General features: G+C 33.8%; 17 protein-coding genes, 2 long non-coding RNA genes, 1 other non-coding gene and 2 pseudogenes across 23 annotated transcripts in view; 15 read left to right on the top strand and 7 right to left on the bottom strand.

Moving 5' to 3' along the window:
* The window catches only part of RDR2 (RNA-dependent RNA polymerase 2), a 5,621-nt gene extending 5,405 nt beyond the window's left edge, over positions 1-216 (top strand). Inside the window, exon 4 of the mRNA XM_085736039.1 lies at positions 1-216. This exon is cut by the window's left edge and continues 749 nt beyond it. Coding sequence (XP_085592165.1) covers positions 1-16 — 16 coding nt within the window. The 3' untranslated portion in view covers positions 17-216.
* Positions 217-4,477: 4,261 nt separating this feature from the next.
* On the top strand, positions 4,478-8,088 carry LOC146901763 (uncharacterized). The gene is made up of 12 exons (XM_085736040.1): positions 4,478-4,927; positions 5,182-5,346; positions 5,423-5,690; positions 5,779-5,872; positions 5,956-6,080; positions 6,241-6,331; positions 6,416-6,557; positions 6,638-6,795; positions 6,885-7,005; positions 7,136-7,306; positions 7,452-7,538; positions 7,640-8,088. Exons 2-12 carry the CDS (start codon positions 5,188-5,190, stop codon positions 7,865-7,867), a joined length of 1,644 nt encoding a protein of 547 aa, XP_085592166.1. The 5' UTR covers positions 4,478-4,927; positions 5,182-5,187; the 3' UTR covers positions 7,868-8,088.
* A 1,605-nt stretch (positions 8,089-9,693) lies between these two features.
* On the bottom strand, positions 9,694-15,906 carry LOC146901761 (uncharacterized). The gene is made up of 6 exons (XR_015023003.1): positions 15,586-15,906; positions 12,873-12,945; positions 12,442-12,528; positions 11,121-11,193; positions 10,899-11,018; positions 9,694-10,424 (listed from the first exon to the last, which is right to left on the bottom strand). It is a non-coding gene; the product is annotated as an uncharacterized LOC146901761 (long non-coding RNA).
* On the top strand, positions 10,985-15,505 carry LOC146901762 (uncharacterized). The gene is made up of 6 exons (XM_085736038.1): positions 10,985-11,199; positions 11,298-12,214; positions 12,319-13,539; positions 13,667-13,900; positions 13,979-14,839; positions 14,928-15,505. Exons 1-6 carry the CDS (start codon positions 11,000-11,002, stop codon positions 15,503-15,505), a joined length of 4,011 nt encoding a protein of 1,336 aa, XP_085592164.1. The 5' UTR covers positions 10,985-10,999.
* Positions 15,907-16,238: 332 nt separating the features above from the next.
* On the bottom strand, positions 16,239-18,011 carry LOC146901760 (uncharacterized). The gene is made up of 2 exons (XM_085736035.1): positions 16,776-18,011; positions 16,239-16,701 (listed from the first exon to the last, which is right to left on the bottom strand). Exons 1-2 carry the CDS (start codon positions 16,989-16,991, stop codon positions 16,405-16,407), a joined length of 513 nt encoding a protein of 170 aa, XP_085592161.1. The 5' UTR covers positions 16,992-18,011; the 3' UTR covers positions 16,239-16,404.
* Positions 18,012-18,057: 46 nt separating this feature from the next.
* On the bottom strand, positions 18,058-18,790 carry LOC146901759 (uncharacterized). Its single transcript, XM_085736036.1, has one exon. It carries the CDS (start codon positions 18,653-18,655, stop codon positions 18,197-18,199), a length of 459 nt encoding a protein of 152 aa, XP_085592162.1. The 5' UTR covers positions 18,656-18,790; the 3' UTR covers positions 18,058-18,196.
* A 3,580-nt stretch (positions 18,791-22,370) lies between these two features.
* Positions 22,371-23,536, bottom strand: NFD2 (Ribonuclease III family protein). The gene is made up of 3 exons (XM_085736034.1): positions 23,288-23,536; positions 23,144-23,199; positions 22,371-23,018 (listed from the first exon to the last, which is right to left on the bottom strand). The coding sequence occupies exons 1-3, from the start codon at positions 23,360-23,362 to the stop codon at positions 22,613-22,615; spliced, it is 537 nt and encodes a 178-aa protein (XP_085592160.1). The 5' UTR covers positions 23,363-23,536; the 3' UTR covers positions 22,371-22,612.
* Positions 23,537-25,575: 2,039 nt separating this feature from the next.
* LOC146901757 (uncharacterized) lies at positions 25,576-30,573 on the top strand. The gene is made up of 4 exons (XM_085736033.1): positions 25,576-26,031; positions 26,112-26,192; positions 29,590-29,729; positions 29,990-30,573. Exons 1-4 carry the CDS (start codon positions 25,717-25,719, stop codon positions 30,237-30,239), a joined length of 786 nt encoding a protein of 261 aa, XP_085592159.1. The 5' UTR covers positions 25,576-25,716; the 3' UTR covers positions 30,240-30,573.
* Positions 30,574-32,162: 1,589 nt separating this feature from the next.
* Positions 32,163-38,927, top strand: ALDH2B4 (aldehyde dehydrogenase 2B4). Its single transcript, XM_085736032.1, has 11 exons — positions 32,163-32,284; positions 32,384-32,518; positions 32,852-32,994; positions 33,088-33,241; positions 33,345-33,574; positions 34,349-34,438; positions 34,795-34,968; positions 35,055-35,192; positions 35,401-35,538; positions 35,637-35,698; positions 38,465-38,927. The coding sequence occupies exons 1-11, from the start codon at positions 32,194-32,196 to the stop codon at positions 38,736-38,738; spliced, it is 1,629 nt and encodes a 542-aa protein (XP_085592158.1). The 5' UTR covers positions 32,163-32,193; the 3' UTR covers positions 38,739-38,927.
* A 120-nt stretch (positions 38,928-39,047) lies between these two features.
* On the bottom strand, positions 39,048-40,673 carry LOC146901755 (uncharacterized; annotated as a pseudogene). The gene has a single exon (XR_015023002.1). The product of XR_015023002.1 is annotated as an uncharacterized LOC146901755 (transcript).
* A 12,865-nt stretch (positions 40,674-53,538) lies between these two features.
* Positions 53,539-56,549, top strand: LOC146901754 (U-box domain-containing protein 19 pseudogene; annotated as a pseudogene). The gene has a single exon (XR_015023001.1). The product of XR_015023001.1 is annotated as a U-box domain-containing protein 19 pseudogene (transcript).
* Positions 56,550-58,121: 1,572 nt separating this feature from the next.
* LOC146901753 (protein DELETION OF SUV3 SUPPRESSOR 1(I)-like) lies at positions 58,122-58,825 on the top strand. The gene is made up of 2 exons (XM_085736031.1): positions 58,122-58,322; positions 58,469-58,825. Exons 1-2 carry the CDS (start codon positions 58,235-58,237, stop codon positions 58,597-58,599), a joined length of 219 nt encoding a protein of 72 aa, XP_085592157.1. The 5' UTR covers positions 58,122-58,234; the 3' UTR covers positions 58,600-58,825.
* A 2,604-nt stretch (positions 58,826-61,429) lies between these two features.
* Positions 61,430-64,042, top strand: ATVEX1 (Nodulin MtN3 family protein). The gene is made up of 6 exons (XM_085736029.1): positions 61,430-61,812; positions 62,346-62,382; positions 62,480-62,696; positions 63,005-63,166; positions 63,314-63,433; positions 63,682-64,042. Exons 1-6 carry the CDS (start codon positions 61,770-61,772, stop codon positions 63,796-63,798), a joined length of 696 nt encoding a protein of 231 aa, XP_085592155.1. The 5' UTR covers positions 61,430-61,769; the 3' UTR covers positions 63,799-64,042.
* Positions 64,043-64,445: 403 nt separating this feature from the next.
* Positions 64,446-70,200, bottom strand: LOC146901751 (serine/threonine-protein kinase 52-like). The gene is made up of 6 exons (XM_085736027.1): positions 69,767-70,200; positions 68,985-69,106; positions 66,121-66,317; positions 65,859-66,033; positions 65,108-65,242; positions 64,446-64,986 (listed from the first exon to the last, which is right to left on the bottom strand). Exons 1-6 carry the CDS (start codon positions 70,107-70,109, stop codon positions 64,780-64,782), a joined length of 1,179 nt encoding a protein of 392 aa, XP_085592153.1. The 5' UTR covers positions 70,110-70,200; the 3' UTR covers positions 64,446-64,779.
* Positions 70,201-70,268: 68 nt separating this feature from the next.
* LOC146901750 (serine/threonine-protein kinase 52-like) lies at positions 70,269-71,885 on the bottom strand. The gene is made up of 2 exons (XM_085736030.1): positions 71,299-71,885; positions 70,269-70,638 (listed from the first exon to the last, which is right to left on the bottom strand). The coding sequence occupies exons 1-2, from the start codon at positions 71,639-71,641 to the stop codon at positions 70,466-70,468; spliced, it is 516 nt and encodes a 171-aa protein (XP_085592156.1). The 5' UTR covers positions 71,642-71,885; the 3' UTR covers positions 70,269-70,465.
* Positions 71,886-78,036: 6,151 nt separating this feature from the next.
* On the top strand, positions 78,037-79,944 carry LOC146901749 (Phosphoglycerate mutase family protein). Its single transcript, XM_085736028.1, has 4 exons — positions 78,037-78,575; positions 78,668-78,749; positions 79,306-79,520; positions 79,652-79,944. The coding sequence occupies exons 1-4, from the start codon at positions 78,091-78,093 to the stop codon at positions 79,770-79,772; spliced, it is 903 nt and encodes a 300-aa protein (XP_085592154.1). The 5' UTR covers positions 78,037-78,090; the 3' UTR covers positions 79,773-79,944.
* Positions 79,945-81,640: 1,696 nt separating this feature from the next.
* On the top strand, positions 81,641-86,281 carry SIS3 (SUGAR-INSENSITIVE 3). The gene is made up of 10 exons (XM_085732261.1): positions 81,641-81,869; positions 81,941-81,979; positions 82,095-82,161; positions 82,251-82,324; positions 83,146-83,284; positions 83,389-83,481; positions 83,680-83,745; positions 84,674-84,793; positions 85,276-85,389; positions 85,562-86,281. The coding sequence occupies exons 1-10, from the start codon at positions 81,841-81,843 to the stop codon at positions 85,961-85,963; spliced, it is 1,143 nt and encodes a 380-aa protein (XP_085588387.1). The 5' UTR covers positions 81,641-81,840; the 3' UTR covers positions 85,964-86,281.
* A 6,439-nt stretch (positions 86,282-92,720) lies between these two features.
* Positions 92,721-94,562, top strand: LOC146901747 (CASP-like protein 4A3). The gene is made up of 3 exons (XM_085733445.1): positions 92,721-93,403; positions 93,637-93,772; positions 94,184-94,562. The coding sequence occupies exons 1-3, from the start codon at positions 92,865-92,867 to the stop codon at positions 94,373-94,375; spliced, it is 867 nt and encodes a 288-aa protein (XP_085589571.1). The 5' UTR covers positions 92,721-92,864; the 3' UTR covers positions 94,376-94,562.
* A 4,306-nt stretch (positions 94,563-98,868) lies between these two features.
* On the top strand, positions 98,869-100,969 carry LOC146901746 (uncharacterized). Of its 2 annotated transcripts, none has more exons than XR_015021770.1 (3): positions 98,869-99,244; positions 99,339-100,067; positions 100,325-100,969. It is a non-coding gene; the product is annotated as an uncharacterized LOC146901746 (long non-coding RNA). The 2 variants fall into 2 exon arrangements; XR_015021769.1 differs by having other exon boundaries at positions 98,869-99,249; positions 100,325-100,610.
* A 641-nt stretch (positions 100,970-101,610) lies between these two features.
* On the top strand, positions 101,611-102,129 carry LOC146901745 (uncharacterized). The gene is made up of 2 exons (XM_085737081.1): positions 101,611-101,781; positions 101,935-102,129. The coding sequence occupies exons 1-2, from the start codon at positions 101,611-101,613 to the stop codon at positions 102,127-102,129; spliced, it is 366 nt and encodes a 121-aa protein (XP_085593207.1).
* Positions 102,130-112,986: 10,857 nt separating this feature from the next.
* On the top strand, positions 112,987-116,010 carry LOC146901744 (serine/threonine/tyrosine-protein kinase HT1-like). Its single transcript, XM_085735531.1, has 3 exons — positions 112,987-113,682; positions 114,928-115,383; positions 115,643-116,010. Exons 1-3 carry the CDS (start codon positions 113,323-113,325, stop codon positions 115,889-115,891), a joined length of 1,065 nt encoding a protein of 354 aa, XP_085591657.1. The 5' UTR covers positions 112,987-113,322; the 3' UTR covers positions 115,892-116,010.
* Positions 116,011-116,185: 175 nt separating this feature from the next.
* Positions 116,186-116,265, top strand: TRNAL-UAG (transfer RNA leucine (anticodon UAG)). Its single transcript has one exon. It is a non-coding gene; the product is annotated as a tRNA-Leu (tRNA).
* Positions 116,266-141,433: the final 25,168 nt, after the last annotated feature.

The raw sequence follows: 141,433 nt of genomic DNA, 5'->3' as shown, positions 1-141,433 counted from the left end.
CCCTCCTGTCCCATAATAGCTTTTACATTTACAAAAAAGTTGTCCTAAAAAGATTGTAGCTTAGTTTCCAAATATAAGTTATGGAGACATGCCATTTTGTAGTATGAGTATGACATGTTCATCTACGGGTAGCACTTGGGTGACATAACTTTTGATGACATTGGTGACATTATTTCTATCTCCCTCTTAATCAATCATTATCTCTCATCTAAATAATTTATTTTAAGGGTCTTGTTAACGAGTGCCGGCACTCTTTAAACATTTTAAAAGAAGAAATTATTCCATAAAAAAGTCAATGCTTTCAATTTTCAATGTATTGATTACATAAATTTTCAAACAAGTTACTATTTAAAAGTCTTAAAGAGTGCCCCCACCTTGGGGGTACTCGTTAACATTTCCCTTATTTTAATCAATCATCTATCATTACCTCTCATCTAAAATACATTAATGTCACCAATGTTATCAAAAAGCTATATCACCTTAGTGAAATCTGTTTATGTACACGTTGACTGAAGGTGTCCGACTCTGCTAGATTTATTTACTTTTGCCAATATAATAATAATAATAATAATAATAATAATAACAACAACAACAACAACAAAAATAATGAAATCAACTGACATTACAAAAATGAAATCGACATTTTCTTAAAAAAAAATAAAATGAAATCGACATAATAAAGTAATAAATTATGTGATGTGCCAAAACTATGTGTTGGCATAAGGTCTTGAAAGTCTGATTTAATAAAGTAATAAATTATAATAGATAGATTCTAGCATAAAGTAGAGTACGAAAACAATATTGGCTATTGCATGAGGGGTTAGATAAATAAAACCATTTACAATCTTCCAACTAACCATTTTTGTTATTTTAAAAACTTTACTCTTGTGTTGATATTTATTGGTTTCTAATCCAAATGAATGCTCTGGTGGCGATCTTGATGGAGATTTATTTTTCATAAGCTGGGATAAAAACCTAATCCCATCTCAAACTGATAATTCCATCCCATGGATTACATAGGAGGAATGCTTCATATCCATAAGCTAGGTGACACTAGAGGTAATTTTTCAACAAAGTTGCATGATTTTTTTTTACTTCTTTTCTACGTAGCACCGACTCTTCAAGTTGAAATCTAGTGCGACACGTGTATGACACATACACATATAGTTACATTCCATTTGACATTATTTTAAATTATTACTTGTGTTCATGCGTTAGTGTCGTGTTCAATGCTCGTACTTGTGCTTCGTTAACAAAATTTGAACTTGTTCCTTATTTGTTTGATACCTCTATGTAGAAAATATTCAAAAATTTTGTTGATTACATGATCAAGGACACTTTGAGTCAACAATAAAATTGAGGTCTAACATTGTCTTATCAGAGAAGTTTGTCGAAGAAGCATATGATCATCAACTTGAAGTTAATGGTTTTAAGGCCTTTCTTGACTGCCTCAACTCACAAGAAATGTATGCAGAGAAGATGAGCTCTTTGATGAGCTTCTATGATGCAGCGCGATAACAGAAGATATGGAGATATGAAGGATCAAATTCTGATCTCTGTAAAGGATCTTCAGCTTGAAGCTAAAGAATGGTTTGAAAGTGATTGTCAGCACATGAACACCAACTTATGGCATCTGCATGGTATCATGTGACCTATAACCACAAATATTACCACAAAAACTCCACTTTTTTAGGCTTTCCATGGATTGTTGGTGATATTTTATTGTATATCAAGTATGCAAATACCTCCTCTGTCCTTAAAAAAAAAAGACATTGCTGTGAAATGATTGTCACTTTTAGTTACAATGTAATTTATTTTATTTTTTTCTTTTCAATTGTACCTTTTAATTAGTGCTACTACCTCCGTCCCAATTTAATTGACACAATTTTGTTTTTCACACATATTAAGAAAAATGTATAAATAAAGGGGAAAGTGGAATATATTGTATTGGGAATGATAAAAGTAGTATTATTTAGTGTTATATTGTATTGGGAATGATGAAAGTTGTATTGAAAATTGAAATGGGTCAGTTATTTTGGGACACTTTTTTTTAGAAAATGGGTCAGTTATTCCGGGACGGAGGGAGTATATGTGTCACTTCTAAGTTATTAGTATTACATTTGCACTTATAATAATGAGAATACACCTGTGGTTAATGAAGTTGATTTGGTAAAGTGTTTTTTATATATTTTTTTTATTTATATTTTCTCTTTAATATGTGTGGAATGTGATAGTTTGTTTCAATCCAAAAAAAATGTAATAGACGGATGGAATAATAAAGTTTACAGTTGAATGGTTTTCTCTAGTGCTCTATGCAATAGAGAATATCGAAGACAAGCCATTTTTCAGTGGATGATAAGTTTCTGTACATGTTGATTGAATGTGAGATTTTGTTTCTATGCCATTCTGCTAGATTTACTTCTGTCAAATTAATAACAATATCTTAATTGTTATCTTATATCTCAATCCGTTTCTAATTAATAACTACATTAAAAATGACATTTATTTTGATATGATTTTTTTTTGTAACCCTCATTGTACTTAAATTAAGGCGGGACATAAGCCACAGCTTAAACAAGTTGGAATCACTCCACATAAGCATCAAAACAAACAAAATTATTAATAAACATATGGAAAAAGAATGTTCTTTTTGGACGATATGGAAAAAGAAATTTACTACTCCATCCGTTTCAAAATGGGTGTTGTTTTAGGTATTTACACACATATTAAGAAATGCAATGATTAAAAGAAAGAGAATGGTTATTTTATCAAATTATCCTTATTAACTATTGGTTAGTTTTAAAAGTAATGATTTTGGAAGTAGTGTGCAGAGTATTAATTGGTGGGTACAATTGAAAAGAAAAAGTTATTATTGCATTGAAAACTGAAAGTGACATTCATTTTAAAACAATTTTTTTTGGCTAAAGCGATACTCATTTTAAAACGGAGGGAGTACTGTGACTGTGGATCTTGTAAAAAGTATCTGTGATTGACCAATTGAAGATAAAAAAACAATGTCACGTCATTTTAATCCTTCAAAAAAAATGTCACGTCATTTTAACGTGTAGTAAATGTTTCCTAAACAATATATCGTAATAATACACCCTGCTTTGTCCTTACATTAGGGAAAAGTTAGGTATGCTTTTATATCTGTCTAAGGGCCCGCAACTCCGCAGGAATTGGTCTTGCAAAGACCATTAGGAGACTCAAGTGGAGGAGAAAAGAAATTGGGACATAATGCGTAATATAAATTGACATTATTAGCGATCACTTTATAAGAAAAAATATAAGTCTGATGTGGGATGGATACGACTCTTGATAAGAGTTTATATAGACGAAATAATCCTCATCTTACACATCGGCAGTGGCGGAGCTAGGATTTTTATAAAGCGCGAAAAAAAAATTGCAATACATTTATAGGGGTTTACATAAGAAATTGCAAGCAAATAATAAAAAATTTAAAGAAATCGCCCAATTTATAGAGGTTTATATAAGAATTTCAAGGGGATTTACATAAGAAATTGCAAAACATTTGGGCCGAAGCCCGGGCGAGTGCCTAGGCTCGCCCGGCCTTAGAACCGCCCCTGCACATCGGTTTTGTGGAATTGTGTTAGGCCCAACTACAATTTCAAGGGTCACCAAGAGTTTATATAAAGGAGACAATTTTCACCATACAAGTTTTGTAAGGATGAGTTATACCCCAAATTTAAGGAAGTCAAATTGACCCTCCATCAGATTATCAAACATCTTGAAAAAGAGAAAAATCATTTATGTTCACGGTGTTGAGACTTGAGACTCAATAGTATCAATTGCTGATGTGCTAAAAAAGAGAATATTTACTTACCAAGAGGATAAAAACACTTTATCCTGCCTTACCCTAACCCTACCCATCAATTCCCTCAGTCGTACATGACACACACAATGAGATGCTTCCAAGAAGCCTCTCAACTTGGCCCCAACCCAAATGGTACAAGATCCTCTTGGTTTATATCTCTCTACTCTTACTCTACAATTATCAATATCATTCAAAAGATGAAAATGAGTTGAAGGTGAAGAAGATATTCCCGACAAAAAACGAGTTGAAAGTATCCTAATTGGACAGCCAATTCATTTCGTGAAAGACTCATTTTAGTGATATTTCATTGTCACAATTCTATCAAAAAAAATAATATCACAATTTGACAATTCGCAAAGCAACACTCCACCGTCCCATATATATTGGCCCATCTATGATAATCATAGCCATTATGAAATTAAAATTTTTTTTTTTTAACAATATCAAGCTAAAGCATCTTCACTCCACCCAATTATCAACCATTAATTAAAAAATTACTATGATTTAATTTTGCTCCAATAACGGCAAAACAAAAAGATAAAAAAGTAATAATCACAATTAATTAACAGTAATAATCATTATAATAACCATTTCCACTTTGTTACCAACATATCCTTCTTAATATAAGAAAAAAACCTGTTGTGGAATTATCGTTTATAACCCAATCTGCCCTTCTGCCAGGCAGCCAAATTAAGGGTAAAAGGTGTCTGTAAAACTTAAAATCTAACTAAATATGTATAACTAGATATGATTAACTTTAATGAGGTCATGGTCAACTTGGTTTGGTTAAATGTGTCTTCATAATATTTAGTTACTTGCAATCTAATTGCACATGTGACGTTTTAAATCCTGGACGAACTGAATGCTACAGTAAAATGTTTAAAAAACAATATGCCTCACCAATCAAATCGACGGTACAATGGGTCACTCTTTTCAAACTATCACACTTCTCAATATTTGAACTCATTGTGCTCTGCTACTACTCTATATCACACAAAACAACACAGATCCATTTGGTTAAGACAATACACATTTCATACTTCTCTTCACTCTATCAATATTTTCGTCTCATAGATCTTCAAACATAACCTGGTAATCCTTCTTCAGTTATAACAATAATTTTTCACAAAAAATATGTGTGTCATTTTATATGTCTCATAGTTCATATCTGATATCTTTGTTTATGTTATTTTTTTGTCTATAATATGATGTTTTCATTGTTTCTGTTTAATGTTCATAGTTTAATAACATTTGATTTCGTGGCTTTCATTTTGTTTTTCTTTGTTTGTTGATTTACTTCACCATATTTCCGAGTTGTAATATCATTTGTTTGAACTTTCCTTCAGCTGAAAATGGCTGCACCCTTTGAAGTCAAAACTAGACCTTTTGTGTTTTTAAAAGACATCAACGAAAAGAAGGACTTTTGGAAAATTGCTGTGAGGGTTAGGGACAAATGGACGGTTGTTAAGGATGGAAGGGAGCACTTAGAAATGGTCATCGTGGATGCAAAGGTAATATGGTTACAAGGATATCATCTTATTTTTTATGAAAGTTGGTCTAATACGTTGTTTTTCTTTATTATAATAGGGTACTGATGTTCAAGTCATCATCCCAACGGCATATAAGGCTGAAGCCGATAAAAAGATTGAAGAAAATACAACTTATACCTTGAGCAACTTTGTGGTATTGACCAATGATTTGTTTTTCAAAGCATCGGTTAACAAGTACAAGTTGATTTGGACGGGTGGAACAACTGCTGTAGACCCTAATGTTCATGATATCCCTGATAGTGACTTGAAGTTCAAACCCTTTGCTGAAATTGTTGCTGGGAAATGGCGTTCTGATCTATTAGTTCGTAAGTACATTAACTTACAGTGTTTTGTTGATTTACTTCTGTTAAGTAGTACTTACTCCAACTGTAAAAAACACTTTTTTTCCAACAGATGTCATAGGATATGTTCATGAAATTGGGCATTGTCAACTAAATCAAGGAGGGTCTAAGAAACTGCAAGTGAACTTGGTTTTGAAAGACCTTAGGTGAAATTTAAATTATCCTTCAAACTACATTGTTTCTGACCATATATTGTCAATATCACTAAATATTGTGATAATGTGTTTAGTGACATCTCTCTACACTGCACTCTTTGGGAGGACTATGCTGCAAAATTCATCAAATTTAACAATGATAACAAGGAGTGTGGTCCAGTTGTAGTGATGTTGAAGTATGGGAAGATTAAGGAAGAAGGTTGTTTATTTTTCATATTTATCTTATACTATTATATTTAAATTGCATATATATGTGTGTGTGTGTGTGTGTGTGTGTGTGTGTGTGTGTGTGTGTTTGTATAAATATGTGTATATATATATTTTTTGAGGAGGATCTTTGCAAATGATTAATATTGCAGGTAAATACCCTCTCTGTGTTTCTAACACCTATGGTGCTACGAAAATGTATATCAATGCTGATATATCCCAAATCAAAAGGTTCAGGGAAAGGCAAGTATCTTAATAGCACTCATGATGTCTTGCAACAAAAACATTTGTTTAATGTAATACTAATTGATCCATAATACTTTGCAGTTTGCCCAAGAATGATCAGATGATGACACAAAGCCAAGTTATGTGTACACAATCATCTGCTGGGTCGCAATTTAGTACGGATGATGACTTGCTATCTAATCCGTTAATCATGCCACTGTCTGATATTCTGCAGCTTGATGAGGTATATCTTATTTGCTGATGTGTGCAAGGTAATATCTTATTGTAACTTCATCTGATATTCTGTGTTTTTATTTCTCTCAGATTTCTTATGTTGTAACTGTTGCAAAAATCGATAAGGTCAATTCAACTAAATTTGGTTGGTACTACATGGCTTGCTACAAGTGTAGTAAGATTGCTAAGGGTGAAAACCCTCCATACACTTGTGATGCAGGCCACAATACTGAGACAGAAATTGTCAGGTAAAATGTATTTCCTGCTTTATAACTAATTGATATATAACATAAGCTGATGGCCCATATACTGATTCATACATATTGTTCCTTTTAAGGTACAAACTTGAGCTGGATGTTTCGTATGGTGATACGAAGGCTACATTTGTTCTTTGGGATCGTGAATCCACACAGTTACTGGGGATTTCTGCTGCCCAGCTTCGAAGCAACATGATCCAGGTTTAATCAATAATATATTTTATTATATACTAATTTGACCTTTCTCATGAGTTTCATATATATCTCAAATATTCAAAGAAAACCTTAGGTGTTTCATATATTATTGATTATTATATGGTTTATCATTTAGGCTGGTATTACAAACCGACTAGAATATCCAATGCTAATGGATGGCATAGGTGGGAAGAATATGGCTTTTAAGATCAAATGGCAGCCAAAATGGAAGACAATATCTGTCGTTTGCTATAGAGAAGGAGATGTTTTGGCAACGTTGGTCAGTTCTAAGTTCCCAGAAGCTGTGGTATGCATTAATGAAGTTTTCACATCTTATTTATGTTATTACTTTGATATATGCACATATCTAACTGCATTATTATAATCCATATGATCAAACAACAACTGTTGAGAGCCTTACCACATTATTTTGTTATTGTCTAATTCACGAGATCAACGAGTCACGCGCTGAGTCAGCCGATGATGCTGAAAAACCTCCCGACAGTGTTGCGCTTACTGAAGAGGTCACCATGTCTGTTGTAAGTATTTATTAGTTGTGAAGTTGATATAATTAGTGCATTGGTTTAGACTTTTTAAAATATATCTATTTGAGACATGGTTTTTTACCTTTTATTTTCAGGAGCCCTCTGCAACTGCTGAATACGATCCGGACACATTGAGCCAGCTCACCCCAATGAGTGATAAGTCTCAAGGAAAGGTTACCAATCATGCGTCTGCTGATAAATTCACCCCTTTGAAGATGCCCGAAACAGTTGTGCTTCCTACGACTGCGACATATGAAGAGATCATTCCTGCCAAACAGTCTTCGTCAAAGAGGGTTAAGGTTATCAAGACTGAAAAGAAGTGAAACATGATCTATGTTACTACTTACCTAAGGATGATCCCTGTTTTGTAATATTACTAATATTGCTTTATCTCTTGGTACCAAACTTTCTGCCAATGTGATAATAGACAAGTTATTCATCCAATATAGGATGCTATATCTATATCTATATTATGAACCTTGGGTTCTATATATGTTATTAACTCATTAGTCTCTTTATAAACAATTTCATCCTGTTTTAACAATATTCCTGAGTTATATCTGATAGGAGCAAACGTTCCACATTATGTTGCAAATTGCTTCCACCACTATTACTTTGAAAGTCTCTTTATTGATCTACCACATTTCTATAATGGTCAACATCTTATGAAAATGATTTCATATACATATCTTGCTTACACGTACAACGCACTGTACAACATAGCTTTATATATGAATTCCTATTAACACAAATCTTAAAAATTATTATAACGAACAAGTACACAATCAATCTTATATATTTATCTTCCAATAACACATTACAGTATAAGATTATACATTAAGCTCTCAATTTACACAGTATCTAAATGTTTACCTCTTTTAACAACACATTACAATATAATAGTAAATACCAACTTTTAGACAATGTCAAAATGAACAATTCAGATCTACCATAATGGCTAAATTTTTTTTGGCTGGTTACACAGTCGCTTTTTTGCTGACTACACATTCACATTTTATTTTCTCTTTTAAGAACTCATTACACTATAATTTTAAATACCAAGTTTATAATTGGAGGTCAACATAAAAAATACAGATCTAAGGGCATTTAATTATGTTTTTGGCTTAGTGTGATATTTTTGTGTCACGCCGTTTCATTTTTAATTGCATAATTTTTTTTTTTTTAATAGTTTCATGCCAATATTACTCAATGACATCTACACTTATATGTCTACAATTTTACACTCAACGTTTTCTTTTGGACTTGACATGTGAGGGAAATATCATAGCAAATTGTGCCAAGCATTAAATGTTGTTATACTGTACACACTGTTGAGTAAACTTTGTGGTCTGCTGCCAAACGTGGTATGGAACCTGCAACTTTTGTAAATTATATTTTAATAATGACTTATATAAAACAATTATAACATACAAACACTCTCTCTGCATTATTAAGAATTTATCAAGTAATTAGATTCATTCATTTTGCCAAGATATGATTCATTTTCTACATTAGTACAAGGTGTGCTTCAGACATTGGTTAAGATCAAAACACGGTAATCCCTGTTATAATCTAGCTACTTTTTAACATGTTGTTGCAATACTTATATGTTTGTCTACCACTACAATATCACATCTGTAATGTCTTTTGTCCAAATCTGCATGTATTAGTTACTCTGTGATGTAAGCATTCATATCTTCATTGCATTTTAATGGAGATGCTATTCATATTCGTTTTAATCTTTTGACCCTATATCAACTTCCATTTTAACATACTACTTTTATATCATTCATTTTTATGCAAACTACATTTCATGTTGAATTTCAATATGTGATTTTAACAAGTGTCTACGATAGATATATGCTCATGCAGTCTGATCTGATAGTTAACTTAAATTCGATTTCAATTATTAACTTTTTCATTCAGCTACTTCATTTTAGAAAATGGACAAGGTAGGAAGTCCAACCTCTGATTCAAAGTCTGCAGAAGCTCGAAAAAGAAGAAAGACATTGTCCCAGGTTGCTAAACAAAAGACATCAAAGAAAGAGGTGTCCAGTTCCAAACTCAATACAAAATCACTTGATATCAAAAGTTATCCTTCTTCAACACCACTTGCAGATATAACTTCAGTTACACTGAACCAGCTAAATTCTGAAAACCAATCTCTTGAAAATAAAACAAATCCTTCAGTTAATCAACAAAATAGAATCTCTCAATTGAACCTAAGACCAAGGAAATATGTATCTGGTGTTAATCTACTCAACAAGTTTGCCTCAGCATCAACTAATGGACCAGAACCAACTACTTATCCTACACCTGTTTCTGGTTTGAAAACAACAACTCCTGTGTTCACAAATGTTAAAAGAAAGCTGCCAAGATCGCTTCAGCCTCAACAACAAATTCCTCGGCCGAATGCAACACCATTGCAGAGAATTCAGTCTAATCAAACTCAAACACACTCAACAAATGTTGGTAATCCCCAGTTCCAAACTTCAAGATCTATTTATGCTAAACAAGTCAATCACTCAAGAGCAAATGTCAAACCAATCCCTCTATCACAATTAGTTACAGAATATAATCCCGAATTTAACAGAATACCATCTAATGTTAAGTTTTCACGATCAATGTATTCTGATCCTGGAGCAAGTACTTCAACTAATCCTCATGCTGGAATCTTAAGAGAGATCAGAACTGCAAATGTTTGTGATTTATCAACCGCACCGAATCAGAACACTGCCAAGAGGAATAAACATGTATCAAAGGAAAATATACCACAAACATATTACAACCCATTTGCTTCCATTTTAAATGGCATTCCACTAAATCCATTTTCAATGCCAGCACGGATTCCTTCTCCTGATGGTGAAACATGTAAAGAACCTACGAAGACAAATGGGAAGGGTCAATCCAATAGAACCAAAAGGAAAGCTTTTACTACAGATGCTCAATATTATGCTGCAAATGGCATACATGAACCTAATGCCACAAATCCTGTAGATAATCTTTCAGACTCGTCATCAGATGAATCTGAATCTGATGATAGTCAACAATCTGATTCAGATTCTGAGAGTGAACAAGATCAGTCTGAACATATTGAGAATTATGCTCAAGGTACGTACCATCTTAACCCCAACTACTTACTGATTATCAAATATACATATACATCTAGCCAGTAATTAATAACCAATGTCTCTGGCATTTGCATTGCCACAGTTTATTCTGATATAGGTGATCCTGTGTGGGAATGCGAAAAATGTGGAGCTTTGATGTGGTATAATGAAAGAAAAGATAAATCAAGGAATACTACGATACCAAAATTTCAGTTATGTTGCGGTGGTGGCAAAGTGCAATTACCTCTGTTAGACCCACCTCCCCAACTGTTGCAAGATCTTTTAGATGGAAACCAATCACCAGGTAGCAAGAATTACCAAGCAAATATCAGGACATACAATGCAATGTTTTCATTTACCTCACCTGGAATGAAAATGGACAATGACATCAACAATGGAAGAGGTCCCCCAATATTAAGAATGCAAGGACAAGCATGTCACAGAATTGGAAGTATGTTGCCTTTACCTGGTGAGAGTCCAAAATATGCTCAACTATACATATTTGATACGGAGAATGAAATCTCAAATAGAATGAAAACCTACAGGTACAACATAAACATGTTTATTATTAATTTTTTAAAATTTCAGCTTATGGATAAAATTTCATATTGCTTAACAGGTCTGAATTTTTGTGGTTATATAGATCAAACAAAGACATTGATGAAGATATTGTGAAGAGACTCAAAGTTATGCTGGACCAGAATAATGTCCATGCACAAGTTTTCCGAATGGCAAGAGATATATTGCATGATCGTAATTTCCAAGATGTCAGATTGAAACTGATTGCTGATCGAAAAACTGATGGTAGAATTTACAACAAACCAACAGTATCTGAAGTTGCTGCACTAATCCTAGGTGATATAGACTCTGGTTCCCACAGAGATATCATCATGCAAGGCCAAACTGGAAATTTGCAAAGAATAGATGAATTCCATGCCAGTTATTTGAGTTTCCAATATCCTCTTATATTTCCATATGGAGAAGATGGATATCGTCCTTCCATTTTACTACGTTATGTTGACGATACTAACGTTACTAAGAAAAAAAGGTTGACAATTAAACATTGGATATCATTTAGAATACAAAACAGAAATGGTGAAGCAAAGACATTGATTTGCTCAAGAAAACTATTTCAACAATTCTTGGTTGATGTTTATACAATGATGGAAGCAGAGAGGCTAAATTGGTTGAGGAAGAACCAATCCAAATTAAGAGTAGGCAAATACAGACAGATCAATGCAAATTCTAGCAATGGAAATCAGAATCAGCCAACTTTACAAGGAAAAAGGGTGGTGTTACCATCAACTTTTGTTGGTAGCAAGAGATACATGGATCAATTGTATTTTGATGGTATGGCTATATCAAGTGCGGTTGGATTTCCAGATATTTTTATTACATTTACATGTAATCCTACCTGGCCAGAAATAACAAGAGAGCTTGCCAAAAATGATCTAAAACCACAAGATCGTCCAGATATTATTGCTAGGATCTTCAAGATTAAATTTGACGAGCTTATGACAGACTTGACCAAAAAACATGTACTTGGCAAAGTTTTGGCACGTAAGTATTTACCCTACATTTTGTATGTTCCAAACAAATGTTTTCAACCCTAATATATCAGCATTGTTCTTATCCTGTTCTTAACATATTTTCTTTTTTTACAGACATGTACACTATTGAGTTTCAAAAGAGAGGGTTACCACATGCTCATATTCTAATATTCTTACAGCCAGCAAGCAAATATCCAGCACCGGCAGATATAGATAAAATCATTTCTGCAGAAATACCTGATCCAAAGCAACATCCTGAGCTATACAGTTTAGTCAAGAAACATATGATTCATGGTCCATGTGGATTGGCTCGGATTGGGTCGCCTTGCATGAGAAACAATAAATGTTCAAAGTACTTTCCAAAACAGTTCACTGAAACTACTGTTGTGGATCAAAATGGTTATCCAGTTTACAAGAGAAGTGCAAATACACAGACAATTGAAAAAAATGGTATTTCATTAGACAATAGACATGTTGTTCCATACAACGTCAAATTACTATTGAAATACCAAGCTCATATTAACATGGAGTGGTGTAATCAGAGCACTTCAATAAAGTACTTATTCAAGTACATTCACAAAGGATATGATCGTATATGTGCAAAAATTGTGCCAACAAACAAACATTCCACAATTGAAAAACAACCAGTTGATGAAATCAAACAATACCTTGATTGTAGGTACATTTCCCCAAGTGAGGCATGTTGGAGAATTTTCTCTTTTAAAACACATGGCCGAAAACCTGCAGTTGAACGTATGTTTTTTCATATGGTTGGAGAGAAAGCCATATACTTTACTGATCATTCTCGAATGGAAAATGTACTAGAAAAAGCAAGTGTTACTGAATCAATGTTTACAGCATGGCTAATTGCAAATCAACAATATCAAGCTGCTAGAGAACTCACTTATGGTCAGTTTGTAACCAAGTTTGTTTATAACAAAAAGGATAGAGTTTGGACACCAAGGAAGAGGGGATTTACCATTGGTAGACTTATCTGGGTACCACCAACTACGGGAGAGTTGTTCTATCTGAGGTTAATGCTAACTGTTGTCAAAGGTCCCACAAGTTATGAAGATATCCGAAAAATAGGTCTAATCCAGTATCATAGTTTTAGAGATGCATGCTTTGCCATGGGTTTCCTTGATGATGATAAGGAATTTATAGGTGCCATAAGAGACGCATACCAATGGGGATCTGGTTTTTTCCTTAGAAGATTGTTTGTAATATTGCTACTATCTGGAGCAATGAATCGACCAAATCATGTTTGGCGCAGCACCATTCAGTGGTTGTCAGATGGAATATTACATGGTCAAAGGGTTTTAGCTAACAATCAAGGTATTCTTCTTAATTTCATGATTATTTCACAATTAGTTTAGTTTTTTTAATAATATGTTTTTTACAGACTTCAAAACACATCTTATGTTTGAATTGTGTTTGACATCAACTTTCATTTACACAATAGATATGTTGCTTACCGATGAAGAAATCCAAAACTTAACTTTGCTAGAGATTGAAAAGCTAATGCAATCAAGCAGGCGTAGTTTAAAGGAATTCCCTTGCATTCCTTACCCTAAGGGATATGTCTTAGAACAGCTAGGTAATCGACTTATCTATGATGAGCGCAACTATGACCCAACTGTTTTAAAACAAGAATTTGCTGAGTTGCATGCTTCTCTGACAGGTAATATAAGACAAAGTTGTTATGAAAAAATTAAATGAATTCATGTAATTGCTATTACTCATATATGTTTTTTGTTTAATGTTCTATGTACAGATGAGCAGAACAAGATATATGATAAGATTATGTTGGCTGTTTTAAAACAAAAAGGAGGAGTCTTCTTCTTGCATGGTTATGGTGGGACAGGTAAGACATTTATGTGGCGTACACTGGCAAGTTCATTAAGATCAAAACATGAAATTGTATTGACTGTGGCCACAAGTGGAATCGCATCACTTCTACTACCTGGTGGAAGAACTGCACACTCTAAGTTTAGAATGCCTGTTCCAACTCTAGACAACTCAACATGCAAAATAGATCATGACAGTGATCTTGCAGAACTGCTTCGTCAAACAAAATTAATTATATGGGATGAAGCACCAATGGCACATAAATACACATTTGAGTGTTTGGATAGAACACTTAAGGATATAATGAGTACACATGACAAAAAGTGTGATACCATTTTTGGGGGTAAAGTTGTTGTTTTTGGTGGTGATTTTAGACAAATACTCCCAGTTATTCCAAGAGGTGATAGATCTGATATTGTACATGCTACCATAAGTGCTTCATACATATGGGATCATTGTCAAGTGCTTACACTCACACAGAATATGAGATTGAAACAAGGTTCAAATGCTCAGGATAATAAGGAAATTGAAGAATTTTCTAACTGGCTATTAAGTGTGGGCGAAGGCAAGATATCTGAACCTAATGATGGTTATGCAGATATACCAATCCCGGAGGATATGTTAATCTTGGAGTTTAATGATCCTGTTCTAGCAATTGTAGAGAGTACATATCCAAACTTTTTGGATAATTACAAATCATATGACTATTTAAAAAATAGAGCAATTTTAGCTTCAACAATTGAGGTTGTTGACCAGATCAATGATTTTGTTCTTGATCTAATGCCAGGTAAATTTCATTTAATCTCATTCAACATTTTTTTTACCAAGTAACATGTTACTGATATTGATATTCATGTTTAATTCAAACAATCTAGGTGATGAGAGAGTATACTACAGTGCCAATTCCATTGATAGATCTGAAGTTAATGATAATAACATGATTGAGGTTTTGACTCCAGAATTCTTAAGTACTCTACATACTTCAGGGCTACCTAATCATCAAATTAAATTAAAAATTGGAGCACCAATTATGCTATTGAGGAATCTAGATCAGACTGAAGGCTTGTGTAATGGAACTAGAATGATTGTCACAAAGATGGCTACTCATGTACTTGAAGCTAAAATTATGGGTGGCAAACATCATGGAAATATAACATACATTCCACGAATGGATATGTCGCCATCCCAATCTCCATGGCCATTCAAATTATGCAGGAGACAATTCCCAATTATTGTGTCATATGCTATGACTATTAACAAATCACAGGGACAATCACTGGATTGGGTTGGTCTCTACTTGCCAAGAGATGTGTTTAGTCATGGTCAAATATATGTCGCTATATCAAGGGTCACCAGCAAAAAGGGTATCAAATTATTGATACATGATGAAAACAAACATCCAAAGGAAACTACAACTAATGTTGTTTACAAGGAAATCTTCCAACATGTTTAGAATGTAAGTTAAGCTCTTAATTTAAGCGCATTTTTTCCTTAACTCATCATGATTTCAACAATTCATATTAGCTTACTTACATTACAGGAGTTCTATGTCGTATTACAAAATGTTTGCTGCCCAATCGTCTCATAAGCCAGCTCCAACTATCCAAGTCCAACCTGAAAGTTATTAGCAATGATGTTATATATTTGAAACTAATTACTGTTCTTTACTTATTTTGAAGTATTCACCTTATGTTAATTCTCTTTATAACAGTTATCATTACCTGCCTTTTTACATTGTCAACTAACATCCTATTACTATTTTTACTAAAACTGTAGATTCATTTGTCCACTATCTCAAAATTGGAATTAGATTTTCTGTGAACATCACAACAAATAACTTAACATTAATAATACTTGCTTCCATACATTCTGTGGAACCAATTTATTGTTCAGCAGAATTTTTTTATTGGAGACTATATAAGATTTAAATTTGTAACCAATAATTATTATGTTTGTCACGTTTTTCATTTATGATTGTACCGATTTTAGTTTATATTGTTCTTTATATTTCATGCATTCTGACTTTTGTATTTTCAACATTATATGTTGTGCTATTTCTAATGTTTGTCACTTCATGTTATGCGTTTTTCTTTTATGAAAGTTATTAAATTTCAACATTTTATATGTTATGCTATTTTCATTCAGGTATATAAAAATATATCTATATATCTTTTAACCATGTATAATTAACTATATAATGAAATAAATTCAAACTATTATACATAAATTTTTCACAAGTACAAACTGACAACTTCAAAGTTCATAATACATAATTATAACTGAATAAATAAGATATTGAGTTCAACCATTATTACAAAATACTAATAATTAAAACAAACTACATCAAACAACTTAATTACTCCAGTTATCATATTCACTATCAATGTCACTTTCATATACAAAACGAACGTAGATATTCTTATCATAACCTTCAATGGAGAACAATAATCTATCACCAACTTCAACTTGACTTGCCTTAACAAACGCATGCCAACCACTACATATGTATCTCTTATAAGGATCTCCTTCTTCAGCACAAACCTCGCAATTAAATGCATCAACTGCATCTTGATCTCGATCAATTTGAGTTAGCATAATGTTCTTCTCAGAACTCAAAACACCTTCATAAGTAATATGACTAGGGAGACGCTGCATATTTTAAACAATATAATGATATTAATGCAATATAAAATAGTCAGCAAAGTTATATAAATATCACTTACAAGTTTGTGATTAGGTTGAATATGATATTCATTGACAATAATCTCCCAAGAATTTTTCTTAACATTCAAGAATGGAGGCAATTCAACTGGCTCACGATAATTGTCAACCATTACAATTTTCGATTTCTCAGCTTCAATATCTTCAACTGCCCCAGTTTTTCCCGTGTAAACACTGCTGCTGGAGGCATCGAAATCTAACTTCCTGGAAGAAGACATCTTAAAATGCAAAGACAGATCAAAGTATGCAGTGCTAAATAATAAGCAACAAATGGATGTGACGATGACTATTTATAACCTGAAATCGGGCCAATTTTAAGTTTGATATTACTCATGACCCGGTAACAAAAAGGCCCAACTATTTCTTATACAGCATTTACATTCGGTTTATTGATATTCTCACCCCTTTTAGTTAAGCAATATGTCTATTATAGTAATTAGGTAAGCAATATGTCTATCATTGTAATATAAAAAAATATACATCTTCCGTATAACACTATGCCAATGCATGCCTTTAACTTATATTAAGAAGGATAGATAAATGTTTTACATAATTTTTCATTTTCAATTCCTGAAAAATATTGTAATGCTACCATTAAATCACGCATACAACATAATTCGAATACACTTCAGTAGTAAGACACAACAAATTTTTTTTAATAATAATACACTTTCTATAAATGATAAAATACAATAAATGTCCTATGGATAATATAATATAAATACAACTTCATTTACAAAACATACAACAGTAATAAAAAATACATGGAATACAGTTCTTCATCAATAAGAGCACTACCAGTCAATCAAAGATCGGTCTATTGCAGTGTAGCACCATTGATGTCATCTTAGTCTAATCTACCATACTTCATAACAATCTACGCAGAGGTATTACTACATTTACTTCAACAACTTTTTAAAAAAATTTCAATGCACTTATAATAATTTTATTAAATTATGTGACACATATTTTGTCAAATAGATCCCATAATTATTTCCTAACTATATTTTGAACTACAGCAAATTTGAACCGTCATACATGCATATGGAATTAGTCATAATGTTTGATTCTACAATTGTATCCTAATATTAATACTCACACAAGTGCCCTAATACATTTAGAATTATAATTGCAATAAACATAATTAGTAATTGTAAATTTTTTACTGCCTAAATCGCCCCCGACAAACCAGTACCCGTGCGGATGCACGGGTATGTTACTAGTTTACAATATAAAAAGAAAAAGAAAAAAGTAATTTCTCATAGTAATTAGGAAAGGACAAAATAAACAAGTGACGCAATGGTTTATTATGATGGTATCCACCGGTGGAATGTTTTTTACACTTTCACCAACCAAAACCCCACACCCATTTCTCCAGCTCATAATGTACACACTCCAGTGCACATTAGCTCATGCCGCGCACTCAAACTAACCCGCCAATTTCACCCTCCGGTTCCGGCGCAACAGACTTAATATTAACGGCGGCGTAACGCGTAGAGAAATTCCGAAACCCGTCGTCGTGGCTATCTTCATTCTGTCCCTCATCAAAGTTTAACGCATAACTCAACGGATCGTATTGACACTTTGTCATACGCTTCGATCGATGGTTGTTGAATTTCCGAATGAAATTCTTCCATCTTGGACCAGCGACGATCTCCGACCAGGCTCGGAGTTTCTTTAAGGCGTTGAGGCCGCGAGACCACCATCTATCGGCGGTGGTTGTGGTGGTGGTGGGATGGGATTGAGAAAAGGAGGCGGAGCGAACACGTTCCCACCAAACGGAACGGCGGCGTGAGGCGAAGCAGGTGGGGAAACATAAGGCGCTTGATCTCTTTTGTTGGAGATGAGCGGTTGGTGATTCAAGCTCTAGCTCAACGGACATGTCAGGAATTGTTGAGATTGGAATTGTGAATGAATGATTATGTGATGATGAAGTTTTATAGTGTGTAGTTTACTAGTTTATGGATTGATGAAGAAGAGAGTGTGAAGTTATAAAGAAATAAATAGGTAATACGTTCGGGTTGGGCTTGGCCACACACACACACACACGGAGTATTTAATATCCTAGTGTAATTTAGTGTACACTATACTGCAACCACTCACTCTTTTCACTCAAGTTTGTAAATATATGAAATAAAAATAATTATTAAAAATTCACAATGATATATCAGGATATCTTTTTAATAAAGTGTATACTACCTCCGTCCCGGTATAATTGACCTACTTTGGTTTTTCACACAGATTAAGAAAATTGTATAAATAAAGGGGAAAGTGGAATATATTGTATTGGGAATGATAAAAGTAGTATTATTTAGTGTTATATTGTATTGGGAATGATGAAAGTTGTATTGAAAATTGAAATGAGTCAGTTATTTTGGGACATTTTTTTTTAGAAAATGGGTCAGTTATTCCGGGACGGAGGGAGTACTATTTTTCAATGTGAACAAATCATATGTTTGATCTTAAAAGTTAAAATTAGAGTCAATAGTTTAATGATGCAAAATATAATCAATAGTGGTATAAGATTGCTTAAATTTTATAGTATTACCAATAAAATATGATTTGTTTGTAATTTTTCTATAAAAAAAAGTACTTGTGCAATAATAATATGTTAATTAATTAATTAATAGAGGAAATGAGCGCCCACAGGGGAAAAAAACAGCGGATGTGATCCAAAGAAAAACCACGGAGTCACACACGTATTGGGCACGGGTATCTCGTTGGCAATCCAGCACAGCACCCATGGCAGTGACTGACTACTAGTGGTGAGTCGTCGACATAGTAAAGTCCACCAATGCATCTCTCTCAGCTCTTATCCATAATTCTGTCACCTCAAATAAAAGCATCTTTCCTTTCTCATCGCCTCGTGTCATTTGTCCCATTTATTTCTTAATTAATTAATACTACTTCATTTTCTCTTTTATTTTCTTCAATTTTAAATCATTAAATTTCTTTTTTTTATAATAAAATAGTAAATAGACAAATTATTAAGCATAAAAATTGTGAACATAGATTAAACTTATCCTTTAATTTTACAAATTAATAGACACATCATTCAAATTATGACGTGTATGTTAAAACGGCTCATTAACTAACTTTTATCGTTAAAGACTAATATAACATTGATGTGAAATCTACCTAAAAAATCTATGTAGAAGTCAAATATTCACTTAACACGTCATATCATATAGCCTATAACAAATAGAGTTAACAACTAAACTATTACTATAAGCAAAAGTCAAAACATATTTAGTCTAAATTAAAACTAAATACATTTTGACTTTTGTTTCTATTAAAGATTGGGGAAGTATCTTTTAATTCATAAAATTGAATGAAAAGTTTTACTAATGTTCATAGTTTACGAATAATCTGTCTATTCACTTATTACAAAAAGGCACATCAACCTAAAATATATGTGCAGCATTATTGTTTTTTAAGAGGCAGAATAAAATATATATTAAAAGCTTCTTCAAAATTATTGTTCGACGATTTTTCTTTAAACTATTAAAGCCATTGCACTTGAGGTGACACACAAATTTTGATGGCTCCATAACCAAACCAAAATAAACCGATCCCCTTAGTTTAAACAAGAGAAATGTTAACGAGTGCCCCCGGGGCACTTTTTAAGGGCTATAAGTAGCAAGTATTTATAAAAATGTGTGTAATCAATGCATTGGAAATCGAAATATTTTACTTATTTTGGTATGCTTAACGAGTGCCCCCGGGGCACTCGTTAACAAGACCCATTAAACAAAGGTTGCAGCCAGCATCATTTGGCTCAACGAAGCATCATTATGTTTGGATAGAACCCAAAGATAGATTCTCAAAGTGATCAGGGGATAACAATCATAGTTAAAGATATTATGAGATGAACTCTGCAATTTCCATCCAAAGGGCATCTCCTAATACAGTTTAGCAGAGTCTCTAAAACAGTTTAACAGTACAATGACAATGATTGTTTTCTGTTTCCTTTAAGGGTTAAATGAGAATTATGCAGCTGTCAACTCTCCAATGTTGATGATTATTATGAAAGGACTCCACGAAACCTTATACAAAAACTAATATCAATTGATCCAATACCATACCTCACTGGCTCACCAATGTGTTTTTAATGGTAATTAAACAAGAACATCAATTACAAGTTGGCATCTTGTCTAATCCTACAATTCCTACTGTCAAAACAAAGACTAAGCACATGTATGCCAGAGGCAAGGCCAATCCTAAGTTATTTTTTCCACAAAATCTGCCGCCTTGAAGCAGCAAATCCATTGTGAGGCAAAAACGGGTTATTTGTCTTATCACTATCCGCTTTACCGAACTCAAAGGCTATAAACAGTCAGTTAAACTGACATGACGGTTACAGGTTGGAAATGGATAGACAAATTAAGGCCTCAGAAAAAACAAAAAGAAAATCTGGATCCTTAATTGAACTTCCCACAAGGCAAGAAACACATGGAATACAAATGATCAAATTTTTTAAATCACTAGTAAAGATTCCGTGCAATTGTGGGAAAGTTGCAGAAAACAGAGGTGCAAAACTCTGCCACATGTCAGTTGCAGATGACTTCTCATAGATAAAAAATAAATAGATTCCTCCAAACTTCAAAGATACACGTGACAACAAGTTGGTCTTTCATTAATGTAAGATGAGCACCATATAGACTAAATCAGATGAAAGAAAAATTGAGGGAAAAAAGAGATGTCCGTTCTGAACATGAGGGAACAAACTGATGTCGATTTTTACAAGACCAACTTGATGTCTTTAGAGGACAACTTTGAGTATTTAGTCTTAAAGAACTAGCACCACAAACACTTGGAGCAAATCACCAATTCGCCCCCTAAAACCGTAGGGATTGAACACTTCCCCTCTGAAATTTGTTGATAGACGAAAAAGATCCTGATTTTGAATGACATCGCGCAACTTGGTCCTTCTATTAATTTTTATTTTTATTTTGAAAAAGAGTCCTTCTGTTGACTTGTAAGAGCTAGTTTGAAAGTAAGTTATTTAATTCAGAGACTAATTCGTTGGTAAGTGATAAAATTCAAGAACTAACTTGAGATAAGGTCTTTTTTTCCTGTTATATAATTCAGAGACTAATTTGATGGTGGTAAGTGATAGAAATCAGGAACTAATTTGACAATAAATTAGATAGTACAAGTTAACAGAAAGACCAAGTTGCACGACGTAACTCAAGATCAAGGTCTTTTATCCCTGTTAGCAAGTTTCAAGGGTAAATGCTCGAACCCTACAATTTCAAGGGATGAATTGTTGATTCACTCGAATAATTGATAGTAACTACCAAATTAGTGTCCTGCACATCTCTAGAGGACCGACCTAATAATATCGTCCACATCTTTAATCAAATAATAACAAGTCTCACAATAACCAGAATGAAAAACAAGTGTCAACAGCCAATTGACCTCATGATGTTAATACTTCATAGCATTATACATAAACAAATTTACAAACAACAATGATAATGTAAAAACTATATCATGATTTAATAACACGTGATCAACTATAATAATATCATACATAGAATTTAACAACTTCACATCGTAAGTGCTTATATATAAGCTATTACTATAACAAAAGATAAAATAAAGTCAAACTGTTTTCATATAAGCTATCGTGACGAGCTTACAAACATGTCATAAGTCATTTTTATAAACCCCTTCAAACAGTCTCACAGGTACTAATTAGATTAAATACAGCAATCCAAACATACCCTAAGTTAATTAGATTAACTAAAACTTAAGTACTACAAACAACTGAACATAAGCTATTAAAGTGTCTTCAAAATGAAACAAACATGGGTACTGAAAGGTGACCTACATTTCACATAGCAGCGTAAACCCCAAGATCACGACCATGAACAGTCAAGAAAACATTACCCGCAGACTCCGAACTACCAGTATCAAGAGAAATAGCACCAAAAATTGATCGAAAAGCACCACAAACCACAGCAGTGGAAGAAGAATTGGTCTTGGGCGAGACACGAACCACCTTGTGCAAACCCAAACGCATTGCATCAACGGCACAAGATGAGTCGACATTGGAGATTAGGGACAAGCGACGGTTCAACTCTTTGGCGGAAATATCAACGTCTTTCGAAAGCAAATTGAAAGAAACTGATGTTTCAATGATTGTAGCGCCTAAAATGCTGAAAGCTTTGTTGTTCTCTTCGGAGAAAGAAGCGTGGGTCATTGCACGACGAAGAAGACTTATGCTCTTGAAAGTGTACCTGATCATCATGTAATACACATTGAATTAACAAATTAAATAGAATTTGGTAAAAAAAAAAAAAAAACAAATTAAATAGAATAAAATGAAAAGAGAGGGTTTCTGAATAAAAGGACAGGGGCAAACCCTAGTTGTTTCTGGAGGGTTTCGAGGGCGGATGAAAATGGTGAGAATGAGTGTCCCTGCAAGAACAAGATTAATGAAAACTGTTTCTATTAATGGATTGTTTCGATTTTGGAGAAAAATAAGAGAGAAAGGGGAAAAGGAAACCTGAACGATGGTAGCATGGGGAAGGATCGCAATGAGGAAGATGGTGAAGACGATGAAGGTACGAGTGGATTGCATTTTGAACGGAACGGAACGGAACGGAACTATGTCACTCTCGTTTTGCTCAAGTTGAAACCCCTTTTACTTGTCTGTGAACTTGGTTATCCCCAAATAACAAGGTGAATTGGTTATAGGGAAATGGAAGGAGGAAAATTTTTATATTCTTCTTTATAGAAAGAGAAGATATTTTCTAAAAATTATAGTAGTAACATTTTTGAATTAATATAACCTTATACTATAGTACAATAGTGAAATTTTAGTTTACATTTTTTTTCATTGTTAATAAATCATTAATTAATTTCCTCATTGAGCCTAACATAAAATATTGAAGTATGTTATTTTAACAATAAAAGTATGAAAGGGTTATTTTAAAAACTATTCAAAAATGATTGTATAAATATCATTTTTCTAAAATATTAAGTATAAAATTTCTCACCTCCAAACAAACTTACTTTTATGAAAAAAATTCTTATTTCATTTTTTCTTATGAATATAAAGTTCTTCTTTCATTACATCAACAATATCAACTACTATTATAAGAATAAATAAAAATCAATTTCATGTAAAGGTAAATAAGGCTTTTTAACATTTTTCTTCTTAATATAAGAATGCATAAATCTTGTTTTTTTTTTTGTTGAAGAAATGCATAAATCTTGTTATCTTGTGATTTTATGACTCATGTTAAGGGAGTTTGACTTTGCTTTATTTACTTTGCTTTATTTATTTATTGTCCATTTTTAAAAGAAATAGATACACAAGATAAAATAAGGGTTTAGTCCATCCCTCTAAACTATCATTTGTGTCAATCTTTTGTCATATCATTAACAAATCAAAATATATTACATCGCCATCTTTCTTTCTCTTGTAAGATGTTGAAATGATCTAGGTGTCCATGAATTACTTTCTTAAAAAAAAAAAAATGTTATTTTTAGGGGTGTCATGGCATCTTCATGCTTACATTTTCTTCTAGCATCGAAGATATGCACACAAATGAAAAATTGATTGACTAATTTTTTAAACCAAAATATTTGATATAATCTAAAATTCAATTGATACCTTATAGGCAAAGAAATAAAGAGGATGATACGATAGATGTTAATAAGGTGAGAAGATAGATAAAGAGAAAATGAAATATACAATAAATATAGAAGAAGTAGAAAATAGAAATGTTCAAATATTATTATTCTTTTTTAAACATCTAAAAAAACTCTAATCAATTTTCTAATAAGAAGAAAATCCAAACCCTCCCATCATCCCCAACTACCCATCATCATTTCTTTGTCCTTCAATCCTTGAGAGAGTGAACAGAAAGCTTTTTTATAGGGACCGAATGAGAATTATTAAAAGGGAGTTTAGGTGTTAATTACACGTGGTCATCATTTTGGCCCCTGGTGGCTGAAAAGAACAGTTGTGAGCCACACAATAAACAAAACACTAGCGTGTGTTGAGTTAAAGACAAGTGACCGACATTCACTGTTCTACAAGGTGTGTTGCAATTTTAATGACCAACTCAGTAGTTTCTCACAAAATTTAACATTTCATTCTACTTCAATTGTTACTGCATTTACAGAGCAGATTATAGAGGACTAGTTTATATTAATGTGACGTTAATCATAGTACATTACACAAATTAACTGTGTATTTCTAAATATTTATGTGGTGACTATATTGTACAAATTAAAACAAATAAATTCTTTTTCTTGGAGTAATGTATAAACAAAGAAAAATGTTTGGTGGACACCCTAACATTAACATACAATTGGCACATTGAAAGAAAAAAAAAATAGAGAAATGATGTATTCGGACATTATATCGACAATGTGATATATACAACAAATAAGTTGTTGAATGTGTTTCAGAAATTTACTAGTGTTCAAATATATGAGTTGATAAATAATTGGCTCACTTGCTCTAACTTAAACAATATATAAGGTGTTAAAGAGTTAGTTGAGACGGTATCCTCAATTCAACATAAGTAACATATTTCTTTCGATGTCAATTATAAACAAAAATTCATTTTTTAGATTCATCAATAATTAATAATATATTTAATCTGCAATAAAAAACAAATAAATTTGTTAGTTATAATTAAGTCACGAGGGAGTTATAGTTTAATTTCCTGAGGAAGAAATATTTAACTAGTATGGTTTATAGTTTATTATTAGTTAGTTGAATAGTTTGTTAGCTTGATCTGGTGAGTCAAATAGAACCTTGATGACTTAGTAATAGCTAGAACACATTACCCGCACTAACTTTACCTTTTTAAGACTGCCACAGCACAGTTAGTTATTTCTAGTCTCTACCTTTACCCTTCAAGGGTAGTTGAAACTGAGACTTGATTGTCTGTTGAAGCTGAAAGTGATTATTATGCCATGCCAGGCCCTGGTCCTCACATGATGTATGCCATGGGCTCAGGCTTGTGTTTAACCACCGTCAGTAACGGCAGGTTTAGCCCACACCACACACTCATCTACACCATTAACTCTTTCTTTGGACCTGATATTGGTTCTTTCTCTGAGTGGCTTGTCTCCCTTTTTGGTGGTCATACTCTAGCCTCTACCGTTGCTGATTACATCCACCATCCTTTCTACTACATCATTATCTTGGGATATCCTCTATGTCTTCTTTACTCTAGGATCTCCTCTTTTCTTCTTCATAAACACTTTCTAGATTCTTCTCTCTCCAAGGTAATTGATATAGTTGTTTCATTTCATCATTTATTATTATTATTATTATTAATTAATAACTTTGATAATTGATATTGCAGGTGCCACTTACTAAGATGCAATGTTTGTTCTTGGTATCTGCTGGCTCTTTGACTCACTTCTTTCTTGATCATCTCTTTGAGGTAATACTCATTAATACAATAACATGTTGATGCTGTTTTTGTAACTGTTTGTGTTTGTTTCTACAAACTACTAGCTGATTGATCTATTATCCTAGTTAGGGAAATCTGCCTAAAATAGTAACATGTATGGACTTTCTAAAATTAAAATCAATTTTTGATACTATATATGTTTTGTTTATTTATGTCCAATTTTGACAAGTAGGGGATGTTTGATTGTTTTCACATTTATTATTTTCTTTAATTCCATGTCATGATGATTTTTTTTTTTTTTTTGAATAAAAGATGCTTAGAGCATTTCATTAATAATAAGGTGTTCAATACAACGAGGTACATAAGAATAAGTGGTGGGACTAGCTAATAATGTGGCAACCCCCGCTAGCGTGTGAGCTACCTCATTCGCTTGTCTCCGATTAAACTCAACCTTTGAGTTGGTGAAATGCAAGTCGAAGAGACTTCTACAAGCGGAGATAATGATCCCAAATTCAGAGACATCCGGGCGAGACTTGTTAAAAGCATCCACTGTAGTTTTAGAGTCCAAGGCAAAATCAACATTATCAAACCTCATATCACTTAACCATTCCAAAGCATAATAAAGGTCCATAGCTTCCCCTACGTGAACAGAATGCACAACCGGTAAAGGAATAGCCTTTGCAAGCACAAAAACTCCCTCTTCATCGCGTATACACATGCCTAAACCTGTGATATTCATATCATTCGAAAATGCAGCATCAATGTTGCACTTGAATCTGCCTTGATGAGGCCTCTGCCATGACAAAGAGGATGAACCATGATCAGCACGCACTGCTGCTACGCGTGGCTGCACTCTACGGCTGATCATATCAGAGATAATATTGTTATTGTGCGCTGCTGCAAGTGTAAGCCTGCTGCCGTTAGCTTCTGCCAACCTACTGATATCAGCTCCTTCGGACATGTTGTTGCTGCTGTGTGCTATGCAGCAGGTATATTGGCCATGCTCCAGTCCTCTACAAGGTGAAGAGCCCTATCTACAACCTGCGCCACTGTTTCCGACACGTCTTGCCAAAGCTTTAAGTTCCTATGTTTCCACATGCTCCATAAAAGGGCAGCAAAATGTTGGCTCGCATCACGTGAAAGTTCCTGCACCAAAAGGAAGATCAAATCTGTTGCACAATTAGAGTTAGTACAGGCTTGCTGTATTTTCTCCCACATTCCAGCTCGAATCCACACCTGCACCGCAAAGGAACAATCGAAAAAGACATGATGTAGATCTTCCGAAGGTCCATCACAAACTACACAATTCATGGGGCATTGAACTCCTTTATCCTGTAAACGAACACGGGTGGGAAGGCAACCTCTACACATACGCCAAATTAGATTTTTAATCTTTGGCGGAACTTTTAGTTTCCAAATCCCGGACCAATATCCAGCTTTCCGCAGATGAACAGTGTCAATCAGCTCCTCCACACAAAGTCTCCACACAAAGTCTGTAGGCACTTTTGACTGAATATAATCCGTTCCTCTCCACCTTCCAAATCAAGGCATCTTCAGTCACTTGCTCAATCAAGGGAGTTTGTAAAATGGCTGCAGCCGAGGCATCATCGAATACTTGGTGAATTACCTCCACGTTCCACGTCTTAGAATGAGTATGAATTAAGCTATCCACTCCAAAATTCCGCAATAGATGCGCGTTGGCAATATTAATATCCAGTTTTGCTCCATTGCCTAACCAAGGTTCATCTATAATAGGGATGGATCTGCCTGACCCTATACACCACCGAGATCCTCCTCTAACAATAAAACGAGCTTTCAAGATACTTCGCCACGCGTAACTTGGATTATGACCCAAAGATGCTGTCAGAAAAGTATTATTGGGGAAATACCGCGCCTTAAAAATACGAGAAGCCAACGTATGAGGTTCAGTCATAAACTTCCATGCTTGTTTACCAAGCATTGCCAGGTTGAAAGCGGTAAGGTCTTTGAAACCCATACCTCCATTGGTCTTGTGCATCGAGAACTTCTCCCAAGAAAGCCAGTGAATACCTCGATTGTTAGACCCACCGTGACCCCACCAAAAAGCATTCATCATTTTCTCAATAGTAGAAATAATATTCGATGGTAGCATAAAAATACTCATGATATAAGACGGAATGGCTTGCAAAACGGATTTGATCATAACCTCTCGACCCGCTTTAGAGAGACACTTGCTGCTCCAAGTATTAATTTTCTGCCACACGCGATCTTTAACATAAGAGAAAACAGCTGTGCGATTTCTACCAATCATCGATGGTAAGCCCAGATACTTACCGGTGCCTAGAACAGCATGAACTCCCATAATGTTAGTTATAGAGTTCTTCAAATTATCAGATACTCTTCGGCTATAGAAAATCTCGGACTTCGGTAAACTTATCGATTGGCCGGACGCTGCTTCATAAGTAGCAAGTATAGACTGCATGACTTGCGCCTGGTTCTCAGTGGCTTTAAAAAATAAGAAACAGTCATCTGCAAAAAGCAGATGGGTGACTGGTGGAGCTCCACGACAAACAGAAGTGCCACGAAGGTCGCCCCTGGCTTCTGCACGTCTTATTAGAGAAGAAAGCCCCTCCGCACAAATGATGAACAAATAAGGAGACAGGGGGTCCCCTTGACGCAACCCCCGCCCCGGGATGATGGGACCAATCAACTCATTATTAACCAACACAGAGTAGTCCACTGTTTCGACACACATCGTCATCCACTGAATCCATTGAGAGTTAAAACCCATCCTAGCCATCACTCCTTTCAGGTAGTCCCAACCAATGCGATCATACGCTTTACTAATATCGAGTTTCAAAGCCACACTACCATCAGCAATTCTAGTATTAGTATTCATGGAGTGGATAACTTCGATGGCAACCAAAGCATTATCTAGAATGGACCATGATGATATTAACCTTGAAATTTTTACATTTGTTCCGTTAACATTGTTAACCTTTTTAAATCTGTACATAATTTTGTTACACAGTGTTTTAACAAACTCTGTCGGAGAGGGAAACAACAATAACAGAAACTGTTAGATGCATAGCTGAATCTTAATGAACTCTTGTACACTAATACTATTCTACTAGGTTTCAACTCTGGTTTGTCTCTTATTCTTGTCTCATAAGGTGGATATGTTTTTCGGTTCATTTCCTTATTTTTCCTTAGTAATCTACATTTTGAAGTTCTGTATCCCTAGACTTCACAAGTAGAGTGCTATTGGCTATTATTTTAATGGAAACAAAGAAAGAAACTGCAAATGAAGCTAGACTCTATAAGTTTGCAAGTCATCAAAGTGTCAAAGCCAAATAAATGTTCTTGCCGTGTTGTTACAACTCTTCCTAAAAATTGACACTTAAACTCTTAACTGATTTGAATTTATTACTCTAAAAAAATCTTGTAGGAGAATGGGAAAACAACCATGTACACTTGGATTTTGAGCACTGGTTGGTGGCAAGGAAGAGCACCAGTTAACCCAGATGCTGTTGTTGTAGTTGGCTGCTTGTGTGTTTGCTTAATTGGTGGATTCTTTTACCTCAACAGGTGTTTTGTTAGACCGCTTTCCACTCACCAACACTTCTCTCCCACCCTATATTATTTCGGATTTTGGTTTCCGAATGGGAAAAAACTTTAAAAAAGACCCCATTTTTTCGGATTATAAGATCCAAATGTAGGGCGCGCAAGAAGTTGGGGGGCCGAAAAGAAATTCTCGTTGTGCTATTGCAACTTTCCATAGTATCAAGTTATACTATAGAGATACCAAGGTTTTGACTTGTTCCTCTTTCTTCTTCATTGCCTTGCAGGGCAAGTTCTTCAGACTCAATAAAGAAAAAATCATATCAGTCAATGCTACTTATGGTATCCATAGCTTCTTTATACTGCTTGTGGTGTGCAATTCAGATATACGTGATCAGTCCGCGCCGTCCAGCAATTGGAGAAGAGGCTGATCTTGGCGTTATCATTTTTTTGGCTTTCTATTTCTTTCTACCTTATGGTTTGTGTATAACGTCCATGCACCCAAAAGATCTTGATTCTAATCAAATTCCACGTTAACCGTGTTTACTTTGACATATATGTTCTGCTTTTGCCAGTCCAATCTGATTACTAGGTTAGCTAGAATCTCGCTGCCAGTCACCTGTATAACTCACCAGTCATATGTGATGTTAAACATGAATTTAACTAAAATTGGAAGCTCAACTCTTCCATACCATACATGTATAAATGTACCATGCTCTGTAAATTGAAGCAAAGTGATTGAATGTAGAAGTTTGACATTTGATTTCTATCATAGTGTTCTTGTAAGTTGTCGTATAAAGCATATTGTATTTGTATCTGTTAATCACATTAATTTCGCCCGTTGACTATGAAATTCTGGTTTTATATCAAACCTCAAGTCCTTATAACATTAACAAGCTTGTATAATGGATGAATTTCTGGCTGTTCCAAGTTACGACTCCACCATTAGTTAGATTCACATCTTTTTACATCAAAGTATTTGGTTACTCACCATTAGTTTCTACATGAAAATAATCACTATATTTTTATATTCAATCAATTGCTCATTTGATTTTTCTTTTGCATTTAAAAATTCAACTTTGCGTTGGTCCTAAAATGAACAATCCATTGAAGAATAAAAATTTAGAGATTTTTTTTTTCTTATTGTAAGGACCATTTTTTTTTTTGACAAATTTTAAGGACCATTTATATCCCTTTGCTCTTGTGATAAAATTTTATTTTTTTAATTATTGTTGGAGATCTAATTGTCTTTTTGAAACAATATTATCACAAAAAACTGACTTATGAGTTTAAATACCGTCTAAGTTGTCCTCGTATATCCTTCTCAATGACTGAAATTTGTTTTATTTAATTATTCACCATTAAAAAATGTTTGTATTTAGGAAAAGAGTGAAATGTTTTATTTTCTTATAGACCAAATTAGGTATAGTAGTTTAAAAAAAAAAATAGGTCTACTAGTAGTTTTCATCAAAGACTAAAATAGTCTCTCCAAAATATCATCCACAAAAAATGAACTTATATTTGGCAGTACAGCGAAAGGAAAATATTTTGTGTACACCCGTTGAGGTTGTAAACATCTTAAAGTAAAGAGAAAAAGAATATTTTCGTAAGCTTAGTTTAGTTGTAGAGATATTGCATATTTATATGCGAGGGTCGGATTTTGAACATCAAACGTCTCACTTCTTTATATTTAAAATGTGTGAGCTCTAACCACTAAATTACTAAAAAAATGATGTGACATGTGACAATTTGGTGATGTTATAGGAGGAAAGAGATGCAAAGAAAATAAGGTATTTTATTAGCGAAGAAAAATATTTATGGTGAAATATATCCATTTCCACTTGCATATCATATGGTTTGTATGGAAATTTTAGCTACTCTCCCCTTGCAAACCATATGAGCTACCTAAATCACTTTTCCTCTTAATAAATACATAAAAATTACTGCTATTTTCACACTTTTTTTTTTATTACTTTAAACAAACTCAAAATTTAAGATTGCCCAAATTAATAGGCTTGAATTTGAGTTTTCCCAAAAGCAAATTTTCCTTTGTGTTTGTCTTCTTCCCGCTTTTCTCCATACGTCCGGGTTTATTCCCTGCCGCAAACGTCATCCCAATTCTCTCTCTAGTCTCAATAATGCTACCATTTCCGCTTAATGGAAAGACAAACTTTTTCAACTCTTTATTAATACAAGCAAGAATTCAATAATGACCCTTCAAATTAACCTCACAAGAGTGGGGAAAGTGATATCCATTTTTTCAATATAATAATAATGACATACATTAGCCCTTTGAATGGTTTTTGTAAGTTAGTATTTCACATCATATTAGCGATAAGATTAATATCAACAAGAACGGTTACCAAACAAATGGTGCATATGATATGAAAAGTCATTTTTCACATTGACACGTTTTGTTTCTATTTTATCACCATAATCATTACAAGGACAAGAAACACCGACAGGCAATCACATTCACGTGCTCTCAATCATGGCAGCTCGCACACTTTCTCGTTTGCTCTCTCGCTCCCTATCTTCTTCTTCTTCTGGAGCTTCTGCTTCTCTGCTTCGCTCACCACTAGGTATTCAATTCCTTATCCTGTAACTGTAACTGTGTGTGGATATGTTTTTTTTCTTATGCATGGAATGAAATTTCTGGTTTATGTTTTGTTTCACCTCAGGACGAAAATCTGAAGGGTTGATAAACACAAACAGATTTAGCACCGCTGCAGCTGTTGAGGAATTGATTACTCCACAAGTTTCAATAAATTATACACAGCATCTTATAAATGGAAAGTTTGTGGATGCTGCATCAGGTAATGTTTAAAGGTCCTTATTTGTTACTCAAGGAAATTGTTAATTGTGTTGATTTCAATGATAAAATTAATATAATATCATTTGCTAAAATACCCTTATTAATTGTAGTTAGTGAAGTAGTTAAGTTGAATGAAATTCAATAAATAAGGGTATAATAGTGGAAAAAAATAAATAAATGGTATTCTAAAGTGACAATTATTTTGATACAGTGAAAATGACAATTATTTTGATGCAGTGAAAAAATGCTGGAGAGACGATTATTTTGAGACATTTCCAACATGGAGTTTCTTTTGAGGCTCTTAGATTAAACACATAGTTTCTTTTGATTTCAGGGAAAACATTTCCAACACTTGATCCACGTACAGGGGAAGTGATTGCTAATGTTGCTGAAGGTGATGCTGAAGATATTAACCGTGCAGTATCAGCAGCTCGCGAGGCCTTTGATAATGGACCTTGGCCTAAAATGAGTGCCTATGTAAGCATTTCCTGCGGAGTGTCCTTTCTTGCATGAACTTAAATTAGCTTGGGATTTATGATTATGATGATGGTTTATTGATAACTCTTTCAGGAAAGATGTCGTATATTGCTGCGTTTTGCTGATTTGGTTGAGAAGCACAATGATGAGATTGCAGCTCTGGAGGCATGGAACAATGGAAAGCTTTATGAACAGGCTGCCAAAGCTGAAGTGCCTATGTTTGTGCGTTTATTTCGCTACTATGCTGGTAGGATCAGTAACAACATGTTCCTTGTGTCAATGCTTTTTTAACTGTTGTAAAAAGAATAATCATGCTAATATCCCCAGTCTAACCATTATTGTTTTTACAGGTTGGGCAGATAAAATTCATGGGCTGACAGTCCCGGCTGATGGAGATTATCATGTCCAGACATTGCATGAACCAATTGGTGTAGCAGGACAAATTATACCTTGGAATTTTCCTCTACTTATGTTTGCTTGGAAAGTTGGACCAGCTCTAGCAACTGGTAATACCATTGTCCTCAAGACTTCTGAACAAACACCGCTAACGGCTCTAGTTGTGGCAAAACTACTTCATGAGGTCAGCTCATAACCCGTAAGCCATGCTTTGATGTCAAAAGAAATACAGAATGCTCTGATGTGATGCCAATTGTGAAACAATTACCCTTTGCCTTTAGTTTTTGACCTCATAAGTTAATCTCAATTTTGGCTAGCATGCTGATTATCTTATTTAGATTTGGGTTAATTATGTTTCTAGTCCCTATAAAATAGCGACCTTGTAAGTTTAGTCCCTACTTAATTTTAATAGCATTTTTAGTCCCTATAAAAAAAATTTACTTATAATTTTAGTCCCTGCTAAAACAAAGTTTGATTAATTATCCTTAAACTCTTAAATTTTTGAACGATTTTTTTGAGACAGGATTAGAACACTATGAAAGGTTCGTTTACTAAAATTTAGAATTTTCTGACATGAAATGAATTAAATATGAATTTTTTAAAACGACAAAAGTTAAAGATAAAAAGTAATAAAGTCTGGATGTAGAAATCAAATTTTGCAATAATTTTTTGCGGACGAACTTTTAGTAATGTTCTAAACATGTCTGCAAAAAATTGTTCAAAAATTTAAGAGTTTAAGCATAAATTAAACAAATTTGAATTGAGTAGGGACTAATACTCAGTGCAGAAAAACAAAATTAGGGACTAAAAATGCTATTAAAATTAAGTAGGGACTAAACTTACAAGGTCGCTATTTTATAGGGACTAGAAACATAATTAACCCTTTAGATTTCTATGACCATGTAAGTTGTATTTTTATTTCCAAATGTTAAGTTGTAATCTTCACACTTTTGGGCAGGCCGGTCTACCCCCAGGTGTTCTGAATATAGTTTCTGGCTATGGTCCAACTGCTGGTGCACCTCTTGCAAGTCATATGGATGTGGACAAGGTATTTTTAGAATCAAGCATCTTAACTTCTACTATATATTAATATATAGTTCTATAAAGCATCACCGATGAACTTAGCTTGATGTTAAAAATGCATTATTCCAATCCATTATGCGTTACTGTTAAATATGTTTAGGATACTATCAAAATGCATTATGATTGAGAGCATGATTCGTCCAAATTTCATGATGATATTGATAGTAGTTCTTGTTTATACCTTACTGTATAAGAGAGGTTATAAAAATTGGTAAATAATGAAAGAAATCAAGACATGTTATCTTGAAGTTAGCATTCACTGGATAAAATTGATTCATTATTTGGCATACGAATTTAATTTTTTTACTTCTAATTTTGCAGCTAGCATTCACTGGATCGACAGACACCGGAAAAACTGTACTTGAGCTGGCTGCAAGAAGCAATCTTAAGCCAGTGACATTAGAACTTGGAGGGAAATCGCCTTTCATCGTTTGTGAGGATGCTGATATTAACAAAGCTGTTGAAATTGCTCACTTTGCTCTTTTCTTTAATCAGGTTTGTGCAATCGATTTCCACTACGTTCTAAAACAAATACGGAAATGTGGAGTATTAGCTTATGCCTTATGCTGGATGCTTTTCAGGGGCAATGTTGCTGTGCTGGATCCCGTACCTTCGTACATGAGCGTATCTATGATGAGTTCTTGGAGAAATCAAAGGAACGAGCTTTGAGACGTGTTGTTGGTGATCCATTTAAGAAGGGTGTAGAGCAAGGTCCTCAGGTATTTTTATATTCAAGTTAACTTTATTACTATTGTAACATTACCCTATAGGTCTATGTTCCTTGTCTCATTTTTCTTTTTCTTTTCTAGTGTTTATTTGACTATCCTTTTCATGGGAAAAGCTAATGTTTGACAGAACAACACATTCTTGATCATACTGTGATTTAACAACATAACACTGTTTTGTGGTTCTTGCATATAATCACAGATTGATTCGAAACAATTTGAGAAAGTACTTAGGTATATAAAGTCTGGAATTGATAGCAGCGCTACACTTGAATGTGGAGGTGGGAGATTGGGTTCAAAAGGCTTCTTTATCCAGCCAACTGTATTTTCAAATGTTCAGGTATAGATTATTTGCCACAAGTGACTGTTTACAGAAATGCACCGTAAGATCGTGTATTGTGGACCATTTTCTAACACATGCTAATGGCTATTACATAGGATGATATGTTGATAGCTAAAGATGAAATATTTGGCCCAGTTCAGACAATCTTGAAGTTCAAGTGAGTGAAATTGAAATCCTACTTGCTTGTTTTCTTTGTTAAAATTCAGGAAGATTACCATTATGTTCCAACTTCAAAGCTATTCTGCATGGGATCTGTAATACCCATACTAAACGTACCTAGGAAGTTTAGCATGTGCATTAAGTTGATACTGGATACATTAAAAATTTACAACTACAATTCCTTGAATGAGTAATTATTACAACAATGCACGTTCGTACGATCGAATAAGCTCTACTACTAGTCCAAAATATAGAAACTGCATCCTTGAAATCCCTGTCATCCTGCAGCGGGTACGAACGAACACTTGCTGAAACATCCATTCAGCTACTAGCTTGCTAAACCAACCTGTTTATCTGAAACAAATAAGGATTGGGGTGAGAAATAATGTCTCAGTGAGTTCTACCTAATCCTAGGCTATAGGTAACCTCAGGGGAAACCTACGGTCACCACGTGTCTACAATACTACCTGCCGGTTGATTATACGTGTGTGGGGACTTGCATACTTAGACGGTCGTGCATGCTAGGGCCGTCATAAGATTCTTCTTACCTTGTTATAGGCTTCACTTCTTATACGTGTCATGGCGGTCGAGGAGAAACTAATACCGCAATGCCAAGAATACGCCCTACGTATCGAGGCCTAAGTCTAACATAATCATGACACGATTCTAAACCGGACGATTAGGGGAACCCTAAGATCGTCATCGGCATATCTTTATCTATTTTCTCTATTGCATAATACGATGTTTCTAACAACGTATCTTATCTTACTGTCATTCTAGCTCTGGATGATCTACGTCTATGCTTTATTAATTCTTGACGATCTACGTCAAGGCTCTATAACAACATACACATGTCTAATAAATATGCATAATCAGATTCATTGATTAAGTTAGCGTGTAACAAACAAACATTATCTGAGTTCATTTTACGGAGAGCCCCGGGTGGAGTAAACCCGAGCACAATCCCTATCTAACCGATGGAACCTATCTAAGGAATAACCAACGGCACTCCTGCAGTGACGTGCGGGTTCCTTACGGCTAACCCCGTTTCACCTAATGGAAACCCCTTGAGCCAACCTAGTGTGGACACAAGAGACACGACCACTACATCTTGTTTAAGCTTTCTTTGTGAATAGATATCTAATCGCTTCACAGCTTTAATAAAGTTCTTGGTCTATAAATGCATGAGTATTAAATCTATACATGCTATCTCTTTTACCTCGGATTCCTATACGATCCAACTAGAGGTAAACTATATGCTTGCTTAACTTACTATGTGAAGAGATATCTAATCAATTCACGTCTTGCCATACTCGTATGGCACTCTAGCTTCTATACGAAGGGAATAATATAAATCATTTCGCATCTACTCAAGCATAACTCATGTCTAACATTCTATTTCTTACATACTATTCTAGTTCTTGACAAGCTATGCCAAGGCTCTACTTTCATTCCCTTTCTTAGTTCATTTCTACCCGAGTATTCGGCTAAAACTCCCTGTGCCATTCTTGCCATACTTGTTAAGATTACCATGATTTTCATTTCAAGAATCATTTGATGTTATGTGCATTGCTTAGATGTTGTTTTGGGGTTATAAAGTTGTAATACGATGAAAGAAAAGCTTCGGAATGCACCGCCGGCCCTAAAATGGGCCAACATGCCAAAAGCACATTGACAAGGTTAGAGGCCTGCGCTATTAGCGCACCTGGGGCGTGGCCTGCCTGAAGAATTTCGCTATTAGCGAAATTTTCGCTAATAGCGTGGTTCTTCGGGTCTGTGGTACCAAATCTGCAATTTTTGACCCAAAACTCATCCAAATTGATCCTGCAATGCACCATAAGCATCCAGCAACATATAGAAACATTTATAAACATATTTCATGGCAATTTAACATCTAATCAACAAGAATTGGTCAAAGGGGCTTTAGGGTTCCAAACCCCTAATTATCATCAATCCATGAATTCTAACAAGAGATAACACAACCCAAGGGTGGAAAACTAACTATAGAACTCACCATAACATGTTTCTTGTAATTCCTTCAAGTTCCAAGCTCAAACCCTAGCTTTGGATTATTTCTTGATCCTTATCTTTTCATCCAATCCATGCTTTAATCCTTTCCTTCATGTGTTTCTTGCTTGCTAAGCTACCATAATCCATGCATGATCATGATTAGGAGGAAGTTTGGGTGATAAAAAGGAGAGGGGAGGGCGCATGGTAGAGAGAAGGAGGAGAGAATTATTTCTCTCAAACCTAGAGAGAGAGAAAGAGAAGTGAAAATGAATGGAAAATGGCCCTTGTGGCCTTATATAGCTCTTGCAACGTAATCGCGTCCGACCTGACACTGATACTTAAACCCATACCTGACTGATGTCATTGATAAACTTTCTCTGTTACACTTTCTTTCCATCAGCTTCGTCCTGTGGCACGATTGGCTGGTAATATTCCGATACTAACAAGCGGGATATTACAGGATCCTTCTAAATGAATCAATTTCATCGTTATTTGCAATCACATTTGAAAAGAATTTTATACACATATTCAATCATATTTCAGTATGGCATCATGCATAATATGGCTTTCTAAAATATCTACATAAAATTTTAAATGAAAATGATCAGACACCTGTCTAAAATGTTTGTATACGGTTGGTCCTTAGTTATTAAATTCTTTATTAAATTAGAATTCAAGACAGTACCTTGGAATATTTGTAGTGTGGCACGCAATGTGGAGTTTTTCTAATATTTTATATTTTATATTAATATAGGGACATTGATGAAGTGATACGACGGGCAAATGCGACACGTTATGGTTTAGCAGCAGGTGTTTTCACAAACAACGTAAGCACAGCCAACACTTTGATGCGGGCACTGAGAGCTGGAACAGTGTGGATTAATTGCTTTGATGTGTTTGATGCTGCAATTCCTTTTGGTGGTTACAAGATGAGTGGGATTGGCAGGGAGAAAGGAATATACAGTCTTCACAACTATCTGCAGGTAAAAGCTGTGGTGTCCCCACTAAACAATCCTGCGTGGTTGTAACTATTGTACTTGTTTAGTTTGTTGGTTGTGCAAACCAATTATCGAAAAGAACTTGTATGTGATTTCATAAGCTTATACAGTGACCTTGATTTACAACGATCTCGAGTTTGTATCAACAATTTAGAAGATAATGATTTATAATGATTTCGAGTTTGTATCATCAATTTAGAAGATAATGATTTACAATGATCTCGAGTTTGTATCAACAATTTTAGAGCAACAGACTTGTTATCATTATTCAGATAATTTTTTTTTAGTTATTATTATTTAAAAGAACAAAGACCAATTTTAGAGCCACTGACCTTATAATTGGAGAATGAAACAGTCAAAATCATCACCGTTCTCGATGGAAAATTAATAAAAGATAGTTTACACTTAACAGCTTACACAGTAAATTGCAGTAAATAACAACATCAATACAGATTGAAAACTAGTAAAGCATGAGCGAAAAAATGGTATCCTTGACAACAATAAAACTAAGATTCAATATATTATTAGGATAGAGGTGACTTTTGCTTATTCTTCCATGTTATCCTCCTCATCTTCATCCTCAAACAGATCAAGGGATTCAAAACCAGCCATCAACTCCTCCAATTCAGGGTCCTTTAAGAATTGATCACGTTCCAAGTTGTAATCAACTCCAACCTTATCATCAATCTCCATAGGAAGTGATTTCCAAGAACGAGGCTTCCCACATCTCTTCTTCTTTATTAAAATCACTTCAGGAATATGTCCTTTGTACTTGTCATATTCAGCGTCATTACTGTTAGCCCTATACAGGTCATAACCAAGAGCATGGTCACCAGGCTTTAAAAGATGCCCCAAATGAGTTCTAATAGAAAAGATTGTGTCATTCTTTCCAAAATCCAAAACTCGAGCAACTTGAGCATCAGCTAAAATATATTTTGTGCCACCCATAGTAATCTCAGATGGACCAACTTTAGATGAAACAGCCTCCAGATCCAACACTATATATTCCACTAACTCTCTGCTAGTAAGTAAGGATTTGAAGGATGCCCTCCAATACTGATCAGCATCTAAGAAACTGTACTTCAAGGTAAGTGGATCAAGCAAAGCAATGCTGTTAGTAACCTTGGTGCAAATCACAATAGGACCAATATTTCCCAAAGCTATGTAAGCTTTAGGACGCAAACAAATTAAATCCTCGCGACAAATGGGGCTGATTTCAACAGAAAATGTGTATTTATAATTGTAGTCATTACTCTTTGAATCATGAGAAACAAGTTGCTTATCATTACGACTCTTAATAGGAGCTACTTTTCCAATAAATTCCAAAAAGTTGTTACCGTGACTTCGTTTAGAGAAATAGAAGTCAATACCATGATCCATTTGTTTGATTCTGACAGCTCTAGCAGCAGCACCATGCTTCAGAATTAGCTGCTCCAAATAAAAGAAAGTACGCCTGTGCGAGACATGTTGCCTGAGTTGCACAACTGCAACCCACTGATCAGGGTTAGCCTGCACCCTGGAACATGATTCACACATGTGATCCTGTTGAACGTACTCAACAAGGTAAGACTGTTGGAGAATTGCTCCATTATAAACCTCCTTCTGAACACTGACTTTGACTTTTACCCTCTTGGAATGGGGCTCCGTCCAAATAAATTCTGCATTTACCAGCATCACTTTATTGACATTCATATTCTTTTGCAATCTTTTCAAGCAAAATGCCAACAGCTCCTTTGTTTCTAATTGTAGTCTGACCCAAGTTCTCGGTGGCTGCAAGTAGCTTTGGCACACGGGGCAATGCACGAGCACGTGGCGCTTCAGTAAGCCTTCTGTAATATCAACTTCTGCGCACAGACACTTCAGACACATATTGGTTGTGTTTGGTTGCATTGAAATCCCACATTTGCAGCACAAAACGTTGCCGATTGTTTGATAAATAGTGAACATAGCAGCTTCTTGTGCCATGCCTGATAAACCTGACATGGTAAGGGAGATAAAATAGCATCCCATTGAGAGAAAGTATAGAGAAAAAACCTTCAAATTCAAATTAATAAAAAAAAAAAAGTATGTAAGAACATCGCTAAAGTTGACCTGCAGAACCACTTCATTAAAATCATAATTATTTTGTCTCAATAGCATCACAGCAGTGAACTCCATCTTATAGCATGAAGTATGATCAGTTAATATAAGTTTAAAAATAGATTATCAGTTTTAGTAAGAGTGTTTGCAGTTCGACTCGGTTTGGATAACTCACAGAACAACAGTTCTGATCTGATTTTTTGCAGTCTGAATAGGTTCAGTTGATTCAGTTAGAATTGGATATCCATGCCATTACTCACAATTTCACAACAGTTTCAGTGACCAAGTGATTTGCAATTTGCAATTTTTCGACCTACGAGCAAAACCATTGTGTCCAACAAGCACAACCATACTCAATTATTTACATCACGGTCAATGACTAAAAAAATCCCAAAAACATGCCTAACCATTACTGAATGACTCGTTCCTTTAAAATTAAAAGGTGTATTAGTGAATGTTACAAGTTACAACCAATCCAAAACAGGTTAACACACAAAACACTAACTCTACCAAAACCAACCTTGCAGTACTCCTAAATACATTAAGGCAGCAGCATATAATTACTCCTTTGCATTAAAATCTTAAAATAAGCCACCACCAACACATACAAACTTGCTATTTATTAACTAAAGAGAACAGACACGACACAAACACTCACAGTTGACACCAATAAAATTTTGAGACAATGACATAATTCAATGTTCACATGTGTCCGTCTTTTGGTGCCTGACACCAACACGACACTGGAATATCCCTTTGGTCATCATTTTCGGTGTTAAGAGTGTATAAATTAAAATAACTACTTTGACGTAACAATCTCCAAATCAAATTCCACATAACAATCTCCAAAATGCAAACATCAAATATATTTCACGTAACATTAAAAACCTGAAATCTCCACAACAATGCTTGAGTTTTTTTATAGAACATAGAAAGAAGGAAATAAAATAAAATATAACACAATGCACTAGAAGGTCGTTACAGAGGGATCACAACAGAAATAAGAAGAATATTTACAAAGAGACGATCATAGAAACAAAAAATGGAAGGAGAACAATGTGGGATATGGTTGGAGAAGACTCACCACGGCAGTGTAAGCTTATGATCGCGGTGGTGGAAGTAGGGTTGTCTGTAGATATCTATTTATTTTTTTTATATATAATAATTTTATTGGTAAATATGGGTAAATGGTACTCTTGTCAAAAAATATGGGTAAATGGTACTGGGCTGGGCTGGGCTTTGTAACTGTTCCCCCCCCCCCCCCCCCCCCCCCCCCCCCCCCCTTTCCTTTCTTGTGGACTAGATTTATTTATTTTTTTAATTTATTTTTACGATGATGGTTTATTGATAAATATATAATCTCAATTTGAACTAGCATTTTGATTGATTTAATTTTTATTTAGATTTTTATGACCCTTTCAGTTGTATTTGTATTTTCCACGTTAATAATCAGATTATGTCGGTTGGACAATGTTGTTGTGCTTGATCCCATACCTGCTGGAGAAATCAAAATAATGGGATTTGAGAGGCATTGTTGGTGATCAATTTAATTGAAGGGTGTAGAACAAGGTCCTCAGGGGTTTTTTCTTTTCAATGTTTATCTTGTTGTTGTGAACATGGTAAAGCCAACATTGTTGACTATTGAATGTCATGGCAATTTGTCAAGTGGTAAAGCTAAAGCCACTTTTGTTGACTTTAGGCATGCAAGCAAAGTGAAAATTTGGTTTGTCTTTGAAATTTCAAATATGATGCCTATCATGCCAAAAATTGAAGCAAATTGTCAAAAGACAATTTCAAGTTGTATTGTTTTCTTCTTTAGGTGCCTACCATTTTTAACAACTTGCATGCATTTTGTTTTGTTTTGTTTGGCACATTACCTCTATAAATAGAGGGAAGCTGAGAGTGAACAAGTATCCCAAAAATCATAACAACACAAGCAGCAAGCAAAGCTTGTTTAGAGTAGTGAGAGAAAAAATATAGAGAGAAAAAATAGTGAAAATTCTCTACTCTTGCCCCGTGGTTTTTTTCCCCCTTATTTGTTGAGGGGTTTCCACGTAAAATATTGTGTGTTCAGTTCCTCTTTTCTCGTCTCTTATTTTAGTTGCGTGATAATATTTTGTGTTACTCTGTTACCTAACAGTGGTATCAGAGCAGCTGGTTCGTAGTTGTTATTCCGCTGTGATAAACTAGTGGTGTGGTAAGAAAAATCTTAGTATGCTCTGTGGTTGCAGTTTAAACTGATCTTCCACATCAGAAAATAATTCTTATTATTCCGGTCTAGTTTGAAGAAAAAAATGTTTGGTGTAAAAACCATGGCAACAAAATTTGAGATAGAGAAGTTCAACGGGAGAAATTTTTCCCTGTGGAAATTGAAGATAAGGGCAATTTTAAGAAAAGATAATTGCCTAGACGCAATAGATGGCAGACCTGCAGATATCACTGACGAAAAGTGGAAAGAGATGGATGATAATGCCGTTGCCAATTTGCACCTAGCAATGGCAGACTCGGTATTGTCGAGTATTGCTGAAAAGAAGACAACAAAGGAGGTTTGGGATACTCTAATAAAATTGTACGAGGTCAAATCACTCCACAACAGAATATTCTTAAAGAGAAGGCTCTACACTCTTCGAATGGGTGAATCCACATCCGTAACGGATCACATCAACACCCTGAATACGCTATTTTCTCAACTCACGGCTTCTGATGTCAGAATAGCAGAAAATGAGCGTGCTGAACTTCTACTTCAGAGTTTACCAGATTCGTATGATCAACTCATCATCAACATTACAAATAATAACATAGTTGACACTCTTCACTTTGATGATATCGCCGGTGAAATCCTTGAAGAAGAATTCAGACGCAAGAACAACGAAGAAAGGTCAGAGAGTTCAAAGAAAGCAGAGGCTTTGACGATGACGAGAGGCAGATCAACGGAACGTGGCCCCAGTGAGAGTCAAAATCATGGTAGGTCAAAATCTCGAAGAAAGAAGAATATCAAATGCTACGGTTGTGGCATGAAAGGGCACGTAAAGAAGGAGTGTTGGAATATCAAGAAGAATGGAGAGAAGAATTCTGAAGCTTCAACATCTCAAGGATGTGTTGCAAGTACCACAGATGACGGAGAAATTCTGTATAGCGAAGCAGCAAACAGTTATAAAGGCGGAAGACGACTCAACGATGTCTGGATAATGGATTCAGGTGCAACATGGCATATGACTCCTCACCGACATTGGTTTTACTCTTATGAGCCTATCTCGGAAGGGTCAGTGTACATGGGAAATGACCATGCCTTAGAAATTGTTGGAATCGGTACTATCAGATTAAAGATGCATGATGGTACTGTTCGAAAAATACAAGGAGTGCGTCATGTAAAGGGGTTGGAGAAGAATTTATTGTCTGTTGGACAATTGGATGATCTCGGGTGTAAGATCCACACTGAAAGTGGAATCTTGAAAGTAGTGAAAGGCAATCTTGTGGTGATGAAAGCAGAAAAGATCACAAGTAATCTTTACATGCTTCTGGGAGATACATTGCAAGAGGCGGATGCATCAGTTGCAGCAGCAAGCCAAGAAGAAACTACGATGATGTGGCATCAAAGACTAGGCCATATGTCAGAACGTGGCTTGAAATTCCTTGCGGAACGCAATCTTCTTCACGGGCTCAAGACAGTAAATTTACCATTCTGTGAGCACTGTGTGATAAGCAAGCAGCATAGATTGAAGTTTGCTAGAGTAACTACTAGAAGCAAACACACACTAGACTTGATACATTCTGATGTGTGGGAGTCACCAGAATTATCTCTGGGAGGAGCAAGATACTTCGTGTCATTCATTGATGACTATTCCAGAAGATTATGGGTGTACCCGATCAAGAAGAAGTCAGATGTGTTTCCAGTATTCAAGGCATTCAAAGCACAAATAGAGCTTGAAACTGGGAAGAAGATTAAGTGCTTGAGGACAGATAATGGAGGAGAATATATAGATGGCGAGTTTCTAACATTTTGTAAACAAGAGGGTATTGTAAGGCAATTCACTGTTGCACATACACCTCAGCAGAATGGTGTGGCAGAGCGGATGAATAGAACTCTCCTAGAAAGAACAAGAGCTATGCTGAAAACAGCGGGAATGGCCAAGTTGTTCTGGGCAGAAGCAGTGAAAACCGCCTGTTATGTAATAAATCGATCACCATCAACGGCGATTGATTTGAAGACACCGATGGAGATATGGAAAGGAAAGCCAGTGGATTATTCTTCTCTACATGTGTTTGGTTGTCCTGTGTACGTAATGTACAACTCCCAAGAAAGAACGAAGTTGGACCCAAAGTCCAGGAAATGTATCTTCTTGGGTTATGCTGACAATGTTAAGGGGTATCGCCTGTGGGATCCCACTGCCCGCAAGGTTGTTGTTAGCAGAGATGTAGTCTTTGCAGAAAATGAAATGCAAAGTGAGCAGAAAAATGACAGCACTTCTAAAGAGACTGCTATAGTGCAGTTGGAAGAAAAATCCAAAGAAAGTGATTCTTCTGAAGCTGAACCGGTGCACGAAGAACAAGAACCAGATGAGGTCAATGATGGTGTTCGTCGATCAACGCGTCAGACGCAGAAACCAGTTTGGCAATCAGACTATGTTATGACGAGTCACGATGCATATTGTCTTATAACTGAAGAAGGTGAACCTTCAACTTTTCAAGAGGCGTTGAAGGGTTCAGATGCTTCTCAATGGATGACAGCAATGCATGAAGAAATGGAGGCCTTACATAGGAACAAGACATGGGAACTTGTTGAACTTCCGAAGGGTCGGAAAGCCATTGGAAACAAATGGGTATACAAGATCAAACGTGATGGCAATGATCAAGTGGAACGGTATCGTGCAAGACTGGTGGTAAAAGGATATGCTCAGAAAGAAGGTATTGACTTCAATGAGATATTTTCTCCGGTTGTCAGACTTACTACTATCAGAGTAGTGTTGGCAATGTGTGCTGCATTGGATTTACATCTTAAACAGCTAGATGTAAAGACTGCTTTTCTTCATGGAGAACTTGAAGAAGAAATTTATATGTTCCAACCGGAAGGATTTAAGGAACAAGGAAAAGGAAACTTGGTTTGCAGGTTGACCAAATCTCTGTACGGTCTAAAGCAGGCGCCCAGATGTTGGTACAAGAGATTTGATTCTTTCATAATTAGCCTCAATTACAATAGGCTGAGTTCAGACCATTGTACATACTACAAAAGGTTTGATGATAATGATTATATCATTTTGCTATTGTTTGTGGATGACATGTTGGTGGTAGGCCCCAACAAAGATCAAGTCCAGGAATTGAAGGCACAGTTGGCTAGGGAGTTCGATATGAAAGACTTGGGACCAGCAAACAAGATTTTAGGGATGCAAATTCACCGAGACAGAAAAGACAGGAAGATTTGGCTTTCTCAAAAGAATTATCTAAGGAAAGTCTTGCGCCGCTTCAACATGCAAGACTGTAAGCCAATCTCTACCCCACTTCCTGTGAATTTTAAATTATCCTCAAGTATGAGTCCTAGCAATGAAGCGGAGAGGATGGAAATGTCTCGAGTGCCGTATGCATCGGCGGTGGGAAGCCTTATGTATGCCATGATATGTACAAGACCAAACATTGCACAAGCAGTGGGAGTGGTGAGTCGGTTTATGGCGGATCCGGGTAAAGAGCATTGGAATGCTGTTAAAAGAATCATGAGGTACATTAAAGGAACCTCAGGTGTTGCAATATGTTTCGGAGGACCAGAGTTAACTGTCAGGGGTTATGTTGATTCAGATTTTGCAGGTGATCATGATAAAAGAAAATCTACTACTGGTTATGTGTTCACGCTTGCTGGAGGAGCAGTAAGTTGGTTATCCAAGTTACAAACTGTTGTAGCTCTGTCAACAACAGAAGCTGAGTACATGGCAGCTACCCAAGCGTGTAAAGAAGCTATTTGGATGCAAAGGTTAATGGAGGAACTCGGGCACAAGCAGGAACAAATTACTGTGTATTGTGACAGTCAGAATGCCTTGCACATTGCAAGGAATCCAGCTTTTCATTCAAGGACGAAGCACATTGGCGTTCAATATCATTTTGTTCGAGAAGTAGTAGAGGAGGGGAGTGTGGATATGCAAAAGATTCACACCAATGATAACCTAGCAGATGTAATGACAAAGTCGATCAACATTGACAAGTTTGTATGGTGTCGATCCTCATATGGCCTATTGGAAACGTAGCAACTGAAGTTGGCAAGGTAGAGAGATTTTGAGAGCTTACAAAAGTGACTTTAAGTGGGAGATTGTGAACATGGTAAAGCCAACATTGTTGACTATTGAATGTCATGGCAATTTGTCAAGTGGTAAAGCTAAAGCCACTTTTGTTGACTTTAGGCATGCAAGCAAAGTGAAAATTTGGTTTGTCTTTGAAATTTCAAATATGGTGCCTATCATGCCAAAAATTGAAGCAAATTGTCAAAAGACAATTTCAAGTTGTATTGTTTTCTTCTTTAGGTGCCTACCATTTTTCACAACTTGCATGCATTTTGTTTTGTTTTGTTTGGCACATTACCTCTATAAATAGAGGGAAGCTGAGAGTGAACAAGTATCCCAAAAATCATAACAACACAAGCAGCAAGCAAAGCTTGTTTAGAGTAGTGAGAGAAAAAATATAGAGAGAAAAAATAGTTTCTTCTGTGAGGTTTCTCCTAGGTTGTGTTAGTTTGTATTCTCCTATTTATAAGAGAGAGTGGTAATTGTACTCTCCTTGTATTTAGAGAGAGGTCCTGTAATTTCTTCCACATAGTGAAAATTCTCTACTCTTGCCCCGTGATTTTTTTTCCCCTTATTTGTTGAGGGGTTTCCACGTAAAATATTGTGTGTTCAGTTCCTCTTTTCTCGTCTCTTATTTTAGTTGCGTGATAATATTTTGTGTTACTCTATTACCTAACAGTTGTAACATTGCCTTATATTCCTGTATCATCGTTTTTTTTAGTGTTAAAAGTGAAAGTTTGATAGAGCAGCATATTCATGATCATACTACGATATGCCAAAATAACATTATTTCTTCGTCCTTGCAAAAGCGGAAGATTGATTTGAAACAATTTGAGAAAGTGCTTAGGTACATGGTCTTGAACTGATAGCAATGCTACTCTTGAATATGAAGGTGGGAGATTGGGTTCAAAAGGCTTGTTTGTCCAGCCAACTGTATTTTCAACTGTTCAGGTATTGATTATCTGCCACAAGTCATTAAGACTTTGTAGTGGACCGTTTTCTAACACATACTAATATATTACTTAGGATGATTTGCTGATAGCAACTGATGAAATCTTTGGCCCAGTTTAGTCCATCTTGAAGTTCAAGTGAGTGAAATTGGAATCCCACTTGCTTGTTTCCTTCTAAATGAATAGATTTCATCATTATTTGCAGTCATGGTGTAATGTTCAATTATAGTTCATCATGTTATCAGGTCATAATATGACTTTCTAAAGTATCTGCATACATATCAAAAAAAAATATTGAATGAACGTCTGTAAATTGTTTTATATACAATAGGTCCATAGTTATTAAATTCTTTATAAAATTAGTATTCAAGATCAAGACAGTACCTTGGAATATTTTTAGTGTGACAATGTGGGATTTTTCCTAATAATTTATTGTTTTATTTTATATTAATAGGCACATTAATGAAGTAATACTATGAGCAAATGCAACACGTCGGTTTAGCAGCAGGTGTTTTACAGCCAAAACTTTGATGCAGGCCTGAGAGCTGGAACAATGTGATTAATTGTTTTGATGCTGCAATTCCTTTTGCTGGTTACAAGATGAGTGGGATTAGTAGGGAGAAAGGAATGTACAGTCCTCACAACTATCTGCAGGTAAAAGTTGTTGTGTCCTCAATGAAGAGTCATGCATGGTTTTAAATATCTTGCAGTATGTTTGGAACGGGCCACTGTCGAAACACATGCTTAGACAGTTATGTGGTTTTTATATCTTGTTCGGTGTTGAACAATAAAAAGTGACAATGCAAAAGAGTTCATTTGTTGGATTTATAGTGAAGAATATTTATTTGCAAGCTGCGGTATGGCTTTGGTGTGGCGTTGATCAATTGTAGCAGAGTGTGCAGGTGGTTATTTGCTTTTGTGTGCGTTTTTTCTAGCTTGGGAAAAAAGCTTTGAGAGGCTCATTTTCCAGCCGAACATCAGAATTAAAACAGAAGCTCAAATTCATCAATCTAAGATCTTTTTCCTCCGAATCACTCTCCCCTCTAGGCCTACACACATTTGACCACCTAACCCAAAGAATTTTCTTCACTCCACTAGATCCATCCCAGAAGAAGTTTCTTTGAATTTGAACAACTAGTTTCCAGGTCTTAACTGTCATCTCAACCTAGAATAGATAAACGAAATTGGAATTGTACTAAAAACCAAGTTTATTATTACTATTCGACCACCAAAGCTTACATATTTATTTCACCAGATACAAATCATGAACCTGAGAACCTTCGGCATTGGCTTCCAGTTAGACAACCGCCTCAGACTAACACCCGCACGTAAGCTTAAGAGAGGATATTAAAAAGGAATAGAACCCTTGTATAGTTGAGAAAGTCAGCCGCAATCTTCATGTATCGAAGCAACATTGCTCCTCTTATAAAAATCAGTCCGAAGTTCAGATACCAACTGAGACCACTGAAGAACAACTTTCATTGTCTAAAGATTTTCGACTGATCGGCTCCCCAAAGAAGAGTGTCATGTCGTCCATACTAGAGGTCAGAGACAACCAAATCGGAAATTTTCACTCTGAACCCTTTAAAGAGCCCATGAGCCAAAGCCTCGCGCATAAAACCACTATTAGAAACGACATGACATGTGCTAAATGATCACATTGACGCAACCATTTATGAATATCAATTTTGTTCCGTCGGAGAGCCATTAACTAAGATTAAAAGAAGACCAGAAAAGACACAGGTCTGAATATAAGATCTCTACGTATTCACTAGAGACAAACCTCCTCAGCTTACAAATATTAAACTATAAGCTAAATTAAAACATTATAAGCTTAACTTATAAACTCAAATACAATATATTTATGAAAATGCAAGTTTGTTCATTTTATTAGTCAAATAAATTCAATAACTGGTGTTCGTAAGACCAAACTCAAGTGACAAATACTGATATTGTTAGATTGAACACCTTCGCTCAAGTTCAAACATGGAACCTTGCAATTTTATGTGAGTTTCAGTGATGTTTGTTACTTTGCCTATAGACAAAAGTTTATCATTTCATGGACAATTAGTCTATAAGGGTTCTATTCAATTTTAAAGGAGTAGCTAGATAATGAAAAGATAAGTTGATTACGATTTCTTTTGTGTGAATTCCATCGTATTAATTTCTTCCAAAGTATATTCATACTTCATGTCATCATTGCAAACTTAGAAGCTGCGTGGAGGAATTAAGTTAGGTTGACAAATTCTCTCAAAAAAATCCCTCAAAAACATCCTTTCAAAAATAAAAAAGTTAGGCTGACAATTAGAATTATTAACCATCGACGCGTAGAGGAGAGGACAATAGGACATAACATGACCTATGAAAAACGATTAAATATCTAATCAAATTACTGCATGCATGGGGACATCACAATTGTTGCGTATCACACGTATAACAACATAAAATCTATTATCCTAACACAAAAACATAATGCCCATTAAGAAATTAAGAAAAGCCATTCTGGATTCGTCTCTACTTAACGTGTGTCTATCCACCAGGGGACCTCACTAATCAGTTATTATATTTCTACTGACTAATCAATCTCTGAGAACATTATTTAAAAAATAATTAATATTTTTTAAAAATAGTTAATAAAAAGTATTTTTACTTTGTCAAAAAAAAAAGTATTTTTACAATATAAGTTTGTTTTCCTTAATCAGTATTCTGTATTCTAGTCAGCACTTTCTTCTAGTTATTACATACTTTTCAAAGTGATAGCTCCCAGGCAGTGTTTGAAGAATTAAATTAAAGCATTTTAATTTAATTTTGTGAAATATTTTTCTTTTGACAATTAGTTATGTGAAAGATGTTCAAGGCGAAATCACATTATTTTAGTTAAATTCATAGTAATTTTTTGCTGCATATACATCCTCCGGTCATTATTATAAGCAAAAATCTACTTTTTAGGTTCATTCAATAAATAATGTATGTGATCCATTAAATAGACCACATACATCATTTATTAAATGAATCTAAAAATAAAATTTTGCTTATAATAGTGACCGGAGGGTGTACGTCTCAACCGATAGACAATGACGTATTACTTTGTTTTTATTTTTGCAAGGGCTAACACTCGTCGTTGTAATCTTGTCCTATCCTATAGTGATTAGATCTTACTATTTCTTCCGCTAAAACTATTTCGATCAACAAAGCAAACGCGTTAGTTTTGGCACGCTACGGTTGGTCCACGTCAGGCTTCATGCTTTTTCGTCAATATCATAATTTGTTTAACAAATATGTCAATAAGCCATTGAATGGATTATTGACCAGAAATAAGATTGTCAGTGAGAAAATGTGGACTTTCCAATGCATGTACTCCCTCCGGTCCTTATTATAAGAAAAAGTTGATTTTTTAGGTTCATTGTGTAAGTGATGTATCTAGTCTATATTTATAACAAGATACATTAATTATTCTATGAACCAAAAAAGTCAATTGTTTCTTATAATAAGGACCGGAGGGAGTATAATAAAATAAGGGGAAATGTTAACTTGTGCCCTTAAGGCACAAGTTTAGAAGCCTAATGTGGAAATAATGTATTGGAAATGCGTGCATTAAATTGAATCTTTAATGTTTTAATGAATTGAATGCACAAAGTTTAAGAGAATATTTCTTTTTTTAGATATCTTAAGATGTGCCCTAAGGGCACAAGTTAACACTACCCTAAAATAAGATATTTTTTTTAAGGGTATAATAAGATACTCCCTTCAATCCTATTTACAAGAGAAAGTTGACTTTTTAGATACATTGAATAATGCATGTATCTAGTCAAGAACCTAAACCAAATACATAAATTATTTAATGTATCTAAAAAGTAAATTGTCTCTTGTAAATAGGACCAGAGGGAGTATATTGGTACACACTAGTAGTTAGGACCCAACCCAATATGCATACTCATGTTTGACCATGCTTAGTTTATTGATAATCCTACAAGTAAAATAAATCCTCAAATTTGCATGTAGAGCGAGACTGCGGTTTTTACTTCTGCAGGTTTTAAAACTCGTTTGGTGTTTATTCACTCTAACTAAATTATTGCAATATAGACATCATCAATGAGAGCGTAACAATGTTAAATCTCTTTAACGAGAGTTATCTACAATGGTTCTATTCGACTTGAGAGATTAGTTTTTCAAGTTGCACGGAAATGATATTTGATTCATATATCAAAAAAAGATTGCAATAGAGGTTGTCTAACGTGCACAAGTAGAATAATCCTGCACTATTCACAAATATCTTTTTTATCATCAGATCAATAAATCTTACTCCCTCCGTCCCGGAATATCTGACCCATTTCCTAAAAAAAGTGTCCCAAAATAACTGAGTCATTACAATTTTCAATACAACTTTCATCATTCCCAATACAATATAACTCTAATTAATACTACTTTCATCATTCCCAATACAATATATTCCACTTTCCCATTTATTTATACATTTTTCTTAATCTGTGTGAAAAACCAAACTGACTCAGATAAAACGGGACGGAGGTAGTATCATATACTCCCTCCGTTTCACAATACATGTCCAAGTCAAACACTTCACACATGCCAATGCATAATTTTGACCGTTAATATCTTTAATTATTTAAAGTAAAAAATTATAAAAATTTAAAATTTTGAAAATATTTGTCGAGACAAATCAAACATCTTACATGCTAATATTTATATTTATACATTAGTTAAAAAGTATGGTCAAAGTAAGTCAAGTGAATAGTGCACATTACAAAAATTGGACATGTATTTTAAAACGGAGAGAGTATCATTTAATCTAATAGGGAGTTTTATGATCCCAATAATAAAAACTATTTTGTGTTATCTAAAACTTAACTCACTTATATACCATAGAACAAGCCTTGGTAATAGAATTAATTATAAAAGAAAGATTTGATCATTATTGGAGGGCAAAAGCTCTATTTATACAAAAGCACAATCACATATTATACTAACTAAATGAAGCAGAAATATAAAGGGAAGAGTCCAACAACCCAATACAAAATGGTTGCTCTATGTATATTTATATTGTGCAAACCTTAAAATAAATCGATTAGATTGCATCTTAATAAATTTTGTGCAACCGAAAGTTGCATTATGATAAATCAAAGAGCTTTTGAATAAAATTGAGGGTTGAATCGTATCTCCTAATAATAGCTTTCGAGCAAAAATGTTTAAAAATAGTCTAACACCTTGCTGCTTTGTGGAGTACCATACTACCAACAGCCTAATGCTTGGTTTTAAAAACCCATTTATAACCTATAACCATTTTATTGTGGTGATTTCTTATGTTAAAACTCATATTTTGTCATGTTTTAGAGCAACAATTTATTATTTTCTTATGTTATTTATCAGATTCCCTAATAAAAAGAATCGTTGAACCCCTAAACACACGCAATTAAAATTCATGTACCAAAAAATAAAATAAAAAATGAGGTACAATTTGTAAAAGGGAATTAGTCACTTTAGTCCCTGAATGGAAAAGAAGTAGTCACTTTAGTCCCTGCATGCAGAGAAATTGCAAAACAATCCTTGAATGTAGACTCTGTTGGTCAATTTCAGGGACTAAAGTGACTAACGGAGTCTACGTTCGGGGACTAAATTGACTAACGGAGTCTGCATTCAGAGACTTTTAAAATTTATCTGTATTCAGGGACTAAAGTGACGACTTCTTTCTCATTCAGAGACTAAAGTGACTAATCTCCCATTTGTAAATTATTGAGGTCAGCAGCTTCATGACAGCAACATCAAATTTCCAGATACACACGTCAATACACAATAACTCCACCTGTAATGTCGGTCAAGGGGACCCATAAGCAATCATCATTTCAAATCTTTTCCTCACTCCTCCTTCCCCCTTAACCTTCTTCCCCCAATGAAATATCCACAAAAACAGATAAATAAATTTAGTTACAGCAACCTTTATCTTCCACGTGTCCATAACGAATCTTCCTCAGTTCCTACTCTTTTCCTCTAAATCCTAGTCAACATATACCTATACCACGTCCAAATATCTTAACACGTGTCCACTTTTTCTACAGTCAGCAACAATAAACGCGCATGTCTCATCTCTTCCTATAATATAACCTTACCTTACACTATCAATTATCTAATTCTAATCTATCCAAATTCAACTCAAAACAAAACAACATTTAGTATTATGAATTTGTTTGTAAACTGTTTTAGTTCAATTCAATAATGACTAGTACTCATCTTACTAATCAAAGGGATCGCCGTATCCTATCATTCCCAGCGGTTCACCCTTGCGAAAACATATCTCCCACAACACTTATCACTTCTCTAATCACTCTTTCACAAACTATATCCAATATCCAACCTCAAATATTCCCAACTCAAAAACGTAACGCTAGAGAAACTATACGTCAAATTAGTATAATTTCAATTTTCCTCAACGAAATTAAAGATAGTGGTTCCATTATTCCTAACTCAATTATCCTATGCTTTTCGGAGCTTCACTTCACTTTACAAAAGATTCATTTCTTAATGCAAGATTGTACTTTAGAAGGTTCTAGTCTCTTATTGCTCGCGAAATCGCAACACGTGGCGTCTCAGTTTCGTTCTTTCATTCGCGCAGTGGCTATTACACTAGACATTTTGCCTTTACACAGAGTCGAAATTTGCGACGAAGTGAAGGAGTTAGTTGAATTGGTAGCTAAACAAGCGAGGAGAAGTAAATTCGAAGTGGACCCCAACGACGAGGTTGCGTCCAAGAAACTTCATTATGTTCTGCATCAATTCGAGAGAGGAACTGAACCTAACGTGAATACCATGAATGAAATCCTTGATTACCTCAAAATCAAGACATGGAATGACTGTGACAGAGAAATCAAATTCTTAGAAAACGAGATAAGTTTCTTGGAGGATAAGAACTGCGACGAACGAGAGGTTCCGTTGTTGAGTTCTTTGATTGGGTTTTTAAGCTACTGTAGGGTAGTAGTGATATTCGAAGATTTTGATGAAAATTTGGTTAAGCTCGAAGCTCGACGCAGCACGGAGATGATAACTATAAATTGTTTCAATCCAGAGGATTTCCGGTGTCCAATTTCACTTGAATTAATGACTGATCCAGTAACAGTTTCAACAGGACAAACCTATGATCGTGCTTCAATTCAGACATGGCTTAAAGCAGGAAACACAAAATGCCCCAAAACAGGGGAAAGTATTAAAAACACAGAATTAGTCCCCAACACAACACTGAAGAGACTTATCCAACAATTCTGCAGTGATAATGGTATTTCATTCACAAGATTTTCTAACCGTAACCGTGACATAACGAGGACAATTTTACCCGGCAGTTCTGCAGCAGCACATGCTATGCAGTTTCTGTCATGGTTTCTAACGCGAAGGCTCGTGTTCGGAACAGAGCAACAGAAGAACAAAGCAGCTTACGAGATTCGTTTGTTAACAAGGTCAAGCATTTTCAACAGAGCTTGTTTGATTGAAGTTGGAACTGTGCCACCACTGTTGGATCTTTTAGCTACGGAGGATAAAACGACTCAAGAGAATGCAATCTCTGCTTTGTTGAAGCTTTCAAAGTATGCAACCGGGCCTGAAAATATCATAGACCATAACGGTTTAAAGCCCGTTGTGTATGTGCTGAAAAATGGGCTTAGTCTTGAAGCCCGTCAAATTGCAGCTGCTATAATATTCTATCTTTGTTCAGTGAAGGAATACAGAAAATTAATAGGTGAAAATCAAGATGTGATTTATGGTTTAGTTGAATTGACTAAAGAAGGAACAACCTGCGGGAAAAAGAATGCAGTGGTTGCGATTTTTGGACTTCTTTTACTTCCTAGGAATCATCAACGCGTGCTTGAAGCCGGTGCTGTTCACGCGCTTGTTTCTATTTTGAATACCTTGGGCAACAAGGAAGAGCTTGTTACTGAAACATTGGCTGTTCTTGCGGCACTTGCTGAGAATTTTGATGGAGCTAATGCTGTTTTGGAAGCTTCTGTGTTGCCGTTGATTACTGGGCTGTTGCGATCTGCTCCTTCGCGTGCTGCAAAGGAACATTGTGTTTCGATATTGTTGTCTCTATGTGTTAATGGTGGAGTGGATGTTGCTGGTGTTCTTGCTAAGGATGTTACACTTATGCCTTTGCTTTATTCGCTTCTTACGGATGGTACTTCTCATGCTGCTAAGAAAGCGCGTTTTCTCATTAAAGTTCTGCAGGATTTCAATGAAACTGCAACTTCTCGATTGAAAGGTTCCGCAATTCTACGCCAATTGAATGTGTTAGAACTTAGAAATTAGAATCTCTTCTTGTGAATATATATATGTATACTTTTTTTGTGTATATACTATATACTGTAACATATACCTTGGTTATTGCCACATTTGAGAATTTGTGGAATTAGCTCTCTGTATTTTTATCTCTAGTGAGCTAATTTTAATAAGTGAGCTTCAAATTATACACTGGAAGCTTATGATTATTTTGTATCTGGTATAGTTAAGAATTAAAGTGGTGTGAAATCAATGAATGAAGTCAGTTTAGATTACTTCAAGTTCTCTTTTTGTTTTATTTTGATATTTTCCCAAATCAACAATGTTTGGTTCCTTTGAATGTGTTCAAGATGGTGTTGTTGAGACTATTTAAAAATAGGATTTATACAAAAGCGAATTTATTTAAAAGAGGAGTGTTAAATTATGTTCCAATTCTATGTGGAAATGGTGTGGTATTGATTGAACAGCTAAGTATTGTATAGAATTCTAAGTTGGTTGGAAGTTTCTACTCATTAGAAAAACTCAACTGAGTTCATTTGATAAAACTATATTTCATATATTGTACCAGTACTATCATGCATGTGTTATACTTGTGTTCTAATCAAGTGTTTGGAGCTAATTAGCATGACTCACAAATTGGAGTCGTATTATAGCTCTCGGTGCAAAAAAATTTACTAATTTTGGTCATTTCTTTGCTGCTGCGGGCGGAATTTTAGTGTGCACTGATGAGGAAGTTTATTGGGGTTTGTTGTTTGTCTTTCTTTTTGGTGGTTTTCTCTTTCAATTATAGTTGGAGAAATGTAGGATATTTGAGAGCTGTTGGTTGAGAATTGTTGTGCAGGAGAAGAGTAGGAGCCCAAGAGTTGTGGAGGAGAAGAGTAGGAGTCCAAGAGAATTGAGTGATATCTGCATAAGATGCCGCGTCCGATTTTGCTTCATCTTTTTTGGTTTAACACGATATTGATATGAAATTTTCACCGTCGTTTAGCAGTAATTAATTTCGTTGGGAAATATGTGAGAGTCAATAATCAAACTCTGAACCATGTGTTTAAGGAGCTCAAATCTCTTACTACTTGGATCAATTATACTTTTGTATTTGGCATTGTTTATATTTAATAAAAGTCATTTTATTTTGGATCAATTGAAGGATTGTATTTTTTTGACTTTTATATTCATCTTATTTGTCATTCCTCTTCCCAAAAGCTTTGTAACAGACCCATATAGCCATTTTGCACATTACAATTGGGCAATGTGGTAGTTTCCCACATGACTTGGGTGTCAGAGCGCATGTGAAGATACCACCCCTTCCCTCTCACCGGCAACGGGGCACTTCCATAGATTCCGACGAGATCTTCGATAATGGAACACTTTCTTCATCAATCCATCGTATCAATGTGAGTATCATTATCTTCCTTGAGATAATTCTTTATTGGACATATCAAAACTCAAGTGGCCCCTATTTACTGGGACCAAAGACATTAATAAGCATCAATTTTATTCATATTAGTATTCAAAGAATATGTTATATTGGCTTATTTTAGAGCTTATACAAATAAATAAGCATTAATGTATTATTTATAAACTAGTTAAGATAGTTTATAAAAAAAAAACAACTTATAAACATACAATTTTCGTTAATAAAATCTTATAAATTAACAAAAAAGGTCAATTATTTGAATAAACTCTTTTTCACAAGCTCGGTCCAAACATGCCCTAAACTGATAGCATAAGTAGATAAATTTTGAGTCCACGTTGATAGTAACTTACTAGAGTATAGGGACTTTGATGATAAATTGTTAAATATAAGGACTAATTAAACAATTTAGAGTATTCATAAACAACTCATTTGAGATGATAAGGGATTAGTAAACAAACACTTCCTCGAAGACATATCACTATCGTCAAATAGTGCAATTTTTCCAAATTTTAAATTAGGGTTTCTGAGATTTGGGTTAATCCAATGGCAACCGAGCCAAAACCTTCCGAGAACGTCAAGGTTGATCTCTTTGAAGACGACGACGAGTTCGAGGAGTTTGAAATCAACGAAGGTAACTTCAAATCGTTCCAACCTTTAACCCCTCTTCATTCCAATCGTTGTTGCAATCAATTTCAGCTTCATTCAATTTCGATCCAGATTTGAATTCATGTTAGTAGTTTCTTATTGTTTATTTTTGCAATCTTATGTAACTTGCAGGTTGGGAAGACAAGGAGGAAGGGAGAGAGGTAGCTCAGCAATGGGAAGATGATTGGGATGATGATGATGTTAGTGATGATTTCTCTCTTCAGCTAAAGAGAGAGTTAGAGGGCAATGCTGAGAAGAAATAAAACTATTTGTTAGGTATTTTAGCTCTAGGTGTTTTTTCCACAAAATTTCTTGATGCAAAAGAAATTGAAACTTTGCCTAGTTACTATTGAAAATATTTGGTGAAGTTTTTGAATGTTTTCATTTGGATTTGGTATTTCTTACACCACATCAAATTGTTGTGGCATAGTATCACTTGTGAGTATGGTTGGTGTTATTTTTTTCTATGAACGATTGTGGTTAAACTTAGGTGTACTTGAGTTGCAAGTTATCCTTTTTTTTTTTTTCTTGTTGATCAATGGTGCCCAAGTGCGTCTAGACAGATCTCTTTTTAAGTTTGATATGATGGGATGATATGAGATTGTGATTTATCGGCATCTTCGGCCCTGAAGGATTGACTGTCAATTGCAGGTAAATGTTGCTAATAAGTATAAGTAAAATGAAATTAGAATGATATAGCTACCACCAAATGAGGGGGAGATATGTGTGTGAAATTAAATCATGTGGACTTCAGATATGATGTTCAGATGAATGCATATTTGTTCAATGATTTCCAATAGGCTTTCATACTCAATCTATGAAAGGAATATTTGGAGTTCATCTAATCAATCAAGTGTTTTCTTTCTCTTTTAGAACTCTCAAAGGTGTTTTCGTTGTGCATATTTGGAGTTATGCATGCTTTGTTAAATCATGTTGTTTAATTGACAATTTGACATCATAAAGTGTAGGATCAACTAGAATAGAGATGTTTTGAATTAGTGTCTTGGTTCTTGTTGAAGTGCTCACGGACCATCAACAACAACATGGGGATGTTTGGAGTAGAGATGAAGGTCGTGCGTTTAGGATATTTGTGTGTTGCTGCAGAGTTTTTGACTTTTTCTAATGCTACATGGGGATGTTTGGAGTAGAGATGAAGGTCGTGCGTTTAGGATATTTGTGTGTTGCTGCAGAGTTTTTGACTTTTTCTAATGCTACAAGAAGAATAAAGGGGACAAAGGTTACCAATTGTTGTGGGATCGATGTAGAAATCTTAATTATATTTGGGTAAAGAGTTTAAATATTAAAAAATTGTAAAAACAAGTTAACATAGGTCAAGACTCAAGAGTGCATTTATCCATGTTAAATGTCGCCTTATTCCATAAGGAGGAAAGTGCCACTGATTTTGGCTATTTCTTAAATGTTAGATTAATATTTTTGTTGATACAAGGGTTAGCTCAAAGGTCAAGATCTAAAGGAGGTGTGATTGCATCTTGACTACATTTGGTGTAAAGATTTTTCTTCTTCTGAATGCGTTGAACTGAAATTCATCTTTAATATCAGTCAAGAGTTGATAGATATCCCATCAGTTAGCTTTGCGAATTTTGTTTAAATTCTGAGTACAATCTGATAATAGAAAGGTATCCTTTTGTGATAAATTAGCGTGTACTTGTTGAACCATTTAGGTTTTAGACTCAACCAATATAAATATTATCTTATAGAGTACTGAAATAGTAATCGTAAGTGTTCAACCACACACATCCAAAAAATCACAAGTAAACAACCAAGTAGTGTATACACTCAATCGTGGAAGACCAACTCGAATACGAGAGCGAGATTATTTTTGTAAATTGATTCATGTTTAATAAGTCCTTTAACTTTTGGGACCATAAGTAGTAAGTGTTTATCAAAATGTGTGTAATCAATGCATAGAAAATCGAAATATTTGACTTTTTTAAAGAATAATTGCTTATTTGAGAATGCTTAAAGAGTGCCCCGGGGACACTCGTTAACAAGACCCTTAACTTTTTCATTTTTCAAAACTCTAGTAAGTAGTAAATTTCTCTTTGGGAACCCAAGCTTCTGACAGGTTCTTGCATGCTCATAGCCATTCCTCCATACTTACTTTAGTTTGCGCCACTCCATTCTCACAAGTGTTGTCTTGGCCAACTTGAGACATCTTTTGGGTACATGATGCCACAGACGCTTGGTGCAACCTAATGTGAGGGAGGATGTGGTGCTTAGACCAGCATGAACACTGTGATTGTTCGTTGTTGAGGGAGGAGGACAACGAAAGGTATGCTCGATGCTTCCACCTTGTTGTACAAATATCATTAAATGTTGGAATAATAAGATTGGCACATTCTTAGAACAAAGACTAAAAGTAATTCCAATTAAAAACATATTGGACGACGTTGAACTTAGTAACGGATGATGATACCTAGTTCAATGTTCTTGAGACATGTCTTTAGCTGAAAAGGTTCAAGGTAGGTCAGTGAAGAGTGAAGAAAACAACCAAGACACCTCAAATTAACCCCTTTGTTTAGGACATTTGTTTTTGAGTGTTGTTATATACAATGAATTTATTTTTCTAAAATTTTCATGAGCATTGTGCTGGGGTTAAATAGGAGTCATGCGGCAAAACAATTTTTTTTATATAATTTAATTTTACGGAAATAATGATCGTAGTGGTGTTGTGTTACAAAATCAACTCATCGTGATGCTTTGTGAAAACCGTTTTTGCTATATCTAGCATAATTCTTTTGTAATTTTGTAGGATTAAATGTTTGGAAAACAAAAGAATTAACATGAGACATTTTAGAATTAAGGCATATTTGGACCAAAAGTGGAAACAAATTCTATTTATAGAAGACATATTTAACTATTAGTATTTTTTTGTCGAGGGGACTTTTTTATTAGTATTGATCTTCGACTTATGGTAAATAGTAATAGCACTTGACTTTCTCTTTTTCTTGTCTAAATCCTAAAATTTCAACGAAAAGTATAGCAATCATTGAAAACAGTGGTGTTAGTTAGATGGTTAGCACTTGACTTGTGGTAATACATAAATCAATCATTGAAAACACTCAAAATGATTAGGGACCAGTGGTATTAGTTAGATGGTTAGACAGTGAATTCCGAAGAAAAAGAAGTTTGTTATGGCTAGAATGCAGGTTCACCAGTCAGCACTTCATACTTGTTGCGGTCAAGAACTAAAACATCACCCAAACTTAGATAAGTGTCCAAATACCTATTTATGGCATATTGCTTAAGTACACATATTAAAAAATTGTTTAGCTTCCCTCAAAACAAAAAACAAAAAAATATTTAGCTATCAATTTTCATTTGCATTCTTCATTTGTTTTTTTTTTTTGGAGAAACATTCTTCATTTGTTTACATCGTCTTTCTTCAGCTTCTTCTTTGAATTTTGCAGCCATGGTTGACACTTATTTAATAAGAACCATTATTGGAATAATCGGTTAGTGCAGAAAAACCTCTGGCTTATTTCCCCTGTTTATTCCTTCTTTCTTTTTCTATCAAGTTGTTAAACTTATACAACCCTAAGAAGTATCGGCACCAACCCGCAGACATGATAGTAATTTAAGAAAATAGAAGTGATAGAATGTAACTATATGTGTTGTGTCAACGTCAACACCAATGTGCGCAATGTCGAACATCAAACATGCTTTAAATTTGAAATATTGGTGCTACGTAAACATAACACCGCATTCTTTCTCTATATTTTTATTTGGTCATTTTGATCTAAACAGAATGATCAACCTAGTGTGACACGACTGATAAATATTTGAATGCTTCAATCTTGACTTATATGTGGAGAGAGATGAATCCTTTAAATGAGTTTGAGTTAGAATTTACAACTGCTTGCAGGGATAATCTAATTTGACATCAAGATTGTGGGGAAAAAATGAAAGAATTAATTTAATACACGCTTTATAATATCACCATACAATTTTATTTTTGCTAATCTATTGAATGTTATTTTATTTGCAGGAAATGTCATTTCTTTTTGTTTATTCATGTCACCGGTGTAAATTTCTCTCCCTCATACTCTTTATTCTTGTAATTAATTTAAGGATTTTAGCACTGTAATTAATGACAAATATGTATTTCTAATTTATACGCAGGCCTACATTTATAAAAATATGTAAGGCAAAATCAGTGCAAGATTTCAAACCAGATCCGTATGTGGTAACTATACTCAATTGTGCAATGTGGTCATTCTATGGAATGCCCTTCATTAGTAAAAGTAACACTCTTGTCCTCACAATTAATGGCTTTGGCTTCTTCATTGAGATTATCTACACTTCCATCTTCTTCGTATACTCAAATGGGAGTAAACGTGTGAGAAACATCTCAAACTTATTAATTAGTTATAGTCTATTTTTCTTTTCAATGTTTTAAAAATCGAATTGAAGGTCAAACCATGAACATTGTCTACGATACGTTCAGTTACTTAAATGGTTAGATTGTTTAATTTTGGTTTGAGCGATTTAAACCAATTGAACCATGATCTAAAAGTTTGACTGGTTTGATGTTAAGTTCAATTTTTAAAACATTAGTTTTTTCACTTGACAATTGATCAATATTACTGATTTTATAATTTTTGTTCTAATTGGTTGGTGGATTGGGTGAATTTTAATCAATTTCAGAAGAAGATCTTGTTGGCCCTTCTAGCTGAAGTTGTATTCCTTGTCTTAGTGGTATTTATTGTCATGTATTTTGTTACCAGCCTTAAAGACAGAAGGTTCATTGTTGGAGTTATATGCATAATCTTTAACATCCTTATGTACTTTTCACCCTTAACTGTCATGGTACGTGTGATTATTCAGTTTCTTAATTAACTAGTTTCCTACCAAATTTGTGTTTTTGGTTTGCATAATAGCAATTACTTTTGTCTGTTTTATTTTGTTGATTTGCTTGTTTTTTTTTTAAATTTTTACACCTAAAAAAAAGAGCAGCGTCAAGTAATTAGATCGAAGAGTGTGAAGTACATGCCATTCTTACTCTCACTGGCCAACTTTGCCAATGGGCTCGTTTGGACGACTTATGCACTTCTTAGATGGGATCCATTCGTAGTGGTAATAATCTATCTATCATTAGTCGTTATTATTGTTAAATTTTTGTTCCAAGGATCTATATATTCTATTTAACTTTACATTTTATTTGAGCTGGTTAGTCCCTTGGTTAAGCTTTGAAATTAATCAAATGACGCCTTCTGAAATTATTTTTGATGATCCATAAAACCAATGCTGATAAATTTGATGTGAAAAGTAAATAATTTGAGGTTTGTAGTTTATGATTGCTAATAAAATGTTTGAATGCATAGATTCCCAATGGCTTGGGAGCACTTTCTGGATTGGCTCAGCTCATCCTTTATGCCATTTACTACCGAACAACAAAGTGGGACGATGATGCTCCACCTAGTAGTGTCAACAATGTATGACTACAGCTTGGATTGACAGAAAGAAAGAACAAGTTCAAAGGAAAAAGTTGTTCTTTTAGTACATACCAAGGTCTCTTGGAATTTTTTCTTTTTCTCATTTTCTTTGAAAGGAATAACTTGTTTTCATATTGTAAAGTCATAGCACTGATCTCTTGTAGAATAGAATAAGTTGAGATCATTACAGCGATTGTTGTGGACCTAAACGATGTACATGTTTATTTGAGTTTGCCTAGATTTATTAGAAGAGTGTATCATAATCATCAGATGACAAAAATAAATATACATATCATAAATGATTCACAGTTCAATGCTTCATTAAAAAAACAGAAGGTTCATAACTTTTTCTTTTAAAACTCAGTATCCGGCCGAAGAATCGACTAATTTGAGGATCAATGATCAAACGTCTGATCACATGCTTAAAAGATTGATTATCCGACAGCCATACATATACAACTCTATACGGTTTGACTTCATTATTATATTGCCAATTTGCCATTAAACAGGAACAATGAAACATTGATATTGACCTTATTTTCTCCTCGTTCTATATTGATAAACACTAATTATACCAGTCAAACACCATTACTGCACCATTACCCTTTTGAATACTACTGGGACTAAGTTTGGATGATGAAAGCAAGGAGAGATTAGAACACCAAGTCAATGGGTCCAATTTAATCACATCAAATATGATTGCAAGTTTGCAACAGTATAATATATAGTATAATGAAGATCCAGCTGGGAGGCAACATTGGCTGAAATTAATACCCATACCCACAAAACTCAAACCAAGGTGGAGAAAAAAAGGCAAGAGTGAAAGAAAATCAGAGGCACCAATTCCTCCAACCTATACCTGCTACTGTGTATCTCATCTCATTACAGTATCCAATTCTGTATTCTCACATAGATACAAATTTGATTCTTCAAATAGTGAAAAACCACTAAAACCAAATTGTTTGTTGTCAACTAAAGAATAGAACTTCATGGTCCTCTATGCTTGCGGAAGCAAAAACAACCCTGCTGCTGATCAATAGGGATCATACCTCCGCCTTTGGATGTGTCAATGGCCTCCAGCATGGTAACTACCTCGTCCATCTCTGGCCGCTTATCAGGACTGGCATCCCAGCATTTCCTCATTACGTTTGCAAGAGAACTTGGGCAGCATCTTGGTATTTCTGGTCTCAAATTCTAAATTCCAACATAAAACAATAATGTCATCATAATGGATTCACAAACATAGAATCCACTGCAATTATAAATATGCATTGCTTACATAAGACAATCAACTGAAACGAGGTAGCAAGTATACCTGGCGAACAACAGCTGAAGTAATCTCTGAGAAACTTAGGTCAGGATATGGCATGTCACAACAATATGTCTCCCATAAACAGATACCAAAACTGTATACATCACATTTCCTGTTATAAGGGTTTCCATTTAAAACCTGTAAGAAGCCAACCCCATTGGGAAAAAATGAATAGTCAATTACAGCGACTTTCTCTTTGAACAATATATTAAGGTAATCATTTATTCTCATTGAAGAACTCTTAGAATGACAATGGAAAACAGAGACACTCACCCACCCCCAATAGGATTAAATTGGGGCTAAGTATATCCATTCCCCATCAGACAGAATTGGTCCTCTCATCAGAATTTATGAATGAGTGAGGAAAGAGATATGCACAATTTTCACAGGATATCTCTTTATAGTTCATAAACTCTGATGAAGTCTTGTTAAATCTTTGACTAGAGATAGACAGAGTAATTACAAAATAAGGTCAATTCAAATTTTAACAAGAGGATCTTGAGACACTGCATGCCTTTACACCAAGGCTTGCACTCTGTTATACATGCTAGTACAATAATTTTGATTGAATGCTTCAAGTCCCAGTAAAATATCTATTTTTAAGTGTAGTCCTAGTAAAAATTCTATCCATTTTTAGTCCATACCATTTATAGAAACATGATAAAATGATAGGGATAAACTTGAAAGATCCGTAATTTTATAGGGACTACAAACATATTTAACCAAAAAGATTTTACAGGTACTAACTGCACACCTCTGGAGCCATATAACCAAGGGTTCCGGTCTCCCCGGTCATATCATTAGGATTTGACGCCTCGACTCGTGCAACCCCAAAATCAGCAATTTTAACTGTGCGGGTCTTATCCAACAGCATGTTTTCTGTCTTCACGTCTCTGTGAACAATCTTCTGAGAGTGAAGATAACTCAACCTGTAAAACCAAGCGAGTGGTTAGTTATATAGACAAATTATGGGTGTTTTTTTTTTCAATCTGCTAAACTCAATTAAAATAGATTACCCTCTTGCTAAATCAAGCACCAGCTGGATGACAACCTTGAAAGCTAATTTCCTCCTCCTGTTCTTTATTAGGTATGATTTCAGTGTACCTCCAGCAAGATACTCCACAACAACACAACAGATATTGCTTGGCATGCCAATTAGACCGGTATCAGTTTGAATCTGCAATTCTGCAGATCCCATAGTTGCTCCAATAAACTAAACATAGAAACAAGACGCTTTCAGAGAAGTGCATACTACAGATTGGAAAGAGAGAAAATAAAAAAAAAAACAAGTAACTACCAAATATCACAAATAATATATCATAGAACAGGAAATAGAATATGTCACGAAGAAAAAGAGCAAATAGGGCCATGTGGGCTTATTATACTTGTTCTGTGTACCTGCATGCATCTTTTGCTTCAGAAAAGGGAAATAAAAGAAGAACACCCACCATACCAAATGGAAAGACTTTAATGCAAAGAAGATACACGATATCTTTTCATTGGTTATGATGGTCAGGAAAAGGCTGAAGTGCATCGGGAGGAGAAAATGGTACAGGAGATACATGCTTTCAAAGAACAGATTCACCATAAATTGTATAAACCCGAAGGCTTGAAGCTTTCATTATTGGGAAATTTCAAAACATGCAAGAGGGCTGGTTTATTATTTACAAGCTTTGGTCAACAGCAATGAGGATGCTGAACCAAATAGAAAATGCTTATTCAAATCCATCTTTATCCTCTGATGTGAAATACTAGTTCCCTATTAGAGCACTCTGAAGTTGCGAAAATTTATATATAGAATGGTAATCATATCAAAACAGACTCTTTTTTATATGAAGAATTCGGTTTTCATTCATAGACAACCAGAGTATAGACACAGATTAACAAGATATGAATTAAGTCATATACTTTTATGGAATAGCTGCAAAGAAGTTACTTATACTCTATTCTTGTATTCAACTTTATGATAGGTAGGCAATTCGACAGAGATCTTCTAAAAATTGCTTTCGGAATAATAAGAAAGTAAAACTCCAAATATTTAGATATACATTCAACCATGGATTATCTGAAAACTTGTAGAATTCAAGATTTGTAGCCTGTTAATAAGGAAATAGTATATGCCACAAGTGCTTGAACCGTATAATATTTCTCTGTTGAATCACCACGGGCAGACTCAGATTAATCCATTGCAAATTACATATTGCAACAGTCTCATTTTGTATTACCCCTTATCATCAAAACTACTTTTGGGTTCCATATTCCAACTTATCAACATAGAATCAGAAACAATAAGAGAGGCATATCTGGGACAGTGAAACTCATATGTTGTATATAAATTTCAATATAATATGAATCACATTTTTTAGTTTCCGCAAAATAGTAGAATTTTTTATATTTTGCAAATAATAAAACTTTACATAATGTCGTTCATTGTGCAGCCTGCATAGTTCATGCTCCTTAAACAATATGTATGAAACTTTTTCACACAGTCGGGAAGGAAATCCCTAAAAGTTACATCACTTCCATCCAAATGACCTAATCACTTGACAGTGATTATCACTATCCCAAAATATATGTGACTCGTATGTGAATTTGAAACAAAATTGAACCCAATCGATGAGTATATCTTCATGAAATAATTTGCAATAAAAATTCCAATTCATTAAGATGAATCGCAACATGCCTCTAAATCACAATTCACATTTTGCAGCACGCGCAGTCTCAAAACATGCAGGTCAATGCAACCCGGTTTCTGAAAGACTTGTAACGTTTTTTATGCCGCTTTCTTAAGAAAAGGATAGATAAAATCTTCCAAAAGCCAATGTTCATAACCCAAATAAAAATCACTTGGGGCCTAACTCATCCTTATAAAACCAGCTAGTAAGGTGAGGAGTGCCTCCTCTTTATCAACTCTTCTCAAGAGTCATGTATATCCGATGTGGGACTCAATCCACCCCCTCAAAGCTAACACAATGAAGGTGTCGGAGGCTGCAATGACGGGAAACCAAAGGCTGCATTTTAGGCAACTAGGGACAGACCGCAATGAAGGTGGAATTTCCAACACCCCCCTCACGCTTCAGCCCAGTCCAATGGGCCTGAAGCATAAACGATGCGGGAAGCCCAACGATAGGTCTGGGATAGGCTCCGATACCATGTTGAAATTTGAGGCCTAACTCATCCTTACAAACCGGCTTGTAAGGTGTAAAGGTGAGGAGTGTCTCCTCTTTATCAACTCTTCTCAAGAGTCCTATCTATCCGATGTAGGACTAAATCCACCCCCTCAAAGCCAACACAATGAAGGTGTTGGAGGCTGCAATGAAGGCAAACCAAAGGCCGCAATTTAGGTGACTAGGGGCAGACCACGATTTAGGCGACTAGGGGCAGACCGCAATGAAGGCAGAATTTCCAACATGACCTTGTGATTTTTGCTTGCGTGACTTATTTTTCCTTTTCTGTTTTTGATAAAATCACTTGTTTTTTTCCCTTAAAAATGACATTTGTATTTTGATCTTGTATCTAACAATTCATAATAAGATTTAAATCACGACTCGAAAAACAGATCTTCTAATTCACAATTAGAATCTTGATTTGACAAACCACTACATGAAAATATGCCCAGCAAACAGAAAGAATCTCCAATGGAAAAAAAGTATATTGCATGAATAGGTATAATATACAAAGGTATACATAAAAAGGAGGACTAAGTTGCCTTTTCTTGAAAATAACACCCTTGAAAGAAAGAAGTTGATGAATCACACCCCGAATGAAAATACTAAGCACATAACACTAACACATGCAACACTATAACCACAAGCTCATCATATATAATTTACAAACAATAAAAACATAAGAGGCTGAAGTTGAATAAAATGAAATCAACCTTTGTGACATTGGGATGTTCAAGTTTATGCCAAACAGCAACTTCCTGTATAAACGCGGCCCTCAGTGAGGAAACCTCAGCTTCTGTCCTTTGACCTTCTTCACCCCAGTCAAGCAATTTAACTGATCATTAAGCAATTACAATTCATTATCAGTAAAATCCAGAAAATGAAACCTCTAACTCAATTTCACCATAAGAACAACCAACAAAACAATAACATCAAACTTTCTAACATCCACCCCATCATACGACCAAGACCAAAACCTTAAAACACCAACAACCAAGCCTTGTCCCAATAAGTAGAGTTGACTAAATGGATCAAACAATGTTAGAATTTTCTATCATATCTCTATCCAACTCTTTTTTTTATTTTAATGAAAACTCGAAATCTGGCTCAAAGACCAACTAATTCGGGAACCAATCCTACCATCCGGTTGAAGTCAGAGCAAATCTCTGCATGGACTAACCCAACACGGGAACTATTGGCACATGGGGGATTCAATCCTGGCACGTAAAGAGGAGCCAAAACATTCACCACCAAGTCAACTCAATAATCTCTATGTCCATCCTAAAAACCTAAAAACATCCCCCAAATAGATATCATTCCTACAGATTATTCAAACTCGCTAAATCATTGTAAAAGTCAACTCTTTTCAAGAGAAAAAAAATAATTTTTTTAATAAAAAATAATACAAATCACGAGAAAATATAATTTCAAATGGATTAAGCATCTGAATCTGACAAGTAAAAATCATCCACACAAAAAAAAAAATGGAACAAACCAGCAACATCTTGAGTATCATAAACTCCACGATGAACAGTGCCAAAAGTGCCACGAGCAATAACACTTTTGATGATAAGTTTAGAAGGATCAATTTCCCAATCCTGTTTTTGCTTCTTGAAGTTAGTTTTGAACTTAATAGATGTAGGAGAAGTATTGGCACTGCTTGTGTGAACACGAACATGATCAAAAACAGAAGCAGAAGCAGCAGAAGAATCTTCTTCTTCAGCGCGCTTTTTCTTATCAATAGTCAACACCTTGTTGAGATGTCTTTCAAGCTGTTCATCGATGCTTTTCAGATCAATCTGATCTGCTCTTACAAACCCATCACTGCTTTCCTTCATCTTCTTCTTCTGAGAGAATCTATGGATGATGATTGGATTATGGGTTTGGTGAGAAAAGGAGAAAGTGAAAATAAAGATGAGATTTTATCTTCTAATTCACAATTAGAATCTTGATTTGACAAACCACTACATGAAAATATGCCCAGCAAACAGAAAGAATCTCCAATGGAAAAAAAGTATATTGCATGAATAGGTATAATATACAAAGGTATACATAAAAAGGAGGACTAAGTTGCCTTTTCTTGAAAATAACACCCTTGAAAGAAAGAAGTTGATGAATCACACCCCGAATGAAAATACTAAGCACATAACACTAACACATGCAACACTATAACCACAAGCTCATCATATATAATTTACAAACAATAAAAACATAAGAGGCTGAAGTTGAATAAAATGAAATCAACCTTTGTGACATTGGGATGTTCAAGTTTATGCCAAACAGCAACTTCCTGTATAAACGCGGCCCTCAGTGAGGAAACCTCAGCTTCTGTCCTTTGACCTTCTTCACCCCAGTCAAGCAATTTAACTGATCATTAAGCAATTACAATTCATTATCAGTAAAATCCAGAAAATGAAACCTCTAACTCAATTTCACCATAAGAACAACCAACAAAACAATAACATCAAACTTTCTAACATCCACCCCATCATACGACCAAGACCAAAACCTTAAAACACCAACAACCAAGCCTTGTCCCAATAAGTAGAGTTGACTAAATGGATCAAACAATGTTAGAATTTTCTATCATATCTCTATCCAACTCTTTTTTTTATTTTAATGAAAACTCGAAATCTGGCTCAAAGACCAACTAATTCGGGAACCAATCCTACCATCCGGTTGAAGTCAGAGCAAATCTCTGCATGGACTAACCCAACACGGGAACTATTGGCACATGGGGGATTCAATCCTGGCACGTAAAGAGGAGCCAAAACATTCACCACCAAGTCAACTCAATAATCTCTATGTCCATCCTAAAAACCTAAAAACATCCCCCAAATAGATATCATTCCTACAGATTATTCAAACTCGCTAAATCATTGTAAAAGTCAACTCTTTTCAAGAGAAAAAAAATAATTTTTTTAATAAAAAATAATACAAATCACGAGAAAATATAATTTCAAATGGATTAAGCATCTGAATCTGACAAGTAAAAATCATCCACACAAAAAAAAAAATGGAACAAACCAGCAACATCTTGAGTATCATAAACTCCACGATGAACAGTGCCAAAAGTGCCACGAGCAATAACACTTTTGATGATAAGTTTAGAAGGATCAATTTCCCAATCCTGTTTTTGCTTCTTGAAGTTAGTTTTGAACTTAATAGATGTAGGAGAAGTATTGGCACTGCTTGTGTGAACACGAACATGATCAAAAACAGAAGCAGAAGCAGCAGAAGAATCTTCTTCTTCAGCGCGCTTTTTCTTATCAATAGTCAACACCTTGTTGAGATGTCTTTCAAGCTGTTCATCGATGCTTTTCAGATCAATCTGATCTGCTCTTACAAACCCATCACTGCTTTCCTTCATCTTCTTCTTCTGAGAGAATCTATGGATGATGATTGGATTATGGGTTTGGTGAGAAAAGGAGAAAGTGAAAATAAAGATGAGATTTTTTTTTTGGGGTTGAGATTGTGTTTTGAGATGTTTATTGATTATTCATCATCATCATCATCATCGTCGTCGTCGTCTTGTTGTTCTTCATTCGTTTGTTCTACTATTAAGCTCTATCCATGTGGGCACATGGAATTGCCTGCTCAAAACGTGTGCCTATGACCCACTTCACTCTCTTCTTCTTCTCTTTTACCTTTTTTTTTGGTAAGTAGTCTAGTGACTAGATAAATTCACTCTTAAAAGATGAATAAGTGGGGTGTTCGGGGTTCGAACTCCAACCCCTGCACATATTGTGCATTATGTGCATTATCCCTTACCAAATGAGCTAAACTTTTGATGTATTTATTATAGTAGTAAATCACTTGATTAATCTTTGACTTTATACAACACTCTCAAATATGTTTAGGAGAGTATGAGTATTTTATAAAGAGAAATGTTAGCTATGCATATTTTTATACATTCATTTGGCCGATTAAAATTTATATCTGTTGAGTTTCATATAAATTTAGAGAAATTCGTGTGAAATTTAACCAATCAAAAAAGTTGCGTGTCAAAATGTAGGTTGATTACACTAGTCTTTTAAAAAACGTTCATGATTTTATTAAAGGATCGTGTACATCTTGTAGGGCTTCTATTAAGAAGACTAAAGAATAAAGGTTTAAATAGGTCTTTCGTCCCTACAAATATAGATTATTTGAATTTTCGACCTTGAAGTTACTAATCCTTCCATTTTGTCATTGCAAATATTAATCATTTGAAAAATGGTCCTAATTACATCTTATTAGTAACTTCAGGGACGAAAATCCAAATGGCCTATATTTGCAGGGACAAAAGACCTATTTAAGCAACCACCTCGCCCAATCATCACTTGCAACATGGGCACCATGTCGCTAATGACAGTCCACCTCAGCAAAAAAACCTAATTAGGACCAACAGTCAAATGATTAAATTTTGCAGTGGCAGATTGGGAGGATTAGTAACTTTAGAGATGAAAATTCAAATGACCTATATTTGCAGGGATGAAAGACCTATTTAAGCTAAGAATAAATTGAGTTTTGGAAATTGATCGTACCTGATCAGAAGGTGACTGCCGGTGCTTTGAATACGGTGGTTATGGCGGTGGTGAAATGCGTTAGAGTGCTTCTTGGAGCGGATGGGGGGTGTGTACCTGCAGGCACTCCGACGCTCAAGTCAGCAGAACAGAGAGTGAGGGTTTAGAAGGAATGGAGATTCTACCTTGGGGACTGCATTGAGTCCCCTATTTATAGAGGTGGAGGGCTGCAGAGCCGTTGTAATGGCACACTTGGTTCTGGCGGTTACGAAATCGTGGGAACTGTAACCGCCAGAGAGTTTATTGCGGGAACGTGCAGAGAGACGTTGTGGCTCGTTTGAACCGGTCTCGCTCGCTCCGTGCACCCCCCTTGCGGAGAGGGGGTGTGTTGCAAGTAACGTTGACAAACGTGGAGTTTGGACTTTGGATTGTATTGGGCCTAAGTAATGGGCCAAAGGTCCTTTTGGCCGGTCCAGAACAGAAATAATGTACTCGAAGCATTGAAACTTTAAAAGGTAATTTTTTTACTTCATGAAACTTATCAATTGTAGTATTTTTATTTTTGAATTATTAACAAGCGTCTTAAAGCACTTGTTAGAAAGACCATTTATTAAATTGTCATTCGGTCTTTATATCTAATAGGTAGTCAATTTAGTCTATGTTCTAACAAATTATTCAATTTTATCTTTAAAATTATCTACTTACTATCAAATTAGTCGACATATTCTTTTTAAAAAAAAATTAGTGTGAGTAAAATTTGATAGATAGATTTTTTTAAAAAAATTCTCATAAAATTATAAGCATATTTAACATGTCCTATAATGCCAATAACTAGTTTGGTGGGTTTTTTCTTTGAGATTACAACACAGTTGTTTAATTGTGAGGATATTTACGTGAAATCTCATGTTTAAATTCGAGTCAACACATTTTCCATTTTTCAGTGTGTGTGCATTTATTTAAATATGTGTAGTTATTGTGCCAATAGCCAAATATAAAAAAGTATATTAAAATTAAATCTTGAGTTAGAAAAAATGTATATTTTATTTCTTAATCAATATTTTACAATATTTGAGTACAATTATTTATGCGTTGACTACGTTTATTATTTTATTTTATAGGGAAAAAATAATAATAAATTTATATTATTAATAATTCATTTTAGTGCTTGATGTAGTACATTTTAAGATATAAATAAATATTGACTTTCTTAGACAAAATAAATATTGACTATAAAATAATAAATGTTTAACATAGTTTTGTATACGTGTGCCACTGGTATTCCAAAAGGAAAGCAACATTTGAATTTTGAATAGTTAGTTTCAAAACTTATTGGCATGTCTATAGACATAAATAAGATTTTTTTTAGGGGATACATATTGAAATGGAGTAAGTATCGTATTGAAATTTAATGTTTGTTGGGTTGATAAGATAAGAAAAATTTATCTTATTGGTTCATCTTGTTATATGTAGTCTTCCAATAAATATTAGAAAATCCTTTTTTTTTCTCCCTTTGTTATAAGTAGATTTCCATTTATTTTTTATTCTTCCCTTTTGAAAATCTATTTCTTTTCTTTTCTTTTTGCCAAAAAAATCTACTTCTATTCTATTATAATGGGTTTAATCAAACTTGTATTATCTCATTTAGATATAGGTAGTTTTACATTTACGAATCTATTATAAGCTTTTTTTACAAGGAATCTATATAGTAAGCATATCTTTCGCAGTTTTCTTTTATTTCCATTTATATTAATGCAAAGTTGCTTTTGACTCCTAATTTTATCTTTAAATTCTACCCTTATATTTACTTTGACTCCTAAATACATATCGTTTGATAGTTAATGTTATTTTTTATTTATAAATAAAAATTATAAAACTTGATATTTTGAAAATATTCATTGAGATAAATTGAACAACATCGTATATGATAACATTTACATTTATATATTAGTTAAAAAATATGATCAAAGTTGTTTTTGAACTCCGACCCCTGCATATATGATACAATGTCTTTACCAACTGAGGTAAGTTTACTGAGACAATTCGTAACTTTTTTGTTTACATCTAATTTGTGTGGTTTAAGTTCATTCAAGTTCAATGATTTTAATATTTTTTAGTTTTGATGGATGATTATTGACGAGATCATGGAAATTCAGAGCTCTTGGAGATGATTGTTTGGGTAAAGAAAGAATTGTGGAGGTATAAGAAGAATGAAACTCTAATCAAGACAACACAAAGCATGGTTAAGAAAATAGGGATAAAGGATGTTGCAAGGTCAAAGATACGTGCATAGACAAAACAAAACAATAATAATGGACGAGAGGTGGTAACTCTTAAGAATATGATTGCAAGTTTGCAACAATATAATATAACACTTTGTAGTAAAGTTAGAAATTTATGCTATATATTTGATGTCAAAAATTTATTATAGATGTGATAACTTTTTTGTTATTGTTCAGGTCAGAGATAAGTATGGACTTCTCTCCTTAAAGGTTTAGAAAGACCATGATATGGACATATCCCTTGTCCGTCTTGAACTAATGATCCTTTATAATCATTTAGAACGTTCAACTTTGGATTCAATGATGTATTTTCATGACTGGTTCACAATTGTCTTTAGAGGACAGTTGTCCTGGTAAAAGGTAAAGGTTTAAGGATCAAAACCTCAAATCTACACTATATATACTAACTCGAGGGCATTAGTTCAGCTACACACACATTTTACTCTAATGGACCCACCACACTTATTTATCTGAGTATTGAAGTATCTCGCCGTCTAAGAAGAAGGTTGTTGACAAAGATCATTCAACACCACCATTCAAAGATCTCATGTTCAACAGGATCAATGGCAACTTTGCTGGGGAATTTTCCTCAAACAACATTTCCATTTATTTTCAAACAAAATCCCATGATTAAACACATGCATTCGTTCATCAGCCGTCCACAACAACCATTTAATGAGGATATAGATCATGAGAGAATGGCGGGGACCTTTCTCGGACCTTGCGTACGCGAGAATTTTAATGGAGAGGTTGCCCTTGCCCTTTTTAGTAAGGAACAATGATTTCCATTTCTGTCTTATCCTCTACCCGAGTTTGTTCGTCTTTAAAATCTATCTATATATAAAAGTTGTCCCAAGCCAATTTTGAAGCCCTAATTTTTCCAAAACCCTAATGGCTACAATTCCTGTTTTACCCTAACTAAATCGTTAATCTATTTATCTATAAAAGTTAACCCGAAAGCTTATCTATCTATATATAAAAGTTGTCCCAAGCCAATTTTGAAGCCCTAATTTTTCCAAAACCCTAATGGCTACAATTACTGTTTTACGTACCCTAACTATGAGAATGATGCTTGATTATATTTTGCTTTCTTTAGTCTTTAGATATACAATGATGAATAATTTGGAGGCTTATTACTTATCATGTTTTTTGGTTCCTGTAGGAATTTTGGAAGTTGTTTTGATGTATTTTACTTTTTCACATGCCCTGAGTTTTTCATGTCTCGATAGAGAAAAGATATATGATAATAGAGTATGTTGTTTTTACCCTGACATATCACAACCAAAACCTGGCATAATGTGGTCAACTAAAGCTATATTTGATGAGATGCTCTACATGTTTTCTTTAATCTTATTGTTTTTGACATGTTTTCTTATCCAAAAAAGGGGAAGTCAAGTCATGATAGTTTGGTCATTTTGCCTTTGATTTAGCCTGTCTTCGAGTTGGAGTTGTTCTGTCTGAGTAGTGTGTTGTAGTTTTTGCAGTGTTGATATATGCATACTGTTTCAGGATTTTGGTTGCTGTATTGTATCTTCAGTGGGGAGTTGATGTATCAATCAAGAGAGACGTAGCTAGCAGACTATCCATATCACTGTTTTTCAGCTTGCCGAATTCATTTAGACTGTTGTATTTTGTGAGAGGTGCCTTATAACTGTGCAACTCATGCTTCTCTGTGGCAGAAGTTGCCTCTGTATAGTTTGCTGAGTATAAGTGATCAAGTTTCTTTCAATTGAGGCAAATAATGTGTCTTGATGAATTTTTTTAGTGGCTTTGGTGTTATAACACTCTTTTTCCCACATTGTAATCGTGTAAGTCCGTGACCAACTTATTGGTGTTGAATACTTATGTAAACTATAGTTATAGTTATGCTGAAATATTCTAATACATTAATTTTACTAACTATATAAAGAACAACCATCAATTCTCCTAAAAAAGTCATATTGTTTTAAGCCAAGAGCACTCCCACGTGATTTTTTATAGTGAAGTGATGTCATCTTGGATCAGTGGCTTTCACACTCTTATAAGGGTTCTATTGTTGTCTGATGTATCAAATTATTTATTTTTTAACAGCAAGTGAAGTATCAATTTATTTCCAAGTTTTCAAAAACTACAGGTTTTGCATATTAGGTATGTTCCTAATCAATTGGCACACTTTTAGTAAAATTGAAAGAGAATAAAGAGTAAAATACAATTGTATTCCACTGAAGTGTGTTTATGTCACATTACTAATTCAATCTTAAAAATCATAAATCACTGATATTGAACAATGCATTAATAAGCTTCCTAGACACACTTTTGCGACAAGCTATTGGTTTTTTTTTTTTTTTTTTGAAACAACAAAATAAGCTATTGGATGTATAGAGAGTGAACTGAATTGGATCACAGAGGAAACAATCAAACATGTGGAGGACATTAATATGATTAAGTTGTGATCAAGTTGTCTAAAAAATATCAAGTAGTGATCACGTTCCTATTACCCCATCCAGCAAAAACTTATAACTTAGACTACTTTTGTAAGATAAAATCTTATATTAGTGTAAAGTTGTGATAAATTTATTTTGTTTCATGTCATTATATTCGATTGTCTTATTGCGAATATAATATAAATGTCATACATGTTAGTCGCAACTAGCAATTTAAAAATCATTTGTTCAAAAATAATCTTCATCTATATCAGACCCGTGCGATAGCACGGGTGAAAAGTCTAGTAGTTTTAAAATCAAATATATTACGACTACAGTTGTCTCATCCAATCCCCTAATTTTTTTAATAGATCAAACCCTTTTTTTTTTTCCTTTGATCAAGTAATAAGTAACTAATGACTAAAAATTTACAATTTTTAAAATAGATAAATGAAGTGTCTGAAGTTCGAATTTCAAGCCGTATATATTATTAAATGTCTCTATCCAATTAGCTATGATCACGGCAAGCCCATCATTTTTCATTTTTTATTTTTAAGGAAATTCATCGTTGCTTATGATAAGGCAGGCAGTAAACCTCTCCCTCCGCCATTAAAATGCGATAGCAAATAGAAAATGCTATTAGCACCAAATAACACGTGTCAAACCCTTTCATTTTCTCAGCCAGAACAACCACCATGTCTTCCTCCCAAACAACTCAACAACCTCCTCCACCGTCGCCACCTTCTCACCACAACCGCATTCACCATCTCCTTCAACTTCAACCTCACTTCAAAAACCACACTTCCCATTTCAGACCCAGTAGCCATTGCCAGTGGACTCTTCATCATGCCTCCACCACGCCTTAAAAACCAGTACTATCTTGTGAGGTCTGGAGAATCAGAGTTTGAGAGTATGGGAGTGATAAACACCAACCCTGTGGCGAAAACCTCTGTGGATAATGGTTTATCTGATAGAGGGAAGAAACAGAGTATCAGAGCTGCTTTTGATTTGAAAGAAATGGGTGCTTGTGATAATAATTGTTGGATTTGGCCTGCTATTACTCAGAGAGCTTATCAAACTGCTGAGATTATTGCTTCTGTTAATTCTATTACTAGAAGGTTGTTATGTTGGTTTTTTTAGTTGTTCTTGTTGATATTGATGATGTGTTTTCTGGTTTTAATTTTGGGATTGTGAATTTGTTTGATTTCAGTTATATTGTTCCGGAATACAGCTTTCTTGATGCCCGGGGATTAGGTGCTTATGAAGGAAAAACTTTAGAATATGTTTCAGAAGTAAGATTCTCACTCCATGTACTGTTTTATTTACTTTAGCTATGTTATATGATGACTTCTAGTTGAAAAATTGTCTCATGCAGACTGTAGTAGGTTGATTCTTGAAAATTATCCGAAACTCTAATAATAATTGTTGTCGGTCCTCCTAACAAGAATCTCATGTATTACTCGTCCTGGTTACTAAGAAGGTGATTTAATTGGTGTTGGTTTGACAAAAAAGAATTTTAATGTCTTGAGTTGAAACTCAACTCAAGTTCATATCTGTTTTCTTTTGTTTTTGTCGAATCAACATTGATCAGATCACCATCTTATTCATAAGAAACTACGGACACGAGAACCTTGAACTTCTACTTAAAAATGGGAATGTTGAATATCATTGTCAAAATTTTAAGCGATTTTCAAGTATCAGTGCACTATAGATCGCATGCATGTAACACTTTCACACTCTAGCTTATATATGTATTTCATTACAAATACGATTACAATTTCACTTATTGTTGTGGAGCTAAGCATAAATTTTGCAATGAGATTAAAAATGTGTGTAATGGTGGTGCAGATATATGCATCAGATGGTATATCTACAAAAATAAAACCTCCTCCCATTGATGACGGAACTCCAAATGAGAGTGTTGCAGATGTTTTTGTTCGTGTGACCCAACTCATGTCAATCCTTGAAACTCAATACGCTGGTGACACAGTCGTTATAGTCTCGCCAGATTCGGATAACTTGTCAATCCTTCAGGCTGGTTTGGTAGGCCTAGACTTGCGAAGGTAACTAACCAACTAACTAGATACTCCAACCTCAACCAACCAAAGCCTCTGCAATTATATATATGAGTTTAATTTTAATTCTGTATCACATTCATTTTTGTTTCTTAATTTACTAGTGTCTCAAATTTCAGGCACAGGGAGTTGTCTTTTGCACCTGGTGAAGTTCGCCAGGTTGATACCAATGACATTCCTACTTACAAGATGCCTCCATCTGCTGTATATAAATGCTCCAAGCTACCAAATTGTAATTAGCTCTTTTATTTCCTTCACCTTATTATACCAGATAAATGGACATGTATAGCTCAAGTTGTGTACATCTGTGTTTTATAATATCTTATTGTAATACTTTCCTGACAGAAAAATAAAATTGTTATTATGTTGATTAAACTGACTGAAGATAATTGGAAAAATGAGAGTTCATCAACATGAGTGAAATCTTTGATATTATGTTTAGAATTAAATTCATGAAAATGCATGGAATAGAGGTGACGGAAATGATATTGAGGAGAAACAAATATAGTAGCAGGAGGTATCAATCAAGATATATGCTATAGCAGGCAATATTTGTATATCAGTAGCAGCGATTTTCTGTTGTTGGCAATGAAGATGTGTGCTGCTAGTTTTGTATTGAAGGGAGCATATTGCCAAAGCAAATAAGCAAAGTACGATTTGATGACCAGAAGCGTTGTGGGGGAGATTACTTGTCTTTCAGTTTGGTGTGTGTGTGTAGTGGTAGTCCATCGGCAATGGGTGTGTTTTTATGCTGAGATACAATTTTGCTTATTGTGGAACATCTTTTAATTGTAACAATGTCTTTTGGAATCCATTTACACAATGTAGCTCAAACTTGAACCCTCTCTTATTAATTGGAGAAACCATGTAAGTTGCACTTATTTTTTTGGTCAAATGGAAGCTGTTATTGATTGTTGTGATAAAGATTAAATAACACACCTATTGAATTATGGGGGTTAAATATGTTTTTTGTCCCTATAAAATTGAAAACTTTTAAGTTTAATCCATACTTAAATATGAACGTAAGTGATAATAGCATCTTCAATGAAGAGTCATTTACTTGTTACGGATTATCATTGGAGTACCTATTAGTTACTGATAATTATATAAGGATTTTTTTCTTCTCTTGAACGATTAACATGTCTCACGATTAAAATAGAAAATAAAGTATATAAAAGTTGTTCTCACGTTCATGTGATTCTTTCTCTTTTCAATTTATTTTTTAAATACACATGTTAAAGTACATAAAAATTGATCTATTTAATGACTCTTTTTAATTTAGTACCATTAGAATCGTTGAATTTTTAATATGTATTTTTATTTAAAAATTATAAATAAATAACATGTACATATTATAACTATTTTAAGACTTTTTACTTTAGTACCATTGTGAATGCTATTTGGCCGTTGGTGCGGGCGTGGATTGGTTTTGATAGGGCGGACTCTTAGGTTCTTTCAGATCATTTCTTGCAGTTTATTAATTATACTAGTGGTTTGAAGTCGCGGTGCTCTTTTTTGCATATTAAGAAAAATGTATAAATAAAGGGGAAAGTGGAATATATTGTATTGGGAATGATAAATAAGAAAAATGTATAAATAAAGGGGAAAGTGGAATATATTGTATTGGGAATGATAAAAGTAGTATTATTTAGTGTTATATTGTATTGGGAATGATGAAAGTTGTATTGAAAATTGAAATGAGTCAGTTATTTTGGAACATTTTTTTTTAGAAAATGGGTCAGTTATTCCGGGACGGAGGGAATGCACTATAAATTTTTAATTTAAATGAAAAAAAGAAGATAAAGCAATAAAGAAATGCAGATAAAGTGATTAATTATTATTAGGTGAGATTTGATGAGGAAATGAAATGTAATGGAAACAGTGGAGCATATAGAAATTGAAATCTCAAAATCGATACCAAAAGTGACAAAAGGTAAAACGTAAAAGTAACCTCAATGCACAGAGTGAAGGAGTAAATGCGAGTGTGGAACACGCAAAGCAGTAAAAGAGAAGTCAATGATCTAAATCTGTCATTGGCTTGACGGTGCGGCGCGTGTTTTGTTACTTCATCCTCTCTCTCATACACACTTGTGCTGTTGTGTTGTGTCACTCTTGTTCGCTTTTTCTATTACTGTGTACCTGCTTTATTCATCATCCTCTTCCTTTACTTCACTTCTTTTTTTCTCCTATATTTTCTTACCAAACATTTACACTCCGATTTACTGAATGCATTTTCTTCTTCGCCGCGATCAAATCATTTCGATAAGACACATTATTTTCCTCTAGGGTTTCCCTCAATTCTATTTCCATGGCTATCAGAGGCGTCGATTTCAAGTGGTTAGTCTTCTCTCTCTATCTCTTACTCTGATTTATCCCAATTTCGATTCAATGCAACTTTCTCATTCCAGGTACGATGGATTTTTCTTGTCCATGCTCGCCACCAGCGTGTATCCTTTTTCAATTCACCTTCTCTATATACTCTTTTCCACCTAATTTTTCCATCATTTCGCATTTTTTTTATCGCCATATAGAATGCTTGTATTCTTGACTTTGAATTTTTAGAGTTATTGTTGCAATTAATTGGAAGCGCTATCATTCTTGTACATACCCATTGCACATATGGATTGTGGTATGTTTCCATTTCCCTCCTATTAATTAATATTGTTACCTTTTAAGATCCTTGCCTAAATGATGATTTTTTTTTCCACTGTTCTTCAGGTGGACTACACTGCTGTGTTCGTTTTCCGCCTCTTGATGTTTGTTGATAATGGCTTTGCTGCTGGAATGGGCTTGTAAGGCCTTGCATCCATTAACTTTTCTTTGTTTTCTCTCTTTCTTTATTTATTTTTTTTTTTGGTCTAGTAGCCTAGTGGCTAGAGCTCACACAATTTAATTGTGGAGAAGTGGAGTGTCCGGGGTTCGAACCCCGGCCCCTGCGCATATAATATGCAATATCCCTACCAACTGAGCTAAGCTCACGGGGATATTTCTTTGTTTTCTCTATTTTATATTGTTTGTATGCATTAGTGTGGTGTTTCAGTGTTTTGAAGTGTTTCTTTTAATCCATTTAATTGAAGATAAGACATATTTGAATGTACAATAACCTGCACTTTATAACCAAGGTTCCTGCACTCTACCCACAATGATCACCAGTTCATATAAAATATTGATATCATTGATGGAATCAATCTGTATGCCATTAGTTTACTTGTATCGACATAGCATTAGATGCAATAATTTTAGCATGAGCGGAACCTGATGAGGCCATTTAGTCATTTGCCTCAAAAAGGTTAAAAGTTAAAATAGCACTAGGAGGGAAGAAACATAAAAGTTAATGGAGATAAATGGCTGCAGTCAATCTGGCCTATGTCTTTATAAAAATAATTTTCATTTTTGAATTCTGGAAGTTGAGTTTTCTATGGTTCATTTCATGTAATTTCTCTTGCCTGTTCAGCATTCACGTGCAAAATCATTTGTGGTCGTTTTGATTTCATGGTAGTAAGCAATTATGATTTTTTTTTGTGTTGTATCAAACAAACCAAGTCAAATGATGTTTTAATTTCTCAAACCCCGGTACTAATTCATCTGCACGTTATTCCTCCTGCCCTTCTAGGGATTTTGGGTGGCAGCAGAGATATGCTCGTTTCTGTGGAAGAGTGGTCGTCCTTTCAATCCTTGGATTGCTTCTTTATCCATTTCTTTGGGCTTGGACTATAATTGGTACCATGTGGTTCAGCAGTGCCAAGAGCTGTGTATGTTTATCATTTAAATTTAAATTAAATTTAAATTTAAATTCAATCTTAGTTCTACTCTTGTTAACAAGATTATGATGCATAATGCAAATAATCATCTGCAGTTACCTGAAGAGGGACAGAAATGGGGATTCCTCATCTGGTTACTTTTTAGCTACTGTGGACTTCTTTGCATTGCTTGCATGTCAGTAGGGAAGGTTAGTGGCGGCGCTCTGTTAATCATTAGATGTTTCTTTGTCTTGTTACCATGCAACAATCTCTTTTTACTCATTTGCCGTGGTGATCTTGTTCTGAACAACTCGTAAACATAGAATATCTGCAAAATAATATTCACCATCATTATTTGATATCTAGGTCTTTGCAGTAATAATTTTGGCTTGTTTAACCCCTTGCAGTGGTTGACTCGACGACAAGCACACTTAGTGCGTGCCCAACAGGGTATCCCTCTGTCTGAATACGGGGTAAGATTTGCCTTCATTGCAATATAATTAGCTGTTTTAGTTACATATCTTGTGAAAACTGTTTCTTTTTATAGCAGGTATTTCTAAATAATGTCCTTAATAACATGGATTTTCCCCCCATAATTGTCCCCCTATAAAGAAAAGGGCAGGGAGTAGGACAGTATTTTAAGTTCTATCTTGAATCCGTAACTGGTGCAGTACTGCAGTCAATCATTATTCATTTGTTAACATTTGGCATAAACTTGTAATCTGACGACATGGTATTGAAGCTTGCTTATCAGCTGGTGCCATGCTATCTGATACCGGATAATACACTTTTAGAGTATGGGTCTAAGTTGCTTTTTTACATATTAGTCTTGTTTTGATTTTGTTAACCATGACATTGTTTCCATTTTATGAAGTTAAACTAATCTAGCAATCCCTGCAAACTGTCATGTTGGGCATTGCTTGGTAATGTGATAGATTATTATGTTTTAAACAAAATTTTCGTGATTATATAATGATATATATTTACTTTCACCGTCAGTTTTATAGCTGGTTTTTATCTTAGTTCTTGCATAATAACAAGGTTCTAGGGCACATTGTTACTGGGACACAGTCCCATGTATGTCATGTGGGGTTGTAAGTTTCTTCACGCCTTCCCTCAAGCTTTATTTTTCACCACTTGGAAAAAATTACCGTTGAAACAGATTCCCAGAAAGTTTCAGAGGAAATCTGTTTCGAAGCTCATACTGTTGGATTCTTTCTGGAGGCATCACAATCAGTATTGCTTTATCTTATTTCAGAGATTGTACATATGGGGTTGATTGAATCATTGAAGCATAATTTGTGATCATATTCTTAGCATTCTCAATGTATATTCATTTCTGTTTGATTATCCACACTACAACAATTAGATGGTAACAGTTGCTATTTTTCGTTTTGTTAGATTTTGGTCGATATGATTCGCGTGCCTGATTGGGCATTTGAAGCTGCAGGTCAAGAAACAAGGGGCATGGGCCAAGATACTGCTTCATATCATCCAGGACTTTACCTAACACCGGCTCAGGTAGTTTTAGTTGATGTTTGCGGACTTGTTGATTTCATATGGACTTGTTGATTTCATATTAGAACTCATGCAAAGCAGCAGAATGTTTTTCTTTGAAAAGTAGAGTGAACTGTATTGTCATGTAGATTAATTAGCTGCGAAATATTTTGCCTTAATTATGTAGAGGGAGAGGAAGACCTAAGAAAACCATTAGAGAAAACCATTAGAAAAGATTTAGAGGTCAATGAATTGGATCCAAATATGATCTTTGATAGAACACTATGGCGTCATTTGATCCATGTAGCCGACCCCACTTAGTGGGATAAGGCTTGGTTGTTGTTGTTGTTGTTGTTGTTGTTGTATGCTATTATTCATATGGTTGTGTTTTCAGACAATATGTTTGCTATTGTTATGCCATATATTTATCTCAATCAAATTCCTTTTGTATATTTATATTCAATTTCAGTGCTGATAATAAGGTTTCATGTCTGGGTTGGATGCAGAGAGAAGCAGTCGAAGCTTTAATTCAGGAACTCCCAAAGTTCAGGTTGAAGGCTGTTCCTACTGATTGCAGTGAATGCCCCATCTGCTTAGAAGAGTTCCGTGTTGGGAATGAGGTATACTTTTCTAAATCCAATTAAAGGTCTAGAGCAAGTCATACTAATTACCATGTGCTGTTTGCCATCTGATACTGAAAATAATTCACTCCATTTAACCTCGAGAACTCTTTACGTTAAAGATGTAATGTGTATCTTCAAGTGATTTAAAAATAGTCCCACTGTAATGCAGGTTCGTGGCTTGCCTTGTGCACACAATTTTCATGTTGAATGCATTGACGAGTGGCTTAGGCTGAATGTGAAGTGTCCTAGGTGCCGTTGCTCAGTGTTTCCAAATCTTGATCTTAGTGCCCTGTCCAATCTCCGTCCTGATTCTGAACGATCTTCTGCCAGTGTTGTGACAACAACTAGATACGTTAGAGGCCAACCTTCTAGTCAAAGTTACTTGTTAAGGTTACAGGGGCTTCTCCGCCCTGTGCGTGCTGAAATTGCAGGGCCAGTTGATGACACAGATAATGCTTTGCAAAATGCTGAGAACGGTGTTGCACCTGTTTTGACACAAAATGCACCAAACAGAGTCCAGGGCTCAACGGTGGAATGCATGCCTGTCAGTCTTTCTTCTGCACAAAGTTAGATTATGTAGTTTTAGAGCTTTGACTAGAATAGGTTAAAGAATGCACATCCACATCTGGGCTGTAAAAAAATGGTTCACATTCTAACATGAAATTTTTACATTGATCCATGAAGAAATGGGTCAGTTTCTTTGTCCGGGGCTTCTTCAAGTGGCGCAGTAGGACTTGGAAAATCAAGGTATACCTTTTTGCTTTACTAACCTAGATCAGAACTGCAGATCTGTAATTGTCTTTTTTTCTTTTTTCCTTCTAGCCTTTTATGTTTGATCAAGTGTAAAAAGAGTTTGAAATTCTAATCAGATGGAGTATGTGTTCCTTTACCTGTTCCATTTTGTTGGGCGTAGTATTACTAACACTATTTTATTGGGAGAGGGTGATGTAGGCGTAGTTTTTTTATTTTTCTTTCTAAATGAGTTTGTAGGTGAGGAGAGTATAGCTTTAATATGTATTCTTAAACGTTCTTATAACATCAAACATGATTGCTCACCCACATTTTCTTCTTTTTAATTCCAAATTCATACATGATTTTATCAATACGTTTTTTTTCCCTTAAAAAAACATTGTAAATTAAGTAATCGATCAATTTCGTTTCAAAGAAAGATTGAATAATACACCTTTAACCCTAGTTTTAAAAGAAATAAATTTCGACCTACCAACTTAGTTTTTAAACAAACGCATAATCATCCTTTAATCGAGTTTGATGAAAAGAAGATAATGGTGCAAATTGCATTTTAGAGCAAATTGCACTCACCTCTCCTGAAGTTTTATTAAAAGACACTCACATCCCCTTTAGTTTGAAAAAAACATTAACCTCCATTATGCTAACATTGTTAACTAACATTTTCTCCATCCACTATTTATCTCTTAACGTCAAAAGTTATACCCTAATTTGATTTTTCTCCCAAAAACTAGGAATATGAAACGCTGTCATCGAATCTGTTTCAAATTTTAGACCAAACAGATTTTTCCAGATTGAATAAGAATGAATTTGTGCCAAATCTGTGACTGCACCAAATATGCAGAGTAGTGAGTTTTTAACCAAATTTGCTTCCTTTAACTTTAACCATGTGCAAAACAAATTGAAAAGGCATGATATATAGATCTGCAACCAAGCTATGATATTCCTGTTATATTATTGCTTTGTTATGCCATGGGTTATGATAACAAACCAAATGGAAACTCCTTTCAAACAGCCAATTATTTAACACACAATTATTCCATGAATATCTATCAATTTGCCAATTTTTCAGCCACGATAACAAGTAAATGAAATAATTAAGGGAGGATTTTTGATGAAGGTGAAGGGAAGTAATGAAGGGAGGATTACACGATAACAAGTAAATGAAGATGAAGGGAAGGAATTTTCTTAAACACTTATCACTTATGGTCTTTCAAGAGTGTCCTCAACATTTTCCTAATTTTAAAACTAAAAGGACAAAATTTGTAGTTAAGTTTAATTTTTGTTTGTTTTTGGTATAGTAAAGTTCAAATTTAAATCAAGAGTAAAACTAGGATCTATTCGTTTAAAATTTGAAACTTTGAAGGAGAAGTAACGCACCACAGTTTCTATCGTCATCTCTTCTTACTTATTTCCCCTTCATCATTACTCACTCAGATGTAATTACAACTGAAGTCTTCTTTCATTCTAGATTGTACCATATTCGTATTATTAGCAACTACATGACGACGCTGGCTGGCACATGGCGTCTCTTTCACTGCTCCCAAACTCAGATGTTTTGACTTTTGAGGCCCACTCAACCACAAACCCAAACAAACACAGTACTAGCATTTACTTCAATTCTAAGTACAAAAAGGAACAACAACACCCTTAGTTGCCGTTGCACTTCTCCCGTGTTTAAAATGCAGAGACCCCACGCCGTTCTTCTCCAGGATGGTCCCACCCCCTTAGTTCACCCTCCATATTTTAATGCATGGTCTTAACTCTTACGGCATGATATGACCGTAAGCAGTTTAATTAAGCTGCTTGTCCAAAAATAGCTAAAATGTTCTAAGGCTTATTTATTAGTCTTAAAAATATGCTAATACAAACAAAAACCGGCTCATGTGTTTTCTCCAACACACACTCTTTTATCGTTCGAAATTCATATGAATTTCACTAAATGTATGTGAGAATCCACATTATGATTTATGCCAACCAATGAAATAATAAGTGATAAACAATGTTTGGTAGATTTTTGTTGCCAAGAGTTACACCCCAAGGCATATCTTTCTACTTTCTACTTTGTCATCTGGTAATTAGCAATAGAGGACTACGTACTGCTAATTTTTGTTTGTTACAGACAGTTGCTCAAAGGATTACCTGGTACCACAGTTTTTGAAATTTATGTGGTCAAAAATGCTGATGATACATATCAAATGTAGGTATTGATCTAATTTTCCCACTAAATGATGCTTGTTTATTTGACATCCTGCTTCTGTGAAATTTCTTTACTATTACTATTATTATTCCTGCTATATATGCTCATGGCATATATCAAGTATGACAGGTAGTGCATTTGCTACGAGCCAAAAGAAATTCAAAGAGCAGTCCTCCATCTAAGGCGATTAAGAGCCCAACCAAATCTGAGGTAGAGAATGAAACTTCAGGAGCATTAAGAGAAGGCTTAAAAAAATGACGAGGTGAACAGTTCTATTGAGGAAGCAACTAAACAAGGCATTAAAAGTGTACTATATTTTCTTAAGGACAAAATTCCAGGATTGCAAATTACAATAATGAACATAAACACTGAAGAGGAAGGGGCAGAAGTGGATGAATTTATTATTCCACCGATGCACGAAGATAGTAATAAAACTACATCGAGTGAGAACACTGAAGAGGAAGTTAATAATATGGAGGTATATAATGAGGGGATTATAGAAGCAGTCAAGCAGATGATGATGCATCGGCAGAAGAACAGGATTTGAGGGTGAATCATTTTGTTGGTGGAGTTGTCTCCAGTGAGAATGACACTCCTGTTAAGGATAGATTTATTCGCCTTCCAGCTGAAAATTGAAATACAAGATACAGAAAGAAATCATTTTGTCTTGCATATTCCCGGGAGAAATGTAGACGATGATACTAGAAAAAATGAAGTCTACGAGGCAGCTCTAGAAGCACAAGGAATCTCACATCTCATGTCTTCTGAAGTTGTCAAGGCAATTTTGGATTCTAACAAACTCTCCAAGGTTAGATTGAGATAAGGCACCATTGAAAAATGCTTTTGTATTTATTCTGTTTTTCTGTTAAACTTTATGAAATACCTTTTATGATGTTTTTATTAGTGATCAATTCATGTTAACTCACAATATTTTTGAGTGAATTACACTAAGGCTCTCCTCAGATTTATGATACTTAACGAACACCCTTTCAAGTTTCTTCCAGCTAATGATTTATTCCCGTGGAACCTTGAAAAGTTTTTTTTTTCTTCCAGCTATTATGATTTTCTAGACAATTAACTCAGCGATGCTTAACTTAATCAAGGTTGCAAGGTGTGTATGTGAACTGATTAAATATGCTATGAATAAAGCTAAGAAAATAAGTATACTATCAGAGTATACATCTTTTAGCTCGATTACCAGTCCAAGTGACGATTCAGATCCTTTTGATGGCGAGGTTGTTTATCTTTGTCAGTCATGTTAGCAAGGATAAGTAACCTCACTTATGTGTTGCCAACATGATTGACAAGGATAAGCAACCTCAACATCGGTTCAAGATCAAGGATAACAAAATCGGTCATAGTTTGATAGGTGCAAGAGCAACCATGAGTTTCCTCCAATATTATGCTGCTCTTCGGAGAAATTTTGTTATCCTATTTGAAACTACCATAGTGAGCCATAGTTTCCAAATATAGTCTAATTTATTTCTATGACATTGGATGCAACATCAAGGATTCTGACACGGCCAAATAAACATTTGTTACATTTTGTTAGATAGTCTTACTTTTTCCAACATGCAAGTGCTTGCAATTATTTCTCCTAGCTTTTCAATCTTATCATGAATTCAAAATTCTTTTGCTCTTTTTGTCCATACTTTTTCTATCATCTTGATTCTCTTTTAAACCCACTTCAGTGATTGTTGAAGCTGTGTTGTGTTACATTCTTTCCTCTGCAAAGACAATAAGTAATAGTAAAAAGTTATATGCTTCTTATGCTCCAAGAGTAAAGAATAAAGAATATATATATTGATAATGCCAACAAAAAAAATAATATTTATATTATATTGCCCTTAAAGATTAGTTTGGGAGAAAGATGCTTTTTCATGGTTATTGGAGGTTGATTCCTGCATAAACCTATATCTGCTTTTGGTGGTGGGGAGAGACATAAAAGGGTAAGAGAGAGCTTCATCCTTTTGAAGGTTACTTCCCATGGTTGATTTGTGTTATTGAATGTCATTGTAACGCGTAGGGGGAACCTTTGACATTGACGTTTGGTTGAAGTCTAGTGGAATTTTAGCCTTTATTACACTAAAGTTTGCCTACACATGAAAAAAATCTGATTACTTTTATCCATCGTAAAAGTTTTTGGACCCACTTGGTATATATTCCCAAAATTATTTCCCATTTTAAACTCTTTTTTCTCTTTATTCTAAGATAAAAGTATCTCCGATAAGTGATAATTTAAAATTTGTAAAGAGGTAACTTTTTTTTTTTTGAAATGGCAAATATTATTCTCGTCGAGTTAATGCAAGACGCACGAAAACTCGCGGAAGGCAACAAAATACAAAAAGGATGCCGCATATAGACGGAACACCACAAGACACCACACAAACAAGTAAAGAGGCCGAGCTATACATGCTAAACACCACGCATACCCCTGCCTCAAAACTGTCCTGTTAAACAAAAGAACTCAAAAAACGGGATCCCAGGGCCAGGAACACAGCTCTACAACTAAAATATAGTAAATGATTGTTTCAAACTCATATACTCTCAATCGATTAAACTTTATCTGAAATTTATTAAATACTTGAATTCAACAAATTGAGTTCTCTTGGCAAGTATTTTAACCATCATAGGATCATGGATTCAACTAACAAATTGTTGAAGTGAACGAGTATAGTAAATGATTGTTTCAAACTCAATACTCTCAATCGATTTGACTTTATCTGAAGTTTATTAAATACTTGAATTTAACAAATTGAATTCTCTTGTCAAGTATTTTAACCATCATAGGATCATGGATTCAACTAACAAATTGTTGAAGTGAACGAGTATAGTAAATGATTGTTTCAAACTCATATACTCTCAATCGATTAGACTTTATCTGAAGTTTATTAAATACTTGAATTTAACAAATTGAGTTCTCTTGTCAAGTATTTTAACAATCATAGGATCATGGATTCAACTAATAAATTGTTGCAGTGAGCGAGAGGATAAACCACATATCAAGCAAAATATATAGCTTTTTTCATTTTAAAGAAGCAAAATATATAGCTGTCATTATTCATTCCCCATTATTATTAAGAATTGTTAAAGATCATTTTCAAGGACTTGAAATTGGGGGAATATGGAACAAGAAAGGCTAGTTTGATTTTCAACTTTTTGTGGTTTATTTTTCTACCAGACAAGATTTAGTTACCTTATATAAAACAAATTTTCTTGCAGTTCCATTTTTATATATTTTTAGGATAAATATTGCTATTTACATTGCTATATGGTTGCTTTTATGCTTTGTTGCTAAAAAACAAAAGTAAAAGAGAAATGGGAGGGACGGTACTATAAAAATGTCAACTTGTATAGAGTTGTGTGAAGGAACTGAGTGAGATTATTCTTAAACAAAATAAACTATCCGATCTCATTTGATATCTACTGTTATGGTTTTTGTGAGTGATATAATGCAAAAAACTTGTTGTAAACCTACTTACAAGTTATGTGATAAAGAAGATAATCGTTTTTTACTTTATTCAATTGCTAAATCAAGCAAGTTAGCACAAAATATTTCTATTGTTATATGCGGAAATATCTACTTGGTAGAGACTAATCTTTTAAATTATGAATAACGAATATCTTCCAATAAGTGTTCTTCCACAAATATTAGTAATGAAAATGCGATGAGTTACGAGAAACAAGCATGTATTTCAGCAAATTACATATCCACTAATTGTTAGCTATTTGTCAATTTTTGCATGACTTTCTTCGCACGGAATAACACAACTCCATAAATAAATGATCAATATAATAACCACATGCTCAATTATATATCAATATGACTTTTTAACTATTTATCAATGCGTTACATATTATAGATATGAACTTATTTTTATGGAGTTCTTTTCTTTTGTGTGAATCGAATATCATTTATGTGCATTTGCAAAACTAAATTTAAACTCAAAACCTCTAATTAAACCGAAAGATGTATCTAATTTTGGGTTTTTTTTTTATTGAACTTATGTAATCACGTAAAATATGATTAAGACTATTTTTTTATATTTTAAAAGTACACATTTAAAAACTACATTTCCCTAATTATAATGAAACATCTTTAACAAAAGGAAACTAATTTAACTCTATTTTTCCAGTGTCAAACTTTTTCTCATTGCACTCCAAGGATCAAAAAGTCATCACTCTGTCTGTTGTTATACGTGACAACATTTAATTGCTGTCTGTTGTTATACGTGGCAACATTTAATTGGTCAATCCTTCTCAGAAATCACAAGAATTAGAATCTTAAAACCGAAGAATCAAACCCACATGTCATCATGGTCCTACACAACACTGAAAACCACGAAGACAAAAGACCCTATACTCTGTACTCTTCTATTCTAGTTCAGTTTCGTTTTCACTTTTTCCACCACCCAAGACACTCTTCTTCTTTATTCCTCTTTTTTTTCATTCCCTCCCTTTAAAATTCGCCAAATCCAAATCATAATCACTTCTTCCACAAACGCGCTTCTCTCAATAAACCGCTATGAAGAACGCGTCGACGAGGAACTCCGATTCCTCGTCTCACTTCGACTCTCCTCACTCTCCTCTCCGATTCAAATCCTCTCCTCTATCCGACGGCGGCGATCCTTTCCACTCCACCGAAAACTCGCCGGAAAATTCCCACCGAGACAACTCCAGAGCCATCGTAATCATCGAGCCTTCAATACAACACTCTCAAGTCTCCGCCTCCGTACCAGATTCCGAACAACGGAACCAGCCGGGAAATGAGCAACCGGCGGTGGTGGTTAACAGAGCCATGAGGAATGATCCTCCGCCTACCGCAACGAATTTAGGTCCCAACATCACCAGAGGAGTACGTGAAGATGGCGCCGGTAGGAGCAGACAGAGGACAACTACGCCGGCGGTGCCGGCGTGGTCAAAAACCGACGTGATGACGGGGAAGGTGGCGTTAGGATTCCGAATAAGCGAAGTGGTGCTATGTCTGATTTCGTTTTCGGTTATGGCTGCGGATAAGACTGAAGGTTGGAGTGGTGACTCCTTTGATCGTTACAAAGAATACAGGTTTTTATTTTTTATCCTCTATTGAATTTCATGTATTAATTTTCCATATTCTGTTTTTCAATGCTGCATTTTTTGATAATCTTTCAATCACAATTTGAAACAAAGAAAATTAGTTACTAAATTTGCATTTTTTTACTGAAATATTGCTGTTGAATTGACTTTATTGTGATTAATTTGGTCTTTACTGTAGTAAAATTAATTAATGGCGTTTTTATATTATTATGGGGTTGTAGGTATTGTTTGTCTATGACAGTAATCGGTTTTGTATATGCGGGGTTTCAAGCATGTGAACTTGCATATCAACTTATCAGAGGAAAACACATAATCAATCATCACCTGCGTTTTCATTTTGATTTCTTCATGGATCAGGCAAGTCAGTTTTTTGTTTATTAATAATATAATCCAATTCAGTATTCACTTTCTTCTTAACTAACTGATTCTTCTACATTAATGTACTTAGGCTTGTTAAATAACTAAGCAACTTAATTATGTGTTTATGCATAAGCTATTTTTATAACATAATATAAAATAAATCAAATTGTTTTTGTATAAACTCTGTTCATATGTTATCCGGAAAATCTCATGGAAACGCTATTATAAAATCATGTCTTAGATTCAATAAGGTTGAAAACAGCTTGTATACACATCATAAATCATTAAATTATTCCGTAAGTTCTCAGGTGTTTATGTTAGTAAATAAACTCAAATAAGTCCATCCAAAAAGATCTTTACAGCTTTTTCGTGTCTTTTTTTAATCTGACATTTTATTTTTGTGGACAGATTTTGGCATATCTTTTGATATCATCGGCATCATCAGCAGCCACTAGGGTTGATGATTGGCAATCAAATTGGGGAAAAGATGAATTCACAGAAATGGCTAGTGCTTCTATTGCATTGGCCTTTCTTGCTTTTATCGCCTTTGCTATTAGCTCACTTATCTCCGGTTACAACCTATGTAATCGTTACCCCTAGTAATACTTTAACCTTATACTACTATTTATCTATTTATACTTTCTTTCTTTCTTTCTTACTACCATGGAGAAATGCATTCAAAATAACTTGAGTCTAGTGAATTTTAACTGTATAGACAGACTTTTGTACACTTATACTTGCACGATATTGAATTATGAAGGGGGAGAATTTTATTTTTAAAATACAATTTTTAATTTACTTATATGAACTTTATTTGTTTAAATATTGTCATACACATCACATGTTCTGTTTCACCATAAGATGAACTTGATCTTGATTTAAAAAAAATTTCTTCCTTTGATGACTAATTTCTTCAAGGAAACCAATCATAGTCATTTACAATTTTCACTAGAGAATTTATGAGATACATCCAAAAGTTAAAAAAAAAAAAAAACTTCAAAACAGATAAAAGGACCAAAACACAAACAGAAAAGGATCATGGAAGATTGACAGAACTTCTACCTTTAGGTTTTTGAAAATAAGTTGAAATATTTTCTTATTGTTACTGTAATTAATCTTTCAACATTCCTAATGTGTTTCAAAACTTGATTTTATCTTAGGATGAACAATAAGTTTTGTTCTTAGCATCTCTCTTCTTTTGAGTAATAAATCACTTAACTATTCTCATTGGAAGTTGTTAGGACTAGTACATACAAAAGTTTTAGACTCAGCAAACTCAAACATACAGGTCATTGAAACTGGACATGTTTCTAGTTATTATTTGATAAATCATATGTTAGATTATTTTCTTACAAGATAATTTTTAACATCCAAAATGAAATTTGAATATTTTGCCAAATTCCAGGAACTCAGCTCAACACTCTTTCATTATTGTTCTTCTCCTTAAGTATTTTTTTTTTGAGAGAACTTAAGTATTTTATTGAAACTCAATAACGAGGTTCTGAATAGTAGATATTATTAAAGAATGATTCACACGACTCAAAAGCTTTTTCAAAAGAGCCTAAATGATTGTCGTTAATAGTGTCAAAAGCTTCTTCATTTGAATCAATATTTCCAACGCATGGTCATATGCTTCTATTTGATAAGGCTCGATCACTTTATGACATTTTTAGTGAAAAAGTGTCAAAAACGAGTAAAGTCAAAAAATTAACAAGGAAAATCACATAACCTCCATTCTGGCCAAATTTTTAGAAAATGTTAAAATAACCATTAGTCATCAAAGACATACAAAACCACAATGTAAACAATAATTGATAAATAAGTTAAGCAAAAAAACGAGATAAATGAGTTTTTCATATGTTGCCAATGAGATTGATCACACCTCCCCTGCTAACCGAGTCACATGAAGAAACTGCTAAGTTAGGTTGGACTTTCTCCACCTTATCTTCATTTGATTATTTGTCATCCTAAATGACAAAAACATAACATTATTAATTGTCACTCTGAAATCATTCATATCAAAAGTTTACAGGAGGTATAGAAAAACGATGCAAACAAACATTAACATAGCATGAAATATTGAAAAATTGACAAGATGCATTCCACGATCAATCATTTTGTGATAAAAGTAGTTCGTTCTCTTGAGGACATGATAAGTATTTGATGTTAAAGAACATAAATCATATGGCATGAGCTGCATTGTAAGAATGAAACAAACAAAAATAAAATTGAAGGGAAACTCGTACAGTTACTTTGGGATAAAGAATGGGTACTGTTCCTGAATTGTTCAGTAAAAACAAAACCAAATAAATGTGACTGTGTTCGTTTCTTTAAGCAGCGTGCATCACTGCTTAGGGTTCACACGGGAATAACATATCTGGGACTTTTTTCATGGGGTTTATTCTTCAATTGATTGAAAGTAGTCTCAAATGTTATAGTTATAGTTATAGTAGAAATTTGATATAAATAAAAAATAAATCAAATGAAAAAGATTCGAAAAGCTTACAACAATGCTAGAATATTCGGTGGAGGAAGATTGTCATCATAAATAGGAAATGTATGGTTTTTTATTTTTAACAGAGTAATAATAGTGTTAAGTAGTAAGGGATGTGTACACTAATTTTGTTGTGAGTTACGTCAGGAGTAGCAAATAAATACAGCGGGAACTTCCTTATCCCACCTTAAACCCTCATATTTTTTATGATGTACTCTCCTATTTGTACCCATTAATTAACAATGAGATAATCTAATTTAGCCTTTGAAAAAAAAAGACTTTAGGGAAAATTAGTGTCAACTATAAAATTAATTGGGGTGTCCATGTCATTAAAAGAGACTTCAAGGGAGGTTTCCCATTTAAAAAATTTAATGAGTGAGATCAAGGTCATGCCATAAAGATTTATATAAGTGTAGATTATATTTTTTTTTTTTTTGAGAGAACAAGTGTAGATTATAATTGCTCTCAAATGTTGACTTAAAAAAATTATTTTTACTATTTCTAGCATATTTTCAAATTATAATATTAACCAATTATTTGGTTCTAATACAAGCTCAAAGTAAAAACATATAAAAAAAAAGGTTGAAAAAATTAGTAAATCTCAATAATATATAAGTATCAACTTAATAATAGTTTGTTTTAGTGTTATGACTGAACTATGTAGAGACAATAATCCTATACAAGTAAGGTCACAATGTATAAATATCTAAATATTGGTTAAAAATAAACAACAGGGTCAGCTAACCACATTATCTCAACGATAGATCCTGCCCTAAAGTACATGTATCTATCTTTGCCCAAAAAATCATCCACCACCGATATCATGCATAAGCATTTATCGATTTAGTCTAATAAAATGTTGGCTTAATAGCAGTTTTAGGTGGGATTTAGTATGGGAAAGGATAATTTTTTCCCACCATGGGAAAGTAAACTTTAACCATTAGATCAAATGAATAACACACTCTTATCATACTCCCTCAATACAATATTTTTCTCCCTTTCTCTTCATCCACACAATACCAGATTTCTCACTTTCTCTCTCTACCTCCTCTCCTCTCTTTCCGAACATAACCATCAAACCCACCACTTATCTAAAATCCAGTAGGATTTAGCTATAAAATAAGATTTTGATTTTGATTTTCAATAAATAAAACCCAATTAAAAGAACGATGAAGCCTGATTAAGAAATGGGGGAAATGGAAATTACCATGACCAAAATTTGAATGTTTCGAATTTCTACAGTTCTATAAACTTTGGCTATGGTTTCTTGTTATTTATGTAATTAGACTCTTACTTGTTCAATTTCATGAAGATTGCTTCCTGTTCTGTTCAATTATCTCTTAAAATTTGTGTTTTATTTGTTTTTAAATGGAAAACCATTCTTTTTCTTCTTTGTCACAGAAATTGGATCTTGATGCTATGAATCTGAATACCTAGATCTTATTGTTGATGGCAGGAATTGAATGTCTAGGAAGGGAAGAGCTTAATGGGTTTCTCTGCCATTGATTGAATGTTGTTAAATGAGTTAAGTGTTGCTGCAAGTGGTGAGAGAAGAGAGTGAAAAAAATCTTGTGGTGAGTGTCTAGGATAACATCATGGTCTATATTTGATCTAATGGTAAAAAAGAGACTTTCCTATGATGGGAAAAAACTCCCCTTTCCCATGCTAAATCCCACCGCAGTTTTATCCCCCTAACTTTCCCTAATTTGCGATTTTGGCCCCCTAAGAAAAAACTATAAAACCGCCCCCCTAAGTTTTGCACATGTGGCAGTTTTGGCCCCCAAGGCCAATTTTGACTTGGTCTACACTGACGTGGCACCCTAAGTGAGGTGCCACGTGTTATTTTTTTATTTAAATTTGGTCTTGGGGGGCCAAAACTGCTACAATTGCAAAGCTTAGGAGGCGGTTTTGTAGTTTTTTTTCTTAGGGGGGAAAAATCGCAACTTCGTGAAAGTTAGAGGGCGAAAACTGTTATTAAACCTAAAATGTTTTCCAAATACACTCAAGACAATAGGTATATTTCAATAGTACCACTCAACCAAAACGGAGGAAACTCAAAATTAACTACAATGAAAGGGCCTAAACTATCCATTTATTTTAAAATTGGATTACAAAGACTTAACCGTAAAACAAAATGCAACCACCTAAATCCATGAACAACTATAAAGAATAATGTATGTTAGATTGAATAAATTGTTCAACGAGATATTGAAAAAAAAATGTTTTTAGATAATTACAATAACAACAGACTTTTTTAAAATGAGTACCTGTTTAAATTTAAAAATCTATGACGTCAACTTTTGCAGACGACGAGTTTTGAAGTAAGAAGTCAACTATTCCATCTGGTATGGGAGTTGGTTTTAAACCTGTTTTAAATGCTATTCACAACTCGTCAACTTCTATTCGTGACTTGGCCATAGGTTTTAAACCTGTTAATCTGTTTTTTTTTTCTTCTGCTCTGAAGCTGTTCGGATTTCGTTTTTCGAACTACATTGTTGTAGTTTGGAAAATGAAATCTGGAATGTACCTGTGTAATTTTTCCCCTGTTTTGTGTTGTGTTGTGCCTTTTATGTTGATTACCCTAATATGCTTGTTACAGGTATGGATCCTGTAGATCCTGTTGATCACATAAGGGGTGAGGTTGAGGTTATGCACGCTTCCATTAGGAGAAAGCGTCGGCGGAAGGCGGAGGCGAAGGGTGTAGTTCAAGTTCCCAGGCATAGGGGTGGCAAGCCATGCCGTGCTGTTACTGACGACGAGCCTCAGCCTCAGGCTAAGCTAGAGTATGATCAGATGGATGTGGATGATGCTGAGGCAATGAAGGGTGTCGGTGATGCAGAGGAGGATGTGGATGATGGCTAGCAGCAGCCGCGGCAGCGGACGGCGAAGCGTGTGCCGGAGCCAGATCCGGAGCCTTTTGATGACTACCTTGCTGACGAGATACCATGTGTGTGTGGCCAAGATGGCGTCTGAGGGTGAGGTACCTATTAATGTGATACTTTAATGATTGTAAACTGTTGTTAATCTTTGTGAATTTGATATTAATGTTTTGTTTTTAATTATTTGCAGTGGTGAGCCAATTTAAAATGAATCAACAACGAGAAGAAGATTTATTCGATGCATGATGACAATACCAAGCCTATCATGAATGCACTGTGGTGGCGTGATGGACTCAGTGCCATCGGTCTTTCTTGGCTTCAGGATACTAGCTACCATCTTGCAGAGAGGACCAGATTGACCATGACCTGCTTTCTGCATTTGCGGAGAGGTGGCACAAGGAGACATCGAGCTTCCATCTTCCATTTAGGGAGATGACAATTACACTTGATGATGTGTCATGTTTGCTGCATCTCCCCATTGATGCTATGCTTTTGTCCCACGAGAGTATGACAAGGTACAATGCGGTGGAGATGATGATGCGATATTTGGGGTCTTCTCTGGGAGATGCTCTTGATGAGGTGAATGAGACCAGAGGTGCACATTCACGATTAGCTGCTTAAGGAGGATTTTCAAGGAGTGTATTTTGCAGCAAGGCTGATAATGAGGGTGGTATGAGGAAGTGCAGAATATGGGACTAGGCTTTCCGCATATATTTGATGTACTTCATGGGGATCACGCTCTTCACTGACAAGAGCGCCACCTATATGGATGTTGCCTGTCTGAGGTACTCCTAAGACATGGAGATTGTTGCTGGTTTTCCATGGGGAGCAGCTGCACTATCACACTTGTATAAGGAGCTTAACCATGTTACCCATTGGAACTGCAAGCATTTGTCAGGATACTTTGACTTTGTTGCAGGTATAAATAAATAATTATGTTTGTTTTGTCATTTGTAAGTGTTGATTGTTTGTATATTTATATGTGGTTGTCTTTATTGCAGGCTTGGGGGTATCAGCATTTCAGGGGTATAGTGATAAGTGCTCAAAATGATCTAATTCATGTGTTAGTTTAGGCGTATTTGATGAGTTGTTTTACAAATTATCAATGGAAAAGCTTCAATTATGTGCCTTAATGCCATTTATGCTTTGCATGCCTTACTTTACCCTTTTGTGCAGGAAAATACAAGCAAGGAGCAAGAATTGTCAAAGTTCACAAGAAAGTCGCTATTAGCGAATATTTTGCTGATAGCGAAAATCTCACAGGGAGTTACGCCATCAGCGCAACTGGGGGCGAAGTCAGAAGCAGGATCTGAAGAAAGTCGCCATTAGCGCATATTTCGCTATTGGCAAAAATCTCACAGAGAAGTTCGCTATCAGCGAAGTTGGAGGCAAAACTCAGGAGAATCAAGTGGATAAGGGCCACGTGCAGCAAGTGCATTGGTGCAGAAGCAGATCTCGCACATTTCGCTAATAGCGAAATAGTCGCTATTAGCTAAATCTCGCAGACTCAGCCCATTTAAATAAATTTTTCTCCTATCTCTCTGCATTCTACTACTGTTTTATTCATCTTTTCTGGGTTTTAGAGAGATGTTAGGGCATTTTCTAGAGAGAGAAACACAAAGCAAGGTAGTTAGGAGTAGATTCAAGCCAAGATTTTGAGACATCATGGATCTTGTCATTGAATCTTCATCTCTTCTTAATCCTTTGCAAGGCTATCATAGACATATGTAGCCACATCTACTCTTGAGGTTTTGAGATATTCAAACAAGCTATTATGTAATCTTTTGATCATTTAATATATGGTTCTAGCTATTTATTCAATATTGTTGTTATTCTTGCATTTAATGTTTTATTGAGATTTAAAATGATATGGACACATACTTTTGAATCTAGAAATAGAATAACAATCTATCTTAAATTATCACTCTAGACATAGATGTTAATATTTGATAATCACTTTTAATCTAGAGCTTAATGCTTTTGGGTAATTTAATCTGTTGGAAAATTGTCGATTAAACTATCCAATCGACTTTGTGTTCGTTTAAATGTTTGAGAAATCGATGTTTAAACGATCCCTTAGAAATAATGATATCATTTGTACACGAATGATATTGTCGAGTGATTGTGATAATATCGTTTAAAAAGCTAGAATTCGTTAATCGATCGAGAGATTGCAGCTGTTACGCTTGGTTGATATCTCTGACCCCAAGCGAAATAGTCTTATCTTTTCTCGTTTTACTTTTATGTCGAATAGGAAAATAGTTTTACACAAACAAACATTTTATACCCAAACACTTAATATGATAAATATTGTGAAAATGCTTAAGATATACCCAACTCCCTGTGGATACGATCCTATATATACTCACGTGTAAATAGTTTTATGAGATGTAAAAATCTTACATCATATAGGCAACAAGAATGTGTGGGGTGGATATTGGGATGATCATCATCCACACTCCATGTTTTTTGCACCACGGGCGGGTTTGTCTACATCAGACGAGTACATAGGGAATCTGGATGCGCTGGATCTGGCGAGCGTTGTCATGACCCCAAATGGAGAGCACCATCAGGCATGTCCATTTGAGAGGGTCTGCCTTTACTCTGGATGGCTCAAATACGGTAACCGTAAGGTAAGATATCTGCCAGAGCGGGTGCTTCGTCAGTTTGGGTACATTCAGACCATCCCCGGACATCCATATGAGAGTGCACCTCCCTAGGAGACCTTAGTGGATATCACCTACCGCTTACAACATTTTCTAGATCATGCACTGACACCTCATCAGTTGAATAACCGTGCACCGCATGGTGTGGAGGCAAAAGAGGGATACATTAGATGGTTTTATCGTGTCTCTCATCCACACATGATTCTTCCACATGAGGATGTTCAGGTGCCGAGGACACCAGAGCAGAAGCCCTTGATGAGATTGCTGCTGAGGAGGATAGAGATCAAGAGTACTTGGAGCTGTCCTGAACGTTGACCCATATCAGAGGCCATGTGTATGTTGTGATGTCGAGTGGCGTGGTGTCGCAAGGGTCTGAGGAATGGCAACACTTGGAGGAAGTCTTGAGAGAGGTTTTTGGTGGGAAGGTTTATCACCATAGGCATAATGTTCAGGGTGGCAGGGGTGGTTGCAGGGGTGCCAAGGGTGTAGTCATTGGATGCTTGTAATTTTTAATTATGTTAGGTTTGAATAATTTGGATAATTTTTAGTTATGTAACATTTGAATAATTTTATGGTTATGTTTGATTAATGTTATGTTTGGATAATTATATTATGTTCTTAATTGTTATGTTATGAATTAAATTTTCTATTTGAACATATGGTCAAAGGCATGGTATGTTGTTTAGAAGCAAGCTAAATGCGCCAAAACATATGGCTTCTGCCTTTATGTTGATGCAATTCAAATTATATAATTCGGGCCGTGTTTACTCATTTCATATTATATAATCTGGAAACATACTTGTTCACCCTAAATGTTGACTTTTAACGGGGTGATTGACAAATTCTGGATTATATAGAACTCATCCAATGCACTTTGGCATCCAGAGCCTTCAGGGTGCTTCAAGCTCCAAAATGCACGAAATTGTTCAGATCACATAATCCAAAAGTAATTCGGATTATGTAATTCGGACTAGGGGTATTTTTGAAAAAAAGACAGGGCGCGCAAGAATCCAGCAGGATGGAAAAGTAATAGTCATAATATTATAAAATAAAAAGGAATACAAATAAAAAGGATGGCATAAATTCCTAGCCCAATAAATAAAGTCTCAAATAAAGCAAGTAAAAAAATGCCTATCAAACAAGAGTGCTAGTCTAACAAAAGACCAATATATGATAAACATATAGGAACCTATATTCTAGAAAACACTTTGGCAGCATATAATGCCCTATAAAATCTTTATGCTTGTCAACTGAACCCACAAACTAACACTAGTCTTTTCCGTGTGTTTTGTCCTTACTCACAAACTTTGAAGGAACTTCCAAGAACACCGCTCATTCAATAATTGCTCTAAGTCAAATGTGCTTAACTATAAAGTTTTTATGTTCTAGGCTATCGAAAAAAGAAGATGCATCTTGTTAATATAGAAAATACCAATCAATCTTAGTCATATACCATCTCTCAACCGTATAGTCCATACATATATGACCTTAAGATACCTATCATTCCGAATTTGGTTCATTCATGTTTCCATTGGTAAGAAGCATGCATATAATCGTTCATCGTGTGTATCATATCAACGGTGATCACTCCCTTCTCTCGTCAACGTCAGGCGACGCAGAGCCAATATATGTCTTTCATTTTATAGGGTGAGGGAATATCTATATAGCGGGTCCTGGTGGAGTTTTCATTTCTTTGTTGTTGTAAGAGCGTCTTCCTTCTATTATCATCCTTAGACAAAATCAAATAGAGTTTAACTTGTTATTGCATGTTATCAATTCATCACTATCAACAAAATCTCTCCAATATATGAAGAGTGTTTTTAAATCCTTATAATATTGAAGTTGAGAGGCATTCCATCTTCATCCTCATTATACTTAGTGTCATTGTGATCTTGGAAGCTTGAGGAAATATTTCTTCAGAATCATATTCATTTTCTTCAAATACTTTTGACTTGTCGGAGGGATTCTAGTGCTGACTTTCATGTGTCTCCATAAAGAAATTTACAAGGGCTACATCATGATTTATTTTCTCTGTGAAATATGCAAGGGATACGTCAACTATTGAACCATAATAAGACAATGTAATGTTTACCATGGGAGAGGCAGTTAATTTTCGCATCGTGGGAAAGACATTTACCAGTAATTGATGGTCGGATTAGGAAAGTGTAGTACCAAATTATTTATCAAGTAATAAAGTGATAAGTAGGGTATCCTATTCAAAAAGATTGTCGGTTCATCTTGAAAACTTGATCAAACTCAAGGTTATTCTGTTAAAGGAGTTTACAATGTGTTGAGGCATGATGATTAGCAAGTTCAAGCGCCTTTCACGGAGATCATTTGGAACAAAGTATCACTTTTCACATGAAGACTGCTGAAAAATAGACTCCCAACAAAAGATAACTTAGTTAGACGTTGATTTCTTCATCCATGATCTCTGTTATGTTTGGGTTGTTGTGGTATGGAGGAATCAAAGAATCATTTATTTTGAACTATATATAACTTTTCAGAGATGTTTAGTCATTCATTTTAAAGTGGCTAGGGATTTCTACTGCGCCTCCATCTGAAATTGTCATGCACGCTACACAGTTTGGTGACAACCATTTTTTTCGGAAGGACATTTGCATTTGTCTTCAAATTATTTGGTTGGAACTTGGATTATTTGAAAGGAACACAACATTAAGATCTTTCAAAACAAAGAATCAACTATCACTGAAATTGTTAACGGGGTGAAATTTCATTACATAGTGGTGGCTTAAGGTTTATACGACTCATATTTTCTCTCTAGATTTTCATACTTGGTGAACTAATCTATCAGTTTGTTTAGGTTACTCCTCCTTATAATACAATGATTTAGTTGCAGCCAGGGGTGGTGGCACCCCCAGCTAGCCTAGGCACTAGATCGGGCTCAGCTGCTACTTTCTTTGTACCAAGTCCAGCCCAATAGCCATTTTCTTACTTACAAAATTTTTTTGGGCAAAATCTGAAAATTCTCCCACGCAAAGAGATCTCGGAAAGGACATTTATTTATCTCATGATTTTATTTAGCACACTATTGACAGGTTCATCTCTCTTATTTTGAATGGTTAATTGTTCAAATTGACCATGTAAAATAAAAAACATATATTCTAGTATTGTAATTCGAGTTTTTTCTTATTTTTTACCCTATAATATTCGCGTATAGTATAAAAATGTGACATAGATGTTGAATTTTTTCATGATTTTTTCCATACATGTTTAGCACGTTAAAATATAGCTTTACACAAAAAATTAAATTTTTTCAACCAGAGACATATTAATTATGAATTTTTATTCCCCATAATTATGAATTTCTTAAACAATTTATAATTAATTTGTATCTCGTTTAAAAACTACAAAATTTCATTGTGAAGGGTCTTATCATCTTCTAGTCATGCCTGCAAAATTAGGGAACTAAATTTGACCTGTGAGTATACGCTTACTCGGAACAAAATTTCAATTTTGCACGTTTTGGTTGAAAAATTAAAATAAATTGAAACGACTTCGAAATGCTATGAAACTTTACAGATCATTTTTATGTATTTTTTTTATAGATGTCTCTGCAAATAATGAGCTCAAAATTTGATTTATAGGTCGAGATTTCCGTTGTTTTGTTTTTTGAGTTTTTGACACTTTAAAAATTCATAATTAATTTATCGTTTGTCGAAAATGTGTAAAGTCATATTTTAACGTTCTTAACACGCCATATTTTGCGATAATTTTTTTGCCCAAGCTCTATAATTTTCCTGGCTCCGCCACTGTTTGCAGTTGTTTTTTATTTTGCATATTGTATTTTAATACTATGTACTCTGGTTAGACACATTTTATGATGTCTCCGTGAGCATAACTCAGTTGATAAAGACAATGTATAATATATGCAAAGTCTGGGGTTCGAACCCCGGAAAAAAAAAAAGACACACTTTATGCTGAACTTGTTTTCCTTTTTCTTTCGTATTTATTTAATTATCTTTTGACTTCTTAAATTTAAAATTTAAGACGGAGAGAATATTAGTGTAATTTTTTCTTTCCTCGTTATACACACACATTATGTCACCAAAATTAAAGATCTGATCGGTAGCAATTTTTTTTTTCTTCTTAATGTATAAATTTTGTCATAAATCCAACCTCAAAGATGTGGATGGCAAGTAGCAATTTCCTTCTTAAATTATGGAGAAGCTGGACAAATTATCAACGACATCAATAACTAGTTTGTCCATCACGTATGTATATATTGTAATAAGAAATGCTATTAAGTGATTTTAGAATATTCGTTAAAAAATTTAAAGTGAAAATTTTATTTTGTTAATTATGAATCCAATACATTAAAACATTAAAAGTCAGTGGAACATGCTTCATAATAAAGATAAATTATGGGTGAAAGTTCTTTCCCATGAATACATGGGCAACACGTCTTTATGGATGAATAAGAAACAAAATAAATCATCAATCACTTGGCGGGGTATTCAACATGTCGTTACAAATTTTGCTGCAGGATATATTCGTGTAGGCTCAGGAGACTCATCGATTTGGAATATTGACTGGACACAACTCGGTCCCCTCTGTCAATTGGTCCCATTTGTTAACATCAGTGATTGGATGTGTGGGAGGATGGTAGGTGGAACTTGCAAGGTCTAGCCACTATGATACCAACAAATATTGTTCAATATATTCATCAGCTTCCAGCTCCTAATAACTTGGATGTGCGACTTCCAGATGCGTGGACTTGGAGACATGCAAAGAAAGGTGAATATACTTGCTCGAGTGGATATTATTGGCTTCTTCAACAAAATAGAAATTGGAATGTGAATTGTAACATGAATTGGCTTTGGCTCCTTAAAGTACCAGCAAAACTTCAACACTTTCTATGGCTTTGTTTTCATAATGCCCTCCCTATTAATGCCCGTCAGCATCATTGCAACATGGTAGCTTCTCCAAGCTGCACCCGTTGCTCTTCACCCATAGAAGATATTCTTCATTGTTTACGTGATTGCCCGCACTCTAGAGAGCTTTGGCTCCGCTTGAATATAGGGCACTATAATAATTTTTTCTCTGAATTTGATGTTAAAGTTTGGCTTCATGAGATGACAAAGAGTACTTCCACTATTTTGTTTATTACAGGAGTATGGTATGCTTGGTTGTGGAGAAACAATACTATTTTTGAGGATCAACATTGGCGTATTCAAGATGTGGTGCGAAAGACCTTTTTGTTACATGATGAATGCATTTCTTACTATCCCAATTTTCGTTTGGACCCACACTTATCACGCCTCTTAGCTCATTGGATCCCCCCTCCGGAAGGTACATTTAAACTCAATATTGATGGTAGTTTTCTAGAAGATTTGGGTTGTTTAGGTGCTGGTGGTGTTGTCCGCAACCACAATGGAGATTGGATAGCTGGTTTTTCTCACTATGAAGCTGGAGGTGATGCGTTACTAGCGGAGTTATGTGTTATCCAGATAGGTCTTGATTTTTGTAGTCTAAAAGGCTATGCCAAAATTATTTGTGAGTGTGATTGTTTGGAAGCAGTTGACCTGATTACTGATGGTCGTGATCATACCTTACACACTTATGCTACTGTCATCCTTCATATTAGAGATGCTTTACATGGAAATGTTAATACAACATTGGTGCATGTTCTTAGGGGAACAAAATATGTGTGCAGATTTTATGGCTAAGGAAGGATCACATGCAAGGTGCTCTGCTCGCTGGAACTGTCCTCCGCCTGGCATGGAATCTCTCATTCTGAGAGATAAGCTTGGAACTTAGTTTTTCCTCTCCCTGTTTTTTCTTTTTTTGCCTCGTTACTTTGTAACACTACCAAAAAAAACATTAAAAGTCAATTTTTTTACATACTTTAATCAATTATTTCATTTTTTTAATCTTGGGTTAATAGTGTTTTACCCCCTGTAAAATATATTTTTTTGAATTTCGTCCTTGTAATTTGAAGATTTTTTGGTTTTGGACCTTCATGGCAAATTTCACCCCTTGTAATTTGAGAAAATTTTGGTTTACGCCCCTATTAATTTGAGAAAATTTCGGCTTACCCCCTGCCATATCTTCGATTTTGTACAGTCAAAATTCTTTAAGGTCCAAAACCAAAAATCTTCAAGTTACAAGGACGGAATCCAAAAGAAATATTTTACAGGAGAAAACCGAAAATGACATATATTAACTAAAACACTATTAACCCTTTAATCTTTAACAAGTGTTGTGATGGTTAGCAGAACCTATTAGAATAACTCAAATAGACTCGTGTTAGGTAAAGAGTTATTGCCGACAACACGTCTGTACTTGTGATTATTGCTATCAATTTGCCCATTATGATGGGATCATGCGAGAAACAAAATAAGAGTAATAAGAAATGAAACATCGTCGTAATCCCTATATATGTATGATTAAGCAAAGGTTATTACTGGTTACTAAAAATATCACCATGAGCACTAGGGCTAGCTTCCATTTGTTCGCTCGTGTAATTGGTATGTATTGATCACACTCCACATATCCTCCAATCCAATCTCCACGTTGTGTCACAAGTTAGCTATCAGTTCCTAAAAATGTTTATTTACTCAATGATTTCGTATTGCATTCCTTATAAACTAGTCCTTATAAACTAGTAATAGTATGTTGATAATATTTGTAATTCCTAAAAAAAAAATGCAGTACTAATTAGTAATACAAAAGAAAAAGAAAAAGAAAAAAGAAAGTAAAAATGGTTGATGTATAGTACATCATTATCCATATATATATATATATATATAAGCCAACCCACGAGATATAGGAATTCATGGAACTAATTAAGACGTGTGAAATGCTAACGTTGTTGGCTATGAAGGAAGCATTGTCTATATCCAGAGGTAGCCTTCACCAGCCATGCACACAAGAGAATTTTGGTTTCACGTGATTCTATGCAGGGCAATTTCCTCTCTATTTCGTAAGTCATAGTACATTGAAAAGATCGATATGGTACTAAAAAAAAAAGAACATTCTCTTGCTTTATAAGTTGAATTTGTAGAAACACATTAGATACAATATTTTTTTGTTAAATATTTTAATAGTAAAAATTTTAACTCTTAAGTGATTAAATTTTAAATGTTATATTCGAACTTCAACTCCTACATATTACGATGTCTCCACCAATTAAGTTATGTTCATAAAAACACGTTAAACATAATGTACTATGTACTAAAAAAGCTATATACATAAGCCTTGCAAAATCGCAATAGTCTTCTTTAGGAACAAAATGGCAGTAATTAGGTAAGTATTATTTATTTTTTTGATAAAAAGTTACTTTATTATTAAAATACATGTAGCCGATTTTTTTATAAAAAAATAGAAATAGAAGCACAAATTTAATGAAGCAGTACGTTATTCTACATAGAAAAATGAAGTTGTAAGTTAGCATATGGGAAAAGGAAAGTGATTTATGATGACCTAAAATCGATCCACATCTTGAGAGAAAAATAAATAAACGCGAATGATAGGATAAAAAAAAGAGATAAAGATAAAATAGAATGTTGCAAAATAAGGCTTGGTTGTTGTTGTTGTTGCTACAAATTTAAGAATATCTAAATATAAGTGCTCGAAGAACATATATTAATGAAAATAACGAATTAAAATAATCAAACAAACGACAAATTATTCAGAAGAACTTAAATCCAATTCATAAATGAAAAAAAAATTCTTAACCTAACTGTACTTATTTCCCAACCAAATACGGAGAGTAAACAAAAACAATCTTAATGAATTAAAAGGTTGTGAATGTGATGGAAAGAAGAGAGTAAAATAAAAGGAAGAGGATTGAGTGAGAGGGACCAGACCGTATACGGAAGAGGACCATTTGTTGGTTACTTTATACGGCTTGTCCAAGTCCAACACAGCTAAGCCTAAGCCTAAAATATATATACATGGTTCGAAATGAATGTGACGAAACTACCCCTACCTGGTGGAAACCAATAATTAGTGTTTGTGTCGAATTAGATAACAATAATTGGCTTGCCAGATCTTGAAGCATAAATATTGAGGTTCAAGTCCCCTGTTAAGGACACACCTGATGATGGTCAAAGTGAAGACAGCTCAGACAAAGTTTATGGTTCTCAGCTTTTCTCTCCATATGATTTGGGATGCTTTGATTTTCATCCAACACACCCCCCTGGCCCTTCTTATTACTCGTACATAACAGTACAGTGGAAAATTAAACCAACAATAATGCCAATAATCCACTTCAATCAGTGCAATGCAATCACCACAAAAAGATAAAAGAATTAAATGCTACTGCATTCATAAAAAAGCTAAGAGTTTATATATTTTTCAAGTTTATTTTTGGGCTTAAAATAATTCATTCTAGAGGTCCAGCGTTCTCATGTGCTATAAAGGATCATCATAGAGGAACATCACAAAGGACACGCTAGGTTGTGATGTATATATATATACTTTAGATTAACACAAGTTTGTTAGGGGTTAGTTACTAGTTAAAAGTTAGTTGAGTAAGATTGAAATAACTAGTTAGAGATTAACTTGACCATATCGTTTACTTGGTAGTCAAGTAACCATAATTAGTTAGCATAATATATGGTTAATGCATTTGTAGATATATAAATAGATAGAGAGAACACGTGTACACATCTTTCTCTATTCAATAAAGTTTACATTCAATAATCTCTCTTTTCCACTTCAATCTCAGTTTTTCTCTATTCTCGTTCTTTCACTTTGTTTTCATAATTCACTTGAGTTTTTGCCACAAATCAGAAGTGTATCCCAACAGTTTATAATTATTTTCTCTCCTTTAAAAAAAGTAAATTAATTCCTCTACAAAAAGTTTAAAATTAAGATGAGAAAATTAAATTATCTTTTAATCATATTGTACTTGGAATTACAGAAAAGAATAATGTTAGCAACACTCATTTTAACAAAAAAAAATAATTAACACTCACTCTCTTATTGAGTGAAATACACGTAAGTCACACTACTTTATTTATGAATGGTTTTCCCATTAAATGGTGGGACTAACAAGTATCAAATATTTCACTCGATAAGAGAGTAGTGTTAAAATACACCATCCGGTCACTATTATAAGCAAAAATTCACTTTTTAGATTTATTGAATCAAAGATGTATATATGATCTATATAATATATAGACCACAAACATAATTTATTAAATGAATCTAAAAATTGAATTTTTACTTATAATTGTGACTGATGTAAGTGTTACAAGCACCTTATGAGAATAAAGGTATGTGTAGAACCCATTAATCCAACCTTTTTGAACCACTAGTTTTGTGAATTGCATTGGAACTCAACAAGAGTATAAGATTTTTGATTTCTCATATTTGCAAAATAAAATGACTGTTATTGGTCTTCATGTCTTCTATTTCAATGGTGTAATGATATTCCAAATGGTATTTTAGATGTGTTTTAATAGGAATATAAATGTTTCAACAAAAAAAGAAAAGAGAATTGAACTGGACTACGAAAATTTAGTGTTTGTGATTTATTTTTTTATTCTTCAGGTTTTATTGAGGAAGAGATTATTTATCTTCTTTATCTTGAGTTTTGGTCTAGTCCCTTCAAGTTTGTATCTTCTTTTATCTTTTCGTATTTTCAATAAATTTTATAGGATGTTGCAAATGATAGGTGACAGGTTTGAGGATCAACATAGACCGGTTGTCTTGCTTTGTCACATGTTTCTTAGCACTCTATTTCTTTTGTTTAGAAGAAAAAGAATTCAACATCCTTATAGTACATGTTGTTCTTCTTTTATATCAATCCCTTGTTAGGGTTTTATGTGGTTCCTAAGCCTCCCCAATAATTGATTGATCCAAAACTAAAAAGGGTATGAGTTCAGCTGAACATTTTATTTATTCATGACACCTCGGCGTCCTGATCGGTCACCACTCCAAAGGTCGTTCTAAGAAGTCATGTTCGTCAAGGCCAAAGGTCGAAGGCTCTTTGAGAAGCCATGGGTACCTACCTCCCCTAAGCATCAAGCAAAAAACTGAAGGCTCTTTTAGAACTCATGAGTATCAACTTTGAGGTACCATACGCAATTCCTATGTCAAAATCAAAGTTAAAATCGAAGATGCTCTAAGAAGTCATAGACACCGGGCTCAAGGTAGCATCATACATATTGCTAGTTTGTAAAAACGTGCAATAGTAGAGGTCATTTTAGTAAAGAAATAGAGCTATAAAATTAAAAATGATCAACTATAAATAGACAAAGAAAATTATCAAAATTGTCATATATCTTAAAACAGAGATATATAAGTTATTACATGCTGATAACCAAACAATTATGTTCAAGTGGTTAATAAGTTCAATCGTTTGCAAGAACCTGAGTTTGATTTCTGAGTGGAACAATTCTTAATCATGTTATACTTAACTCACCGAACTTGGGATTACCATAATCCCTTTCTTCAGGGTTAACACCAAAAGAAAAATTTCAACATCTTTATCCTTTTTTATTAAAAAAAAACCATCAGATTCATAAACAAACTCATCTTCATTGTACAAACCTAAAAATCTAGATTTTATAAAATAAAAAAAAACTCATAAATCTATTTTTCTACATCACCTTAATCATCTTTTTCCCACTCATCAACAAAATCAGCTATAGCCAAAACCAAAAAAACAACCGTAATAAAACTCCAACTCGGTACCCAAACAAAAGAAAACGATGAAGAAATGATGAAAAAATATGAAGATCATTTTATATTGTTGAAGTGTTAGGTTGATTGATGAGAGACAAAATGAAGACGACGAAGTAATTACAAGTCTTTTTGATGAGTTTTTTTGGGTTTTCAATGAATTTAATGGATAATTGATTTTTTTTTAAAAAAAGTTAACGATGTTGACATTTTATAACATAAATAATTAAATCAAAAGAAAAAGAAATAAAAGACAAAAGTGTTATATGAAAAAGAAATAATTAAAGTTAAGGAATAAATTATGTAATTTTGCCTCAAAAAAAATTTTAAAAGGAATTTTGCCTCAAATTATTCATAAAAAACAAAACATGAAAATTCGTAATTTTGTAGACACTATAAAGAATACTTTTTAATTGAGAAAGTAAGAAAATAAGAAGAGTAAGATAAGGGTCATGATCAAGTAGACCCGGTTTGTCTCCTGAGAAGTATATCTTTGCACGTTGGGAACGTAGAGATGGTACTGTCAGTGTTATTACAAGGTGGTGGCAAGAGCCAGCTCTTTGCAGTTTTGCCCTTTCACTGCTTAACAATAATTAATTAAGACCTTTCTGAATTTCATTACTTATGTTATGTGCTTTCCTAATGAAAACAACTACTCCTATAATATAATATAATACTATATTCTTGTTTACACTCTTATTATTACAATAAGAGAATGAAATGGTTTCCATTTGCAGTTGGTTTCTTCTTTTCTAACTGGTTATATACCATGCAAATGATACATTTTTGTCTAAAAAATTAGTCTAGTTTTGGAAATTTGGTTTATAATCTTATAAGATTTAAATTTGAAGCATGAAGAATTTGCATTGGTTAAAAGAAATTTCTAACAATGTGAGGTCAGGGAGAAGACTTTCACTAGGTGAATACAAGAGAGCTGTGTCATGGTCAAAGTATCTAGTATCCTCTGGAGCAGCCATAAAGGGAAATGAACAAGATGATTGGAATGCTGATATGTCTCAGTTATTCATTGGTGCCAAATTTGATTCTGGGAGGCATAGCAGGATCTACAGAGGTATCTATAAGAACATGGATGTTGCTATTAAGCTTGTTAGTCAACCAGAAGAGGATGAGGAATTGGCTGCTTTGCTTGAGAAACACTTTACTTCTGAGGTTGCTTTGCTGTTTCGTTTGCGCCATCCAAATATCATTTCTGTAAGTTCTGTTTCTTCCATCATTTCTATTTATATGTGGAATATACCAATCATAATTAGAAATTGTGGTTGTAGTCATGATCGCAGTTGCGAACCTTAATATTGCAACAAAATACAGGCATATTTAGCCGTAATTTCAGTTGCAATGATGTTACAGAGACCTCTGAAACCTTTATAGTATGGCCGCAACTTAGTTTGCAGACCGCAATTTACAACTATGAGACTGACTGTGATGATTCTCATGGTTTACATCCTTTTATTATAAACTATCTCTTTTGAGTATGTTCCTTTTAACTGTTTCTGCTTTTAGTTCCACTATTTTGAATGGTTTCTTTGGTCCTAAGGTTCCTTTTTTATTTACGTAGTTTCTTTTTCCACCCTACTACTTTCTCATGCGTCATACGGATTTCGGATTTTATAATCCAAACAACGTTGAAGACCCTCCAAAACACGTTTAAACACCCCTCCATGTTTTCGGATTTTATGATCCCAATAGGGAGCGCTAGGAGAGAGAAGGGTGGGAAAATAAATTGTCTTTTCTTTATTTTGACATCTAGTCTTTAGCCTTTGCATGTAGTGTTTATTTTAATTTTAAGTGACACTATATTGAATAGATATATCTATAGCTTCGATCCCAAGATGCTTTTTGGATCCGTTACTCCTTAGGTAACCATGTGCTTTGCTACCACTCCTTGATTCATCTTTGATTTAGAACCTGTTTGGAATTTGGATTGACTTATCTGAGAATTTATGGAAAGCAGCTCATGACATGTCCATAAGTTGTTTTCATCTTATTTTCACAAGTTCTTCAGAATAACTTATGAAAATAGTTTATAGCTTACATAAAATTAGTTTGACACTATCTTCTTTTTTTTGTTGTAAAAATAGTTTATACATAAACACTTGTATGATAAACGCTTATGTTATAAGTGCTTAATTAAACTGCTTATCCAAAAAGGCCCTTAGGCTATCCATCTCATGTATAGCAACCAATTGCGATTTTTATTTTTTTGTGTTTTGTTTATGTTGTTCCTAATCTAGTACTGAAATAGAAGTATTTTAGTTGTCGAATTCATTCTCTTCCGAAGTTGATGAAGTGATATGCAGTTAATGTTAGAGTATGTTTCTCTCAACATTAAAGAGAGTAGAATGTTTTATGTGTTGAGTATGCAACTACTAAATAAGAAAAACATGAAGCATATTTCCACAGTTATTAACATTTTGAATCTTTGATTGATCATTGTAGTTTGTTGGAGCTTGCAAGAAACCTCCAGTGTTTTGTATAATCACTGAATACATGGCTGGAGGCTCATTGAGAAAATACCTTCAACAGCAAGGACCACACTCAGTTCCTCTCAAACTGGTTCTTGAATTAGCCCTTGACATTGCAAGAGGAATGCAGTATCTTCATTCTCAAGGAATACTTCATAGGGATCTCAAATCAGAAAATCTGTTATTGGATGAAGATATGTGTGTAAAAGTGGCAGATTTTGGGATCTCATGTTTAGAATCTCAATGCGGCAGCGCAAAAGGATTCACTGGAACATACCGTTGGATGGCGCCCGAAATGATCAGAGAAAAACGTCATACAAAGAAAGTAGATGTGTATAGTTTTGCCATAGTTCTTTGGGAGCTAATTACAGGACTCACGCCATTTGATAACATGACACCAGAACAAGCAGCATATGCAGTAACTCACAAGGTATTGCTATAGCATACCACCTGATTTACTTTAATGCTATATTATTTTGACACACAAATTTGATAACAAATTTCAACAGTAATTTAAATGGTTAATGCAGTTTAAATACATGGTTAACTAGGTATAGTGGAGATTCTAAGCATGAGATCCCAAAATCTGCCACTTTTACACACATTAGGATCCTATGGAACATAATTAATCATCTAATACACAATATTTTGTGCATTTCTATAAACTCAATTATTGAAAATTTGTGCAGAATGCAAGACCTCCATTACCATCTGACTGTCCACTGGCAATTAGTAATCTCATCAAGAGGTGTTGGTCAAGCAATCCAAATAAACGGCCACATTTTACAGAGATAGTCTCAATTTTGGAGAAATATACCGACTCACTCGAGCAGGATCCAGAATTTTTCTCTACCTACAAACCAAGTTCAAGTAATATGCTTGTGAAATGCTTACCAACATGTAATGCTGGTAATGAGTTCACTTATAGCAAAGCTTAGGATGACGATAATTGTATTATACCAATCCCAGGAAGGACTAATATGGTGCTATTTGTATTAACTTCTAGCTTACATAGCCTTTAATTAGAAGAAAATTATAGTTCTTCCCTTGCCAAAAACTCGCTGTAAAGAGCATTTTTTAATCTCGCGCCTAAGTTGAAACGTTTAATATTAGCAACAAAGTAAGGTTTATATATTAAAAGAAGGGTCAAAGAACGCAAATCCTGTCTTTAATCTTTAATATACAACAAAGTAGGATTTATATATAAAAAGAACGATTCAAGAACACAACAAGACGGTTTGGCCGAGTGGTCTAAGGCGCCAGATTTAGGCTCTGGTCCGAAAGGGCGTGGGTTCAAATCCCACAGCCGTCATCCTTTTTTTAACTTAACCCATTTTTCATGTTTTACCAACGTTGAGGCGCGTGCTTTTGGCTTATCTTTAAATGTTTGTACTTTATAAATCAACTAGTTTAGAGACCCGGCGTTGCCCGGGTTAGATATTAAATAAATTTTATAAGTTTGTGTCCACGAATACACGTGTCAGTATATTAGATTGAATTTATTTAAATTTACAATTATAATAATATCATAAAAATAAATATAAATATTTCAAAAAAAATTAAAAATAAATATAAATGATGAGATGAATGTCCAATGCAAGAATAAAAAGTGTAACAAAATCAATAATGAATTAGTCCAAGTGGTAATAGTTTTGGGTCCTTTAAACATGGACTATTACTTTTCCACCCTATTGCCTTCTCCCGCGCCCTGTAAAATTTCTAAAAATGCCCTTGTGCATTCCGGATTTTAAAATTCGGATTCATGTTTACTATTTCGGATTTTATAATCCGGACAATTCTTATGTATAATCAGTCATCAGACTCTCTCACATTTCAACAGTTTTGAGTTTTCCTTTTAAAAACAACAAAAAAACAAAGTAAAAAATGCTATAAACCTGTCAAATAAAATCATAAAAATATAAAATAGTACCAAAAAATTCTAAAAATCAAATAAAACTAATGGAAATTTTTTCGGATTTTTCTGAGAATATGAAAAATTAATAAAAATGAAAAATGGGTCTAAACGATGGAATTTTGGATTTTGAGGGGCGGAGTCCCGTAAGAAGTCCCTTCTATGGGAGTCATGGTCCTTGAATTTTTTTTCTAATTTTCTGGGGATGTTTCGGAGCAATCCGATCAAATAGCCCGAAAACACGATTTTTGTTAAATAAAATATTGGTTTTTAAAAATAATAAAAATATTGAGAATGAATGTGGAAGTGACATGTGGCATAAAAAACCTTACTTTATATATATATTATTGATTGATATTGATTGATTGATTGATTGATTGATGTGTAGTTTGTTGAGATAAAAAATACTGAGTGCATAAGATCAAAAGTTTGTTGAGATATTTATGTTAAATAAAATAGAAAAAATAATAAAAATATTGAGAATGAATGTGGAAGTGACATGTGGCATAAAAAACCTTACTTTATATATATACTATTGATTGATTGATGTGTAGTTTGTTGAGATATTTATGTTAAATAAAATAGAAAAAATAATAAAAATATTGAGAATGAATGTGGAAGTGACATGTGGCATAAAAAACCTTACTTTATATATATACTATTGATTGATTGATTGATTGATGTGTAGTTTGTTGAGATAAAAAATACTGAGTGCATAAGATCAAAAGTTTGTTGAGATATTTATGTTAAATAAAATAGAAAAAATAATAAAAATATTGAGAATGAATGTGGAAGTGACATGTGGCATAAAAAACCTTACTTTATATATATACTATTGATTGATTGATGTGTAGTTTGTTGAGATATTTATGTTAAATAAAATAGAAAAAATAATAAAAATATTGAGAATGAATGTGGAAGTGACATGTGGCATAAAAAAATCTTACTTTATATATATACTATTGATTGATTGATGTGTAGTTTGTTGAGATATTTATGTTAAATAAAATAGAAAAAATAATAAAAATATTGAGAATGAATGTGGAAGTGACATGTGGCATAAAAAACCTTACTTTATATATATACTATTGATTGATTGATGTGTAGTTTGTTGAGATAAAAAATACTGAGTGCATAAGATCAAAAGTTTGTTGAGATATTTATGTTAAATAAAATAGAAAAAATAATAAAAATATTGAGAATGAATGTGGAAGTGACATGTGACATAAAAAACCTTACTTTATATATATACTATTGATTGATTGATGTGTAGTTTGTTGAGATATTTATGTTAAATAAAATAGAAAAAATAATAAAAATATTGAGAATGAATGTGGAAGTGACATGTGGCATAAAAAACCTTACTTTATATATATACTATTGATTGATTGATGTGTAGTTTGTTGAGATAAAAAATACTGAGTGCATAAGATCAAAAGTTTGTTGAGATATTTATGTTAAATAAAATAGAAAAAATAATAAAAATATTGAGAATGAATGTGGAAGTGACATGTGACATAAAAAACCTTACTTTATATATATACTATTGATTGATTGATGTGTAGTTTGTTGAGATATTTATGTTAAATAAAATAGAAAAAATAATAAAAATATTGAGAATGAATGTGGAAGTGACATGTGGCATAAAAAACCTTACTTTATATATATACTATTGATTGATTGATGTGTAGTTTGTTGAGATAAAAAATACTGAGTGCATAAGATCAAAAGTTTGTTGAGATATTTATGTTAAATCAAATAGAAAAAATAATAAAAATATTGAGAATGAATGTGGAAGTGACACGTGACATAAAAAACCTTACTTTATATATATACTATTGATTGATTGATGTGTAGTTTGTTGAGATAAAAAATACTGAGTGCATAAGATCAAAAGTTTGTTGAGATATTTATGTTAAATAAAATAGAAAAAATAATAAAAATATTGAGAATGAATGTGGAAGTGACACGTGGCATAAAAAACCTTACTTTATATATATACTATTGATTGATTGATGTGTAGTTTGTTGAGATAAAAAATACTGAGTGCATAAGATCAAAAGTTTGTTGAGATATTTATGTTAAATAAAATAGAAAAAATAATAAAAATATTGAGAATGAATGTGGAAGTGACACGTGGCATAAAAAACCTTACTTTATATATATACTATTGATTGATTGATGTGTAGTTTGTTGAGATAAAAAATACTGAGTGCATAAGATCAAAAGTTTGTTGAGATATTTATGTTAAATAAAATAGAAAAAATAATAAAAATATTGAGAATGAATGTGGAAGTGACACGTGGCATAAAAAACCTTACTTTATATATATACTATTGATTGATTGATGTGTAGTTTGTTGAGATAAAAAATACTGAGTGCATAAGATCAAAAGTTTGTTGAGATATTTATGTTAAATAAAATAGAAAAAATAATAAAAATATTGAGAATGAATGTGGAAGTGACACGTGGCATAAAAAACCTTACTTTATATATATACTATTGATTGATTGATGTGTAGTTTGTTGAGATAAAAAATACTGAGTGCATAAGATCAAAAGTTTGTTGAGATATTTATGTTAAATAAAATAGAAAAAATAATAAAAATATTGAGAATGAATGTGGAAGTGACACGTGGCATAAAAAACCTTACTTTATATATATACTATTGATTGATTGATGTGTAGTTTGTTGAGATAAAAAATACTGAGTGCATAAGATCAAAAGTTTGTTGAGATATTTATGTTAAATAAAATAGAAAAAATAATAAAAATATTGAGAATGAATGTGGAAGTGACACGTGGCATAAAAAACCTTACTTTATATATATACTATTGATTGATTGATGTGTAGTTTGTTGAGATAAAAAATACTGAGTGCATAAGATCAAAAGTTTGTTGAGATATTTATGTTAAATAAAATAGAAAAAATAATAAAAATATTGAGAATGAATGTGGAAGTGACACGTGGCATAAAAAACCTTACTTTATATATATACTATTGATTGATTGATGTGTAGTTTGTTGAGATAAAAAATACTGAGTGCATAAGATCAAAAGTTTGTTGAGATATTTATGTCAAATAAAATAGAAAAAATAATAAAAATATTGAGAATGAATGTGGAAGTGACACGTGGCATAAAAAACCTTACTTTATATATATACTATTGATTGATTGATGTGTAGTTTGTTGAGATAAAAAATACTGAGTGCATAAGATCAAAAGTTTGTTGAGATATTTATGTTAAATAAAATAGAAAAAATAATAAAAATATTGAGAATGAATGTGGAAGTGACACGTGGCATAAAAAACCTTACTTTATATATATACTATTGATTGATTGATGTGTAGTTTGTTGAGATAAAAAATACTGAGTGCATAAGATCAAAAGTTTGTTGAGATATTTATGTTAAATAAAATATGAAAAATAATAAAAATATTGAGAATGAATGTGGAAGTGACACGTGGCATAAAAAACCTTACTTTATATATATACTATTGATTGATTGATGTGTAGTTTGTTGAGATATTTATGTTAAATAAAATAGAAAAAATAATAAAAATATTGAGAATGAATGTGGAAGTGACATGTGGCATAAAAAACCTTACTTTATATATATACTATTGATTGATTGATTGATTGATGTGTAGTTTGTTGAGATAAAAAATACTGAGTGCATAAGATCAAAAGTTTGTTGAGATATTTATGTTAAATAAAATAGAAAAAATAATAAAAATATTGAGAATGAATGTGGAAGTGACATGTGGCATAAAAAACCTTACTTTATATATATACTATTGATTGATTGATTGATGTGTAGTTTGTTGAGATATTTATGTTAAATAAAATAGAAAAAATAATAAAAATATTGAGAATGAATGTGGAAGTGACATGTGGCATAAAAAAATCTTACTTTATATATATACTATTGATTGATTGATGTGTAGTTTGTTGAGATATTTATGTTAAATAAAATAGAAAAAATAATAAAAATATTGAGAATGAATGTGGAAGTGACATGTGGCATAAAAAACCTTACTTTATATATATACTATTGATTGATTGATGTGTAGTTTGTTGAGATAAAAAATACTGAGTGCATAAGATCAAAAGTTTGTTGAGATATTTATGTTAAATAAAATAGAAAAAATAATAAAAATATTGAGAATGAATGTGGAAGTGACATGTGACATAAAAAACCTTACTTTATATATATACTATTGATTGATTGATGTGTAGTTTGTTGAGATATTTATGTTAAATAAAATAGAAAAAATAATAAAAATATTGAGAATGAATGTGGAAGTGACATGTGGCATAAAAAACCTTACTTTATATATATACTATTGATTGATTGATGTGTAGTTTGTTGAGATAAAAAATACTGAGTGCATAAGATCAAAAGTTTGTTGAGATATTTATGTTAAATAAAATAGAAAAAATAATAAAAATATTGAGAATGAATGTGGAAGTGACATGTGGCATAAAAAACCTTACTTTATATATATACTATTGATTGATTGATGTGTAGTTTGTTGAGATATTTATGTTAAATAAAATAGAAAAAATAATAAAAATATTGAGAATGAATGTGGAAGTGACATGTGGCATAAAAAACCTTACTTTATATATATACTATTGATTGATTGATTGATTGATGTGTAGTTTGTTGAGATAAAAAATACTGAGTGCATAAGATCAAAAGTTTGTTGAGATATTTATGTTAAATAAAATAGAAAAAATAATAAAAATATTGAGAATGAATGTGGAAGTGACATGTGGCATAAAAAAATCTTACTTTATATATATACTATTGATTGATTGATGTGTAGTTTGTTGAGATATTTATGTTAAATAAAATAGAAAATATAATAAAAATATTGAGAATGAATGTGGAAGTGACATGTGGCATAAAAAACCTTACTTTATATATATACTATTGATTGATTGATGTGTAGTTTGTTGAGATAAAAAATACTGAGTGCATAAGATCAAAAGTTTGTTGAGATATTTATGTTAAATAAAATAGAAAAAATAATAAAAATATTGAGAATGAATGTGGAAGTGACACGTGGCATAAAAAACCTTACTTTATATATATACTATTGATTGATTGATGTGTAGTTTGTTGAGATAAAAAATACTGAGTGCATAAGATCAAAAGTTTGTTGAGATATTTATGTTAAATAAAATAGAAAAAATAATAAAAATATTGAGAATGAATGTGGAAGTGACACGTGGCATAAAAAACCTTACTTTATATATATACTATTGATTGATTGATGTGTAGTTTGTTGAGATAAAAAATACTGAGTGCATAAGATCAAAAGTTTGTTGAGATATTTATGTTAAATAAAATAGAAAAAATAATAAAAATATTGAGAATGAATGTGGAAGTGACACGTGGCATAAAAAACCTTACTTTATATATATACTATTGATTGATTGATGTGTAGTTTGTTGAGATAAAAAATACTGAGTGCATAATAAAAATATTGAGAATGAATGTGGAAGTGACATGTGGCATAAAAAACCTTACTTTATATATATACTATTGATTGATTGATGTGTAGTTTGTTGAGATAAAAAATACTGAGTGCATAAGATCAAAAGTTTGTTGAGATATTTATGTTAAATAAAATAGAAAAAATAATAAAAATATTGAGAATGAATGTGGAAGTGACATGTGGCATAAAAAACCTTACTTTATATATATACTATTGATTGATTGATGTGTAGTTTGTTGAGATATTTATGTTAAATAAAATAGAAAAAATAATAAAAATATTGAGAATGAATGTGGAAGTGACATGTGGCATAAAAAACCTTACTTTATATATATACTATTGATTGATTGATTGATTGATGTGTAGTTTGTTGAGATAAAAAATACTGAGTGCATAAGATCAAAAGTTTGTTGAGATATTTATGTTAAATAAAATAGAAAAAATAATAAAAATATTGAGAATGAATGTGGAAGTGACATGTGGCATAAAAAACCTTACTTTATATATATACTATTGATTGATTGATTGATTGATGTGTAGTTTGTTGAGATAAAAAATACTGAGTGCATAAGATCAAAAGTTTGTTGAGATATTTATGTTAAATAAAATAGAAAAAATAATAAAAATATTGAGAATGAATGTGGAAGTGACATGTGGCATAAAAAAATCTTACTTTATATATATACTATTGATTGATTGATGTGTAGTTTGTTGAGATATTTATGTTAAATAAAATAGAAAAAATAATAAAAATATTGAGAATGAATGTGGAAGTGACATGTGGCATAAAAAACCTTACTTTATATATATACTATTGATTGATTGATGTGTAGTTTGTTGAGATAAAAAATACTGAGTGCATAAGATCAAAAGTTTGTTGAGATATTTATGTTAAATAAAATAGAAAAAATAATAAAAATATTGAGAATGAATGTGGAAGTGACACGTGGCATAAAAAACCTTACTTTATATATATACTATTGATTGATTGATGTGTAGTTTGTTGAGATAAAAAATACTGAGTGCATAAGATCAAAAGTTTGTTGAGATATTTATGTTAAATAAAATAGAAAAAATAATAAAAATATTGAGAATGAATGTGGAAGTGACACGTGGCATAAAAAACCTTACTTTATATATATACTATTGATTGATTGATGTGTAGTTTGTTGAGATAAAAAATACTGAGTGCATAAGATCAAAAGTTTGTTGAGATATTTATGTTAAATAAAATAGAAAAAATAATAAAAATATTGAGAATGAATGTGGAAGTGACACGTGGCATAAAAAACCTTACTTTATATATATACTATTGATTGATTGATGTGTAGTTTGTTGAGATAAAAAATACTGAGTGCATAAGATCAAAAGTTTGTTGAGATATTTATGTTAAATAAAATAGAAAAAATAATAAAAATATTGAGAATGAATGTGGAAGTGACACGTGGCATAAAAAACCTTACTTTATATATATACTATTGATTGATTGATGTGTAGTTTGTTGAGATAAAAAATACTGAGTGCATAAGATCAAAAGTTTGTTGAGATATTTATGTTAAATAAAATAGAAAAAATAATAAAAATATTGAGAATGAATGTGGAAGTGACACGTGGCATAAAAAACCTTACTTTATATATATACTATTGATTGATTGATGTGTAGTTTGTTGAGATAAAAAATACTGAGTGCATAAGATCAAAAGTTTGTTGAGATATTTATGTTAAATAAAATAGAAAAAATAATAAAAATATTGAGAATGAATGTGGAAGTGACATGTGACATAAAAAACCTTACTTTATATATATACTATTGATTGATTGATGTGTAGTTTGTTGAGATATTTATGTTAAATAAAATAGAAAAAATAATAAAAATATTGAGAATGAATGTGGAAGTGACACGTGGCATAAAAAACCTTACGTTATATATATACTGTTGATTGATTGATGTGTAGTTTGTTGAGATAAAAAATACTGAGTGCATAAGATCAAAAGTTTGTTGAGATATTTATGTTAAATAAAATAGAAAAAATAATAAAAATATTGAGAATGAATGTGGAAGTGACACGTGGCATAAAAAACCTTACTTTATATATATACTATTGATTGATTGATGTGTAGTTTGTTGAGATAAAAAATACTGAGTGCATAAGATCAAAAGTTTGTTGAGATATTTATGTTAAATAAAATAGAAAAAATAATAAAAATATTGAGAATGAATGTGGAAGTGACACGTGGCATAAAAAACCTTACTTTATATATATACTATTGATTGATTGATGTGTAGTTTGTTGAGATAAAAAATACTGAGTGCATAAGATCAAAAGTTTGTTGAGATATTTATGTTAAATAAAATAGAAAAAATAATAAAAATATTGAGAATGAATGTGGAAGTGACACATGGCATAAAAAACCTTACTTTATATATATACTATTGATTGATTGATGTGTAGTTTGTTGAGATAAAAAATACTGAGTGCATAAGATCAAAAGTTTGTTGAGATATTTATGTTAAATAAAATAGAAAAAATAATAAAAATATTGAGAATGAATGTGGAAGTGACACGTGGCATAAAAAACCTTACTTTATATATATACTATTGATTGATTGATGTGTAGTTTGTTGAGATAAAAAATACTGAGTGCATAAGATCAAAAGTTTGTTGAGATATTTATGTTAAATAAAATAGAAAAAATAATAAAAATATTGAGAATGAATGTGGAAGTGACACGTGGCATAAAAAACCTTACTTTATATATATACTACTAGTTTAGAGACCCGGCGTTGCCCGGGTTAGATATTAAATAAGTTTTATAAGTTTGTGTGCACGAATACACGTGTCAGTATATTAGATTGAATTTATTTAAATTTACAATTATAATAATATCATAAAAATAAATATAAATATTTCAAAAAAAATTAAAAATAAATATAAATGATGAGATGAATGTCCAATGCAAGAATAAAAAGTGTAACAAAATCAATAATGAATTAGTCCAAGTGGTAATAGTTTTGGGTCCTTTAAACATGGACTATTACTTTCCCACCCTATTGCCTTCTCCCGCGCACTGTAAAATTTCTAAAAATGCCCTTGTGCATTCAGGATTTTAAAATTCGGATTCATGTTTACTATTTCGGATTTTATAATCCGGACAATTCTTATGTATAATCAGTCATCAGACTCTCTCACATTTCAACACTTTTGAGTTTTCCTTTTAAAAACAACAAAAAAACTAAGTAAAAAATGCTAAAAATCTGTCAAATAAAATCATAAAAATATAAAAATAGTACCAAAAAATTCTAAAAATCAAATAAAACTAATGTAAAATTTTTTCAGATTTTTCTGAGAATATGAAAAATTAATAAAAATGAAAAATGGGTCTAAACAATGGAATTTTGGATTTTGAGGGGCGGAGTCCCGTAAGAAGTCCCTTCTAGGGGAGTCATGGTCCTTGAATTTTTTCTGATTTTCTGGGGATGTTTCGGAGCAATCCGATCAAGTAGCCCGAAAACCCGATTTTTGTTAAATAAAATATTGGCTTTTAAAAATAGAAAAAATAATAAAAATATTGAGAATGAATGTGGAAGTGACATGTGGCATAAAAAACCTTACTTTATATATATACTATTGATTGATTGATTGATGTGTAGTTTGTTGAGATAAAAAATACTGAGTGCATAAGATCAAAAGTTTGTTGAGATATTTATGTTAAATAAAATAGAAAAAATAATAAAAATATTGAGAATGAATGTGGAAGTGACATGTGGCATAAAAAACCTTACTTTATATATATACTATTGATTGATTGATTGATTGATGTGTAGTTTGTTGAGATAAAAAATACAGAGTGCATAAGATCAAAAGTTTGTTGAGATATTTATGTTAAATAAAATAGAAAAAATAATAAAAATATTGAGAATGAATGTGGAAGTGACATGTGGCATAAAAAACCTTACTTTATATATATACTATTGATTGATTGATTGATTTATGTGTAGTTTGTTGAGATAAAAAATACTGAGTGCATAAGATCAAAAGTTTGTTGAGATATTTATGTTAAATAAAATAGAAAAAATAATAAAAATATTGAGAATGAATGTGGAAGTGACATGTGGCATAAAAAACCTTACTTTATATATATACTATTGATTGATTGATTGATTGATGTGTAGTTTGTTGAGATAAAAAATACTGAGTGCATAAGATCAAAAGTTTGTTGAGATATTTATGTTAAATAAAATAGAAAAAATAATAAAAATATTGAGAATGAATGTGGAAGTGACATGTGGCATAAAAAACCTTACTTTATATATATACTATTGATTGATTGATTGATGTGTAGTTTGTTGAGATAAAAAATACTGAGTGCATAAGATCAAAAGTTTGTTGAGATATTTATGTTAAATAAAATAGAAAAAATAATAAAAATATTGAGAATGAATGTGGTAGTGACATGTGGCATAAAAAACCTTACTTTATATATATACTATTGATTGATTGATTGATTGATGTGTAGTTTGTTGAGATAAACAATACTGAGTGCATAAGATCAAAAGTTTGTTGAGATATTTATGTTAAATAAAATAGAAAAAATAATAAAAATATTGAGAATGAATGTGGAAGTGACATGTGGCATAAAAAACCTTACTTTATATATATACTATTGATTGATTGATTGATGTGTAGTTTGTTGAGATAAACAATACTGAGTGCATAAGATCAAAAGTTTGTTGAGATATTTATGTTAAATAAAATAGAAAAAATAATAAAAATATTGAGAATGAATGTGGAAGTGACATGTGGCATAAAAAACCTTACTTTATATATATACTATTGATTGATTGATTGATGTGTAGTTTGTTGAGATAAAAAATACTGAGTGCATAAGATCAAAAGTTTGTTGAGATATTTATGTTAAATAAAGTAGAAAAAATAATAAAAATATTGAGAATGAATGTGGAAGTGACACGTGGCATAAAAAACCTTACTTTATATATATACTATTGATTAAATATTTATATTTTATATTTATTATTATTATTATTATATGTATTGTTTATAATTTACAATAATGGTTTTAAATTTACAATAATGGTTAGTTAGTAGAACTTTTTTTTACTGAATGTTAAATAGACCTAGAAGTGTCTCATAAGTCCTAATTCAACTGATAAAAATGCCGAAATTGTTAGGCCAGACGTCATGATTGGGATTCGAACCCATGCACCTCCACTTTATGTGTGTGAATTTCTGACGGTTTTGTCATCTCGTCTATCTATCCAAAAAAAAAAACTAGACCCAGAAATTTTTTTTTGGGTATATTTTCATTAAAGAAAAACACAACGGAAGTTATATATGAAAAAAAAAAAAACACGGTAAGGCAATTAGATAGCAGTAGCAGTGTACAATCTATATATAAAAAAATAATCATTTACGAGGCATATTTTTTGAAGGAAATTTACGAGACATTTATTACTTTTTTTTGAACACATCAAAATGGAATATATTACTCAAAAGCAGAGTGATTCACCCCGCACAAGTTGTGCTAAAAAGATGAATCACCTAACATCTGTTACAACATAACGACACCTAAAAAAGATGCCACCACCTAAACAACCACCACCTCCTAACCAAGCGACCCCAAAAGACATATTTATTACTTAATTATGTGCTAGTTTAAATTATAATATATAATAAGGGGTAAAAATGAATTTTAGATAAAATAATAAGGGTACAAATAGAAGAAAAAATAATAAGCTATAAGCTCAAACACCACTTGAAATAATGTCTGAAAAATAGCTTATAAGCTCGTGAAATAAGCTATATGCTTATGGTGAAAAAACATTACCAAATAGAGCTTTTTTGGTCAGACGAGCTTATAAACTATCCGCTATAAGCTAATTGAAGTGCCTTACCAAACAAACCCTACATGAGATTTGGAATCCAACTTGTTTCAAGTTTTAAAAAAGGGAAATGTTAATTTGTGCCCTTAGGGCACAAGATAAGGTATCCAACATAGTAACTTTTTGTTGGAATGTGTGCATTCAATTTAATTTTTGAATTTATAATAAATAGAATGCACAAAATTTAAGGGAATATTTCTACTTTTAGGTTCCTTATCTTGTGCCCTAAGGGCACAAGTTAACATGACCCTTTAAAAAATTATTTATTTATAACTTTTATTCCTAGAAATGTTTTTTCCTAGAAATGTTTTTTTAGACGTGATTTTCTGACTTTCTATTTCTATGCTAAAAGATGAAAATTTAACATTTCCATGAGAATAAAGCTCAAGTATTTTTATATTTTAAATCATACACCATTTTAAAAACATTCTAAGGAAATAATTTTTTTTTACCAAATATACAAGTAGGAATATTATTTTTGGAAATCTTATTCTTAAAAATATCATTTTAAGAAATATAATTTTAAACCTTGAAACAAACAAACCGCAAGTTTAACGTTTGAGGCTGACGAAGATAGGGAGTGGTCGCTAGTGCATAAGGCATATGACAATGAGAGACTCCTTCTAGACAAACCGAATCCACATTAAAATGAGAGAGTTTCTGAGGCCATGTATGTATGGGACTGCATGCACATATTGGAAAACTTATAAGAATTGTTTGGTACTACATAGACCAATAAGATGCATCTTCTTTTTGGCTGTCTATTTCATATGAACTCTACAATTAAAAAGTTTTACGAAAAGCACGAGTGAGAACAAAACACGCTAGAATTAGGTTTTTGGATATATCTTTAAAATAAGTTTTTTTTTTCAACATTGTGTATTGGTCATTTTATTGTTATGTATTGTTTGTATTTTAATGAGATTTAGTTAATTTTTAATTGATAATTTGAATGATATCAATAAAATGATAAAATAGTTTAAATAAATGATAAAAAAGAAAGATAAAATTGAGCCCACAAAGTGTATCCACTTTATATATTGTTATTAGCAATAATGTGCTCCTCTTTTTGTTTTTGTTGGCAGTGAACGATAAAATGGTAAAAAATAATTACAGTTAAAACTCTATAAATTAATAATGTCAGTACCGGAGAAATTTATTAATTTAGAGAGTTATTAATTTATCGATAAATTAATAATTATTAATTTAAAGAGTTTTTAAGTAATTATATTGTACATACCAAACAAAAAGGCAAATTAGTCTATGCCTCTTAGAGTTACGTTGCAGCGAACTTTGGGACTCAATGTAAATTAGTAACTACTGTGTTCATATGCATTGGAAATCAATAATGACTTTTGAAGTACAGTAAATGTAAACAAGAGGAATAAATGTGTTCAATGTATTCTTAATATATTTTTTTTTCAGTTTCTATGAATTATTAATTTATAATTTTCTTGGGACCGAAAATTATAAAGGGATCTCCCGAAAAATTATTATCTTATTATTTTATCGAGTTTTTCAATTTTTTACATTGGCCCAAGTCGGGACCGGACAAATTTATTATTTTAGAGAGTTTATTAATTTACCGAATATTAAATTAAAGAGTTTCTAATGTAAGTGAAGAGTAAAATTGAATGAAAAGGTATCACACCAAAACATTTTTTTTTTATAATATATAAGGTTAAAACAAGGTTATTTTTATAGTGTCTTATATAAGTGTGCTAATGAGTGCCCCTCGAGTAATCTTTAAACATCTAAAGTGGTAACATTTTATCAAAACTAGACTTTTGACCCGTGCTATCGCACGGGTATTACCAAATGAAATATAAACGAATAAGTTGTTGGAACAAAATGTGTTTAACAATGAACCTTAAAGAGTTTTGATGATAACAAGGTATTAAAAATTGTAAATTGGACTAGCTAATATTTGTTCAAGTGTACAGGACCATAATTATAAAGTTACATCATCATTGGTTCTGAATGAGCAAATAAAGAGCAAAGGAAACAACAAAAATTTGAAGCTTGGACGCTCCTGAAGGCAACTTGTTACTGAAGAGAAAAAGCGCTCCTGAAGTTAAGTCGCTTCTGAAGTAAGGATAGTGCTCCTGAAGACAAGAAGTCCAGAAGTCATATCATCAGAAGCTGCATCATCAGAAGCTGCCTCATCAGAAGCTATTTCACCAGAAGCTGAATCTCAACTGGATTTGCAAAAGATTCAAGAATTGAAGAATTATCAATGCAAAAGCTGTCTATTGGATTCGAAAACACAAACAAAGGATTAGTGGAATTTTGCAACGGTCATTTCAAAGGTGTTTGAAGGCTTGTGCTTGCAATTTGGACGAAAGCGTTGACATTGTACTTTGTACGAATTGTACAACCACGTTCTCCACTACTCTGTTTTGTGTCCACGCTACAAGACAAGAAAACAGCTCCAGAATACGGTTACGCCTGCATAGATGTTCCTTTGGATAAGGAATGGATTTCAAATTTGTTCTTCATAGGACAACAACCAAATCAGGCAAAAGATCATTGGTGAAAGATCAAGCTTCAACAACGACTCTTTGGTGTGCTGGCAATTTCACAACGTCTCTTTCACACCTCTATATAAAGGAGTGAAGACCTAGAGATTTGGTAATGCATGAACGCTGAACGAAAGACTCATAACATTTTTACAAGTACCAAACCTCTGCTGAAATTGTTCTGCATTCACTTAGAATTTCTTTGTCTTATAGTCATATCTTAGAAATTCTTAAGTCCATTGAGTCTGTATCTGATTTGTATTGTGAGCACCTCTGATTGTATATCAAGTGTTCAACCTTAAACAATTTTCTGTGTAATTTTGTTTAGTTAGGAAGTCTCCTGCAATTGTGCTTGAGCAGGAAGTCTCTTGATTGTGTTCTTGAGCAAAGGAAGTCTCTAGCTTGTGTGCTTGAGCAAAGGAAGTCTCTTGCTTGTGTGCTTGAGCAATTGTAATCAGATGTTACTCTTAGTGAAATCTCCTTGGAAGTGCAAGGGGGACTGGACTACTTCCGGATTGTGGAAGGAACCAGTATAATTGCTTTGTGTCGTTCTTCTTCTCTCTCTCTGTTTTATTCCGCTGCATTTAGATTCTGATTATCACTTCAGAAGCTGTCTCGCTTAGCTTCTGATCAGTGTGTTCAGTTTTTAGGAGAAACGAAGAATTTTTCTAAAACACAATTCAACCCCCCTTCTTGTGTTTTTCTCACCTTCAATTGGTATCTAGAGCCTTGGTCTGTTGTGTAACACTTAACCGTGCGACAGTCAAAGATCTGAGAAAAACATGACTACTCCTCGTCCTAATGGTTCTGGTTCTAGTGATACTAGCTATAAAAATGTCTCACATGATTATAGTGATAGTAAGAAAACCAGTGTTGGAAAAGTTCCAAAGTTCAATGGAGATGCTGAAGAGTTCTCTTGGTGGAAGACCAATTTTTACAGTTACATCATGAGCCTAGATGAAGAATTACGGGATATTCTGGAAGATGGTGTTGGTGATTTAGTCCTTGATGAAGAAGGAGCTGCTGTGGATAGAAAGAAACATACTCCAGAACTGAGGAAACTCTACAAGAAGCATCATATTATCAGAGGAGCTCTTGTCACTGCCATACCCAAAGCGGAGTACATGAAAATGAGTGACAAATCCACTGCTAAAGCTATGTTTGCTTCTCTCTGTTCAAATTATGAAGGGAGCAAGAAGGTCAAAGAAGCAAAGGCTCTTCTGCTTGTACATCAGTATGAGTTATTCAAGATGAAGGATGATGAAACTATTGAGGAGATGTACTCAAGGTTTCAAACCTTAGTTTCTGGGCTACAGATTCTAAAGAAGAGCTATGTTGCTTCTGATCATGTAAGCAAGATTCTCAGAAGCTTACCTGCCAGATGGAGACCGAAGGTGACTGCCATTGAGGAAGCTAAAGATTTAAACACTTTAAGTGTCGAAGATCTTGTTAGTTCTCTCAAAGTTCATGAGTTAAGTCTTAATGAACATGAGTCTACTAAGAAGAGTAAATCAATAGCTCTTCCATCCAAAGGCAAGTCATCAAAAGCTCTCAGAGTGGTTGAATCTGAAGAGGAAGAACAGTCAAGTTCAGATTCTGAACCAGATGCTGCTGAAATGGCCATGCTCTCAAACAGACTTCAATATCTGGCCAAGAAGAACAGAAAGTTTCTCGCCAAAAGGGGTAACTCCAGAAGCTCAAGGAAAGAAGATCAGAAGGGATGCTTCAACTGTAAGAAGCCTGGACACTTCATTGCTGAATGCCCTGACCTTCAAAGAGAAAAGTCAAAGGACAAATCAAAGAGGTCTACATTCAAACCAAGCAAATTCAAGAAGCAGATTAAGCAGAGTTTAATGGCAACCTGGGATGATTTGGGTAGTGAATCTGGATCTGATAAAGAGGAAGCTGATGAAGATGCAAAGGTAGCTGTTGGGTTGGTAGCAACAGCAACTTCAGAAGCAGGATCAGATTCAGACTCAGAAGATGAAAACGAGGTATATTCCAAAATTCCCAGAGATGAACTTGTTGAGTCACTTAAAGAACTTCTTACACATTTTGAAGTAAGAACCAATGAGTTGAAGGATTTAAAAGAAAAATATACTGATTTGGTACAACAGCAAAAATCAACTCTATTGGATCTGAAAGCTTCTGAACAAGGACTTAGGGGTTTTGACTTCATGTGTAAAACATATGAAGATTAGCTCAGGTTCTTATGTCAGAAGCTACAAGAAAAGTGTAATGAAAAACCTTTAAGTAATCATGAAATTGCTCTTGAAGATTTCATTATATCTGGCATTGACAGAAGCAGAGTAGCTTCTATGATTTATAGCATTTACAAGAACAATGGCAGAGGAATTGGTTTTCCAGAGGTGAAACTTGAGAAAACCAATCTAAAGTCTTGTTGTGAATGCATCAAGGAAGGTCTGAAAACATTCTTTGTACCAGAAGGGGCTGAGTTGGAAACTGTTGTTCAATCAGAACCTGAAGCTTCTAGTTCTAAGGCTAAGGTTATTTCAAAGCCTAAGAACTCTAAGTCAAAGGCTATGGTCAAATCTGATTCCAAGACTTCAAAGGTTAGGATCCTCAAAAGATCAGAACCTATTCCTCAGAGTCTTGTGAAACCAAAATCTGGGGTTCTGAAGTCTAAGTTTCAGAAGAAGACAGTTACTGCTTCTGAAGTACCAAAACCTAAGGTGATGGTTAATCAGAAGCAACCCAACTCACAGCACAAGGTACAAGAAGTGAAGAGTAAAGCCTTAAGTACTAACCTTCCAGGACCCATAGAACAATGGGTACCTAAAACTAAAAATGTCAATGATGCAGGTATGTCTAAGAGCAGTGCCAAAGCAAAGATCATGGTACCTAGACAGCGGTTGCTCAAGACACATGACAGGAGACAAGTCCATGTTCCTCAGCCTAACAATGAAAGAGGGAGGAAATGTGAAATTTGGAGGCAACCAGTCAGGCAAGATCATAGGTACAGGAACTATTGGTAATTCCTCTACCTCAATTAATAATGTATGGTTGGTAGATGGTCTTGAACATAACCTTTTGAGCATTAGTCAATTTTGTGATAATGGTTATGATGTGCTTTTTGAAAAACCCAACTGTACAGTAATCAACAAGGAAGACAAATCCATTGTGTTCAAGGGAAAGAGAGTTGACAATGTCTATAAAATCAATTTTTCTGAACTGGCTGATCAGAAGGTGATTTGCCTACTATCAGTGAATGATAAGAAATGGATGTGGCACAGAAGGTTGGGACATGCTAACTGGAGGTTAATCTCTAAGTTTAGTAAGTTACAACTTGTGAAAGGGCTACCAGACATTGACTATCATTCAGATGCACTCTGTGGTGCATGTCAGAGAGGGAAAATTGTGAAATCATCTTTTAAAACCAAAGACATTGTTTCAACCTCAAGACCTTTAGAATTACTCCATATTGATTTATTTGGACCAGTGAGTACTGCATCCTTATATGGAAGTAGATATGGATTAGTCATTGTTGATGATTACAGCAGATGGACTTGGGTGAAATTCATAAAGAGTAAAGATGTTGCGTGTGATGTATTCAGTAGCTTCTGCACTCAAATTCAATCTGAAAAAGAATCAAAAATTTTGAAAATCAGAAGTGATCATGGTGGAGAATTTGAAAATGAGCCATTTGAAGCTTTTTGTGAAAAACATGGAATTTTCCATGAATTCTCTTCTCCTAGAACACCACAACAAAATGGGGTTGTAGAGAGAAAGAATAGAACTTTACAAGAAATGGCCAGAACCATGATTCATGAAAACAATTTACCAAAACATTTTTGGGCAGAAGCAGTGAATACAGCATGCTATGTTCAAAACAGGATCTATATTAGACCTATTTTGGAGAAAACAGCATATGAACTCTTTAAAGGAAGAAAACCCAATATCTCTTACTTTCATCAATTTGGATGTACATGTTACATTCTGAACAACAAGCTCTACCTAAAGAAATTTGATGCCAAGGCCCAAAGAGGAATCTTTTTAGGTTACTCTGAAAGGTCAAAGGCATACAGAGTGTATAATTCAGAAACACTTTGTGTTGAAGAATCTATGCACGTTAAATTTGATGACAAGGAGCTTGAAGTTAAAACTTCAAAGCAAGGTGAAAGTTCTGCAGAGATACAGGTTCCTGAAGCTACTCCAGAACCTGATCAGATAGCTGAATCTGAAGATAGTCCAGAAGCTGAACCCACATCAGAAGCGCAAGATGAAACAGCTTCTGATGAAGCACAAGATGGCTCACATCAAGAAGATCCTCCCAGAAACACTTTCAAACACAAGTCTTCACATCCTGAGGAGCTAATCACTGGAAACAAAGATAGTCCAAGAAGAACAAGATCACATTTCAGACAAGAAGAGTCAATGATTGGACTAATCTCAATGATTGAACCTACAACAGTTGATGAAGCACTTTCAGATGATGGATGGATCCTAGCTATGCAAGAAGAGTTGAATCAATTTCAAAGAAATGATGTGTGGGATCTGGTACCCAAACCTCAGCACAAGAACATTATTGGAACAAAATGGGTATTCAGAAACAAGCTGAATGAGCAAGGTGAAGTAACAAGAAACAAAGCCAGGCTTGTTGCACAAGGGTATAGTCAACAAGAAGGCATTGATTACACTGAAACGTTTGCTCCAGTTGCAAGATTGGAAGCAATCAGGTTACTTCTTTCCTATGCAGTTAATCATGGCATAATATTATATCAAATGGATGTCAAGAGTGCATTTCTAAATGGTGTCATAGAAGAAGAAGTGTATGTCAAACAACCTCCTGGATTTGAGGATATTAAATATCCTGACCATGTTTTTAAACTGAAGAAATCACTATATGGCTTGAAACAAGCTCCCAGAGCTTGGTATGATAGACTAAGTAATTTCTTAATCAAAAATGATTTTAAAAGAGGACAGGTTGATACTACACTCTTCAGAAGGACCCTTGAGAAAGATATTCTTGTTGTGCAAATATATGTTGATGATATAATATTTGGTTCTACTAATGCATCTCTTTGCAAGGAATTTTCTGAGTTAATGCAGGATGAATTTGAAATGAGCATGATGGGAGAGCTGAAGTTCTTTCTGGGCATTCAAATCAATCAATGCAAAGATGGAGTCTATGTTCATCAATCAAAGTACACAAAGGAGCTTCTGAAGAAGTTCAAACTTGAAGATTGTAAAGTGATGAACACTCCAATGCACCCTACGTGCAACTTAAGCAAAGAAGATGAAGAAGCTAAAGTAGATCAGAAGCTGTATAGAGGTATGATTGGTTCTTTGTTATACCTCACTGCATCTAGGCCAGATATTTTATTCAGTGTATGCCTGTGTGCAAGATTCCAATCAGATCCTAGAGAATCTCATATGACTGATGTCAAGAGAATCTTCAGGTATTTGAAGGGAACAACTAATCTTGGACTCCTTTATAGGAAATCCTTAGATTATAAGCTAATTGGATTCTGTGATGCTGATTATGCTGGTGATAGGATTGAAAGAAAGTCAACCAGTGGCAACTGTCAATTTCTGGGTGATAATCTTATATCCTGGGCTAGCAAAAGACAAACAACTATTGCTATGTCTACAGCAGAAGCAGAATACATTTCAGCTGCAAGTTGTTGTACACAACTACTTTGGATGAAACATCAGTTGGAAGATTATCAGATAACTGCTAACAATATTCCCATTTATTGTGATAATACTGCTGCTATTTGTTTGTCTAAAAATCCAATTTTGCATTCAAGAGCTAAGCACATTGAAATCAAACACCATTTTATCAGAGATTATGTTCAAAAAGGAATTTTAGATATACAATTCATTGATACTGAAAATCAATGGGCTGATATATTTACTAAGCCTTTAACTGTTGAAAGATTTGATTTTATAAAGAAAAATTTGAACATGCACTTTGTATCTGATTAAATGCTTGCTTGCTCCTGAATAGGGTTTTAGGTTCTAAAGTTAGTTCAGAAGCGGTAGTCCATCAGAAGCTCTTTATTGAGGTTCTGAGGAAAACTCGCTTCTGATGATGACGTCAGCATCTAAAGTCCAGAAGCTGGATTTGTTGCTTCTGAATAGTTGAATTAGTGGAAACGTTGGAAGTTACCTTTTAAAAAGTAACTTCTGGCCCACTAACTTGGTAGTTACTCTGTGAACTTCTTACGTGGCCTGTATGTGTTGGTGTATAACTAAAAGGGCAATGATGATTTAATAGCTTTGAAAGTACTTTTCACGCGCCCCCAATTTCGTCATTAATGTTATGTTTGTTTGTCTCTTTTGAATTGCAATCGTTTTACTTTTAACACTTTGACAATTCACACACTACTCACTCACAACAAACACATTTGCTCTCAAACCTCTTGCGAAGTAAGCGCATTCTCTCAACCTTAGAACCCTAAAATCTTCATCTTCTTCAAATCTTCGTCAATCATCAAATGGCATCATCAAGTTCGCAACGAGAAGATTCAGTATCTACGTCACGAATGGTCCCTGAATATGACTACAGAGGAAGAAGCATGAAACTGGAAGAATGGGATTTACAAGTTCAGATAGAGAATCCAGTGGATTTTGATTCTCTGGATTTTCATAAGTGTTGGATCAGAAGCTACTTTGAAGAGCAAGGACTCATGCATTACTTCAAAATGTTGAATGGACCAACATATGAAGCTCTGGTTAGACACTTCTGGGTAAGAGCAAAATTTTACAACAGAGCAGCATCCCTAGCTGAGGAAAGTCAGATGGTGTTAATGTATCCTGAATTAGAAGGGAAAACAAGAGAAGAAATGGGTCTTGCGCCGTTTGTTGAGGATGAAATCAGATCAAGTATTTGCGGTATTCCAGTAAGAATTACTCAATGGCAGCTAGAAGCTGTTCTTAAGGTTGAAGCGTCTGATTATTACTCTGGAATTGATCTTTCAAGTGCTGCTGAACAACGCATTTGGAAAGAAAAAGCTAACTTGGTTATATACAATTCTGAAAAGGAGAAGAAATATGCTGAATTAAACATGGAAACCAAGATGCTTCTGAAGATTCAGAATGAAGATTTGTTTCCATGTAGTGATAATGAGAAACCAAATTTGGCTCAGAAGGTCTTTCTCCAGCACCTCATCAAGAAGGAAAAGGTGAATGTGCCCAAATACATGTTCAAGTACTTGGTAGAGTATCTGAAACAGAGTCAGCTGCAGGATAAACCAAGGCCCTGGGTTCCTTATGGAAGACTCTTATCAGAGATATTCTATCAAGGAGGTGTCTTGGACAGTTTAAGCAGAGCTCAAGGCTACACAGATCAGATGCTGGATACAAAAACTGGAGCATTCATAAATGCTCAAACTCTCAAGAATATGAAGCTGATCAGCAAGGTCTCCAAACTTAAGACTGATCTAAGTGAATCCCATGTCATGTCTGATCTTATGAGGGATTTTCCACCCATCTGCAAACAGGATCCTATTGAAGTACAGATGAGGTACATCAAGGAACATTATGTGGCAACTAAAGAGGTCATCAGGTTGGATGAGGTACCTGAGGAAATGTATGGTGGTACTGTGCCTCTGGCAAAAAGCAAAAGTGTTAAGAGGAAAATGACCAAAGAAGAATATCTGAAGGTTGAAGAATCTGCTAAGAAGGCAAGACCTGCTTCTGTCAAGCTTAAAATTGGTGGTTCTGCAATACCATCAATTGAAGAGGTAGCTGAAGACAACAACTCTTGTGCAGTCCTAGGTTCTGGTATTGCCCCTATACAACCAGCTATACCAAAGAGGAAGAGGAAGCAGGCTTTGAGGAGGACCAAGGATTTTCCTCATATCACTTTGACAGCTCAAGCTGTTTCTGATTTGGAATTAAAGGAGTTAAAAGGGAAGAAGGCAGCAGCTGAAAAAGTCTTGGAAATTGCTGCTGAGCTACAAGAGTCTGTAGTTTCAGAAGCCAAGCAACTGTTGCTGATGACCAGTGAGTCTGCTAAAGAGGATTCTGATCCTGAACCAGAGAAGGTAATTAATATATCATCAGATTCCACATCCACACCATTATCAGATTCTGATGATTCTGAGGATGATATACCCTTAGCTCAACTTTTTCAAAAACCATTAAAAAGCCAGTCAACATCAACCAAAACCAACAAAAAGCCCTCTCTGTCAACTACTTATGAACCAGTTGGTCACATAATTAATGAGAAGTTGGCTAAACTGGCTGAGCAGAGAGAAAGAGTCATTGATACTATCTTTCGCCTTAACCCTCAACCCCTTAACATTCAACCTCTCAACATGATTCCTCCAGAAAATGTTGAGTTTAACTCAGAAAAAGCCTCTGAAACAACTCCAGAAGCAGCTGCTTCTGAAAATGTTGTTTCAGAAAACCCCCATCAACACACACCTGAACCACATAAACCTACAACACCCCCACAATCACCAATAGCTACCATTGACCCCCAACTCAACACTCAAACATCAACTTCACCACAACAACCACCAACTGAAATTGAACACTCCCCAGAACCAACTCCTATGGATGTTGACATCTCTCAAGTCAATGTTCAAGCCTCAACCTCTACCACACACATTGCTTCTGACCAGCCTTCATCTTCAAACATACAAACACACTTTACCATTCCAGTTCCTAACCCTGTTCAAGATTTGGAAATCAGTGATTCTGATCTTGAAACCCTTGAACAACCACCCACAAACATCCTGGAATCTGGATATATTAATTCTGAGCTTCTGACAATCCTTAGTCAATTGCATAATCTGGTGGATCAAAGAAGGACAATTGATCTCACAAGTGCATATGAAGACTCCTGGGCATCTCTTCAGAACCGGGCAGCTGAGCTTATTGAAGATATCAAGGCTAAATGCATCAGAGTCAAGCAGGCTTCAGTCAGAAGGCTAATGGAGCATTTGAATCAGAGTCTCAGAGTAAGAAGTTCTACACTGCTCCTGGCAAACCAGCCTTTCTTCTTAGAAACGGATTACTTAACCAGAGAAGCAAGGTTGTGTAAGCTTCTGAAGAAACAGATGGCACAGCAGCAGCAAGAAGCTAGAGAAAGGGAACAAGCTCTTCTCCAGAGGCAACAACAGCTTGAAGAACTGTTGCAAAAGAAAATTGAAGAAATGGAGGAGATGAAGAAACAACAACAAACCAACCCTTAGTTGCACACCTTTGTGTTATTTTTGTTTGTTGTTTGTTTTCAAATTCTTAGTCCTTGCTTCTGAAACCATCTTGTTTTATTTTTATGCTTCTGAATGCTTACTGCTTCTGAGTGCTTAGCTGCTTCTGATAATTGGATATTCATGTTCATATATTTTGGTCTGTTTTATTTAATTAATTTCTTGTATACTCTCTTTTGTTTGAGTTTTTCTCAAATCTTTTTGTCTTTTATGTTTTTTTTTTTATCTTTTTTTGATAATGACAAAAGGGGGAGTATATGTGACAAGTATTTAAAGGCTCTGAGCCCCATTAATGGCATTTGAAATTTTTGAAAAACTTCTATCATTTTTTTTACCTTATTGGTATAAGCTATGAACGAACGAAGAAGTATCAAAATTCAAGTAAAATTAATTGAACCATTCTTCTTATCTATAAGTTAATTCTTTCAATGATTCATTTTTTTTTAAAAAGCTCTGATAATTTTTTTTTGTGCGAAAAATGAATTTAATTAACCTGGATAGAACTTAGGGGGAGCTTACAAACCTCACCTTAAAGACTATCAGACTCAGGGGGAGTTTGAGCTTACAAACCTCAGACTCTGAGCTTACAAACCTCAGAACCCCAAAGTCAACTTGTTAATTAGATTAACAACAATTGATCAATTTTAAATACTTTTGTTTGTCATCATCAAAAAGGGGGAGATTGTTGGAACAAAATGTGTTTAACAATGAACCTTAAAGAGTTTTGATGATAACAAGGTATTAAAAATTGTAAATTGGACTAGCTAATATTTGTTCAAGTGTACAGGACCATAATTATAAAGTTACATCATCATTGGTTCTGAATGAGCAAATAAAGAGCAAAGGAAACAACAAAAATTTGAAGCTTGGACGCTCCTGAAGGCAACTTGTTACTGAAGAGAAAAAGCGCTCCTGAAGTTAAGTCGCTTCTGAAGTAAGGATAGTGCTCCTGAAGACAAGAAGTCCAGAAGTCATATCATCAGAAGCTGCATCATCAGAAGCTGCAGAAGTCACATCATCAGAAGCTGCCTCATCAGAAGCTATTTCACCAGAAGCTGAATCTCAACTGGATTTGCAAAAGATTCAAGAATTGAAGAATTATCAATGCAAAAGCTGTCTATTGGATTCGAAAACACAAACAAAGGATTAGTGGAATTTTGCAACGGTCATTTCAAAGGTGTTTGAAGGCTTGTGCTTGCAATTTGGACGAAAGCGTTGACATTGTACTTTGTACGAATTGTACAACCACGTTCTCCACTACTCTGTTTTGTGTCCACGCTACAAGACAAGAAAACAGCTCCAGAATACGGTTACGCCTGCATAGATGTTCCTTTGGATAAGGAATGGATTTCAAATTTGTTCTTCATAGGACAACAACCAAATCAGGCAAAAGATCATTGGTGAAAGATCAAGCTTCAACAACGACTCTTTGGTGTGCTGGCAATTTCACAACG

This window comes from Medicago sativa, chromosome 8, assembly GCF_051527215.1.
Source record: "Medicago sativa cultivar Bolivia chromosome 8, Bolivia_mono, whole genome shotgun sequence".
Taxonomy (NCBI): domain Eukaryota; kingdom Viridiplantae; phylum Streptophyta; class Magnoliopsida; order Fabales; family Fabaceae; genus Medicago; species Medicago sativa.
The sequence above is the reverse complement of the archived record's forward strand: the minus strand, read 5'-3'. Positions and strand labels throughout refer to the sequence as shown.

Excerpts from the sequence above, each read along its gene's own strand:
- LOC146901763 (XM_085736040.1), top strand. The coding sequence starts at position 5,188 with ATGGCTGCACCCTTTGAAGTCAAAACTAGACCTTTTGTGTTTTTAAAA. Across the intron at positions 5,873-5,955 it reads TTGGTTTTGAAAGACCTTAG|TGACATCTCTCTACACTGCA; the intron begins GTGAAATTTAAA and ends TAATGTGTTTAG. Across the intron at positions 6,081-6,240 it reads TGGGAAGATTAAGGAAGAAG|GTAAATACCCTCTCTGTGTT; the intron begins GTTGTTTATTTT and ends TTAATATTGCAG.
- LOC146901762 (XM_085736038.1), top strand. The coding sequence starts at position 11,000 with ATGTTTTCATTTACCTCACCTGGAATGAAAATGGACAATGACATCAAC. Across the intron at positions 11,200-11,297 it reads AATAGAATGAAAACCTACAG|ATCAAACAAAGACATTGATG; the intron begins GTACAACATAAA and ends GTGGTTATATAG. Across the intron at positions 13,901-13,978 it reads GACAGGTAATATAAGACAAA|ATGAGCAGAACAAGATATAT; the intron begins GTTGTTATGAAA and ends TTCTATGTACAG.
- LOC146901760 (XM_085736035.1), bottom strand. The coding sequence starts at position 16,991 with ATGTCTTCTTCCAGGAAGTTAGATTTCGATGCCTCCAGCAGCAGTGTT. Across the intron at positions 16,702-16,775 it reads TTCAACCTAATCACAAACTT|CGTCTCCCTAGTCATATTAC; the intron begins GTAAGTGATATT and ends TAAAATATGCAG.
- LOC146901759 (XM_085736036.1), bottom strand. The coding sequence starts at position 18,655 with ATGTCCGTTGAGCTAGAGCTTGAATCACCAACCGCTCATCTCCAACAA.
- NFD2 (XM_085736034.1), bottom strand. The coding sequence starts at position 23,362 with ATGCAATCCACTCGTACCTTCATCGTCTTCACCATCTTCCTCATTGCG. Across the intron at positions 23,200-23,287 it reads CCCATGCTACCATCGTTCAG|GGACACTCATTCTCACCATT; the intron begins GTTTCCTTTTCC and ends TTGTTCTTGCAG. Across the intron at positions 23,019-23,143 it reads ACCCTCCAGAAACAACTAGG|GTACACTTTCAAGAGCATAA; the intron begins GTTTGCCCCTGT and ends CATGATGATCAG.
- LOC146901757 (XM_085736033.1), top strand. The coding sequence starts at position 25,717 with ATGCCAGGCCCTGGTCCTCACATGATGTATGCCATGGGCTCAGGCTTG. Across the intron at positions 26,032-26,111 it reads TAGATTCTTCTCTCTCCAAG|GTGCCACTTACTAAGATGCA; the intron begins GTAATTGATATA and ends TTGATATTGCAG. Across the intron at positions 29,730-29,989 it reads GGATTCTTTTACCTCAACAG|GGCAAGTTCTTCAGACTCAA; the intron begins GTGTTTTGTTAG and ends ATTGCCTTGCAG.
- ALDH2B4 (XM_085736032.1), top strand. The coding sequence starts at position 32,194 with ATGGCAGCTCGCACACTTTCTCGTTTGCTCTCTCGCTCCCTATCTTCT. Across the intron at positions 32,519-32,851 it reads GTTTGTGGATGCTGCATCAG|GGAAAACATTTCCAACACTT; the intron begins GTAATGTTTAAA and ends TTTTGATTTCAG. Across the intron at positions 35,193-35,400 it reads GTGTAGAGCAAGGTCCTCAG|ATTGATTCGAAACAATTTGA; the intron begins GTATTTTTATAT and ends ATATAATCACAG.
- LOC146901753 (XM_085736031.1), top strand. The coding sequence starts at position 58,235 with ATGGCAACCGAGCCAAAACCTTCCGAGAACGTCAAGGTTGATCTCTTT. Across the intron at positions 58,323-58,468 it reads GGAGTTTGAAATCAACGAAG|GTTGGGAAGACAAGGAGGAA; the intron begins GTAACTTCAAAT and ends TGTAACTTGCAG.
- ATVEX1 (XM_085736029.1), top strand. The coding sequence starts at position 61,770 with ATGGTTGACACTTATTTAATAAGAACCATTATTGGAATAATCG. Across the intron at positions 61,813-62,345 it reads AACCATTATTGGAATAATCG|GAAATGTCATTTCTTTTTGT; the intron begins GTTAGTGCAGAA and ends TTTTATTTGCAG. Across the intron at positions 63,434-63,681 it reads GATGGGATCCATTCGTAGTG|ATTCCCAATGGCTTGGGAGC; the intron begins GTAATAATCTAT and ends TTGAATGCATAG.
- LOC146901751 (XM_085736027.1), bottom strand. The coding sequence starts at position 70,109 with ATGAAGGAAAGCAGTGATGGGTTTGTAAGAGCAGATCAGATTGATCTG. Across the intron at positions 69,107-69,766 it reads TGATACTCAAGATGTTGCTG|TTAAATTGCTTGACTGGGGT; the intron begins GTTTGTTCCATT and ends CTTAATGATCAG. Across the intron at positions 66,318-68,984 it reads AACATCCCAATGTCACAAAG|TTTATTGGAGCAACTATGGG; the intron begins GTTGATTTCATT and ends TTCTATGTTTAG.
- LOC146901750 (XM_085736030.1), bottom strand. The coding sequence starts at position 71,641 with ATGAAGGAAAGCAGTGATGGGTTTGTAAGAGCAGATCAGATTGATCTG. Across the intron at positions 70,639-71,298 it reads TGATACTCAAGATGTTGCTG|TTAAATTGCTTGACTGGGGT; the intron begins GTTTGTTCCATT and ends CTTAATGATCAG.
- LOC146901749 (XM_085736028.1), top strand. The coding sequence starts at position 78,091 with ATGCTATTAGCACCAAATAACACGTGTCAAACCCTTTCATTTTCTCAG. Across the intron at positions 78,576-78,667 it reads GTTAATTCTATTACTAGAAG|TTATATTGTTCCGGAATACA; the intron begins GTTGTTATGTTG and ends GTTTGATTTCAG. Across the intron at positions 78,750-79,305 it reads CTTTAGAATATGTTTCAGAA|ATATATGCATCAGATGGTAT; the intron begins GTAAGATTCTCA and ends ATGGTGGTGCAG.
- SIS3 (XM_085732261.1), top strand. The coding sequence starts at position 81,841 with ATGGCTATCAGAGGCGTCGATTTCAAGTG. Across the intron at positions 81,980-82,094 it reads TCCATGCTCGCCACCAGCGT|AGTTATTGTTGCAATTAATT; the intron begins GTATCCTTTTTC and ends TTGAATTTTTAG. Across the intron at positions 83,482-83,679 it reads CTTGCATGTCAGTAGGGAAG|TGGTTGACTCGACGACAAGC; the intron begins GTTAGTGGCGGC and ends AACCCCTTGCAG.
- LOC146901747 (XM_085733445.1), top strand. The coding sequence starts at position 92,865 with ATGAAGAACGCGTCGACGAGGAACTCCGATTCCTCGTCTCACTTCGAC. Across the intron at positions 93,404-93,636 it reads GATCGTTACAAAGAATACAG|GTATTGTTTGTCTATGACAG; the intron begins GTTTTTATTTTT and ends ATGGGGTTGTAG. Across the intron at positions 93,773-94,183 it reads TTGATTTCTTCATGGATCAG|ATTTTGGCATATCTTTTGAT; the intron begins GCAAGTCAGTTT and ends TTTTGTGGACAG.
- LOC146901745 (XM_085737081.1), top strand. The coding sequence starts at position 101,611 with ATGTTTTTTGCACCACGGGCGGGTTTGTCTACATCAGACGAGTACATA. Across the intron at positions 101,782-101,934 it reads TCAAATACGGTAACCGTAAG|TTGAATAACCGTGCACCGCA; the intron begins GTAAGATATCTG and ends ACACCTCATCAG.
- LOC146901744 (XM_085735531.1), top strand. The coding sequence starts at position 113,323 with ATGAAGAATTTGCATTGGTTAAAAGAAATTTCTAACAATGTGAGGTCA. Across the intron at positions 113,683-114,927 it reads GCCATCCAAATATCATTTCT|TTTGTTGGAGCTTGCAAGAA; the intron begins GTAAGTTCTGTT and ends TGATCATTGTAG. Across the intron at positions 115,384-115,642 it reads CATATGCAGTAACTCACAAG|AATGCAAGACCTCCATTACC; the intron begins GTATTGCTATAG and ends AAATTTGTGCAG.